At 39.8% G+C, this 131,160-nt stretch overlaps 2 protein-coding genes and 1 long non-coding RNA gene across 3 annotated transcripts; 1 reads left to right on the forward strand and 2 right to left on the reverse strand.

Moving 5' to 3' along the window:
- Positions 1 to 1,113: 1,113 nt before the first annotated feature.
- Positions 1,114 to 35,950, reverse strand: eif3ea (eukaryotic translation initiation factor 3, subunit E, a). Its single transcript, XM_014990409.2, has 13 exons — positions 35,819 to 35,950; positions 32,533 to 32,650; positions 32,172 to 32,289; positions 29,891 to 29,933; positions 28,324 to 28,428; positions 23,259 to 23,384; positions 22,809 to 22,933; positions 19,681 to 19,807; positions 18,581 to 18,682; positions 11,728 to 11,837; positions 4,069 to 4,171; positions 3,603 to 3,737; positions 1,114 to 1,289 (listed from the first exon to the last, which is right to left on the reverse strand). Exons 1-13 carry the CDS (start codon positions 35,906 to 35,908, stop codon positions 1,254 to 1,256), a joined length of 1,338 nt encoding a protein of 445 aa, XP_014845895.1. The 5' UTR covers positions 35,909 to 35,950; the 3' UTR covers positions 1,114 to 1,253.
- Positions 35,951 to 48,051: 12,101 nt separating this feature from the next.
- On the forward strand, positions 48,052 to 76,339 carry emc2 (ER membrane protein complex subunit 2). Its single transcript, XM_014990413.2, has 11 exons — positions 48,052 to 48,134; positions 48,804 to 48,917; positions 52,251 to 52,315; positions 53,890 to 53,975; positions 55,911 to 55,968; positions 60,203 to 60,288; positions 60,481 to 60,540; positions 66,106 to 66,187; positions 66,941 to 67,051; positions 70,001 to 70,105; positions 75,825 to 76,339. Exons 1-11 carry the CDS (start codon positions 48,095 to 48,097, stop codon positions 75,909 to 75,911), a joined length of 894 nt encoding a protein of 297 aa, XP_014845899.2. The 5' UTR covers positions 48,052 to 48,094; the 3' UTR covers positions 75,912 to 76,339.
- Positions 76,340 to 95,028: 18,689 nt separating this feature from the next.
- LOC148155107 (uncharacterized) lies at positions 95,029 to 96,488 on the reverse strand. The gene is made up of 3 exons (XR_015765677.1): positions 96,380 to 96,488; positions 96,129 to 96,279; positions 95,029 to 95,143 (listed from the first exon to the last, which is right to left on the reverse strand). It is a non-coding gene; the product is annotated as an uncharacterized LOC148155107 (long non-coding RNA).
- Positions 96,489 to 131,160: the final 34,672 nt, after the last annotated feature.

Raw genomic sequence — 131,160 nt, forward strand, 5'->3', positions numbered from 1 at the left:
AACACGATTTCGATTTTGAAGAAAAACGTTTCCATTATGCAGCTCTAAGGACAAAGCGTGCACAAAAACTGTTAGTGCGCGCAAAACCTTCTGATTAAACGGGTTACAATAAAAGGAATTCCAAGACATATCGAATGTAACAATTATTATCTTATGTTTCAGATTGAATAAACTAGCTAAAATAAATAAAGCACAGGTTTTTTTTTGGGTGTTTGGGGAGAAAACTGGTAGAAAGAGCAGGTATTATTCTTTAGTCCACAGTGCAGTTATGTTTATCAACCCGGCGAGTCTGTGACGCATTATGGTCCAAAATAAAAGGAGAAAAGCACCAATTATTGGTCTGTTCTGTCTCCTCTGGACGGAACAAAGTCATACATCTGTTAAGGAGTCCGCTTGTGGGTGAAGCACGCACACACACACACACACACACATATATACACAGGTGATGCAAGACATGCTGCCCTCTGCTGACTTTTGATTTAACCCTAAACAGCAGGTGTATTTGACATAAAAAATCCTTGTTTAGTTGTTAAATTACACATAAGGAGAAAATTACAGCCATAAGAAGGAGTAACAAGCTGTTTGCGAGCAAGCGCAATAAAGTAGGAAGGAGTAAAGGGGGCGGAGGGGGTGATTGAGGGGAGGGGGGCAACAAGAGTACTGAGTTATGAGAAGGTTAAAAGCAGAGCGAAAGAGCAGCGGGGGTGGGACGGGACATTAAAACGATGGTGTCCGTCTGGCTAATGGTGCTTTATGGCTCCCTGGTGTCCTCAGATGGACAGGATGACTGGCAGAGTGTGTGACCGTGGCTAGCCCTACATGGCCTCCGTTTGCACCTCCGCCCCCCCCCCCCCCCACGGCAAAAAAGCGGACCGCTAAAAACACCATAAAACCTCACAGACTAAACAGCCGTTCATCATCGGCGTGCACTCACGAGGCGCATCGCACGCGCCCGACTGTCCTGCTCGGCGGCTCGATGTGCACATTAAAACTTCATCAAGTGTTACTGATACAAAAAACATTTAAAAAACATTAAAAAAGGCAGACCGACCGCTTCAACCTCAGTGGCTGCTCGCGGAGTCCAGAAATAAGGCAATCACGGGGTGAAAACGGTTTCGCTGGTCACTTTTATTGAGCTGGTGATGACTCGAACCGAGAGCATAAAAAAGTACAGCGTGTTTGGTTGTTGTGTTTTTTTTTATTTTTTATTTTCCGTTCTTGATAGACAAGTGTGGTCCGTCGTCGCCGGGTAGTTAAAACCCGCCTTCCTGGCCGGCCCAGTTTGGTGTCTGAGAGGAAAAAAAGAAAGAAGAAAAAAACAACAACATGAAATTAGACTCTTTTTTTTTTTTGCAGGTAACTGGGGTCGATCAAAACCAAACGTTTTGTCGTTAAATGTGGGGAAATGTGAAAAAGCAAAATACATGTGCAGGCAGTTAAAAACGCTTGTTGGGAAATGTCTGTGTGTGTGTGTGTGTGTGTGTGTGTTCTGCTGGTGAGTGCTGGGTGGCTGACAGCGACCTGAAGCAGTCCGCCCAGATGGCAGGCAGTAAATGTTCTCTAAATGTAAGTGATTTGTAGTGTTGAGGACAGCAGGATGGAGTGGTGCTCTGCAAGTTGTTTGCAGCCTCTTTTGTCTAATTAGAAAAACTTCCTAATGAGGCGGGCCGGTTTTTAACTAGACCGTTTTGTGGCTTCGCTCCAGCTGCAGATGTTCAAACAATAGACAGGAGAGTAAGCAAGGAGCTTTCAGCGGTAACATAACAGTCAGGTAAAAGACAGAACCCGTCTGTTCCAGTTAATGGAGGTCAAAGTGACTGGCGAAGGTATTCGTTACGAGAAGCAGTCGAGAAAGTCACATTTACTCTGGAGGAACTGCAGGGATCCATGGCTCATGTGAGAGATTTCGGTTAACTTTGGTTAAAGTGGCTGTCAAGTTGAAAGTACTGCTAGGGTAACAGATTATTTTCTTTTCATTTAAAGGGGCAGTATTGTATATTTTCCAGCCACATGGTGCAATTTTATATCACAATCAAACTTTGGCTGTTATAAAATTGTTGTAACAGTTGTATTGTTGTTTATTGTTGTCTTCTATTGTTGACTTATAAGAAGACTTAGAAGACTTCTTATAAGTCTTCTATAACTTGCGTCTTAAAATTGGGTCAATGTGTCTTTAAGAAGCTCTTGCTCTTTCTGAAACTCCACCTTCGGGAAATCATCACAACATGGCTCCTCTATCAACCCCTTAATGATTTTTAAACAGCGTTTAACAGAGAAGTAACTCATATAATGAGTTCAGCAGATGTGCTGTTGGCTAGTCTGAATGCGCGGAGGGAGGGCTGCTCTGTGAGTCGGAAGCAAGGAGCTTGGAAACTGCAATTCTGAGGAGGAGCTGTGCCTCGAAGGCGGAGCTAGGTCCACCCAGGCATTCTGCACAGCAGAATGGTTGCCACGGGAGATTAAAGCATTTTCTCAAACATACGTGAAGGAATTAAGATAACACTCCAGACATATTTTTTGTGGGGGAATAGCATTACAACATGAGGTAAAGTTTAAAAAAAGTCAAGTTTAAATAATACTGCCCTTTTAAAATGTTAAAACGAGCAAATGGCACATAATTATTGTACAACTTGTGTCTTATCACAGTACGCAAAGTTAACAATACCTCCGCTTTTTAGGTAACATAATTTTAAATTTCTTTTGTCACATATTTGTGAAAACCATGGGTATGTGGGCGACTCTCTGATGTCTGCAGCGACGCATGAGGAACCTGGAGGCTGTTATATTTATGGGTTCAAATAAACCAAGATATTTCATTTGGACTTTTTGAAATTCATTCCTGGCCCAAACATAAGGAAAAACAATTCGAATTAGGTGATTATTTTGATATACATCCAAGTAAATCTTTGTGACTTTATTTTCGTTTTCGGAACGTGCAACCTTTCAGATTTGGGTGCCAACATCCACACACGAATTTTATTGAAAAGAAAATCCAAACAATGCACATCATTGAAAGCTAATTTTATGCTGGTTGGCACAAAACGAATTAGCTGGGGCAAAGCGGTAGAAGCGACTTAAATCTACAGGAAGCGAAGCATGAACATTATTCTGAAATGCAGAGAATCCATAGCATCTGCACGGTGGTAAACATTTAAAAAAAAAAAAGTCAAAATCAAACAGACTTAAAAGGGATTTGCAGACCCTAGGCCAGGTATCTGCAGAGGGTCTTAAGAGCTGGGAACGCCACACTTTGAGTGACGTTCGCCAAGCGCCGGCGAGGGCGTCCTCCTTATTTACGTTGCCGAGCTGAGTCACGGCGCTCGAGCCTCGTTTTATGGCCGCTTGGACTCTACCTTGTCATTAAGCCTCCGAAGAGAGGTGGAAGGATGAAAGCGCCAGCTCTGCTCTTATAAGCCTACTCTGTGTAAGGAGAGCTTTTTGTTGACGCTCGTTTCATCGACATTCTTTTGCCGCGTTCCTCCGAGGCGCTTTGAAGGTTCACGCTGACCTTGGAGCTGACCGGTTGATGGGAGTTATGGGAGCCCTGCAGCGACGGGCTGGAAGGGAGTGCTTTGTGCCGTGTTGGTGTGAGCATTACTCACCTCGTTTCTGTTGCTGGCGGCCTGCTTTTTCTCAATGTTCATAACCAGCATTTGGCTGCGGAACGAGAGGCTCTTGGTTTTCTCAATCACCTGCTGGTAAGGCGATATGGCGTTGTTCCCCATGACAACATGACCCTTAAGCACAAAATAATAAGACAAAAAAAAAAAAAAAGATTGGACCAAATTAGACAACGCACTGAAAAACAATTCAAACACAGGGTTTGTAGTGTTCGTTTCCTCTGTACACACATCTACAGGACTGCTGGAGTTTGTTCTGATAATAACAGAGAGCCTTTGTGATGTGTATACCGCGATATCGTAAAAAAGGCTTTGAGCACAGATGTTTTCTATATAACCTCACAAGAGCACATCATTCAAAGTTAAAAAAAAAATAAAAAAATAAAAAAAATAACAGAAAGCGAATGTATAAAGTATTGAAGCCAAACAGAAGGACAGGAAGTCTCACCAGTTTGGAGTCGATCTTGGCGTCCAGCCTGGCGTTGCGGATGAGGTTGACGATCCATCTCTCGGCCTCCTCGGCAGACATGTTCAGCTTGTCGGCCAGCATGCTGTTAAAGAAACGGACAAGGAGATGAGGAGCTCCAACTTGATTTGAGCAACAACGAAATAAAAGTCAAATGGATCGGAATCTTGTGCCGGCGCTGTAGCGTTTAGATTTACGGCCTGAAAGTCGGGTCAGGTCGGCCTTGGTCTTCTGTGGAACGTTTAATAGGCTTACAATACATCCAGCACAGAGACAGTCAAACGAGAATGCACAATATAAAGTTGAGTCAACTGAATTATTAAAGTCTAAATATAGGAGTAGGCAGCGTAACCTGTTGAGGAAAGACAAAAAATAAGGTGCAGATGTTCAGTACACTGCCCTGTTCCGTTCCTATCAATCACACATTCCAGATGATTTGGCCTCGACTCATCCTGTGGTTACAAGCGACACAATGAATCTTGAAGACGTGAAACTAAAAGCTATAAAATGGCAGAAGTTCCACTGCTTACTCAAATTAAGGTCTAAAAGCAAAAGCAGTGAAATCTCAATTAAAATGGTATGTAGGTAATTAAAGCTAATTAGTCGGGTTGAGTCAGACTCAGACACAATCCCTATGGGGTTGGGTTGAGTCGGGTTGAGTTTCTTAGGTCCGATCTAAACTCTACTCTACCGGAGAACTCCAATGTACCGGTGAATCATGTGATTCTGTTGTTCAATGGTTCAAAGATCTATGAACAATGACACTTGTTCTGTCAGATCTTTATTCTTGTCCCAGTGGGTAATTAGTTTTACAGCAACAATGAGTGTATGACCTCACATAACACATATGCACAGCTGACTGTGGTTTTCTGCCCACTCATCGATCTTTACAAAGCCTGACCTTCCGATTCTGTTTTTGGCCAATACAGATTTAATTTTTTTTTTGTCTGAAAAAGTTGTGAAGTTGCCAACAGTGGGAACTTCACAACAGTGGGAACTTAACAGTGGGAACTTCACACTATTGTCAATCGTGCGCAGTTAACGACTGATAACTGCGCACATGCAGAGGTGGACAGATCCGTCAGTCAGCCCTGAAAAATCAGTTTGTCACCAATTTCGACCAGCGTAGCATCAGATCTGATCTTTCACCTACTTTAACTGCTTCCGAATGTGTGATGTATTTTAGATCTTGTCAAAAAAAAATATTTTTCACAGCACTGAGGTTCATAATCTCCAAAATATCAACGCTTTTAAGACTTTGGATGATTATGTTTGAAGGTTTTAAATGTCTGTAGGTACAATCGTATTTAGCTTCTGCTGAAATGCATAAAGGGTCGATTTAATGTATGTATCGTGTCAAAGTTACACTATAAATGTGCAGAAAACCAGTCATGAGTCTGTGTTTTGTTTTTGCAACACTGTTGAGATTTTTTTTTTAATTTGTCACTTCCAACAGCACTCCATTAGTAATCGGCTGTCTGATGTTGCGTATGCTTAACGTTATTTTAAGTATGCATCTGACTGGCCGATCAGTCTCCCTTATGTGTCCTCTCCCATAACACATTGCTACTACTGACTTCGATGACTCCCACCACCACAGAAAAAAAAAACAGTAGTGAACCCACAGAGAAGCTGGGCAGAAGCCAGGACTGACCGTTAAAATGGTTTTTATTAGCATCACAGAAAGTTGCTCAATTATTTGTTTAGTGGCCGCTTTGGTGCTGAAACTTGAAAACTTTGGTTGGTTCTGAAAATCTAAACTTGACACCTCTTCTGTTTCAGATTAGCAGAAACATCAAAATTAGGCTGCAACACCCCTTCAGGCTCCTGAGAGAACAATAAACACTTGTTAAATTTAAGATCTTACAAATTTCTCTCCTATATTAGTAATTTGCACAAGCAGAGCTCATTTTTATTATTGCTCTGTTTTTTAAGCTGCCTTGATCTCATACTATAATGGAGTAAATCTTGGTGTGAATACATAAATTTTCTGATTTGGTTGATTACTAACTCCCACATATTTTTCTCATAAACTAAGTTGAAGTCTAATGATCTTATTAGAATAATAAATCTTAATAAAGAGAAATATACAGGTGTGTAGGATGCAGTTTTCCGGCCAAACACCAATCTTTAAAAAGCCCAAACTGCTGATTCCAAATTTGGACGACAATTTTTTTTTTGTCTGGAAAAAGTCGCTATATACACCGACAGTTAGCGACTATTGTTAACTGGGCAGATGCACATGTGACCCAGTGGGCGGGTCAGTCAGTCAGTTCTCTTTTATGGCAGAGCAAAATGGGACAGTGGCTGATTTTCAGACCTTTGCAGGTAAATAAGATCAGCTTCTCATGTAATTGTCAGCCTATTGAAAATCTATCAAAATTAAGGAAAACAGAGCCGATGTTTTGGGGAACCCCTACATTAATACACTTCAACTGAGCATAGTAGAAGTATTTTACTGTTTTGGGGTTAATATAATAAAAACATGCATTTGGGTCCGGCTGCTTTATTGTCAAAGGACAAAGCTTAATAACATTTCTTAGAGATTAATGAAACAAATCTATCATCTTCAGCTGGATTATAATGAACATGAAAACATCATGTCAAGCTAAAAATGGTAAAACATGTAAAAGACAACCAAAGCTTCAAACTATTACGGTAAAACAGCCTCCTGGAACCCTCAGGAAAAAGTCCAACCAGATCCCAGAAACAACAACAGGTGTCTTAAAGCAGACAATTGTAGAGTAATAAAGAACACATGAAATTGAAGCTATAATGACGCCGTTTTTCTTGTTGGTAATGAAGAGGGATATTTTAGAAATTCAAAGACACGAACTGGAAACAATCACTTCAGCTGAATTGTAAAAAATGTGTGACAGCACCAAAAATCTTTCAGTTAACGTAACAATATGCATGATCGATGTTGTGCGTTTAGCGTTAAATAAATAGCGACTGCTCCAATCTGTTTTGCTCCAGGCGACATTTCTAACACAAAGCACACCCAGAGAACCTCTAATGGCCCAATACTATTGGGAGTGTGATTTACAGACTTGCAGGAATTACTCCATTAATGGAGCCATGACTGGCCCGCGCGTTGCCTTCAGTTGCTTCACTACCTGCGCCAGCGTCAAAACGCGCTCCATTCGGCTCACGCGGGTGACTCACCGTTCTGACCTGCGGCCGTCGCGCAGGATGAAAGCCGGGTTGGACGCCGGTTTGCTCTTTCAAACATCTCCGCGTAAATGTGTCAGAGACAGGAGGAGCGGGGAGCCAGCAGGGAGCTGACCCGCTTTGATCTGAAGCTTTCCTCCAGCTGGCCTCCCTTGTGGCTTTCTTAATAACTAGACCCCCTTGATACCCTCATCTAGACCCCCTCTTCCACCCTCCTTCAACATTTCCTGCCCTCATCGTTTGACCCTCCCCACCGCTTCTACCGCATTTCATATAAGGGGCCCAATAAATATCCTCTACCACTTTGAGCACGGCTGAGAATATGACGACTGCAGCCTCATCTAAAGAGCTTAAAAAAAAAAAAACAGCCAACCTGTAAAGCCATAATGTAGAATGAGTTGAATTTTTCTCTGCATAATAAGGGTTACGAAGGCCAATACAAAAACAATTTACTCCGCTAATTTTTTCACTTCCTGGTCCATAAATCACACTTGGTGAGACTCGGTCGGCGTTGGCTGAAAACTCCCGAGACCCGGGCGCTTCTCACGCCACCGCCGTTACAGATTTTATTCATGGCATTCTTGTAGTGGGAAGTAATCTTATTTGGGAATTGGAATTTACAATATGACCGGTCTTACCTCAAGGCCACTTTCAGGCCCATGAATGTTGCTAAAATGGTGGCAAAAACCACATGAAAACAGGGAAGGGAAATGATGTCAGTCTGTGGATGGGGCGTAAACAACAAATAAGAGGCATTACCTCAGCATAATGAGGAAAATACGGTCTGGTTTCCCCCCCGAGTGACTGGGCCTCAACACGTCCGCCGCGGCAAAGCGTCCCCAAGAAGGGCAGGTAATGACCTAAAGGAGTGGCACGTGTGTGTGTGTGTGTGTGTGTGTGTGTGTGTGTGTGTGTGTGTGTGTGTGTGTGTATGTGTGTGTGTGTGTGTGTGTAGCGGGGTCGTGACCAGGACGGAAAAGGACACAGAGAAATGGATGGATGTGTCACTCGAACCATACAAACATGAATGCTCGGTCTGCCGAACAGAACAGCTGATTACAATTCAGCTTGTCAGACACGGGGAAAATGAGTCATGACTGCTAAATTGCACCTATGGATCATCGTTGGGAATCAGATCTGGATCTGGAATCCGTTTTTCCATAGATAAAAATCTCGATAGATACAGAGTTAGACATAGATAGATACACAGATAAATAAAGATAGATACAGAGACAGACCAATTGAGATAGAAATGGACAGACAGAGCGATAGAGATAAAGATAGATACAGAAATAGAGCGATCAATAGAGAGATGCAGATAGATAAGGACAAAGATAAGACAGATACAGAGACAAGTAGAGTAACAGAGACAGATAGTGCTATAGATGCAGAGTGATAAATATGCAGAGCGACAGATCAATTGATAGTTGATTAATTGTGTTTAAAATTTGTAATGAGGTAAAATCTGTGTAATTAATCAAAATTAAATTCTGGCCCCATCTATCTATCTATAGTTATCTTATATCTGTAACTGTCATATATATCTATAAGATAGATACAGGGACATATATATATATATATATATATATATATATATATATATATATATATATATATATATATATTACTTCTCCACAATCAAGTAACCTGAGGAGGATGTGAATGGACCCTGACATTTCTTCCAGTTCTGCAGTGATTAAATGATTGCAGCAGTCGTGGTGTGGCTGTTTTGCTTGATAATTTAAGTAACTGGGGGCACATGTCAGTCAAGTCCAGGTCAGACGTGCTGATCAAAACAAACATGGTCTGGTTTCCTCACCGGGGACTTCAAGCTAAGCTCTAACCCTCGTCAACGAGCTCTGTGCAGCATAATGCAGGACCACCAACCCCCGCCTACCCCCCCAAAAAAGGCCCACAGGCTGAGCCCCGGATCAGTCTAGGCTTCTCTAATCTAATTTATAAAACTCAAGAATGGCAATGTTTTCATCCCCGGAAGCACATTTGTACATCAGATCAGAGGTTCTTCACTTTTTGTCTCAGTTAGCAACCCCACTTAAGCCGTGGGGGGGCAGGGGAGGGGTTGGAAGCTTTAAAAGAAAGAGAGGGAACAAGGGTTGGGCGGGATCTCCAGAACCGACGCTATTGACATCCTTTGGCCGATGAGTGGAGTCGAAAGCCTCCGTGGCTGGTTTTATTTTACGTAACCATGATCTTGTTCCCTGGGGTGCAGAGATCAATTTCACTTCGACCCCTCGCGCTCTCTGGCTCCTGAGCCTTCCACTTCAGGCTGGGTGGGACTCCTGTGGCTCTTAATACCCTCCTCACACTTGAGGAGAGGGGTCAGGTTTGGGGTCTAACTCTGTTAGAGAGGGATGTGTGGTGGTGGGGGATCCTTCACCAAAGCGACTCCCTCCTTAACATAACTGCTCTAAAAATGCATGCATTGTTAAACAGCAACGCGTGATAGGGGGGCTTGGGATAAAATTGATTTTTTTTTTTTTTTTTTGAGTGGAGGGGGGGGGGGAAACAATAAAAAAACAAAATCATTGTGTGGTCTTTTTAATGACTCAATTGTGAGGTGGAAAAGATCTCCGGGTTTCCGTCCAAAACACCCAAAAAGAAAAAATAAATCCTTCAAACTACAAGTGAGCTGTTGTGTACAAACAGAGATGAAGTGGGGAAGCCTCCCCTTCCCTACCCCCCTTTTCACCCCCAAATAATCACATCTCAAGCTTTTCTTCAAAATCTCACAAGACAAGTGAGCACTTGGAGGTCGAGAGAGAGTCTTGCCACTCAAACGTTCATGGGAAGACGACGGAAATAAAGCAGGAAAACAAGGCTAAATTGAAAACATACACTTTGGACAGCGTAAAGTCTAGACAAAATACATTTTATCTGACTGCAGAATGCTTCACATAAACCTTTATTGCATAAAACAACTTCATCATGCCAATGTCTGGTGTAGTTGGGGTTTTTTGGGGGAGGGAAGGGGGAGTCCGAGCTGTGGGCAAAGTATTTGTGAAACCATCATAGCCAACAGCTGTAAAAACCGCCTCATTAAGTGGGGAGTGTGGGGGGCAACAAATTCATTAAAATCAACGCTTGGGTGCAGCGAGCTACTTGGGAAGAGAACTAATGACTTGGCCAATCCGGCCGTCTGTCAGAAAATAAGACGCTTTTTCCCTCCCATCTCATCGTCATAACACCCGGCAAGTAAACGCGGAACTCCCTCGAACGACTCCTAATTTGTGTTTCCCGCGTCGGAAACCTCAACAAGAGGAGAGCCGAGGACACCGAAGCGAATCGCCGTTCGACTTCCTCTTCCAGCGTTACCACTAACCTTTGTGGTCCCTAACAAGAAAATGGATCCAATTGCAGTAAGTCTGCCAAAAAAGAGCCAGGGCTCCTAATCAATTCCAGACGATCTGCAACTGGAGATTTAGACGGGCCCCGATCATGTTCCACGGTTCAACCTTGACAGCAGACCTCCGAGGCTCGACGCGGTAGTCGATGCCATCATCTTTATGTGGGGCGGTGGGTGTGGGGAAGTAATCAACTCCCCTCTTTGTTTTGTTTTGTTTGCGCGGCATGTTCAAAAACGCAGACCCTTCCTTTGAAATCTTTAGCGTTAATTACATGTCTGGGAGGCCGTTTCTAAGAAACGCAGTCAATTAAACCATCCAAGGAGCAGGATTAAACACAACATAACTACAGGACAACCGTGCGATACGAGACTGAATTCCCTTATATAGACGAGGAATCGTTTCTAAGACGGGTGAATGCCGTCTTTATCCCGAGTCAGCTTCCAGATCTGATGTAAGGCGGCAGCCAAATCCTATAATCTCTCCTAATTGCAGACAATTAAAAACAATCTTTTTTACTTTTCTCTCCACTAATGCTATAATTAGCAATTACTACATTTCTTGGTTTTGGGGAAGCATCCAAGGTCAACTGTATTTCGTTGCAACTAAACCCCCGTTTCAAAACTGCGGACACCGTAGGCAAGAAGAACCCCCGTCTAACCTCCATTTACACCAACAAACAAGAGCTAGAAATGTTTCCGAGCACCGAAGCAGCTGGGAACGTCTGGAGCTGTATAAGCCTTGACCTCTTTCTGGGGTGGGGGGCAAAAAAACAAAAATGGTCAGAGTTTGGCCTTGGACAGGTGGACTTCAAAGTCAAGCCAGCTGAGAAACCTGATGAGACCTGGAAGCAGTTAAACCACATCAGCTTTAATCCCAGAGACGTGTGGGGTCAGAATGGTTGAGTGTGTGTTGGGGGTGGGGGCAATAAACACTTGTCTGCAGGAAAAATATGACAAATCACAATGCAGACCACCTCAAACGTCTAATTACCACAAAACGGATGTCCCTGTCGCTTTTTTTTCCTTTTTCTTAGAAATGTTTGCATGAAACAGCTTTTTGAAGGAAGACTTCATGGTGTTTATCGGGGTCGTGTAGCGGGACCAACCTGATGCTAATGCACTGGTGGATTCTGCAGAATGTCTCGAAGATGAAGAGTCGGGCGTTTTCGATGAAGTCCTCCAGGCAAGCCACCAGGAAGAAGTCGTTCACGAGAACCTGCAAGGCAGAAAGCAAAACGTAGATGGAAAATGTTCTGCAGGGATGTCAACACTCGGAAGCCAAATGTTTCCTCTAATGGACAGAAATCCTAATTCCTGGTAGGCCTGTTACAATAAGCAATAAATCAACGAATTGCACGATAAATTAGGACAAGCTCAATAATTTCCATTTGCATGACTTATTGTTTTTTTCTCGCTTTCTACCAAAAGCTGGATGACAAAAGTTTTCAGTCTGGTGCTTTGGTCTCAACAAGCTCTTTTTACAAAAGAAACGTTTGCTTACAGAGGCTTCATAATTAATTTTATTTGTTTTTCTATTATTTTGTTTATTAATTTGGGATATTTACAATGTCTTACAGTTCCTGTGTTAAATGTTCATTAGAATTTAAAGTTTATTGATTTATCTTTAAGTGTTCTTGCATTATTATACCATTATTGTATTATTTGAAAATGGTCTCAAAACAACAATATTACTCTTTATCGCAATAACTTCTGGGACAATTTATCATCCAGCAAAATCTGTTATCGTGACATGCCTGATCTCAGAAAGTGTACTGAGCTCTGTTAAAATCAAAGTTTATGATGCAGTAAAAATGAGCAAATTAATTTAAAAAAATGATCAAATTAAAAAAAATAACGAAATATATAATTTTTATAATTCAAAACTATATTAAAGAAAAAATACATATAAAAAAACAACTGTGCACACTTAATACTTTGTTGAAGCACCTTTTCAATTGGTTTCAGGATTCAATTTTGACCTCTTATGCGACACTTCCAGGAACTCTGTAGCTGACAGCCATCTTGGTGGGTATCCGCAGTTAACCATCATGACAGTTGCTATGGAGTTGCTATGTCAAAAATAAACAAGCCATGTCCTCCGTCTCATATGGATCGATCCTGATAGCAGAGATTTTGTTGATGCATTTCTTTCTTGCACATTGGTCAAGAGTGTCAATATACTTTTGTTTTTTTGGTCTTGAAGTCTTGAGACTAAAATCTGTTCGTCTGTGTTTTTGCAGGAAAAATATGACCAACATGGCGGTTCAGTGGCGTGGATCACTTCGGGTTCAGACTTGTGGGAACTATGCATAGGCAACATCAGGGTAGGTTAGCCGCACACGAATGCCGATGTGACCTGGTAGCCAGGTCTGTCAGTCAGCCCTCTTTATTGGCAGAATGACAAGTGTCGACCAATCTCTGGTCTCCCAAAATTAAGGAAATCGGGGCCAATTTACTCTACTAATAACGGTGTGACATGAGAGATGAAATGTTAATTAAAACAAAAACAAACAAAAAAACATTGCCATCTGTGCAGAGACAAGGATTTCCCTCTAGTGTATTATAAGCCTGGCGGGCCACTACGCTTAGCTTACCACAAGGCTAAGCATCATTTCTTTAATTTAAATGTGGTTTTTATACACCACTAATGTTGACAGCATAGACAAATTAAGCTAGGTTTGTAGCTGGTGCACTGAAATGGGCACAAGAGGGAGCACACCAGTTGCAGTATCCCTGCACCTGCCTGTTGTCCTCATGGTATTATTTCCAAATTATGATGCCTACTTGCAGATCTCTGAATTTTTAGAATTTAACTTTTTTTTTTTTAACACAAAACGACAGTGAGTTGCTGGTGGACTGGCCTAGCGCCCCTACCACAAGGCTTAGCAGGTTTTCTGGGAGAAACCTTGCTGGACATATGTCAAGAGTGTCTGTTGTTCAAAGCTTACCAACCAGACGGCAATCACCATCTAAAACCTGCAGGGCCTCCTAAATGTACCACACACAGACCACTCCTTCACTGAATCCATTACTTGTGCTTAGATGAGGTAAGAAATACAGTCTTGCTTGAACTTGTTGACTTTTTTTTTTTACATGAGACCAATTTAAGTGCTTCATTCTACTGTAACTGTTCATGACCCAGCTGTGGCCCCAGAGGTACAACTGTGTGAAATTTCTCAGTGCCTGTTGCATTCCAGCTCTCCATAGAGAGACATTTTGCAGCACAGACTTCCCAACTTTTAAAAAAGTTATTTAAGAATTACTGCCTCTTTGTTTTCTTAAGCCTAAGGAGCTGTTATCTAACCCAGGGTTCTTGTCGAATGAATCCAAACTGCACGGTGCTATCGGCCGACGCATTCTTCAGCTACATCAATGCTTATCTACGGTTGATAAACTTTGAACAGCTAAGTACCCTAATTATTGTCATCTGGGGTTTCAGACCACAAAGCTCAAACAAATTCTGAAATGGGCTGAAGAGCCCCTTTGTGCGCAATCTGCGGGCCTCGCTGTATGTCGCTCTATGCTTTTTCGTTCTTGGACATGAAGGCATCTCACATCTGACAGTGATTCGAGATGCGGGCAGAGTGGGTACAGAGCTGAAAGAAAACCTGCGAGGCCTAAACAGGATCGTTTAACGCAGGCTAATTTCCTCATTTAAAAGCACTTTTATAGCGTTCAGCAAACTTAAAGCGGGACAGCTGAAAAACAATATCGGCATCTGGCTGTGAGGGGAACTTACAACAGAGATGCTCTCGATGGCTCTAAATTGATGCACTGTTAGGAAAACTCAAGCGAGTGGAGTATCCATTTACCCCAATTGCCACTGTCTGTGAAACATCCCTTCTGCCTTTGAAGTAACCTGTTTATTCTTGAGAAGCCTGCATGTGTATTTCTGAGGGCAGACCAGCTGCTTTGCTGACTTCAAACAAGTCGATTTTGATAAAATACCTCGAACCATTTTTCCTCCCCACACACATGCTGCAAGACCAGCTTCTGAACCGGCGTTATTTAGGGAAGGCCACTGTTAAAAGGACATGGAATGACTTGGTTTTTGACCCCAGAGGCACTTTGGAATGTCCATCAATTGTTAACAGCGAAACCAAAAAAATGCTTGCAAGTACTTAACAAGGCCTAAGATTAAAAAAGAATTTAGCTGAAATCCAATGCTGTTTTCATCTCGTGAACAGGCTTTAAGATAATATTTCTTCCCTAGCAAAACAGTGACATACCTCTTTGATGAATTAAACTCAACTTTGTGCTTTGTCATTTAACATACACCAAAGTATACTGCTCAAAAAAATAAAGGGAACATTTCACTAATTTTGTGTGTGGCTCCAAATCCAGGCCTCAATTGGTTAATAAATTTGATTTCCATTGATGATTTTTGTGTGATTTTGTTGTCAGCACATTCAACTTTGTACAGAACAAAGTATTCAATGAGAATATTTCATTCATTCAGATCTAGGATGTGTTATTTGAGTGTTCCCTTTATTTTTTTGAGCAGTGTATATATAAAAACAGCGTGTTTCAAACTAGGGCTGTCAACATTAATACGCTGATAAAAGTGATCTGAAAAGTTCAACGTGTTAATATTTACATAATGTCAATTAAACTACCTATCCTGACCTAAAAGTCTTTCTCTGGCGAAAGCTACCACAACGAACGGTGAATGTTTTCCGCCACTTTGGTTGAACCCAACACAAGGAATGCGATGGCGAAAGTTGCGAGAGTGACAAAAGTTGAACATTTTTCAGCTGTCTTGTCTTGTGTCGAAAGCCCGTGTGTGCACAAGCTACAAATTTCACATGCACAAATTTTGCCAGTTGCTTGAATGGAGGAGAGCAGGAGATTGTCACCTCAAGTTCCATAGGGAATGAATAAGCGGAGAATGACATCGCCTCACACGTGTCGAGCCTGTTACTGCAGTCAACAATGTGGAGTCGCAAACTTGAGAGAAAAGATGAGCGAGGAGAGTCAAAGTGGTGTGTCCAGAGGAAACTTTCCCTTAAAAAACAATCACCCAGATTGAAGCTTGGATAAAACCAAGGTTGCAACAGGAAATTGTCCTTCCATGGAAGCACATGCAGCTTATAGTTAACATTTATACCTTAACGTTTGAAACAAAATGACTTCCTGAACATCAAAATCTGGAATATTGAGAATCTTGACAATTTGGTTTGAGACACATTTCTTGCCTATTTACATTTCAAGCTTATAAAAGTTAAGCATAGTGATTAATCGCAGTGCTAGAGGGCAGTTAATCTAATTACACTTTTTTAATCAACCTTGCACAGTTTTAAGTTGCTTTAATTTTAATAAATGTGCTGAAGAAAGACGTTTTACTCATCTGTATTGAGAATAAAGAACACAGCGTGACTTTCCCCTACTTCTTGTCGCCAGCTGATGTGATGAAAGTGTTTAATAAGTAAAGCTACAGTTATTACAGTGTGTTTTAGAGTGCTTAGTTCATTTGCTTGTTTTTCTGTGTATCAAAAAAACAAATAAGGCACCAGTTTGACCTTTGATCAAACTGGCACGATCAAAGGTCAATTAATAGTAAGTGAAAATAATTAATGGAAGGACGGATAAATGGATGTTTCAAATCGAAGCAGTCAGATCACATTCAACATCTCAGTTTTAAATCTCATGTATGATGTGTGATATTATGATGACTTTATAAAAGTTACTGTGAGAATCTCTACCAGTGGTGGAGGAGGTTTGGAGGATTTAATCAGGTCAGGTTTGTTTCATTCAGGAGCTTCATAAGCTAAAGGGATAAATAAAAAGCCTCAGTCTGAACTGTTCCTACTTAAGCTATAAATCCCATCAGTCTAAGAAAGGCAGAATATAACAACGCGGAAAAACATTCATAAAATTGCACAAACGATATATTAAATTACAACACTGGTTACGATTTTGGCCTATTCATGTAGCCAGCACCTGTAATTATCTCCTGCTGGACATAAAGTCTCAATATAATACCAAATTGCCAAATGACTGTTAAAAAAGTGGAGATCAAACGTTTCCAATTTGCATGATTCGTTGGAGCCGCAGAGGCAAAATTGATGTCATCTTTTATGAGATTCAGTTTTTATTGTGACGATTAAACATGGTTAAAGTTTATGTTTCGCACTATGTGTTTTGGTCCCGCAGTCGGGAGTCGGCTGAAACACTTTCACTCAACTCTTTCAAGCCGAGCCAGAAAAGCTTTCGTCCAGTAAGTTCAAGCCCATTTTCTCTTTTCTAGAGAAAAGTGTAATAATAATAATAATAATAATAATAATAATAAAAGAAACAAAGAAGAAGCTGATGCTGGCCCACCAGCAGGAACGATAAGTCAGAGATGAGCTGGTGAGAAGAAGGAGGCGATGCATGCACCAATGTTTCCAAACAAACAGCAGTTATCATCAATCTGCTGTTAGCATGATGTTAACTGCATGCGTGAAAGAACACTGCTGTGCAACATGGCCTCCTTCACTGGTTTGGGTATGAGAGAAAACAGAGAAAATAAAGAGAGGGACTGATGTTTGGAGCGTTGTAGTGTGAAACAACAAAGCGCGTTACAGATATGTAGCTTCATTTTAAAAGTAGGGCAAAGTTTGCAAAGAGAGAACCTTAAGATCTGTTAAACGACCAGAAATAATATTGTATTGACTTAAAAAAAAAAAAAAAAACATCAGCTGAAATTAGACAGTTGGCTTAGTTTATAGCTACATAAAGTACAAATCTGCACTCTCAGAAAATACTTTACGGCAGAAAAACGTGAAATTTATTTTGCTTTGAATGCTAGCTTGAGTTCCAAACAATGTAATATCAGCTGTTCTTTAGGTGGACACCCTACAGATGTCAAATCTCAATGTTCTCCGGTATAAGTTTTTAAAAAAATGGCTCTGCAACCGTGGTGCTGTAATCCTGTTATATTTGGACTAAAGTCCACCAGTTACATTTTACAAAGATCAAAAACCTGATGTTGTATCAAAGACAGAATGATTTGCTTCTTTAAAACGTTGCATATGTTTCATATTATCATTAGCTTTACAGATAAGAGCTGCTCGGCCATCAGTTAAGTCAGGCTTGTTTTTTGTTTTGTTTTGTTTTAAGTGATGCATATGGATTTGGAACCAGCTGCAAATTTGCAACACGTGGTGGGAGGAGCAGCTCAGACCCTTTGGGAGCTAAAATACTTCTGGGTCTGGTTTGAATGTAAAACCAACCATTGTAAACGTTCAATGCCGTTTTTAGAGCATTTCAGCTTAAAGAGATATCTTTTTTAGCAGACAAAGTTCCAGGTGTTTTTTTCTTTTTCTTACATAGATAAAATAAATGACAAAATTTAAAGCATGAAATGTTTGTTTGAGCTCTAAAACTCCCAAGTTCACCGTAATGCTGTCCTGCAAGTGTTCAGTTCTGCAGTCAACATCCAAACCCTTTCACTGCGTACTACCAACTCTATTTTCAGGTTCTGTAGTTACATCCAGCTTTTATGAAGCAAGAGTTGAAACTCCCTAAATAGCAGCGCAATGACAGATCTCCCCCCCCTAAAACAAGTGTCTGCACGCCTCTGCGGAGACTTTTGCTTATAAAGCTTTTACTGTTAACAACCGGCCTGATGGGTCAATTACAGGCCGTAGTAAAATCTGACTGAAGCCTGAGTCATGCAGCATCCAGAGAGGCTTCTATATGAGACGGTGAGATACGGCGTACAGGCTCCTACTGTTCAGTAATGACCCTGCATTGAATAGGGTTGGAGGGGGTCAGACGGGGTCAAATGACTGCTAGTCATGTTTACTGCGATGGCCTGTGAGAAGGTTCACGGGGTGACCGACAAATCGAGACTTCCGAAGAGGGCAGAGATGAAGAGAGAGAGAGACAGAGAGAGAGAGAGAGACCTGCTGGTGTTACAGGAGCGAGCAGCTGAAATGAATGACGCCCGTTACATCGTGGAGGCGGTTTACTTACAGACTCGCACTCCCTGAGTTTCTTCTGGGCGCTGTCGAAGTCGAAGTTCACGTAGAGGCACTCCACAAACTCGGTAATTGGGTCTTTGTAGGTGTACGACTCCTAAAAAATAAAAAATAATTAATGGAGAACGGTTTGGGTGTTTATGTTTACTTTTGTCATGACGTTTGCATGTGAGGCTTTCACATGCAAACGTGTAGTGCCTTGCAAAATTATTCGGATCCCATCAACTGAAAAACTACCACCAAGTGGCAACGTTGGTGGAAAAATGAGGCATGGATTTGACAGATTTTACATCTGAAATACGTAAAATCGACATATTTAGAACAACAATATGAGAGATGCACCAATCCGATATCAATATCTGTATTGTATTGTAAAAATTCTAGATCGGGTTTTGGCGCCAATCCAAAGAGCAAGTCTATTCAGTATAATTCTATGGTTTGTGCTGAGTGATGTCATTACATTTAGAATTAATAATTGCACTTTCTGAGCTATTTTTATGGATTGCTGCCGTTTATTTTTACATGTTTAACGAACCTTTTGTTTTTGTCAGTTTCTTTATTATTTTACATTGGCTGTTATACAATTGTACTGACTGAACAAATGAAAGACGTGTTGTTTTTACATGTTCGGCCACATTCATCTTGAATCTCTAAAAAAGCAACTTTGACAAAGAGAACATTAAGCTTCATCTGAGCCCAATGTCCAATAAACGCCCACTGCGCTCTAAAAGGAAGCGTTGGTTTAACCATTTTTCACAACCTAATTACTGTTACGACTAAAGGTGGACTGATAAAATCCTCCCTGATTTCCTTAATTTTCAAAGATCACCAATCAGCCGACACTTACATGAGAAAGAAACCGGAGCTTACCTGTTCCAAACTTTGCAACTTTGTTTCTATATTTAGCAACTTTTCAGCCCAAAAAAAAAAAAAAAAAAAAAATCGGTATTGGCCAGATTTGGCCGGCTCAAACATTTTAAAGATCAACAATCGGCCAGAAAACTGCAATCTGTGCACACCTAGTGACCACTTTTATTTATTTTTTTAAATAAGTTGAATTAAATAAAATAACGTTTTGTGTAACCAAGTTCTTACCTGCTGTATGACTTTCACCAAATCCTTCAGAACCTGCCGGCGCTTCCGGACGTCCTTGTTGGTAATGACCGCGGTGGTCAGGTAACGCAGGATGTGGGGGCACATAGTCTGGATCGCATTGAGGTATCTGGGGTGGCGGGGGGGGGTCAAGTAATCACTTATTAGAGCAATGTAAGCAAAGACATGATCTTTACAGAGAGACACATAATATAACGCTCTGGCTGCCTCTCGGGCCTTTGGCATTTTGACTTATGAAAAAGCCCTTGCAGCTAAACAGATAAATGTCCCAACAGGACCTGCGTTTCTACACATGGGCTCCGGCTTTAAGCTGTCTCTTTCATTAGAGTTCTGAGAGCGAAGAGGAGGAGGAGAGTGGAGGAAGAGGAAACCCTGGCAAGAAGATATAGATCAGTGAGCATAGACGTGCCCAGTAGCTGAAACTCTATCCATCAGGGACTGATGCTCCAACCACAGGTCAACTTGCTAAGGGCTGAACACAAGGTACACAATGTTGTTACAGGCTGATTCTAATCCCACGCCCGCTCTGGAGTCATGGTGCTGTTGGCACAAAAAAAAAAAAAAAACTAAACACACACATCCCTTGGTTCTTGGTCCAAACTGTCATAAACTCACATCACCTGTATCGTCTAAGCCCGTCTGTAACAGGGTAACTTTGAACTCAAACCTCAGCGACCACATCAACTTAGAAGAGAGGAAGCCGAGTGGGTCTCCCTATAGCAACGGCTGGAGAAAACACATGGCGCTCAGAAAAGCAGTACTGACAACAGTTTAATTAGGCGAATCAATGAAAGGGACAGGGAACCTGTGGCAGCTGTGATGCCAGCAGCGGGTTCCTCTGTGAAGCCTTTCATTGGTCGGGTTTTGGGAGGGCTCCCTCCTCCTCTCTGGAGCCAACCACAACGCTTCATGCTGTGGCCTTGATTAACTTACACCTACTCACTCCAGAGGGGGCCCCAGCCCCCAATAACAACAATTATCACAAGAGTCTTAAAATGAGAGAGTCTACACTATTTTTATGTCAAAATTTAAAAAAAAATTTCTAGCTCTCTTGGTCCTTTTCATGCTGTTTTTGAAGTGTAGATTAAAAGACATATCCACGGTCGTTTGGGTTCATAATCTGGAAAAACCACAGAGTCAAATGAGGGGCTGAGGGGCTGAGTGGCACGTCGCTGTGAAGGAGGCACCCCGTAGGAGACCCTTCAGTTCAGACCCATTCATTTCTGACAGAATTTGAGGCGGCAGTCGCCTGTTCTCACCCAACCAAGCGACCAGCGAAATTTGTGCACGTGAAATTTCAACTTCGTACACATAGATGTGACGCAGGAGCTTGCAACGCAATAAGAGAAAGTTGAAAACTGTTCACTTGTCACTGTGCGTTGGGTTTCACCTCAAGAGGCGATGGCTTTGTCCGATAGCTGCCGTTTGTCAAGCCAATAGTCCTCAATGTAGACGTCTTTCTCTCTGTTTTCTTGCGTTAAAAGTGTCAACTTTGCATCATTCTGTAAATAATGACATTTTAATGCAACGCTGTATTAAAACTGGCATTAAAAGTCCATTAAAAGTGTCAACTTTGAATTAACAATGTCATTATTTGCCAAATAATGACAACAGTCAAACATTCACGAAGAGTCCTTCGTGTTCATGACAGGTGTTATGTTTATGACGCTGTCATGTCAGTCTTATGCACATACCTTCAAATAAAGTGTCACTTTATATTCGTCTTACACAAAATGTATATATTTTTTGTACAGTTTTGGTTTAATTACTCCTCCAAATATGTTGTTCTTTCAGAAAACTGCCTTTTCTTTTACTCTATATCCTCCAGTTAACGATTAATCGCTTACTAAATTAGTTGGCGATTATTTCAGTGATCACGATTAATCACACTAGTCATTTTAGCCCTACTTTTATTTCTGGAGATTTATTAGGTCAAACTGACTTAATAAATAATTTTGGTGAAATGCAGCCTAAATGCAGAAGTCACTGGATACATTTGATATTTGCCCATTCAGCACCTGGATAATAATAATCATGCTTCACTGAACATCTTTCTTTCTCCAGCAGCCCATGGCGTCTGTCAATAGCGGATAAACAAGGCTTAGGACAAACATCTGCTGACTGCAGGGGTAAGGGAGGTCAGATGTGAAGCTGAACCCAGCCGCTGGTCACCGACTGCAGCCAAAGGAAGTGCTGGTCAAGGGATGGGAAACAAGAGCGGAGCCAAGCCTCAGCGGGGAAAACATGGGGTTTCTACACTGTGAAAACGCAAAGCACACAAAACTACCTCAGTTTGTCCAAAACAGATGGCTGGGTGAGCGTTTCATGAGTAATTATTGGGCAGGCCTCCTTAATCATCTGCAATAAAATTAAAAACTGAGCAAAATTCAGGGAACCAGACATTGGAGCGTGCTGTGTTGTGGTTTTCGGTCATACAGTCTGTGCAGCCCAATCATCTGTACAATTATACAAGCCTGCAATCAGATCGGACGGGGGTGGTGGTGGTGGGGGGGGGGGGGGGATGAGTAGGAGGCGCGGGGCGAAGACATCAAAATAGGCGGCGTGTAAATTTTAACGCACTGTGTAAAGTTTCCGATCTGTGATACACATGGCCCGTTTCTCCACTTGGAGAGTAAACAGACCACACGGAAAATACACACACTTCTGAAACCACTTTAAAAATACCAGCAAGGTTCATGGAGAAGCCCGGCACCCAGAAAATTGTTATTAAAGCAAATAGTTTACTCTACATTAAATTTTTTTAAAAAGACGGCATCCCGCCAAAAAAAAAAAAAAACAGAGGAGCTGTTATTTTTAATACTTCGCAGTTTGGAACATCCAAACCACGTGCGACTTCATTCAAAAACCAGTGATGCAAGGCGTTCGTAAAATGTGTTGGTTTTTTTTAAACAGCAAGACAGATTTTTTTTTGTAAACAGAGGTGATTCTTACCGACCACATCCACTTTCGGTGCAATTTAAAAAAGGGCCAATCAAATTTAAGTTTTCGTTGCATAAAGGAAATGCATTTAGAAGCAACAGTTTGCCATTGTTGGGGGGCTTTAATGCAACTGAACAAATAAACTTAGCTGGAAAAGGAATTGTACTTACTGTGGTTGGTAGAGAAACAGATCAATGATGTTGTCTCTGCCCTTGGGGTGGTTGAAGAAGACGAAGAGCGACCAGTGAATGAGCCATGTCCGCTGCTGGAGAGACTGGAGAGGCGAGCTCACCGACTGAACAAGACCAGACCAGCAAAATGTCACAAAAACATACGCAAAAAAAAAAAAAAAAGCTTATAAACACAAATATACAAGATTTAAAACTCTTTCTCCAGTGAGGTACAAGGAAAACGAAATCTTGTGTGCTTGCCCTCTAAATGGCAATTAAACACCAACAACGCCTTCATACAGAGATCCAAGTTCTTAAGTACTCAGATGAGAGCCGGCAGTAAGAAATAAAATGCCACAGCAGAGCTGTTCTGCAAGTGAAATGTCAATATGGGAGTCTATGTAAGGGAATCTAAATGCGGTATCAAATTCTGAGAAGTGGGGCATTTACGTTGTTATCAATAGTCTCTCTCAGGCGGGTCAGGTCCTCCATGGCTGCCTCCCAGTTCTGCATCAGGATCTCAGAGGCCAGCTTGCCCCACAGCGAGTTCAGGGCATTCCTGTCTGTAGACGGCACCTTGTGGGGGACAAGTTGACATTGTACGCTTGTTAAAAAAAAAAAAAAAAAAAAAGTGATGAATCACAACAATGGATGAAATAAAGGCTCAAACAAACAAACAATTTTTATAGGATCTTGGAGTAGTCTGTGTGCTAAACATGTTAGACGATGCAGAACAGAACTCGACAGTAAAGACCAACAGATCATGACAGGCTGCTAGAAAATAAGTGCTTAAAGGTGTTTGTGTGCTTTTTCCATTCCATTCAACAAATGTAGGTGTTGGGAAAATATGTCTGTTCATGTAAAACACTGACTTTGAAACTTAAAGAAGCATCAGCTACCCGACACTTTACACTGCCATCAGCTGACATGAGCTCCTGTTACTCTTCACAGGGCAGAATGGCAAAAATCTAGAATATGGTGAGCACGATTTAGCAGAGAGCAAAATCCACGATTAACCAAATAATCTATTTGATTAATCGAGATTAATCGATTGTTGAAATTGTTGTTTGCCTAGAGATCAAGGTAGCCAGAGCAGTGATTAAATCAGGACTCTGCAAAAATCATGTACATTTTGCATTCAAAAATGAAAACCTTCTTCCTCTATGTTCTACCTAAAACTCCTCCAGTGGCAGTTTTAGATTTTTACACAAAAAAAAACATTATAACAAATTAGCTCAATACTGTCATGATGTTAAGTTGAGCAGAAAGAGCAGAGCTTTTCAGATGCTGATTTTAGATGTTTTTTTTGCTGTAGATGCATCCTTTGCTACAAATCATCACTAAAGTAATACTTTTGTTGCATTTCAGGTAACAAAATTTTTCTTTTCTTACTGAAAAAGGAGCTGGATTATTCATTTATTTGAAACTTTTAATGCATTCCTAATTTTGTACAAAAAATCATCAGAATATAGAATAACTGATTACTAAAATAATTTCAGATTGTTGTATTTTTGGGGTTTATGTCTCAAATAAAAGCAAGTGGCTGAAACTACATGTTTTTATATCTATACTGTGATAATATGACACTGTAGATAACTCAAGGTGATCAAGAAACTTTCTTCCTAGTCACATTCAGGAAGAAACTAAATGTGTTTATTTCGTTAAGTTTTTGGTGGTTTTTTTGTTTAATTTTTTTGTGTTTTTTGGGGGAGTTTTGCTGGTGGCAAGTAGAATAAGCAAGAACTCAAATGTATTGTAAAAAAAAAAAGAAAAAGTTTTAAAGATTGCAGTTTTGTTGCTTGTTATTTTTAGCTCAACTCGGACAATAGCACAATTTTCAGCATTATCCTCACTCACTCTAGTCAATCTTCTTCTCATCGTGGGTTAATTAGAATGAAACCTGACCCGGCTCGGACGGGGACATCGCTGAGAGGATAATTACTCTCAAACATGTTGCAGGTTACCATTTGTGATTTCCAGAACGGCCCAAAACAAACAAAAGGAGAAGCAGGTAATGAAACGCAGGTTGCAAAAAGCCCTCTGATCCTCAGCTGGTAGTGGACGCTGGGCTGCACCCCAAGGCTCATGGGAAACTCAGACTCACATTAGTCCGTGGTAACATCAGACGGCCAACGCTGATGACATGAGTCAAGCAGGAAGTGAGGGTGGATGTCTGCTGAGTGTCCAGAGAACTAAACTGACCACACACCCCCGGTGCATCAATTATGAAAAAAAAAAAAAAAAAAAAAAAAAAATACACAGATGCAGCCACTTGAAGTGGTTGAATAATTCTGATACATCAGTTTGAATGAAACATTTGTGGAAACACAAAGGGCAGCACTGCCACTCTGGCTTTAGAGTAAAGGTCAGGGTTTCATCTGTAGAAGTGTTTTATTTTGTTTCCTTTTATCCCCCCCCCCTCTCTTCTGGAAGTCCCTGCCTGCTACATTTGGCTGACCTCCAGGTCATTATGGCAGCTTTCTCCACACACACAGAGTCCGGCTTTTTTACTAGTGGCCACGCTACAAAAGTCTCAATACCTGGGTTTTTCCAGCAGTTACCTTAAGTTTCCACTGGGTTTGTGAAATGGGTACATTTTCCCTGACTGACCAGCAACAATAAATTTACTGTGCTGGGGTTCAGGCGGGACACCCAATCTTTATTCTTAACATCCAATCCCTGCATTAAGTGATGATATGAATAAGTTGCTCTTTTCGGGGGCCTGGGCCGCACTGTAACAAGACCTGAGGCATGGATTTTGCAAGGCTGGCTTGCTTCGTTTAATTGACTGGGTTTCCCACGTTAAATGACTTTATGGAGCCTCACCTCTCCCCATGGAGGAGGTCTGGTTGGGGGGTAGGAGGGAGATGGTGGGGGGGAACACAGACAAGGGGCTTGTGAGGATGGGAGGTCCACAAAAAGAGAGCCATACACTGACTAATGAAATCCATTTCTACCTTTTCCGTTCGCCTGAAAAGCCTGCCGCATTGTCAAGTTTAGCCAACAAAAGATCTAGTTACAGAGCCCGATCCTGGCCTGAACTTTACACCAGGGGTCCGACCGACTGTGGGGTAAGAGATTTTCTTTAAGTCTACGCTAGACTTTGAGCAACTGAGCTCAATTAGAGCAATTTTGGTTTGTTTAGAATGAGCCGGAGAGCCACAAACAACTGCTGGAGGAACAGTTTGACATAACTTTTGCGAGGGGGGTTTTGGGCACTTTTTTAACGGCTTTTTCTCCTCTTGTACAAATGACTTGTCGCCATGGATGTGGTACGGTGGAGAGATAAATAAACAGATCCACTGTTTTTTGGGGGAGCGGCCAAGTTTCCGAGAAGAGACCTTTCACGACAAGCCAGACATCAATGACGTCAAAAAAAAAAAAAAAAAGATGAGGAGGGATAGTGCAGAAGTGAATCTTAATTCAAATGAATTTGTTTTATCGCTGTTTTGGAGGAAAAAGAAAATAAATGTTGACGTTATGGCTGCCAATTCTTTCAGGCCTGGGTTTGGCCTGAGCGCTCTTCTTTCCCACAAAGCTAAATGCTGAACCAAAGTCAAACCGAACGCAGCGGACAACTGGATGACATTTGGAAACCAGCAGTTATGTAGGCTGGTTGCACTGGTCATTAAAGGACCTTTAGCCAAGTTCAACTTCCTCACACTTGATGCAGCATCAAAGTTCACATCACAAAACCAAAGCCATTAGGAACTAAACTTTATCTAAGATTATTACTGTAACTTGAATTGCAAAGGGACTGAGATTATTTTGTCTCCTATAATAATGATTGCAGTTAAAGAAAGACTGCTGCACCTTCCTGTCTGGGAGCTGCTTTGTTTGCACAAACAATAGTTATTCAAATTGTACTAAATTTAAAAGCAAACATCCATTAATCAGGATAATGTTTTTAAAAGACTGTTTGGTCACAATACTCACTATGGAACTGCACTCAATATGAAAACAAGTAGGGCTGAAACAATTAACTGGATTCATAGTGATTAACTGATTATTGACATAATTGTCAACTATTTTAGTAGTTGAATAATAATGAGGTGGAGCATAGAGACTCTAAAACACGCCATTCGCTGAAAGAACAACATGATCAGAGCAGTAATTAAGCCAAAACTGTACAGAAAGTATATACATTTTGTATTTAAAATGAACAAAAACCTTTGTTTGAATATCTTTTACCCAGAGTTCCACTAGTGGCAAATTTTCAGCTTCATCCGATTCAAATTTTGGAAAGGGAATCTTCTGCTAGTCAATTATTAACTGGTTAATCACAAAATAAAACACAAATAATAATAATCACCAGAGTATTGATGTATCACTGCAGCATTGATGTTAAGTGAAGCACAAAGGGTTGAGCTTTTCACATGTTAATGTTTGAATTACTGTTTTTAGCTGCAGATGAATCACTTGCTCAAAATGATCTAGGATACATTAAAGGAATGCTATGTTATTGCTTTTTAGTTAATAAAAAGTTTAATTTTCTATTAAAAAAGAAATTACATCATTTGCTTACTTATTTTTTTTACATTAAATAAAATAAGCTTAAGTGGTTAAATGAAAAATCTGCAGAGTCTATAAATTTTTCCTCTGATTAATCATCAGAATAATCAATTACTAAAATAATTGTTAGTCACAAGTCTATACAGAGAAACCTTTATTTTTCTAAAGTGTCATCTGTACACATTAAATGGGACTGAAATGAAATATGCGTCAGCCTGACCCATCAATGAGTCATATCAAAACAGACCAATAATTCAAACTTTATTGAACAAAAACAACTGCAGGTGTGTGTTTTGAGACTGGAAGTAAAGCTGGATTCAGTTCCACTCACTCATTAGTCAAGCTCCCTCATCTTTGACTATATTAATGTCTTTAATGCCGTTTCTCAATCACATAACCCTCTGCAGCCTCTTGTAAGCTGCCTCCAGCACTGGCAGCCAAGTATAAAGTGTCTTGCATAACTAAGCAGAGAAGCTTGGGAGTCGTGACTGGGGACTCTCTGGCCACAGCTCTGAAATCAATAAGCTGTCTGGCGGGGCCCCGCCCCATGAGAAGAGTACAGACAGATTATGCAGCCTGCCGCTGATCATTTGGCCCAATAAAAGATCCAACTCAAGTACCACAACAGCCTGCGCTTGATATAGAAGATGTGGAGGGAATTAAAGAGGCAATAACTTGAGCTTTTCCAAATCCTGACATCCTCCGCTGTGGAAGCACTCGCATCTGACAGAATTTCGAAAATCCATCAATGCCTTTCTGAGGGCACTGAAGTTTGTAAAGATAAATTCTTATTCAGCAAATACATTTTATATTGTTCTGATTTTATACTTTGCCCACTATATTTTGCATTGTTTTTCAATTGATGATGGAATAACATCAGTTTTGCTCCTACAAAGATGAGTGAAGTTGGTGAAACTGATGTTCATATTTGAGAACAACAGAGAGGTGACACTAGAAACGACTGTGTAAATGTAAATGTGTGCAATAGAAGCTGGAAGCTCACCAAGACACGGAAGAAGTAGAGGTACTCGGCGGCACCGGAGTAGTTCCCGCACTCATACTGGAACTTGGCATATCGGTACAAGGTGTCCAAGTACTCCTGACGGAACTTCAAAGGAAATACAAATACAACCATTTTAAAATTCACCGTTGCTTAATGTGAAGATGGCAGAGAAACAACTTATCTTTACAGGAAAAGCATTTATCCACTCTCATGCTAATTAGCCTGAATGATTATGACAGGCTCTGAGCGATGTGCACACAAGCATGATTTATAGCACTGAGACCCTCCTCCTGGCTCTGATTGGTTGTTTCTGACAGAGTTACGCATTTCTGTAGCTAGCACTGGGAGTCGGCAGAGGAGCTTGATTTTTCTCACAGATTCGTATTATATAGTAACGGTTTTAACAAATATGTGAAGAAAACTTTTTTCTTTATATAAAAGTTGCATACTCCAGCATTAAGGCCCAATTTCTACAGCATATTGGCAAAAAAAATTTGATTGGAGCTAGGTTTTGATTTAATTTCATAGTAGCACAATGTATAACTGTGAAACTGAAGGAAAAAAATCTCTAAAAACAAAGTGAGTCATGCATTTTTATTCAGCTGCCTTAGGATGAATACTTACATCTGAAGACAAGTGGTTGTAAAGATTTTATTTTGAAAGACAGAAAGAAAGACAGGCAAAAACACAGAAAAGAAAAAAGAAAGACAGAAAGAAAAAGCTTTTACTTAAATGTACAGTACAGGAGTTTATAATGTGAGCCATTCATTGTAATTAAAATGACAATTTTAATTTTAATCATCTATCCTTTTCCTCCAGCTTCACAGTTATGCGTTTTTTTGTACTGGTTTATAACATAAAAGACATTCAAGTACGTGGCTGTCATGCGACAAACTGAGCAGAGCGCAGGGCATGTGAAAGCTTTTGCAAGACGCTGTATGCGCCAACATTTACTGCAGGATATCCCATCAGTGGGATTTTTCTCCCGACTTCTAAATCTGCCATCCATGGCAACATAAAAAAAATAAAAATAAAAATATTAAAATGCATAAATATATAGAGGGCGGTCGCTTCCAGCATGCAGGACGGTGTTTGCTGATGTGCAGCATGTCAGCAGTACCAGCTGATGTCAGAAACCCCCCAAAATAAAAAGCCTGTGCAGCAGCAGGTTGAGGGGCCCAGCACCCGGACTGGGTGGAGGTACGCTGAGGATCGCACGCAGGGTCAGCAGGATGCCGGAGCGGAACGGGACCGATGGAGGGGAGGGTAAGCGGCCCGACATCACGGTAAATATAGAACCTCCGGCATTCTTGCGGCTCCATCCACGGGTTCCGAGCTATTCCGTTTATTCTTAACAATTCACCACAGAATGTAAATGTCCACAGGATTTGTGCAAGCCATACAAACCCCGAAAATGAGTTAAGGGTTTTGGGAACTAAATCTGCTGTTCCCTGCTCAGCCCTGTCCCTTCCCTCCTGCTTTGCCCCCGAAACGACCACGAGTTCACCCAGAAGCCATGGGAAACGCTCTGGAGAAGCGACATGTCAGCAAATGGGGCTCAACTTACGTTGTACTTTTCTTCCAAATAGTCAAAGAGCATTCGACCGTCCCTGGAAAACACAAAAAAAACAGAAAGAGACAAGTTCCTGTAGTTAGAGCCAGTTTTGAACCGAGTTGTCGTCTGGCTGACATTTCAGAACCACCTCCAGGTATACGCTTCAACTTGTGGTCGAAAACAAGAGGAAAGTGTTCAAATATGTGTGATGAGCTGTTTATTAGATTTGGTTTTGGTTTGATGGGAGGAGTGGGGATGGGGGTGGGGGAGAGGGTGATATTTTGCATGGTGAATAAAGTGAAGACTGATTCCTCAGCCCAGCCTCTGTGTCTCTCTGGGTTTGTCAAAAATCGAGGAATGCACTGGCTCCTTTGGAAACCGTTGTATCCCGAATGCATTTTACTACTTCGCCGTCGACCAAAAAAATCTATTTATGTGGACACCACATTCAAACTATGTGTCTTTCTAGGGTAAATTCAGTTTTATAAAAAAAATAAAAAAATAAAAAAAAGAAGCCGGGAACGTGTGAGTGTGAGTTTGCTGGCGCGTATGTGTGGTGTGTTAAATGAATTTTGCTCTGAGGCTGAGGCATTCCCCAACGGTTTGCAGGCCAGGTTGAAGCAGCAAGAATGCGCCGAGGTTAGGAGATGGGCGGTGTGTGTGTGTATGTGTATGTGTGTGTGTTTGTGGAATGGCGACCCGCTGGGTGTTGCAGAACAAAGATTCCACAGATTGATTAGCGCCAGTGACTGCTGCGCTCTTCAACACATCCAGAATCTCTGCTTTGGGTTTACCAGTGTGTCAAAAGTGAGGAAACGGGAGCGTTACATTTGGACTACGGCTGCAACGATTGTTTTAATAGATGGATTATAGGCCTGTCATAGTAACCAATAAATCAATTAATTAAATGAGAAATCATTTCCATTTGTATGACGTATTGATTTTCTCCTTTCTTCCTTCTTTATTCCAAAAATGTGATGACAAGAATCTTTAGTTTGGTCTCAACTAGTCACTTTTTTGAAGGGCAATTTTACTCACGGAGACTAAACGCAACACGTCTGTTGAGCAACGACTCAACACTTTCAGTTCTACACTTTACTGACACAAAATTTTGCATATCTATATGTATCTTTACTTAGATGTACGCAACAAAATCAAAACAAGAAACGTTATGTGCAACATGTTTGTAACTGTAATAATTAGTATCCTAGGAATAACTGCTTTTTGTCTTGTTCGGTTAAAAACTGTTAGAATCTGTTTGCACATTTTTGTTTTTTAATTCATGTATCAAACACCCTGCTATTTATTCTGAGGTTTCTCCAGGACTAAAAGCCTTATTATCTCTCATTGTCTAAATTGAGTGCATTTAAAAAAAAAACTGCATCAGATATTAAACAAAAACAACAAAAATAAATATTTTTTTTCTGTCACATTTTTTGTGAATCTGTGGGACTGAACTGCATGTACTCAGTAACCCCAAAACACTGCACCAGTTGTGAAGTTGTTGCTTATTAGCAGACAAACACAATGAATCAAACAACAACACTGCATATAATTTAGGACATACTGGCAAAATAAAAAAGCAAACTGCCTGTTGGCCTTGGAGACGGATCTTTGGACCATCAATTATGAGATTATGATCACGTTGGAATCCGACAGACAAACAGTGAACACCTGATGAATAAAAACAAAGCCTTCTCAATGTTTTACTGGTTACAAACTACAAATCTGCTAAAAAACGTATTTTAAACCAATCTGTCTTTTGAAGAAAAAATTTGTTTGATTGGGTAGGAGATGAGCGATATGGTCTTGAAAGTTTTGTTATATTTTACTGTAAAAATGATGACAAGAAATGTTTATTTCTTCTTTTTTAGGTAACTGTATGACTGTGACTGTGTGTCACAGCATTTACAGCCCAACCAACACAAATACGGCTCTGGACAAACATTCCTATTGGTAGTGTGCTTCTTTAGGACACCAGTCACACAAAGAAGTGTGACTTGTATCACTAAACTGCACACAATGTTTTCAAATTTATTGATATTTATTGATGTTTTCAGTGGATAAACAGTAGAGAAAATAATAAAGCCATCGACCCAACAATAAGGATAAACTTTCCCTGCAGATTAAGTTAAGATACCTTTCCAAAACACTAAAAGATTTTTTTTTTCCCCAACACTTGGTATCTTGAATCTTTCTGCGACTGTTCAACCAATTTAGCTCTCTAAAACCAAAGACAATCTGACAGATATCAAGAAGTCTAAGGTTTTTTTTTTTATATTTTTGGCCTCACCTGGAGGACTGCATCTGCCTCGTCGTCTCCGGGTCCTCAAACATCTTCACGATGGGTTCCGTCTCCCCTTGCAGCTGCTTCAGCTGGGCCACCACCTCCGTCCTCTTCTCCCTGAGAGCTGACGAGATGATGATAAACAAAGATATTAGTTACGGCGGCATCATAAAGCGGCGTGTACGGAGTCCGGACCCCAGCGCTGGAAAAGGGCTGTAAAATAAAAGTTTACTGCTAAATCGATGCCGAATGGAGTGAGGGGTGTGCAGCAGTGGCCCTTTTATGACGTCTATCAAGCGATATTAACCATACTGACTGATTTTGTGGCTGTTAGATATGAAGATGGCAGAGCGCCGTCGACGCTTACTGTGGGGAATGTCCGTGTCGTTATAGAGGTTTCGGTAGACGTCCATGGCGAAGTCCACCATGTTGGTGTCACTGAGGAGATCCAGTTTCCCACGGAGAAGTTCCTCCTCATTGTAGATCTGGAAATTTGTCACAACTTACATGAGATTTTTTAAAATAATAATAAATAAATAAAAGTCGAATTTTTGAGAGCCAACATATAAATAAAAAGCACAAAAAAATGTCTTTTATATTAATTCAATCCTTTGTGTTACTAGAAGCATCCCAGGATTTTACAATTAGGTCAACTTGAGAGCTGGCAGTTAAATGACTTTGTAAAAACAGATTAAAAGGCCCAAATTAACTCAAATGACCATAATTAAATCTTATTTTAACAAATAAATGTTCTGCCTAATTTAGCATTCTTTACTCTCTATTGTGTTGCTAGAGGCACTTAAATGGTGCTTAAAGTGAGCAGCACTTTAAGAATTAAGCCTTTAATTCTGCCCATATTCTGTCATCATTCAGTATATGAATTTCTATTAGTCTAATATTGCAAATTGGTAATTCATGCATTATGAATAAGTTCCTGATAGCTCTAATGGCGAATAAAGTAGCATGTCACGATTCCAAATTTTGCTTGTCCCAGAAATTATTAAGATAAACGATAATATTGTTGTTCTGAGACAATTTTCAAGTAGCATATTGAGAATGACATAATAATGTAAGCACCCTCTCTAAAAGGTCAATAAACTTGAATTTCTAAAGAACAATTAATGCTAGAGCTGGAAGACATTTTAAATATCCAAAATAAATAAACAACAGAAACAATAAAGTTAAAATAATTTAAAAAAAAAACACCATCGAAACCAATACATGTAGTGTATTCTAAAGTGAAATACTGTGAAAGATTTAATATGATTCTAAAAACATATTCTAAGATAATAGAAAAAGTTCATCAAGACAAAGACAAAAACAATTACAATCTTTCCCCATTAGCAAATCACCCACAGCCACTATAGCTTTAAAGAAATATTTAAATAATATTAATCATTAGGCTCAGACAGGTGAAACAGGCAAAACTGCCAGTAAAGTCTTTTGTCCCATGATAATGGAGCTAAATTTAATACATCATGTGATTAACTGATTTATTGATTTACTGTGACAGGCGAAGTCTCAAATACAGACAACAGAAATGCCCATTTGTCATAACTAATTGCTAATTTTTGTTAGTCTGTAACGTGAAAATAGATTTGTGGATAAAACGTGAAAAAGTTGAAGAAGTGTGAATACTTTTGGCCAGCCACTGAAGAGTCTAATACTTAGAAACCATAAGACTTGCTGCAAACACGCCTCCGAGCAGAGATGTGGTTTCACCAACGGAAATTTAAGACTTTTTAAGATCATTACAAATGGGATTTAATACTTATATCTCAAAAGACATGCACTAACTTCGTCTAGCCAACTTATGAGAAATTTCCACTTACAGATGATGGACGTAAAAAAAGCTAGCTAGCTAGCCAGCTAGCAAGTGAGACAAAGAACCCAGTGAGGATGTCTGTGTCGCCTGACAGAAAAATACATTGAATATACACGATTAAGTAGTCCTGCAGTGCCAAGATAACATTTAAGAAATTATTAACATATTTAAGGCTGACTGACCTTAAAATGATTTTATGACATTTTAAGGTCTTAATTTTAGGTACATGAACTTAAGACTTTTTAAGGATCCACGGACAAATTGTGCAAAGAAAATCCTCAATTCGTTCACTAAGGAAAACAAGCTATCCAAACCAACCTGGCCCTGTGACAAAGTAAATGCTCCTATTTGCATATCTGGAGTATAATATGATAATTTCTGGACATGGTGTTTTTCCTCTAAAAAGGTGTTTTCATCATTTGAATTCTGTTTGACACAATAACCTACATTTCTTTACAATTACAAAATGGATGGTAGATGTTTATTTATTTATTTTTTGCTTAGGAAGATTTCATTGGGTATAAACAATAAGTGTGAAAAAAGAGGTCGCATGAGCTATTATAACAAAGGGGACATTTCATAACTGCTTTCACAACTTATTATTACAAATAATTTAGTATTTCTTTACTTTAGTCTTCGATACCAGTTATGGTTGGAACAAGGGTGATGATTTATTGTATTTTCTATGTGACAATACAATGCCATATATTTCAGCTTTAAAAAATATATATACATATATATATGTATATATATTTTTATATATGAAAAAAAATTTATATATGAAAAAAAAAATATATGTTTTATATATATTTTTCATCTATATATGAAATGAAACATTAGATAAGCCATTTGGCAACAACACCTCATATTAATATAATTCTTCACAGTACTTCACCAAAAGCAGAAATAAACTAATATGTAATGTTATACGTAGCAAGATATTATTGTTGGTATGGGGTTTGTCCCTGAGAATCTATGCCTAACAATCATTCGGATTGACCATAAAATAAAGGAAAATCATATTAACACACCCGACTATTAAATGCTTGCTTAACATAATGTCTGTTGTGGAGTCATCCACAAAACTGTAGTTAATGCTAACTAACTTGCAAATGAACATAAAAGAGTTTGCCGAAGCAAACCAGGAGACTCTTGTCGGAAGCAGTTCTGATTTTGAAAGCTGAAAAGAATTACCCAGCTGTAAGGGAAACATAACATGTAAAGTATAAAGCTTCTGATAGCTAGCGCTACGTAGAGCCATTTAATGAGAACTTCGTTCATCAGAATATTCCACTGGGGCAGCTAAATCTCTTATTTGTACTACGGCACTCTGTACAAAATCTCTGCACAATATTTGGACACAAACAAAGCAGTTTAAAGCAAGAAAATACATATTTTAACGAACTCAGCATTGCTAGTGCTACTGTAAAGTTAGTATTACTACAGTGGACACTTCCGATTCATTCTCTTCACACATGACTCTGCTAAAATCTTAGCGTTTCTCATTCGTTATACTGGAGTTTATATATGCACTCTGATATATACATTTATCTTTGAAGTAATTTTATGTTTCAACAATCACTTACCACAACGTCTTACCACAAATAGTTGTATCCTAATTTTTTTTTAATGATGAATGGTGCTTTTATTTTGAAAACAGTTCCCCCTTCTTCCGCCTAAAGTGGCAGGATTTTACACGCGGGAAGAAAATGTGGCCATCTAATCCTACCCATGTTTCGGCTTCTCCGACTGTCTAATTCACATATTTTGAACAATTGAAACTACAAAAGACAGGAAATAAATGTTTTAATGTTTAACTGTTCCATACCTCTTTGACGGACAAGAACTCCAGCAGAGGAAAAACGAGATGACGGTCTAAAAAGTGGGCTATTTTCGTGGTGAGGTCGTACTCCGCCATCTTTGCGCCGGGGAAGAGGAAGTGAATTTGTGATGCAGCTGTATGCAGAAGGATTGACCAATCATAGACATTCTTAGCATCATCACCGAAAGAGAGAGAGAGGAGGAAGAAAACCTTGGAAATACATACTGGAATACATTTGAAATATTCAATAAACATGTAATATGTTGTCGCGTGAGTATTGTAGACAGCTAAACACATTAAAAATATTCTTAGAATGTATTAAACATGTACATTAATATATTATACTTCAACAAAGTATAACTTTACCAATATTTTTACACATTTTGCATCCAAAAAGTCTTTTTATTATTTACAACTGTGAAATGTTCAATAATGGATACCTACTGGATTTGTTATCTTAACTAGTTTCACATAAAATTAAAATAAACATTACAGGTAACTAAAGTCTTCCACATATTTGCAACATTTTTAAGATTGTTCTCTTTTACTGCGTGCTTTTAAAATAAAACTGACTTCAAAATACAATCTTATGTGCAAAAACAGTAGTGCTCATCATTCTTTATAAATACAAAGAAAACATGTGTATTTCTTTTCTAAGCTGTTTGATTTTCTTCTGATCTTTCTAACTGGACTTTTAGGGATTCTGGGACAAAGGTCAATGCCTTTGTTTTTTATCTTCTTCAAGGAACCTAGAGAATGTTCTTCGATTATTCTCACATAGTCCCGTTGCCTGTGTTTACATCAACCAATAGAAAACCTTGAAGGACTGATTGCTAAGGGTTAGCGATTTTTAAAATCTTTGGAGAATTTTTCAGGGTCATAGAAGGATTAGTCCCTATTAGGTGACCTTTATTAAGGGACATCTGTTGAAGTTTATCCTAAAGTTGCATTTTGAAAGTTTCAGGGAATCCTTAGGGAACATTCCCACAAAGTTGGGAAGGTATTGGGTCAGGTATTGTTTTACCTTCAGGAGATATTCAGGGAACATTAGCTCAAGGTTCTCCTGACGCTCCAGGGTCAAAGTTGAGGGTGACTTTTAGAAAATATTTCCACAAAAGTTGCATCACTGTAGTTAACAACCAGGGAACCTTTCAGTGAATATACCTATTAGATCACCACAGGTTGGTGTTTATACTGCAGTAGGGGAGACTCGCAAAAGATTCCCTTTTGCGATCAGATCACATTGTGAAAGTGGTGATTGATCTTTAGGGAACTTTAGAGACAATAGTTCCCAGAAATCTGCAATGTCTGTGTTGAAATTTACCTTCTGAGAACATTTAAGGAGCATTTCCTAAAGGTTCTCACAAAGGTTTGTAGATTAATAACCTTCACAGGATAGACCTAGAAAAGTCTTTAAAGGGAATTTTGTTTCGACACATACAGGGAACATTCCCATAATATCATCTGTGGATTATAGTTTATTTTGCCATTCAGGAGCGTTCCCTGAAGATTTCAGTAAAGTTAGTGTTTGCTGGTGTATATATATATATATATATATATATATATATATATATATATATATATATATATATATATATATATATATATATATATATATATATATATATATATATATATATATAATTTATTTATTTTACCTCCAGTGGGTTTTCCAAAGGATGCATGGATGCAAATTTTGGGCATCCTATAATTTCCTTGCATTGTTGATGCAGTAAAACATTTCCTTTGTAAAGGTGGATCCAAGTGAACACTTTGTTGAATATAAAAACACAGGCTTTTCCTCCAGACACCACCGATATTTCTCCTAAAACTTCTTTATGAGGCTGAATCCCTTTGAGGGCAAATACAGTCTCACTATGCCCTTTTTCACCCCCCCCTAAAAAACCCTCACACACACACACGCACGCACGCACGCACGCACGCACACACACACACACACACACACACACACACACACAAACCACCACCACCACCACCACCACTCGTGAGGCTGCTAAATTATAATAAAAACAACCATGTCATTTCCATCCGCCTGACTTTTCCAAAAGGTTAGAATGTCTTTACTGTGACTCCGGACCATCCTTCTTTGTCTTCCCTGTTTTCAGCAGCTGACACATAAAGGTGGCCATGTGTTAACCACGTCCTGCTGACAGCAGCCAATATCAGCCTCCAAATGGCTCGTCTCTAATAGGTTTCACTGCTACCTTGTTTTCTTGACAACCCCGCTGCGCTGTCCCGTGTCCCGCACAATTCCCCCCTTGTGGGCTCTGGTGAGTCTCTCTCACTGCAGCCCTCACTTCTCTCCTCTGGCTGATGGCAGGTAGAAATGAGTCACGAAAAGACAGCACTCTCTGCCCGCTGGTGTTTTTTACTGGGTGCTTCTGACACGGCCAGCTTTTGCTCAGCAGTAGTTCCCCATTTATAAATGAAAAGGGAGAGGTGAAAAATACATCTTGTACCCTGCCGAAATGTTTTATTTCAGGAAAGATTGTGCAATTACATTTTCTTATATTATCAGTGCTTTTTTTTTTTTTTTTTGCAGAGGCTGAAATGACTTTAGTCAATTTGCATGCGAGTACAGTGAAGTCTACAGTCCTTTGCAAAAACAACGCTTGCCTTGAACTTTTTTCATATTCCATCAACATTCTCAGAGTATATATTGTTTTCCAAACGGAAATCTTAAAAGTGCGAGTTGTTACTTAGTAGGGCAGTTGTTAGCTGCGGTTAAAGCTGTGTTGCAAAATAGATAAAATTCAAAGATAATGAATGGAGATTGTAAATTACAATTTTTATGTCTTGCCACACACCTTCCAAGCTGAATTCAGGCCTGGACTTTGACTGGGCCATTCCAAACCACAAATATGCTATTATCAGAACAATTCCGTTGTGGCTCTGACTAAGATAGTGTCTTTCTTTCACCCCAGTCTGAAGTGTTTTGTGGTCTCTAACTGCTTTTTTCTTCTGGAAGTGTCCTTTATTTAACTATGCCTATCTTCCCATAAACTCTAACCAGCTTCCCTGTGGCTAAGGAAGAAAAACAACTCAGAGCATGGCTAGAAAAACACCCCACCATGACCAATTGTTCATGGTGGGGTGTGTTCATGGTCGAATCTTAATTCACTAAAAAAAGAAAATACCTTTTACGCAAAGTGTCAGAAACGTATGACCAGACTGACGAATAGATCATAGTTTTAGCATATATGCCTAATCTCCAAATTAGTCGTGCCTCTTTACATTTAAAGTAATCTAATATTCTAATATTTTTCAGAGTGACCCAGCAAAAATCACAACTTCTATCGATAGAGGATCTAAATATTAGCTCAGTAGGTGTTCTAACCTTAAAAACTTGGAGCTCATCACCAAATACAAATAGCCAACAAAAATGCCAGTGCAAACTTTAAAGAAGCTTTTCAGTAGTTATAGGGAGGATTTGGTTATTTGTTTCTTTGTTTTTTTGGGCGGTGGGGGAAGCGTATACCATTTTGTCATTTTTTACAAAAAGATAGAAAAGAAGAATTTTCTCAAAACTGGTAGTCTTCTTTTATCTCTTGGGTTACATTTCAGAAACAAACATCATTGCATCAAAATAATTTTAGATCTAAACAGTCCAGAGGAATGGGTAGTTTTGATATTCACTGTGTGCAGGTGAATAAAGAGGTTTCTATTTAAAGGGAGGGTTATGGAAGATAGACTATGTTTAACAGCGTCATAGTCCTGTATCCTGTTTTTTTAATTTTTAAAAATTTGCATTATTGCTACTCTGACATCTACAGAAGTTGGCGTCGTATTTTTAACACAAAGAGTTCAAAGAACACATGGTTTCTTCTGGAAATTAGCTTCAATTTTTTATTTTTTTTTGTCCGCTGTAAAACATAAGCTCTTCACGAACCTATCGGTTTTCATAAACATCTGTCTCCTTGCATACTAAATTTCCTCCAAAATTACCAGAACCTAATAAGCGGTCCAACATCAAACAGAAATATGTGCACCATATTGTGTACGGTTACAGGTTAATGTGAGGCGTGCACTGGGATAATAATACTTATTCCACATTATTGAAAATGGAATAAGTAAAAAAAAAAAAAATACCATCACTGGTTGAGCCAAAACCAGTACACTCAGTCAGATGGGTTTAATACCGCAAATTATATCTAAAATGACAAGCGCTGATGTATTTTAAACAATGCTTTGATGGCCAAATTGCATTGGTTTCTCTTCTTTCAACCAAGAAATTCTCATAAAGAAGTGCCTGGGATGAGTACTTTGGAAAAACACACCACAGGATTCTTTAATTACTTCTGAGTTTGATTGTTTTTTCTGTCCTGAGGCCGTCCTTAATTTGTCAGTCACATGTAAATTATGTGTCAAAACAGTTTTCCTTAGCCCTCTTTGAAAAACTCCCGCTGGACATGTAAGTGAAAGAAACATCTGCTTCTTCTTCACTTCTTGAATTTGACGTCTCGTGCAGCCTTCATAACAAAATGCAAAACTCAAATAGTGCTCGACGCTAAATGCCAGCAGAACCTAAAATATGCTCAACCGGAGCCCAAGACTTTCAGAAAACTTTGGAAAGTGGGCGAAAGAAAATCAAATAATGTATACAGCGACCGATGGAAGGACAGGTTCATCCCACTTTTCACACAAATCCTAATGTCGTTACTGACATGTGGAAGATGAGTGCAGAGAACCGGTTAGAGAAAAAAATATGCTTTTAAACGCTTCAGCTTCCAACCCACAAAATAACAGCAGAGACCAGCAACAGCCCACTATCCCTGGGCGAATTCAATAAACATGGCTTCTAAGTCAATCAAAAATAAGGAAGCAATGACACCACAAATGCCCCTTAACAACAATAATATCGTTTTGACTGCTGTTTTTATTAACTTAACTTGGCAAGGTATTTAATATAACTACTACTTTAGTGAGTTCTGTTATTAGTACCATGGACATTCCTTGGAGAAGTTTATGTTCATTTTGTTATGTTGACGTTTTGGGGGTGAAGGTAGATTTATGTGAGGCATTTCTAAACAAATATTACATAAATTGTAATCATTTCATAAAGACCATGAAAATATGGATATTTTTATAGTAGAATTTTGGGTGGAACAATTAAATAGATTGTAAGTAGTTACCCAATTGGATGTGAAGTGCATGCAAAATAAATAACATAGATGGGCAACACTCAAGTATATTTAGATGGTAAGCGCCGCATTAGGTTGTATTTTAATTTTTTATGATGAAAATTGTCATCTGTCAATTTGTCATACACTTTTGGAGCCAACAGTCAGCATTATTGTTATCATTGTCTTTACACGTTGAGTTTACATGACACACATACCTCATGCATATGACATTTTGGCTAAGCGCTAAATAGAAATCACACAGACCAAGGCTTAACTAGCTAACTAGCTAAGCCTTGCTAATGGTTGTCACTGCCTACTATTAGCATTCTTGGCTATATTAGCATTGAAACAAGAACACAATCTGGTTGTTGTAGAGTAGACTGTGTTTTTGCTAACTGTGTTAATGCTAACTGGTTGTATGTTCAACAATGGGATGTAATGCTGAAACGAAAAGTCAAAGTTTAGATCCGGAAATGATGTCACACCAAATTTGAGCGTGTTCTTGTTGAGAGTAGTGAAAGCAGTTGGATTCAGTATTTACTTTGCTTCTTAATGTTATCACTACAAGCTGATTATAATGTATGTCTCCTCATTTCAGGTATTTAAATACCAAAAGAACATGTTCAGACATAGATGGATGACCTACTGTGTGATGCTGGTTGAACAGAAAATTAGAAGTCCTTATAGAAAGTATTGCAATAAAGCAGTCATGTTGTTTACTTGGATACTTGGTACTCTCCACATTTCCCAGTTGGCACTCTGATTGTAGGAGATGTTTTTGGTGTATTCCCAACTGGGAACTTAATAAATCCAACTTCCGAGTACAGAGATTTATCTTTACCATTACTTTTGAGTTTTTGGAAGTGACTAAGCTACTTCATGAATATCTATCTCTTTGCAGTTATCTTTATCCAACTTCACTGAGCTTTCAACACAACCTAAACACAAACAGGTTATTTGCTCAGGTCATTTTCCTCAGTATCCATCCAGGGTGCTCAGAACGAAGTTTGGACTAAAGACTCATCAAAACTTTATGCAAAGCCAGTAAAAGTGGAGTAAACATAAACAGCCAGCCACAAATTGAGAGTTTGCGAATCGAAGCATGCATGTTTTGTTTTTTTTTCTTTTTTCTGTAGGGTGATGCAGTTGCCGGCAGTGATGGTTTAGACCACACATGACATCTAGGTTCAATACGCAGATGCTGTCAGGATCAGCGACGCATTTCTGCATGCACCACGGTTATCCATCATTGTTCTTGTTTGCCTTGCAGAAAATACTTCTCAAGCCTTAATGGGATAAATTCAAAAGGGCCCTGATGCCCCCGGCCAAATATTCCACGAAAAACCTCAACTCTTCAGTTCTCTGAAAGCTGTCTTGGTCAACAAACGAATCCAAGAGAGGAAGAGGAGATGACACTGCCAAAGACACCCACCACTGGCCTTGCGTTAATATCTGTCAAAATATAAATCAATAGGATCTGAAGACAAATGACCGGGCATTTAATGCTGCAAAAGCCAAGCGTCCCTGGGCAGAGTCGTAATTCCAGCATCTCATATGAATTTCAATGATTCTTCTGTAAACTTTTTAGATATGCATCACCTCACTCCCGAGTGCACGTCAGGTTATAAATCAGGGGCCAGCCCTTCGGATTCATAGCCCACTGCTGACTTCAGCACTGTCACACTCAGTGGCAGTGGGATGGAGGTTATCGACCGGGCCTACGGGGGCTGAAAACAGTATGGATTCCTCGTGAACATCCATAGCGCAACATGTGTGCAACACATGTTCCACACATGTTCCACACCACAAACAAGGAGGGATTTGTTTCATCCAGATCTGCAATATCATACAAGAGATGCAGGGAAGCCAATCAATATTTGAGTCTCAACCTTTCCCCCTTCCTGCCTTTGCTCCTCTTATCAGCCACCATTTCTCCTTAGCTTTGTAATTTAGAAATTTAGAAGAGTAACATTTTAGAACCCATGGAGATCGGCATATGGAAGCGCTCCTTGCTTTTGGTTTTTATATTTCCTGCTAACTGGATTTGTGCGGCTTGCTGATGTTCTTAGGAACGAATCAGCTCTTGCAATACCATGAGAAAAAGTAAGACCAGATCACAATAACAGCACATCCCTCTGACAAAAGCATCATCTCTTATGAAGATGAGAAGCTCATTGAGTTAAAACATGTTTCAAGTTCTAGCAAAACAAAAAAGTGCTGGCAGTATGAAAGAAATCTACCAGCTGCCTGGACTTAGGATGAAAGTTCTGTGATTCTTGGACACAAAAAGGAACCTAAATATTCAATATTTGACTCAGAGTTATCAAAACTGCAGTATCTCTGCCAGATCCTCTCTTGGAAATCAACCTCACTCTTTTTTTTTTTTTTTTTTTTAAGAGCGCATGATGCTTACTTAAGGCTCAAATGTAAATGCATCCGCATATTTTTTTTTTTAATGCATTCCGATACACGTAGATCGCGCTGCTGATGGGGAAATCCATTAGAGGTTCTTGTAAATACACCACATCACCTGCTGCTTGTGCCGAAGCATTGTTGTCAGTAATCGTTTGCAATTCTGATGCTATATGCATCCAGATTTAATGAGAACAAACAATTAGTCCTTCAGTTCAGCCCAGCGACACAAAGGACCATACATGTGGTAATACTCCGGCTAACATTCTGCAATCAGGCAACCACATGGGGTGTCGGGGGAGCAATACTTTTTAGTATTTGTGCCGTGAGTGTACGTCAATTACCAGCAGGGTCCTGCTCTAACATGGAGGCCGACCGTTTTTCTTGGCTTCAGAACCGCAAGAGCGAGGAGAAGGAGCGCAAGGAAGCCGAACTGCGACATGTTATAATGTTCCCTGTCAGGGCTTCTCCGTCAGGATAAGGATGAGGTCAAAGGTGCAATCGAAGGAGTCCATCAAAGGCGAAGCATGCTCAAAGTCATCTGCGCAGAGTTATCTGCGGTGAGGTGAAAGCAGCTTGCTCAGTCAGGAGGCCTAATCAGATTTCAAAGCAAACACTTGAAGGCAGAGTCCAAACATCGCCGCTAATTGCATCTCCCTTCGTTTTCCTGCAACTCACTGTACAACACCAACATAACAGGGGGTCCCAGTGGACAGGAACTGTTTTCAAAAACCGCAGGGAGCACCTCAGCGTTACCTCAATTCCTGCACCACAACTGTTCACTTTGGAGATTGCCAACCCTGATTGCTTCTGTCAGAAATCAAAATATAACGTCTGTGAGGTATTTCTTCTGGAATATCTCTTTTTCTTTTTCTTCTCCTTCTTCGTCTTCTTCATACGTGGAGACCGAAAAGGAAAATATATACGTGTTCACCCCGGGTGTCATATGTTGGGGTTTCTAGAGCATGGAAACCTGGAAAAGAGCGAGTCAAGTAGCAAAGTTTGGGTGTTCAGATGACTGCAAGTGATCTGCTGTAATGTGACATTTATACGCAAGGGAGCTGCAACAAGTTAAACAAGCATTTCATAGTTCCCGATACATGCACTCATTATGGGCATGGATATTTTATTATGTAGGACTTTCAGAGACTCGTTTGAATCATTCATTATTATGAGATAAATAAAATCCGTAGCCTCAATGCTAGCTTGTTTTGCATGTTCCAGTTTTTATGTGGGTTCGGGTCATTCTCCTGTTGGAACGTCCAACTGTGTCCAAGTTCCATTTTACTTTTATGTCTGAAAGCCTCACCTAGACTTCTCCAGACAACATTGCTATTGTGGCTATCGCTCAGTTTTACTACTAAACTATTTTGCCAGATGATGTTTGACTCTTTTGGTAGAGGCAGCTGTAAATTTCATTTGAGGGTGTTGGTTTTGGAGCGGGAACTTCTTTCTTGGTTGTCACCCTCTTGGTCCAAATTGATGTTTAACTACTTTCACCACTAACAGTAACAATGGCGTTCCAGAACTTTTCAGTTCATGGTAAGCTTAAATTGTAATTGTTCCTGGGTTTGTCTTGAACATCCTAACCAATTTTTCTTCCTCTGAGGTTGACAGTTGAGGTCAGACAATTGACACTTTGGGGGGAAAAACCGAATGTATTATGAACTTTGTTCAAAAGCTCAATCCAGCACAATACACCTCATCCAATTTAAAGAAGCTCCATCAGTTGTGACAGGAAGAGTGGTCAATTATGGACTTAAACTGATGCAAAGATGTTAGCTGACACTGATGGCTATGAAAAAGTATTATTTTCTTCTGCATCTTGCTAATGAAGTATTAGGTAAAGTATACACGTCTCTATTAACTTTAAAATAAAAATTTTCAAACCGTTTTTCAAATGCTATAATGCAACATTTATAATTTATTATTCACATGAAAAACAAATGAACCTTAAAAAGGTGAAACAATCAAGTTGACCAAAGGGTTTGCATTCTCAGGCTTTCAGTAAGGTATTGCTTTGAATTTAATTTCATAATTTAATTTATGTTTTTTTTTCTTAACTTGACAACAATGCAGACATTCTCTAAGTTTATCATATTGTTCACAGCCCTCTTCAGGTGAACTGTCAGATTTGCTGTTGTATTTTCTTCGGAGTTATTCGGAAAGTTTGATTTCTCTCTCCTTGAGTCATCCTCCTGCTGATTTGGATGTATGGTTGGACTCAAAGGGAGACTTAAATTTTAAATATTTCTTTATTTTTTTTTAGCTTTTGGTTTTAAGCCAAATCGGACTGGTATCTGAAACAACATGTGATTGTGATTAGCTCTGCGATTGAAACTCCAGTTCCATCACAGCATCATCCTGCCAATACTACATTTCAGAGTGGGTCCAGCACAGAATCAGTCATGACTAATCGGTCGGAAAGTTACAAAAAAGCATCATAGCTAGAAGAAAAAAACATCCCAGCCCAAAATCACCACTGACCCAGCAGACAAGTGCCCTGTATGCCCGACTTCCAGTCCAGCTGTGGGTTCAGAGTACTTTTGGGGTTCAGTGTTGATTTTGTTTCGAAACATACCAGCTCTCCCACAGAGTTGGAATATGGCAAATTGTTGTTGCATGTAAAACACAAAAACTTCTGTAAATATTGCTGACAGGCTATGTAAACCAAATGAAAATTCAACTGGAACAGCTTTATTACTGGTTAACCAGACTCAATGTGGATATGTCAAGAAGACTGAATACTGAAGCTAAATTAAATGTGTTTCAGCAATATATTTGTACGAGGGTGTGCACATTTATACATTACTGCACCCTCCCTCCCCCAGCTTAGTTCTTATTTTTCAGTTGTACTGAAAGGAACATATGTCAGACTATATGTGGGAAAAGGTTTAGTTACATCACAAAAACTCTCATTTCAAAAGAGCATGGTAGACCTTGGAGAGCCGCCGTATCTGAACTAATATGTATAATTTTTAACATGTGTGGATCGGAGAAAATCAGCAGTGTATTCGGAAGCCAAATGGTTGTCCTTAGAAATAACTGAAATAGTTTATTTTTATTCATTTTTCCACACAGAAATAAAAAGAAGTGCATGTTCAAATGCCATGTTTGAAAGCCCCTAACTAATATGATTTTCATTCCCATGATGTGAGTATATGCAAACCTCTCAACTGTACTGTGTGTCAAGAGGATATTTTTCACCACCACAGCATCCAGCTGCATCTCAAAGTTATGAGCAGTGTATTCGCATATGGCTCTCACCCTCATCTCTCGAAATCCCAAGAGGCTCACCCGCTGCATGGTGTTTATTGCAGGTCATTATTAGGGCCCTGGCCCTCACAAGCACCTTGGCAGACAGAGGAAGCCCTCCACCCCAGAGGACAGAGTGTGATTGTTTTAATGTGGCCGCTTTGGTATTTGGTGCTCCAGCAGAAACCCCAACCACATATCAACCGACTGCCATGTGCAGACTTGAAAATTACAAGAACACCAATTGCCAGAGCTGAGCGTAACTTAAACTGTACACGGTGTTATTATTTGTATCCCTGGAAGGGATGATGACATTTCTCCTGCCAGCTTGCACTTGCCCATTACTGATGATGTCAGGCTGTTTTAGCGTATCAGTGTACCTAAGAGCATCTCTTCATTGCCCTTGTTGCCCTTTCTTGGAGGAATATCAACAAAGCATGTAACAGAAGGCTGTGTGCAGTGAGCAGCAGTGGATATGACATTACATCTCTGAAATGTCCTTTGTAAGCAGGTTTGTACTGACTACACATCAACAAGTGTGTAATGTGGTAAGGGAGAAGAGTGTAAGCAAGCATTCGCAGTAAAGGAATGAGATTCACGGAGGGTCCTCTGGGAATTTGGGATAAAATGGCAAATGTGCTTGAAAAGCAGTTCTCAGATTTTCCAGGGGAAAAAAAAAGTCATGGCACAGGCGGACCTTGTTATTCAATACTTTGATAAAGATTTGTATAAAAATTGATATGGGATACAGCCTCCTGGTAATCATGCTGCACTTTGCTGACTCCTATACAATTGCACACGTTTAGGTTTACACTGCATAGGACAAGCTCAAATTGGGATTGAAAGTCATTAGGAAATTACGTGCTCACCATGTTTACAGCTGAAAGTACTTTTTTGTGATGTAAAATATATGATTGCAAAATAGAATGTATTTCTTTTGTTGTTGTCACACTCACATGTTTAAGATCTGCAAATTCTCCCCTCACTAAGTCATTAATTAACGGTAATTAACATACATCTTGTGAAAAGCCGTGTTCAGTCTCAAATTTGGTAACTACAAAGTAAAGTTTTTGAGTTCTCGCGATGCATCTTAAATAAAATAATTCTACAAAGAAGAGTGAATAAAAATGTCCATACAGCTCCTTGTAAATTATTATTATTATTATTATTATTATTATTATTATTATTATTATTATTATTATTATTATTATTATTATTATTATTATTATTATTATTATATCTTAATAAATTATAAAATATTGTGTTTAATTTACGTGTTTAAATTTTATTCTAGATATCCTACTATAAAATTCTGTTTGTGTCAATAGCAGCGAAAATATCTGTAAGGAGGCAAATAGTTTTTAAGCACTACAGTATATATTAAAAAACTTTATTTTTGTTCAGGCACGCCTCCAGTCGGCATTTTTCTGACGTAGCAGTGGCGTATGTTGTCATATGAGGGGGTAAAAAGATGGCGTCTTTGTCAGAAATGTACGACGTGGGGTGGGAAGGTAAAAATACATTTTCTTTGTTCTTACGCAGTGGCATGCTTTCATATGCCTTTTAAGCTGTCTGATTTTCTCGCTTTATAGTACAACGTTTGGTCCTCGCTGTTAAATTGATAAATTTACACGGAATTACGTCTGTGAAGAACTGAGCAAATGCTAATTAGCTCACAGTGCTAACCTGTCAACTTAGCGGACACACTGTCACCAAAACGAGCTTAGCTTCTCCTCAGTGGTTTTCAATTGATAATAAACTGTGTGGCGCATTTATACAGTTTAGAGGTTGTAGCTTGTCTGAACCAGAACGACTCGTAAATGTAAAAGTATGTCATTAATGGTTACGGCTAACAATATGCTAACTTTTTATTGGTGTACATAAATAACTGCAACGTAATGTCAGCGATGTTACTTATCCTCTTAAGCTTCACTGGTCATGTGAGGTGCATGTTATATAGGTGTAGTTTCATAGTCAACATGGTTCAGGTTTATTTTATGTACTTTATATGAAAGATGTGCGGCTGAAAATGGCTAGCAGTCATTGCTACATGAGCAAATTCGTACTGTGCAAAATACCAAAATGACCAGATTACACATATTCAAGTGTGCAAGTGCTTAATATCGAGTAATGATGGAAATTATAATTGATTTTATGTGATTGAATATCTGTTTGTACAGAGATGAGAGACAAACTGCGTAAATGGAGAGAAGACAACTGCAGAAATAGTGAACAGATAGTGGATGTTGGTGAAGAGCTCATCAGTGAACATGCATCAAAACTGGGGGATGACGGTAAGTAGTTTTTTTTCTCAACTAAAAACATGCTTATATTAATTATTTTATTTTTCTTGTGGAGAAGAACAAGCAGAACTTTATAAGAAAAACGAGTGCCTGTGTAATAGTAATGGTAACCTTAAAATTCAAGTAGGTGTTACACTTGAAGAAGATGATGTCTTTTAAGTGATAGTCATGAATTTGTTTAATGTTGAAATGACACAATTGTTCAGTTTAAAGGTAGGAATGTGGTTGTAAAGATTCTTTAAAAAATTAAAAAGAAAAAAGAAAAATACCAATCGCAGAAAAAAGTCAACAACCATTACATTGGTGGTGGTGAATTAGTTTTACAGGTATGATCACATTATGTTTATTTAGCTTTACTGAGAACATCTTCCATGTTTTTTTTTTTTTCAGGTCAAGATTTTTTAGAAAAATCAGGAATTGAAATATACTTTAGTCACAAATAGGGATATAAACAACAGGTCTTTATGATATAGATTTTTTTCAAGTTGTGTTAGACTGAAGTAAAACTTAGCATGAATTAACACCTGCTAAATTTAGGATTTTGTAACTAAATCTTATCTAAGTCTTATCAGTTCTTGCTATTCTATTCACAGAGGTAACACTGAAAAATAATACTGTCTGATTCTGATGTCTGGGTTTTTACCTGTTCTCACAATTTTTAACCATCTCTTATGTGTCTTGTTAAGATCTTATATTACCAACCAATTAGCAATTAGTACCTGTAAATAGCAGTTTTGTGTATATTCTTGAGGGAATGTATATTTTTACTTGGTTAGCTCTTTATTTTCTTTAAAGAAATCTTAATACAAGAAGCTTATTGGTTAAGCCTAAACTTTTTTGCCTTCCCGTTATCTGCTCCCTGTTGTCGACCTCCATGTATTTCGTTTTAAATATCTTCTTAAACCTTCTGTTCAGCCTCTGATTCCTTTTTTAAATATTTCACTTATACTAAAATTAGCTAATTTTGAGTTTGTTTTTCTCAGTAACAACTTCCACACCGAAGCACACCTCTTGTTAACCTCTTGATGATGCCATCTCTGAATTGAACAGTGTTGTGCTTGAGTTTTGGCCCAGCAATACTTTCTGCACATTTCTCTTTTAATCTTGACTAATTGAATCAAATTTGTGCTAAAAATCACAATTTGTTAAAACCCATCCATATTTTTGAACTGGAAGTTGTCTGGCTTTGCTTTTTGCTTGGAACGGTCAAAAAACAAATCCACAGGCATAGGATGCGTTCGGTGTCCAGAAACGTCTCTCCAGAAGTGACGCGTTTGGAACAATTGAGACCAAAAGCGACGCAAGAGAGTAAACCGAGGGGAGTCGCTTTGCTGTAGGGTTGGATAATGAAACGGTATCGGCGAGGGATTATGGCGGCTCCTTGGACGTTTGATGCCTCGGTTTTTTAAACACAGCCGTGCCTCTGGTGAGGATTTGAGGAGTCCTTCGTGCTGAGACATACATGCTGCTCCGTAAATATCATGTCATATCTTCAGGGCAAGAGAGGCTTATGTCATTTATAGAGATATCTTCTGCTTAAAGAAAAAGCGGGACTTCTGACGATGGTATAGCCCTTATGGAGCCATGATTTCAATGTTTTTTCAGTTTGTCTGCCATTACATGAAAGGAGACAGTGACGTGAGTTGTGAGGCTGGTTCTCATAGATGTCTTCAAATTCCTTAAAAAAAGAAATGCATCAAAGTGTATGTAGACAAAATGATGTCCGAGTAAAAACATGGATTATTTGATTAGATTCTTTTGTACGTTTGTTCGAATTACATTTATTTGTTTTAAAAAAAAAAGGCAAAAATAACTGAACTCTGCAACTACTTGTGTTTATTGGTTCAGAAAGTGCATGCAGTCAACTGTCCTCGTGAGAGCGATACAAACACTTTGACATGCCATGCTTTTATTGAGCCCAGATCCCAAATTAGCTGTAAATGAGACGCCAATTATCGGAACAAAAGCTGGAAGCATTAAAGTAACATAAGAAGAAGAAGAAAAAAAGTTGTTTGTTCTGGCACTGTCTGCAGGCTTTTATGAGGACCTGTGCTTCACAGAGGAAGTGCTAATTTTGCCTTGTCTAACACGTCGTACTAATTCAAATAATCAGTCTTTGTTGGCTGGCTGACAGTCTTTTATAATGATAAACTAAAATGGGGAAAATAAGTGTTTCATACTTACTGCAGAATTCAGAAGCTTAGATTTTAGCATTAGCTTTCTCTGGTAGTGGTACTGAATAAATATAAGGTTAAACGCATTGGATACATTTGGAACACTTTTCATTTTGTAAAAACAATTGAAGTGTGAAACAAATGTAATACAATTCACTAAATGTATATGTCCCGATCCCATTAAGGGGCAAGGGTGTAAGAAAATGGATGGATGGATGGATAAATGTATATGCATGAAATATTTATGTATAACAATATTCTAAAGATTTACATAAGGGATTTTATTACCAACAGAATCTGTATCTTTAACATTTGTGCAACGGGGGACTGTTTTTTTTTCTAGCGGCGGACAGATTGCAGTTTTTTTGGCCGATCACCGATATTTAAAAAGGCCGACTGGCCGAATCCGATTGAATGAAAAACACAACAAAACAAAAAAGAAAAAAAAAACAGTTTACCTTTGAGGTATGTCAAAAATCTGACAGGTTTTTTGAGATTATAGTAGTTAACCGCAGATTAGAAAGGATTAGGAGTGTTCACTGTTTTAAAAACATAAGCAGAGTTATTATAATATGATTCTAGACAAACTGCAGAATTTCAGGTATGAGAAGTTTAAAGTACCTATGTTTTATAAGGTTTGAAGTTATAAAGTTCTTGCTGACCTTCATGATTACTGATAACATTACAATATTCTCTGTTCTCTATTGAAGCAAATGCTTGATTTTACTAGAATTGTGAGTTTGCCGTAGGGCAGGGGTGTCCACAGTTCAAAGCCCTTTTTATATTTTGTATAAAATATAAAATATCTCTACTGATGTAGGAGATTTCATTAAAATGTTTATTATTGAGCAAGTTTAAACCAAAAATGCAAAAATTAGTTTAATATTGATTTTTTTTTTTTTTTTTTTTTTTTTTAAAGAACTTCATGACCTGCCAGTTTTGACCCCCTCTGCAAAAAGGTGTGGACACCACTACCTTAGTAACGTAGCATTCTGAGTTAAATGAAATGCAACAGTCATTTTAAGTGAACTGGAAGGCTGGTTACCACACCAGGTAGAATTTAGGATCTTATTATTTTTTTTGCGTGTGTTCATAACGAATGGAAAGGGCATTTAACACTGTCCTCTTTGTCCGTCTCTCTTCTGCCCAGTCTGGATTATTTATGAGCAAGTGATGATCGCCGCATTGGACTGCAGTCGGGACGACTTGGCTCTGGTGAGTTTTCGCCACACTTCCTCACACGCCCAGAAAGCTTCACAAGTTAATCGTTCACCCTGTCACAGCCAGTTCAAGTTTTCTACACCCCGCACTGCCAAATTTAAAAAAAATATATTAAAAATAAAAAGTCATTTTTATTTGACTCCGTCTGTACTTTAGGAAAAAAAATAGTTGGAATTCAGAGGTTGTAGCAAATTAGTTGTTCTGACTTTTTTTCTTCTTCTTCTGCCTTATTAATGTTCCTAAGTATTCTTAGGTCTTAAGCACAGCACAAAAGACATGAGATGGTACGGGAAGTGTTTAGTCATTAATAAATGTGGCATTCATTGAGGAGGAACAAGGCAGGACTTGCTTATTAAAATGAGTTGTCAGTTGGCGATCCTCTCAGTCCAGCTGCCACGCTTAAAATAAAAACAAAACAAAGGACCTTAGTTGAGCTGATGACTTGTGGAAGCGATCCAAGTCGCTCTGTAGATTTTTCCATTTAATTCAGTTTAGTGCAGAGGATGTTTTTTTATTAGATTTTTTCTACTGTGCCTTGTGAAAATATTCATAACCTTTCAATGAGTGTACTTTTTGTCACATTACAACCACTAACTACAAGCTGTTTTATTGATTTTTTATCTTATTTTATGTAGATGAACAGGAAGTTGGGTATAATCGAGAAGTGAAAGAAAAGGATGCTGGGAAGGGTTTCACCAGCCTTAACATCACATGAATATGTTTTGATCTAAACCATTCCATTGTAGCTCAAGTTGTATGTAGGGCGGCAGCTAACGATTATTCTAATAATCGATTATCCTGACGATGAATTGGTTAAAAATATTGGCACATTCTGCATATTTTTCATTTAACCACATTAGCCATTTTTGATTAATGGATAGCAAAAAAAATGCTCAATAGAATATATATATATTTTTTTATAGAATGTGATCCGAGTGAAGCTAAAACTAGGCCTCTTATGGAATTATGGGTAGAACAAAAACAAAGGTGGATTTTTTTCCACCTTAAATCCAAAATGTATGTGTTTGTATTCAGTTTTGGCTGCTTTCAGTAAGCTCTCACAGCCAATGGCATGTTATAAAAGCTGTACACTCCAGTAACAGATTATTTTATTACTAAATTAGTTGATAGTTTCGAAAATCAATTAGTCACGATTAAGCCGATTAATCGCTTTAATCCTAATTGAAACATGACAAAATGTGACCCTCAGGCCTTTAAAAGGCACTGTAGCAGTTCTGACTTGGATCATATGGTATAAACTCCACCTTTGTGTGGAAAAGCAATAAAAGAAGTTGCAGTAAGAATCCTTATTTTTCTTCTTTGTGGCTGCAAGTTTCCCAGATGAGTTGCAGACTAACCACAAGTTGTCGTCAGACAAAGGAGGGGGGCGGCTGGCGGTACGCCAGGTTATTATACCAGTCACTTCTGTTTATAGAAAGAAAATGGGGAACAAATCCTAGGAAATTCTACGGTACCTGCATGAGAACAAGTGTTTTATAAAAATACCACTGCATGAATTGGTCTGTTTTTTTTTCTTCTTTTTTCTCCCCCCCCCCACTTCCTTCCAGACCTGTCTACAGGAACTGAGGAAGCAGTTTCCAGATAGCCACAGAGTGAAGCGATTAACGGGCATGAGGCTGGAAGCTTTGGAAAGGTAAGCGAGAGAGAGCCAAAAGAAAAGCAGCACCAGAGACGGTTCTGTGTGATTAAATTGGGAGATGAGGGAAGGGGGGAAAAAGTGTTTGCAGAGCCTAAGTGGTGCTGCGACTAGGGCGTGTTTATGTACAGTACGTTGTGTTTATATTGGATCGCCCGGCGTTCGTCGTGGAGAAGAAGAAGTGGGGAGGGTGGGTGGGTGGACGGGGAGCAGCGACTCAGCCCTGCGTGCTCCTGTGGCCCTTTAGCTTGTGTCAGGGATTCCCGGGAAGGAAGCGGTTGGCTCCCACTGTTATTCCAGGGGTCCCTCTGTCATTTCTGGTTTCTGTGCTATTCTTTTCTCATTTTGTTTGCTCTTTACCGCCATTTCTATTTTTTTATTTATTTTTTTGCTTTATTTCTTCCCTCCTTTTCTCTATTTTTACACTTTTACTGTCTTGTTTTGGTTTCTTTCCTGCGAAAAGGTCTTAGCCTGGTAAATATTGACACTTTGCTACACTCGGCATACGGATCTGGAGGACAAGGCGTAAACGGGTCGGCCTGGCGCGGACAGTTCGGTTTGTTTATGACTCGGCGAGGATCACCTCTGCTGGTTTATTGGTTATGTCAGTTTATGTGATAATTGAGAAAGATTGCTCGGGCTCTGTCAGATTAAATAAACTGCACAGTAGGATCTAATTGGCTGCAGACAGAGCTCCACTTGAATGACACAACTTCAAACAGTATAGCCCTTCCTCTTCAACACACGCACACACACACATGTGCAAACACACAGTTGGTTCTTGAATAAATAAAGCAAATCAAAGTGGCTCGTGAGTGGTTGCCTGGTGCCATCTGAAATCTCCCAAAGTGTGGCTGAGTAATAAAGTGAATGTGAGGGAAGCGTCAGGGCTGGAAATGGGGCTGTGCATTGCTAATGGGAACCAGAGTTGCCTCTGTATGTTGCAGACTGTGGGTGGGATGGCTTCTGGTCACAGAGCCACGGCTCCGGCTGCCGGCGCTTCAGCGCTGAAGAAAACACAGTCGGCAGTCACACCTTGGTGCCTGATTTGATATGACAAGTGAAGTGCAGATTTCCCTACATTATTTGGTATTTATAGTTCATACAGCCTCCCTATTGCTGAAGTGTCTCATGACCACAAACTTCAGTGTATTTTGTTTTGATTTGATGAGATGAAACAATGCAAGTGGTGCTTGACTGTGAATCAGAAGGATTGATGCGGGGTTTTAAACTGTTGTGAAAATCAGGGTTCATGTGGGTCCTTCAAATCCTTGAAATGCTTGAATTTCAACTGGGTGTCTTCAGTTGGGTTGATTTCTGTATAAACTCCTTAGAAGTTATTCGACCTGCACGGTTTTGTAGTAAAGTGCAATTTAATCTTTTGATTGTAAGCCTAAATTTGGAAATTTCTATTTGCAATTGAAACCTGAAGTTTACATACACAAAATAACAAGACAGACTTTTTTTAAAAGTTGTTTTTATCTCCAATGTGTGGTGCTGGAAAAGTTTGGTAACTTCCCTTGAAAATGCTGGAAAAGTGTTTGAATTGTACTGTGAGAAAAGCGTACGACGAATACAAATCTGAAAAAGGGCGAGCTGTTTGATGGGTATAAATACTTTATCTAAAGCTCTAGATAAAGTGAAAACTCTCAAGATAAACTCATAAGAGCAGCAATTTCATTCATTTTAACCAAAGTGAACTTGTAAACGGTTGCATGCAATAGTAAAAATGGTTCGATCTGTTCTTATTGTGTTCATAACTTGTTGAGGTGAAATTGCCATGTCACAGTGTGAGCTGCACGACTAACAAAGCCAAAATGATTTCTGTGCAGCCTTCACTTCAATCAGCCATCTGCCATGCTGTAAGCATTACCTTAAATTCACTCCATTTCCCACGACTAACTTCTACCTGTTTCTGTTTTGTCTGCGAAGGTACGACGAGGCCAACAAACATTACGACGCCATTCTGCAGGAGGACCCCACCAACACGGTAAGATGGACAACAAATCTGCCTGCTTAGCCTCAAACTCGGCTTCACGTCGTCATCTTCGCTTTAAATCTGCCTGACTTTGGTGTTAGCGGTAGGAGTTCACTAAGTTGAGCTCTTTGGCCTCACTGCTCTCAATCACTGTACTGATCAGCCTATCACGCGCACACATACACACACACACACACACACACACACAGCTGAAGACTGATTAGGGTGTGGGGCTGGGTCACTGAGAGGTGATTCATGATCTTAGTCAGTGTTATATATGTTTGGGAGTGAAATGTTAATAAAGGTCCGGTCTTTGAAGGTGGTGATTTATCAGACCTCCTAGGGTCCCAAAGTTTCTGATCCACGTTCTCATGTTTTTCCTCTTTTTTTTTTTTTTCTTTTTTTTTTTGTCATTCGTTGACTTCACTTGAAACGTCTGTTTTGTGGTAAACTCCGATCAGCGTTTTTTACAGAGCGCTACTGGACGTTTGTCCTCTGAATTCAGTTCACAGTTCATTACGGGGGAAGACTTGCATGTTGGGATATTGCTCTTTTATTCCCACGTGACTGTCCGTACGCATAATGGACCTGGTGGTAATTGCTCCCCTCAGTACTTGTGGCTTGTTGTAGGAGTGATTTATTTGAAAGAGGTTCACAAAGAAACTTTGCCTGGATTCACTGTTGCTACGGCCGTCCCCAACTTTCCCAGAAAAGTTCAACAAGTTTCCTCTGACACATCGATACAAGGCTGGTTAAGGTTTGGTCAGTATCTCTCTTAAATGGACATCCAGCTATGCGTTTAAAACGTATAGTACTTGAAAAATAATGTCAAACATTAGCTCCTGTGGTAGCAAAGGAAAACGCAGTTCTTTTTCACTTTGCTAAGTTTTCAGGTGTTGCTTCACATTCTTGTTTTGTCTAAAGACAATGAATTATGAACTATGCTGCTTTCTAAAGAAAACTATTAGATTGTATCTTAACCTGTAATAATATGTAGTGGTGTGACTTGCTAATGCACAAGACACAAAAACACAAGACATTTGAACATCGTTCAGATTGTTTGTCTAGCCTTCCTGCCATAACCAGCCAGTTATAGTAAGTCATATAGGGATATGTGACATCACACTGTGTTTTGTTAATCATAAAACAGACAGTGGCCAAGGATTTTACTTTCTAAGCTGTCTTTAACATCTTTGACTATGGCAATGGTTCTCTCTTATTTTCTGTCATGGCCTTATGAAGTATACACTTTTTTCGCTTCCCCTTGAATTGAAATACTATTTAGTAGCTGGTATTTATCTGTACTAGCACCTGTATTCTGCTTACGCTTGATTTTCAATACAAATCAAGAAAATGAGCTGCAACAACTTAAAACTTAGGTTTGTCTTAAAATAATTTCCAAGCTCAGTTTGTTAACTTGGTTTGAAACAATTAACCAAGACTTGGTCTGTGGGATTCTCAAGAAAGAAAGTGCAAAAGATTCACTGGGATGTAGATTTTTAGTATTAACACAGTTAAATTCCAAACTTTTTTTTTACACTGTAAACATCCTTGTTAGTTTAATCTCTCAAACTTCTCCATCTCTCTTAAACTGGTTTGCTAACCACATTAGATCAGTGACAACTTCTACACTGAAAAGTTTTTAGTTTTTTAGTTTCTTACTGGCTGGGCACCGGTCACGGCCAATCAAGCTGAAAATTGTCATAATCTAAATAAATACAATCTTAAATCCCCTTTTAGATGTAGATGTTAGAACTAGACTTATTTTATTAACAGTGAAATTTGCAACAAAATGTTGTTGCTTGGCTATTGGAGCACACAGGAAAAAAAAAAAACACTGAAAAATCACAAGAGTACCAAATAATGTATTACTATTTTAGCGATAGTGATACTCCATGTAACATAGAGCTGCTGTCTGAAGGTGAGATGAGCGACATCTGAGCTCAGATTCAGATGTCAAAATGTAACAAATGGATCTCATCCAAATAGTTACAACCTTGCATTTTAGAGTTTCACTTTATTACCACATTTGATAAATAAAATTTGAGCTAATTAGCGGATCTGAGATGAAAATGTGCAAAAATTAGCTATGTTTTTAAGTTTGTTCAACCCTGTAAGTGTTAAATAATACATAGGATAAGGTTAGTTCTGTTCAAAGAGAGGCATCATTTTGCATACTATTAACTAAATACCCGAAAACAAAAACATGAAGAATTTACATTTTTATTTGGCAGCACACAAAATTAAGAATTATTAGATTATCTTGTCTTTGCATCCAGTTTATTCTTCGGAACGGCTGTAAATGCAGAGTTGGTGCCACTGTGCATCCACCCACTGTTTTGACAGTGGGAGTAGTGACTTCAGTGACTCCCATGGTATCCCACCTCCTCCACCACCTAAAGACTCCTGGGACTCATTCGGAAAGGGAACGGTCCATTTCCTGGTCTTTGCTCGCTGGAGCCTGCCACCCTGTCGGGCTTAAGCTGTCACTCAAACACGGGACTGGGAATGGAACAAAACACTCAAAGTACATTCCCCTATGGTAACTTTCAACTTTTTTTTTTTTTTTCCCACAATGCTTTTCCTCACTATAAGGGTATTGATGGCGGTTGGTGTGAAACACACAATGACCTCATTTAGCCCACCTGTCTTAGGGTGGGGACACCTTCCTCCCTCGGCGTTCTCCACGGAGCACTAGATTGTGCTGGAGATGGGTCTGAGAGATGGCGGAAAATTGGCAGCTCACGAGGAAGACTTGCGAGGCATCCCAGCATGTGAAGCAGAGATTGGAAAGGGAGCTGTTGTAATTACAGACTGTGGAATAGATGTGGTGCACATTAACCAAAATTGTTGAATCAACAAAAATTGCTAAGGATTTTTTATTTTTTTTGCCAAGGAGCTTTTCCAAAAAGCATTTCAATCTCTTAGACCTTCCACTGCTTGATATATTCCAATGCCTACATCAAGTTGCTAGCCAAGTGTTTGTCTCTTTGTTTTACCTTCCGAGAAGGATTTTTTTTTTTTGCCCACACGAAAGTAGCAGTTTAGTACTTTATTAAACATCGAGCGAAACCACAAATAGTATTAATATTAAAATCTACTGCGCTCTTTGCATTTCCTCTGTCGCGTTTTACGTCGGACGATTCCTGAGGTTTATCCACAAATGTCTGGAATTAGATCCACTTCTGGATAAATTATGCTCTCCCTCTTGAAGATTTGAAGAATAACATCTCTTATTTGTTTAATGAAGATGTTTGCTGTCCTGTGTGCCCCTGTGTTTCTTTTTTCTTTTCTTTTTTTTTCCTTTTCTTTGTGGCTAAAATATTGCCTGTCAGATGAGGTTGCAGTCTCTCAGCAGGTCTCTATCCCATCTTGATGGATAAGTGGATTTTGTTTGATGGTAGTGTCAGACGAGGCCCAAATTTACAGTCCCCTAGACATGAGTCATACACGGCCCCCCAACGGTTTCAGTTATTACTGTAGGAGAGGAAGCCCCACTCAATCAAGTGCCAGTCCATAAATAAAATAAGGTTGTGGCGGGGCAGCGCGCGGCTAATGGAGCAGCAACCTCCTGTTAAGCTTTTTCCCCTTTAGTATCAAAAGAAGCAGAAGAAGAAGATGAGGAAGAGGTGGCGGGGTGAGGGGAGAGTAAAATATTTGGAAAAGTCAGAGCAGCAGGGGTAATTCTTCCTAATGCAGATTGATGAGAATCTAATCCACCTTAAGGTCAGCTCCAGCTTCAAAACGAGGCGGAAAGCAATTTTCAGCTGATGCGCGTCGGAGGCCCGTGCAGCTGGGGATGCGTGCTGCGCCGGCAGGAAAGCCGGACGTCGGGGTTTGAGGGAGTGTGCCATTTTCCCCACTTGGTAAGAGGATGAGTCACCGCTTTATCTCAGCCACTGAGCTCATTCCAGCTACCAAACACTGACTCATAATGTGTGCCCATCTCATGCTAGACATGGCCACTAACCAATTTCCAATTATGCCTCCGTAGACGGATATTCATGCAAGTTTCACATTAATTGTATTGAAAAAGAAATGAACGAGAAAAAAACCATATCTTCTAAAATCTCTATAACACAGGAAACATTTTGGCTTCTCTTCTATTTTGTTTCACAGCGAAGGGATAAGAGTCACAGTGGCGCGCTGAAGAAGTGGAACTCGTAGACTCACTCGAGCTTTTTACTGCCGTGCACACAAACACTTGAGCCGGGGATGTTAATCCTGTTTACTCTCTCCTCCACAGGCAGCAAGGAAGCGCAAGATTTCTATACTGAGGGCCCAGGGGAAGAGCACTGAAGCCATAAGGGAACTCAATGAGTATCTGGAGCAGTGAGTTTTCAGCCTCTTTATCTGCTCCAACTTTTATTTTAATTAAAGACGAGTCTACTTTCAATAAAGGCAACAAATCCCCACGATTATTAATGGTTTTTAGTTAGCATCGGCACGATTATGTTGAGTCAGTTGGAATGTGTTCACGTTGTTCGAAAAGAGAAGGAACGTAATTCGTTTTTGCACTTCCAGGTTTGTTGGAGACCAAGAAGCATGGCATGAGTTATCAGAGCTCTACATCAATGAACATGAGTAAGTACCCTGAGTCTCTTTATGGGAAAATGTCTTAATTTTCCCACTAATATTAATGGATATTAGTAACTTTGATGAGCTAGTTGGGCCTAAATCCTTCTAGACCAACACAGCATCATAAAACAGCTACTGCGCATGTTTTGCAACAACTTGTTGTTCAGTAACATTAGCTTACCTAACTTGTTGCTATATACGCTAGCAACCACTTTGTTACCAAAGAGTTAGCGAGTTAGTTGATGCTACCAATCTTTCTTAGTTGGGTCATGAAAGGTTAAGCTGCTAAAGCCTTTCATCTGCCCACATCACCCAGAATGCTGTGCAACTTTGCATCGGAGTTCAGTGAAATTATCTAAATTCTGTCGGGGATATTTTCTGCTTATCACGTGTCTGTCACGATGGATGCCATTATTGTTTTAGCGCCCAGCCCTGGGGTAATTATGTACCCTTTTTCTCACAGCCTAATTTTGTTAGATGCAGCTATTGAAAATTAAGCTACTGAAATGGAGAATTTACAATAGAAAGTGTTCTAGAAGGACATTGTGAGTTGGAGATGTGGTTCATTTTGCTTCAAACATTGTGAATAGTTTGGGTCAGCTTCAGGATAGAGTTAGATGAGGCTGCATTACCCACTGTCCTCTGATGTTCAAATGTATTAATACACCTTGAACATTTGCATATTTTTTCATTTTACCCCCACCAACTTTATTGGATCTTATTGGGATTTTTGTGATGAAACAACACAAATTGGTGCATAATTATTAAGTGGAATGAAAATAATGGCCTGGCTTGGTGTTCAGTGGAATTGGGTCTGCCTGTCTACATTTACAAGTGCTATAACTAGTGGAAAACTAACACTTCACATCAACCCAAAACACATCATTCCTACATTACAGCCGAATGTGTTTCTTGAGAATTGACTTGTAGAGGATGATTATAAATAAATCACCACACCTGTCTTCTTTTTTGTTTTTTCAACCATGTATCATTTTCTTTCCACTTTACAATTATGCGCTACTTTGTGCCGATTTATCACGCTATAAAATACTTTGGAGGTTTGCAGTTGTAACGTGACAAATTGTGTGGAAGTTCAAGGGAAGGGGTGTGAATCTTCCTGCAAGGCACTGTAGGCTTTATGTCTTTCTAATCAATTAGCAGATATGAATAGCTCACATTCTTCCTGGTTAAGCTATTACTAACCTGTACAATTACAACCCATTTCATATAATAGACCATACAAGCAGGGCATTTTCTCCAGATGGGTGATGTAAGGCATCATTAACAGTCTGTGAGCTATTTCTGCTTTTCCCTCAGGACAACTACTGTATTTATTTTAAACCAAAAGTAAAAGATATAAGATCCCAGGGTTCAATAAAATAAAAGACACTTTGGAACATTCTAACACACTAAAGAAATGTCAGTGTATAAAATAGTTATCTTATTCTACCAAATTACTTTTTTTCCCCAGCAAAATATAGTTGTTACTTAAACAATAAGTTTTTGGTATTTAAATGGCGCTTTGCATCAGTCTGACAGCTTGATCTCTGGAGAGCTGCTGGATAGCCACAACATAACGGTCTGAGATGCCAAACTCAGCCAGGGGTCTGAATAGAGTTTTGTCCATGTTTGTCACATAAGAGCAGTTTGATAGGATTTCAGTCTTAAGCCCCTCAACACTCCCTGGCCTCCCTCTGGCGAATATATGCATATGGTCAAGATGAATTTCCGGACAAACCAAAGCCTTGTTTAAAAAAACCCCCAAAACAAACATGAAATTATTGTTGCCAGATTTGTTATATCTGAGCTTGTTTGAAGGTTCAGAGGTTAGTGGAGCAGTGTCTGCTGTTTCATTAAGTCTTTTCTGCAGCCATTTGCGTAGACACTTGTCTCTGTGGTTGCTCCGGTACAAAGGTAGTGGCAGCAGGAATGTGTTGCGCCGTCAGACAGCTACTTATTGGATATTTGGTGCTTTTGTCTGGGAGGCTTGATGGCTGTAGCGGCCAGAGGAAATCCAAGGGTGAGACCATTATCTCCCGGCTAATCCCAACATTTCTAATATCACACCATTCACTCCCACAGAGCCTTATCTACAGGCGTGTCAATTTCTTTTCATTCTTTTCTTTATTTTTGGGTTACAAACTCCCTGTTTCCCGTACTCCTCCTCTTCCGGCTGGCCAGGCATTATCACCAGGGTTTTCCTAGAGGGATGGAGGAGGAGAACACTTGCTGTGAAATTCCCAGGAGAAGGTGGTGTTGCTCGTCCTGCCTTCCCGAGCCGCCTGCGAGAGAAAACACGGGTTGTTGTTGAATTGTGCAAGAGAAAAAAAAACTGTCCTCCCCTCAATGTCCAACTCCCTGGAAGCTAATAATAAGCAAAGTGATGTGTCTTTGCGTTGATGCTGAAAGTGTTGCATCACAAACACAAACACACCATCTAAATAAGAATCACCAAGTTGTTAATATTTCAGTGATGTATTGATGGGTTTTGCTTTTTGCAAATATTAATCTCAGGTTCTGGTTTTGAATTTGATATAAAATATTAAGCTCATGAGCTCATAACTGAAATGATTAATCAGATAAATCGTGATTAATTGCGATTAATCAAATATTGAAATAATTGTCAACTAATTTAGTAATTAGTTGAGTAATTACCTCAAGTAATCGTTGACTTGAGTATAAAGACTAAAACAGGGCCATTTGCTGAAATAACACTGAGAGCAGTAATTAAACAAAAACTATTCAAAAAAATATACATATTTCAAACAAGATATAAAAAAAAGCTTTTGTAAATATGTTCTACACAGAACTCCTAAAGTGTCATAGTTGAAATTTTGTAAAAAATAATGGTTTTTCTAGAGGGAAACACCAAAATCTGCCATTAAGCAGCTTTTCCTACCCAATTATTTATCAGTTGATGCAATAATTGGTTAATTAATCTACAAATCACCAAATGTTCACTTAAAGGAATACTATGTTATGGGATTCTAGGTAAAAAAAATATATTTGTTTACATATTTCTTTTTAAAGGAACAGAATTGTTTTTAGTATCTTTTAACATATTTCTAATGTATAAAAAAAAAAGTCTTACGTGGTTAAGTGAGAAATCTGCAGAATATGCCAATTTGTTTATCTGATAACAATTACTACTAATAATCGTTAGTCACAGCCTTACGCACAACCCAAAATTGGTTCTCCGCATCCTCCCCTCCCCCCAAATGCATTTCGCCAAATCTAAATCAATTTCTGTCTCCTACACTGTGAGAGTGTGGCGTTAAATACAGAGGGGAGCATTTGCTGGCGGTTTTCTTAGCCTCCAAAAGAAACAAAAACAAGTCCTGCAGCCTCACACATCATAGCGGCTACAGCCTTCCCTAAGGCAGCCCTGGTTAGGAGTTTGTTCAGGAACCCGCTTTAGGGTAGCAGCTTGGTAACAGTGGAGTTTAGATGGCTTAGACGGCGAGTACACAGGGGTTAGGGTTCTGGATACGGCACAAGATTCAGCTTGATGGCTGACGGGGTGAGCTCTGATGCAAGCCTCGGCCTCTGCACAAGCACATCTGAAAGTCTTTATGGAAAGGAAGTGGTAATTGTAAGCAGCCCCTCAACCCTTCAAGCCCTCTGATCTCCCCCTTCCACTCAACTCCTTCCCAATGTTTATTTCTTTCTGTGTCCCAAACCTTCCTTCCCTGGCTATTCTGCTAATCTTTCAACCGGTTAGAATGGAAGATGTTAAACAGGCTGATAAGTTTTTCTTGTTCTCGCATTCAGCATTTCAGTCATGGTTCTCTTCACATCCCAACATTTGCCTTCATTCTTCAAACACAGTGGAAGATATTTGATGGAAGATATGCAAGTTTGAAGTCATGTGAAGAGACGTCTAATTCAAAAAATGTGTAAACAAAAACTATTGAGTATATTGAAGTTTGACTTAATTTCTGTGTCAATCCCTGCATAGAAAGGTGCTTTTTTTCTCTTTCAAATAGTTGCTTGCCTGCATTGCTTACTGCACAAAAGTGTATTCTTATGTAGTTAATCATTTAATATTTTTATTACTATTATTATCATTATTATTCGACAGCCCATCCAGGATTTTAATTGTTTTTTTTGCAATCAAAATAAAAATGTTTGTGTTGTTACTTCAGAAATATTTGCAAGAAATTTTGCAATAGTTTTTTCCTCATTAAGCCTCTTCCAAAATCTAAATGTAGAAGAAAAAATATGAAAAAATGCAGACAGATTGTAATCTCAAACATTTTCAGCCTTTAAAGCACTTAATTTGATACATTTCTGTTAGCTGCCATATCTGTCTTACCAAGTTGCACGCATATCTCTTCATTGCGTTGTGTGACTTTTGGCAGTTAAGGCTAGCGGTATCTCACTGCTAACATACCCTTGCTAGCTTTTCAATAAAGTCAATTACATATTAGTGCAAAACAAAAAAAGTAGTGATCTGGTGAAATTAAGTGAAATTCTGCAATTGTGGAGCTGTGAATGAGAGACTTGCATTTTCAGAATTTTGCCAACTTACAATCTATGGTTTTGTAAAACTTCGAACTGCTGATACCAATTTTGCTTTAGAAACAATAATATAAATTCTAAAGCATCACTAAGAATCTGTCTTTAAGCCATCCTGTGAGTGTTGATTGGGACCAGAGCAGAGTTCAGGATGCATGTGTGACAGAGGAATCACTAAATTAGAGTATTCATATTCTTTTAAATAAAATAAAAAATGATTACAGGGTTGCCATTTAAGTTACCTAGGCTAGCATTACCAAAACAACATTTTCTATAAAGATCCTGATTTTAAGCTTTAAAACTCAATGGAATGAAATGAAACACCTTTGCTGTGCTGTTAAATCTTCCCGTTTTTTGTAGAAAGTGTTGCTCTCCTGAAAGAGTTTCCTCTTGTCATATTTCTGTGCTGCTTCTAACTTCTTTGAGACATTTTTAAACACCTCAGTAACCCTGAAAAAAAGAAGAAGCTAATTTTCAGTCTTATTTCCCCAGTAACAGTATCCACATCAGAGTTATGTCATTGGTCAGCTCTAGTCAAACTGAAAACCAACTGACTTGGATCAACAGCAGGATTTTCAGTCCATTTCTCAATTATCCTGATGGTTTTTGGAAAGGGAAAACTTTGTTTTAAGAGCGGAAACTGCTGTAGATTAGTGTGAGAACAACAGTTTGGCTGCGTGTTGCTAAGAAGTGCTGTCATATGCCTATTAGTGTTTCTGCTTTACCTGTGGTGCTGAGCTGAGGAAGGTAGAGAAGTACAAAAACTAAACGCGCATCTAAGAGTCGTGCCCAGTGTCCTCAAGGGAGAGCGAGAAATCATCACATTAGATGGCATGGAAAGGAAGAGCCTGAGTACCCTCTGCCCTGATCATGTAAATATGTTGCATGTCAGTTACTGGGAAACAGATTAAAATCTCGCGTGATGGCTAAGATTTAAATCCTGAAACTTATTGGTGAGTTTCAAAATGCATTTCAAGGTTGGTGGGCAAGCTAACGGATGACTCATCCTGAGCTGTATCTATTGACTTACTGTTTGCCTCGTCATTTCCACAGCTATGGAAAAGCTGCGTTTTGTCTGGAAGAGCTGATGATGACCAATCCTCACAATCACTTGTACTGTGAACAGTATGCGGAGGTGAGTTCATCATCAACCTTGAGGGCAGGCTGCGGAGTTAATGCTGAGATCCCTCTTTTAATAAGAAAGGAAAGATTTTAAGCTTTAAAACTCAATAGAGTTTTAAAGCTCCTTTATTATTACTATTTTTTTTTTTAAGTGAGGTTATGTTATAAACAGTAAATATCCTATGCTGTTGGCGTTTTCATTTAGTTTAAATCCAGATTTAGTTTCAGAGCCTTAAGCTAACGGCTATTCTCTGTCAAGGGCCGAAGCCAAAATGATCTTCCACCATCTTAACACGACTCCAATGTCAAAAAGGTCACATTTCTTATGTAAATGCCATTTTATGGGCCTTTTTGCTGTCTTTATCTTGTGTTGTGTTTGGATGAACTGCTCTAATCCTTTTGGAGCAGGAGTTAATTTTGCTGCTTTGGTCGTCGCTCTTCTTGGCTTCAGTCAAACTAATCTGGATGTATGCTAAATAAAGATAACAAGAGAGTCACTGCAAGTACGATAGTAACTGCTTACAACTTTTAACACAACCTCACTTCAAAATCTGCCCTCTTAAGGGCATCTGTGATATAAATAAGAAACCCGAATGATTTCTCTTTTAAAGGGCAGGACCACTCAATGTCATTGGGAACATACTGTAGACTCATTAAAGCAGATGTGTTTACTCAAGGTGGTCATGGCTTGCTTGTTCAGATGTCGTGCTGTCATTGCTTAAGTTGCCCTTTAGCAAAAGCCTTGCTTTAATGCCTTCTCTCACAGGTGAAGTACACACAAGGGGGCATGGAAAACCTGGAGCTGGCCAGAAAATATTTTGCCCAGGCACTGAGGTTAAACAACCGGAACATGAGGGCCTTGTTTGGCCTGTACATGGTGAGTACTGCCTTGCTTTAAAGAAAGAAGCAACACAAGGAGAGAGAAAGTGGGGGAGTGGGGGAAGAACAGCAGGACCATTTTAGCAACCCTGTGGTTTGTCAAGGTTAAGGTTGGCCACAGTGAGAGTTAAGTAAGACCGCGTGTGTGTGTGTGTTTTTGTGGGGGGAAAACAGAAGGGGCTCTCAGACAGGTCATCTCGCTGCTGACTCAGACGTTGAACCCCACTGCTGGAAAAGTCTCCCCCTTTGCAGGGCTTTATTTAACCAAAATCTTGTATTAGCAATGCTTCACGTTCTATTTAGATAAAATAGAGACAAGTAGTAGAAAAAAACATATCAGCGAGAACGGTCTGACCTCAGCAGGTATTTTGTCAATGGCAAATTATCCAATCAGTGCTGATTTGATTGCGGCCCGGGTTGAAACTGCCTTCCATCTGTGCATTTGTTTAAACAGGATGTTGTCAGCTATGGCCAGTAAAATACATGTAAGAGAGACGTGACATAAAAACACAAACAAAGCAATGCCAAGAATAAAGGTTTCAGATTGAAGAAGGAAACTCTAGTGTTTTCACCTTTCTCCACAGGGAGTTTTCCTGCAGTCTAAACACCACAGAGCAGCCAACACCTTGTCAAACCTCACAGAGGTGGTGGCAGCAAGTCCACAAGCAGGACAGGTTCCATTTCAAGACATTTGTCTGTGTTGCCCTTAGGCTGGTCAGGTTAAAGATGTACAGCAATGCAGTAGTCTGTGTTCTGTAAAAGTCTGATGGGCCAAATGTGGTGTTTGGCCAGATTACCAGCTAATGTTAAAGCGTCTAAGCATAGTTTGCTTCTAAAACATCCATCAAAACTGGTCGCCCTCCGAGGGTCGGTTAATTCCAACATGGTAGTCTGATAGGATGGCACCTGTCCAATAAATCCACTCATTACGTTTCCATGCCGGAAATGTAACTAGTCAACCGCTAGTGAAAATATAACAAAGTGGAAGCGACTAGGAACAACGGCCAGTAATCCATGATGGTATGTCAAATCACAGGGCAAAGAATGCAAAGCCACATAGTGTGGAGAAGTTGCTACCGGCCGAGTCGATGGCTACAGACTTCCAAACTTCTTGTGGCCTCAAGTAAAGTGGGTCAAGACCTTCCAGGTTAGGTTTCCCTTCAGGGAGCAGGTACATGCGACCCACACAACCAACCTGGGTCCCCTTCAGTTGTAGGTGTATGACAATGGTACATTAGGGGAAAGCTACTGGCATCACCCAACATAATGCATTGCTTGACAAGCAGAAGTTGGGGTTAAACCCATTGATGGAGTGAAAGGAACTCTTAATGGATCAGCAAACCAAGACGTTTTGTCCAGTTTCATGGCGATGATTTTGTGGAAACAGGTTGGGGACCCTAACCGTGACCTGTTGCCAATGTCCACAAACCAGTCAATGAAGACATGAAGGGCCAAGTTTGGTGTGGAAGAACCAATGACCTTTGGGATGGAATAAAGTGGAGGCTCCAAGCTATGCCTTGTCGTCCTACATTAGTGTTTGACCTCACTTATGCACTTCAGGAAAAACAAAAGGTCTAAATTCACATAAACACGTCCCTGGAGCTTGTGGAAGACCTTCACAGTTTAAACTATTGCAATAAAGAGCAGGCAGATGTTTTATTAAACCGTAGGGATTAAGAATGGGAACGTCACTTAAAGATGTGTATGTATAGACAGATGAATACTTTTGCAATATAGTGTAGCTGTCCAAGCATTCTTCACTCAGTGATGACTTCTCTAATGAAAAGTGTTATTAGTAGGGCTACACATTATTAGGAAAATGTGCAAAATACAGTACTTGAATAATATCCACTTAATATTATTATGATAATAAACTTAATAGCCAGCTGTTAAAATAGATTTTTAGTCCCTAGCTATGCTTTTTAGTTTCCTGGTCAACTAAAAAAAAAAAAATCATAAAATTGGATGATTCCAGGCATCTTAGCCCCTTTCTCAGGAAATATTCACATCTGATATAGAAATTTGTTTGTCTGAGTGTTTTTTTTCCCCTTTGGAAATTGTAATTGTCTCTTTTTTTCAGTCTTGACAGGTGCAGGCAGTTCAGTGAAAGGGCAGAAAACTTTCACCATCCCAAACCCTGTGAGTCAGTGTGACAGTGGACTTGGTAGCACTGACCACAGTTGGCTTGCGGTCGAGTTACTGACAACACATGCACGGGGATTCCCCTCCATAATGGAGCGTGCTGTTATTCAGGGGTAGCCTGTCAGGGTTGACATCATCCAAACTGAGGTTTCTATTGAGTTGAAAAATAGAAACAAAGAAAAGGCATACTAAAAAAAAAGAAAAGAAAAATACAGAAGCCAAACCAATTTTTTTCCTCAAAACAACAGGGCCAGGTTGATTGGTATGTAGTTAAGGTTTCAGCACAGTGGAAGAGAGAGCTTTGAAGTACGGGCCGGCTAAGTCTTCTGGGGTTTGCTGTGTGGAGATGATGGCAGGAACATGGGAAAGACATGGGATTTGTGGTTCAGAGGGGAGCTGTCGAGGCAGGCACAGACTGTGATTCACAAGGCACTCTACTCACTGTGCAATAGGCGGTTTTTTTCTTCTTTTTTTTAACATACAAGTCCTTTCATCACAGAGAATCAATGGTGTTGGAGAAATTAGACCCCGTTAAGTGACAATTTGCGTATGAAGCATTAAAAGCACTCACTTTTTCCTCCCCATAAATGATTCCCCCTGTGTCATCAGGCCAAGGTCTGTTTTTTCTCTTCATTCTGCCACAATGACTAGTGGAGTGGTGGATGGTAAGAGTGGTTGCAGATTCATCTCAATTACCTTTTATTTTTTATTTTTTATTGCCGTTTCACCAAGTTTTGATAGTAGAACACTTCTTCCCCTGTTCTCTCCTTCACGTCTTCCTCCCCGTTTTCTGTTTTTCTCGCAGTCTGCAAGTCACATCGCTGCCAGTCCCAAAGTCAGTGCCAAGGTGAAGAAGGACAATATCAAATATGCAGCTTGGGCTGCTGCTCAGATAAATCGAGCCTACAAGGTGAGAGGATCGAGATCTACTCAGACAATCCATTCATCGTACTCAGCTGCTTTATCAGCTACTGAAAGTCGTGCTTTCCACATGACTCTTCAGTCCCCCACACACCAATTGAAAAAAACCCAAAACAGCTTCATCTGTTGTATTTTAACTTTCATTGGATATTTGCGCACAACATCTAGTCATTCTGAAGACCTCTTTATTTGCATAAAATTGGAAAGAAATTCACTGCCAGAGTCTGCCTCCCTGGCTTTCATTTGCAATGCTGTTATACCAACCCTTGTGGCTTTCACCCCGTCTGGGCACATTTACTCTTTTTGTATTAAGTTAAGGTTGTAGCGTCTTCAAAGAAACATGCTATCTTCAGGAATGAGCTTCATATATAGCCATAATCTGATCTTGGCTAATAATTACATTGAACTGTGAAGAATTTCAGACTTGTACCGCAAGACGCGAAGTTATCTTTGACTGAAAAAGTCAAAAACAGGTGAAGCAATACAGAAAATAGTCGTCACAATGTCGGTATGATGTTCTTTGTGTTTTACAATCTATTGTAATATTTCAGGGTGTCCACACGTTCAACAGTCTTAACTACCAACAGACCTCAGAAAATTTCACCATTTTTGCTGTGCTTGATTGTAACGCAACCGTCCCCTGAATTTATAGTCATTTAGGTCTTGAATTTCATCCAAGGTGGCATTAATAAGGTCTTAAATATGACATGCTGAAACCCACAGATGCTTACAAAATGCTCATATTGAACAAAGTTCTGAAGGTCACAGTTTAATGGAAGTGCAGATGAGAAAGAGGAAAGAAGAATCTGTACATATATTGCTCTAGATGTTGTCATCCCAATATTTCCCAATACTATCACCATCACAAGATTATCTAAAATGGTGCACCACTTTTAGGTGACTCACTGTGATTCTGAAGAAATGCAGTGTATTTATTTCACTGTACTTTAAAGCTACTTTATACGGAAATACGTTGATTTTAGCAACTTGTAGTGAAGTTTTGTGTTGGGGCTTTAGGAAATGTCTGAAAAAGCCTTTTGATTTTACTTCTTTGCTTTAGAAAATGTTTTGAGTTCATAAGTTTGCCTTAGCGTTTTTAAATCATTCTTTAGTCTGTCCATTTTATCTCGTTTTCTACATCTGCGACCAAAAGCAAAGGTCTTTGTAAAGCAAACCTAAATTAGAGGAGCCCATCTGAAAGTGTTCAGAGGAGTTGGTCAGTAGCATAACCAGTAGTTCAGAACATGTTTCCCTGCTTAAATATTTTCTTTACCGTCTTGTGTGTTTGGGAGAAGCTTTGCCCACAGAGATGGAGCACATCTGGGTTCAGTGATGTCGGCTGCTTGGAACCAAACAGCCTGGCGTGTTTCTAATGTTTGTTTATTATTAAGAAAGATGACTCTAAACTAGAGCACTCATTTTGTGCACAAACATTTAGATAAAAACAACAATAATACATTAGATCGGTGTGTTTAAAAGGACTTTTAAAGGGTTTTAGTGGCTGAGTGACTTTCTCTTTTGAATTAACACGAAACACTTAGATTCCTTATTCACTAAACTACCATCACATTCCTCATTTTTAGTGTTTTGCAAAAGTATCCGTCATTCATATCTGTAAATACAATCCAGTAGCTACGGTTGGTTGTTAGTCAAAGGTATATTAAATGTATGTAAATTCATAGCATAAATAACTTTCAAAGGTTTACCAGAGCATTAGTAAACAAGCAGCATCACAGAGACAGAAGAATGTAATGTATTCATTTTATATATAAGAGCCCAGGTATGCAATGGTCTGTATTAGTTTCTTGCATATAATCCCAATAAAATACTCTGACGTTTTTGGTTCTCTAATTGCATCTCTAATATCAATGTTGGAGCAGGACACCATAGTTGCAATGCGACAATATATAAAAAAGTTTCGCTTTCCTCGAGGTTCTTTCCCAACAGCCTGCAAAGTTGTAAACATCAGCGTAGTTATGCGTAACCATGTTATTATGCCTTGCAGCAAACTTGCACGTTCCCCCCCCTTTTTTTTTTTTTTATCCTCCTCTCACCCACGTGAAACGGGCTAAATAATAAGGTGTGAGGTTCTGCCCTTCATTCCTTCTGTCCTTCCTCCAGTTTAATAACTTCTGAGCCTTTCTAAGGTAGCGGAGACGTGGGCCTCCGTCAGACAGCTGCAGGCTGCTGCGCGCTTTGTGCTGGCTGATTGATGGCCCCTTTAAAGTGTTGTTCGTGTCAGTTGTCCGGTTTTATTACACTCCGGTACCTGGTGATTGTCATACCTCAGCATTGGGGTCGGGGTCGGGCAGGTGGGCACGAGACGTCGACGAGGGGTCACGGCCGACCGAGGTACTGACATCTGAAAGACCTGGAGATGTCGGGTTTTTTTCGGGGGCTGGGGGTTCTCGGCTGCACTAGATGGGTTGGCCTCATGCCCTGACTCTCCAAACAAATTCTCTGATTAGCTCCACTGTCACGAACCACAGGCTCCCACTGCCTCATGACTCTATTATCAGATGCTCTAAATAGATGTGAAGCTGTCTGGTCTGCTCCTTCTGTTGGAGAGGAGGGCAGAAGTTAATGTGGTGGTCTCACCTCAGGCTGAGGAGATAATTGACTATGAGGCCTGGGCTAATGGTGCATTAGGCAGCAAAGCAATTAAATGCGCTGATCATTGCAGCTGCACCATCTCAACACACACACACACATAAATAAATATATATATATATATATATATATATATATATATATATATATATATATATATATATATATATATATACACACACATACATGCATACATACGCACACCATAAATCTAGAAGAATGAGTCACTGTTGGAAATTACGTAGCCAATTTTATACCTTCGCCAACTGCCCTCTCTAAGTTTGGCAAAAAAGAAAGGAAAAAGTTTTAGCATGGAAATAACAGTATGGGCTAGGTTTAGGTTACAGTTACTTCCTGTTTGTGGACTCTTGAGCAATGCCAAAGGTGGAATGAATTAACGTGTCAATTCAATAAAAGTGGTGCTTTTTATTGAAAAAAAGAAGAAAAAAAAAAGAGTAAGCCGGGTTTTTCTACACTGCTTCAGAAAGACAACATGTAGAAGTTGCTTGTAGTTTGGTTAACTGCATGTCAAGTTGAGGGGCATACATTGAGTGGGCATTGATTAGACATGGGACAGTGTGAGATTCTCAACATTTAAAAACTAACCTTGTAAGTGAGGGAAAAGTGAAGACACTTACATTATGCAGCAACAAATGAAGGACAACTTTACCGTCCATAGAGCCGGAGAAAACTCCCATCACTCCAGAACTTTCTCCGTCGTCCCATTAAAGGACTTAAATCTACAGGAGCAGCATGATTGAAAATGTAACATTTAGTGATGCACCAACGTGAACATTTCTGCCGATATTGTTATTCGTTATTAACATTGGCTTTATAGCCAATATCCAAAACTTACTGATATTGCATAAACCTATTCTTTTGATATGTTTTCATTTTTACATTTTTTTCTCTTTACTTGTTTGTATACCTCCGACATTGCTTCTCTGCTTCAGTTGGAAATAAACATTGGGTATTATTTTCAGCCCAGTTTTACTTATGGGACCGATGCGGGGGATAGCATATCTTAGTCCTTATTTACTATTAATGCTATTAATAGATCGTACACCTCCAATCATAAAATAAATCCACACTGATTATATAATTACTAAATAAACACAGTATAGACACAGTTGTTTTACCTAATGTAATTTACATAGATACAAACACTGTTTTCAATATGGGCCCAGTTTTACTTACCAGGCCGATACCAATATGTTAAAAAAAGACTAAAATCGTCCGATACCGATGTCATTGCCGATATATTGTGCGTCTCTTCTTAAAATCAGGAAAATTATGGGCAACCCTGAGCATCCTATTCATGAGGCTGTTTTTACAACTGCAGAGTTTCTTCAGTCAGAGACTTCTTCTGACTTGCTGTGATACTGATTGCTATAGAGGAGATCCTTCCTGGTCACAGAAGTCAGCATCTACAAACAACTCTTTGAAGAAAGTTGTCTGATATGTTGTTACAGAAACATTTAATCTCCCTTTTGGATTAATAAAGTATTTTTTAAGTTGGATGGGTGTGGTCTCTTCAGCTGCCCATCTGTTGCTCTTGAGTATCTGCAGTTTATAACAAAACCTTACAAAGCATCCAAAGACCTGTGTATTATCACCAATCTCGAAGTACGTCTGCATTTCAGATCACTTCAGACCTTGAAAACTTTTAGAACCTGTTTTTATGTTTTCACACAGATTCTGATGTTTTATCTAACTTTTGCTTTGAATTTGGACTCCAGACAGAGTTGCTGACTGCAACCAGGGAACTCTCTGGAGGAAAGCTGTTCAACAGAACGTATTGTTGATGGATTATACAAGTCGACGTCACTGATTTCGTTCATCGTCGCAGCAGCCTGTAGGCCCGACCTTACCTCAGCACATTGCCCTGAATGATCGCGTAAGAGGTTTGATTGGATGAATTTGTTCCATTTCTGGCTTCTCGCCTACAGCTAAGGAAGTCATCTTTCCTTGACGTATTTTGGAAGGGGCTGCCTTGCCCGCTGCAGAACTAAATTAGGTAGAAAGATTGTGTGTCTGGGTGTGTACGCATGAGTTGTCTCGTACACGGCTGTGGTTATGATTCGCGGCACTTCCTGTGAAACAGTCTGGACATGGCACAGCGTCGGGGGATGTTATGTGCTCCTGCTCCAGAGGCCATGGAAGTGGACTCATACTAGACTCCTGCCTCCAAGCACTCTTCGATCAAAAATGGCACTTACACAACATTTGAACAAAAACTCTTTTTAATTAGAGGTGATTTCTTACTTTGGACGACCTATTTACCAACTCTAATGACTCTAGTTGCTGATTATTTCAGCTTCTAGGTCTGAAACTGGAATTAGGATGTTTTCAATGGATAAGCCATCTATGAAGCCTTATTAAAGTGTCTGGTTTAAGGCTGTGACTAATGACTGTTTTAGTGATCGATTATTCTATCAATTATTCTGACGATTAATCGAATAATCGAATTTTTTGTAGTGTATGCTTGATCATTTGTAGCACAGGATGCATCTGTAGCTTAAAAAATACTGTCTACTAATCTGTTTATATTTTGATTAATAACTGGATAGCAAAAAGTTCTTAATAGTTTTTTCCCTTTGTTTTTTTTTACAAAATTAGAAGCAGGTGAAGCTAAAACTGTACTAAAACTAAAACAGATTTACAAACAAAGGTTTTTCTTTATTTTAAATGCAAAGTATATACAATTTTGTACACCTTTGGCATAATTACTACTATGAAGATGTTGTTCTTTCAGCAAATGTCCTTTTTTAGAGTCTGTATACTCCAGTTGACAATAGATTACTAAATTGGTTGATGATTAATCACGGTTTGTTCAATTAATCATTTGAGCCCTAAACTGGTTGCATTTTAAGCCTCATACATAATGAGTAGACTTAATTATTGCTCTGAGTGGTGTGTTCTTTCAGCAAATGCCCTTTTTCCAAGTCTATGTACTCCAGTTAACAATTAATCAATTACTAAATTAGTTGACGATTAATCACGGTTTACTGGATTAATCATTTCAGTCCTGGTCTGGTTTCATATTATTTAAGCCTAATACGTAATGGGATTTTTTTCTCTCTCTCCTTCCTTTACAGCTGGCTGGTCGAGGCAATAAGGAGAACAAATGCTCCATAAAGGCAGTGGAGGAGATGCTGGAGTCCATGCAGATCACCATGTCATAGGTCTCCTGATTTCACGTTTCCTTTTTCTTCTGTTAAGTCAGAGCAACATGGCAGCTCAAACATCCCTGCAATTTGACCATTCATTCATCTACAAGTGTTTTTTTTTCGACCACCTTTAGATTTATTTTTTCTGTAATTACTTGATTTTTAACAGAAAATGGAGGATGCTCTTAATAACTCTAACTTAAGTAAACATGCTGTAGATAGTTTACCCAGCTTGGATCATGCAGCTCCCCGATTCACCCCAGTTTCTAGCAGGTTTGAACTGTTATCACTTAGTACTACATCAACATTAATATTCATACAGTGTGACCAGAACACATTAGCTGTACAATACATGCTATTTATGATCCCGTATGCTCGTTTTCACAGATATCTGTAAAATAAACTAATAAACTTTTTTTTTTTTCAAAGTGGAACAAACTACAGATCTGAATCTGATTTTTTTTGTAAATTTCTGAATTGGAAGCTGATATAAAGTTAATCCAGATGCAAAAAAAAAAAAAAAAAGCTGAGCTGTTTACCTGCAGACCAATATAAAAACCCAATGTTAGTATTTTGTGCGCTAATGTTTAAAAACAGGAAATAGAGACATTTAATCAGAAAAATAATGGAATTCTGAAATGGAAAATATGGAAGAACCCCGAGACTAGAACTTCTGTCTCTTGCAGAACGTTAATTACAGGTTTGTTTGGCCTCAGATGGCAGCTGACTCAACTACAGCAAGCTGAAAAAAATGTCGTCATTCATCAATGCAGACCTCCAAAAAAATATGCCGACAATGATTAATGGAGGAAAAAATGTATTGATGAATCTGGGAAGAATCCTGACAGACGGAGGAAGGGATGCATCTGAAAGGCGTCTGAGGCGGGCCTGCTTCCCTCATCTGGTTCAGGCTTTACGAATCGAGCCTGAACCGGATAATAATCTGGAGTTGTTCACCCATGCAGGATCAACTTTTAGTTCCATACTTTTTTTTTTTTTTTTAAACCCATGGCAGTTGTCTACAATTTTCCTTTCGGGCTGAGGAAAAAGAACTGTCGGGTTCATATTCTTCTGACGGCTCTTAAGCTGACACAGGTCTCCGGCTCAACGCCACTAGTGAGGAAATTCATTCTTTGCTGTTTTTTTTGTTTTGTTTTGTTTTTTTATGTCTCTGGGTTGGCTCATGAGTGTCTGCATTTGATTTCCCTCAGCAATTTACCAGAACCAATGAAAACCAGGCGATGTTTTAACGTCGACCGACCAAAGTTAGTTTTACAGAGGAGAGAGGTTCAGCCCAGAACGGACTGCCTTTTGAAGAGTTGCAGAGTGAAAGCTGTTGGATTTAATGCAGAGTTGAGGTTTTATTTATTTATTTGGTTGTGTTGTTTGACTCCCGTGTAAATTTTATATTTACATTGAGCTCATGGATGAAGTTATGTAGGAGGAAAAAGAGTTGTCAGTTTGACTCTTGATCAACATGAGAAATTGCTCTTCACTGCCCGTCAGACTGAACCAATAGTGCCATCTGTAGTTTGGTTTGGGAACTGTGACTTTTGGAGTTAGGAGGAGAATTTGGAAGTGTGATAAAATCCTCATACATGGATTCATAACATGTTTTTTTTTTTAGTAGATTTGTGCCTGTGACTATGAAGTCACACACTTTTGTAGACGAGGAAAATGAATCTTTGCGTCAGTCCTGAGAACTTCCACTGTCTTCTCAACTTTCTAACGTTGGTCCATATATTAACAGAGACGATAGGCTGAATTAAAGGAGACCGCAAAGAGAGAGAGCTGCCTAATCCAGTATCTTATCTCATTATGTTTAGAGGATTCACTATTGGTACTGCGTGTAATCCAGGATTCCCAGGAAGATTAGCTCCAGGAGGGGGTGGGGGGCATCTTGTTCTTCGCTGCTGTGCACTGGGCAGTTTAGAACAGGATTAGCCCTGGGATGATGGGCTTACACTGAAGCACGGCTTTGACTGGTCAGCCGTGTCATCAAATGGAAACCAGACGACAAAAAGTTACTTTCAAAGTTATTTTTATCCATAAAGATATGGATAAAAATACAGTTACCTCAAAATAAATTTGAGGTAAATGCCTTGTTCAGTTAAATATGTGAAGAAAAAAAGCCCCTGAATTCAACAGATAAAACATATCCACTTCTTATTTGGTTCCATCGTTTGCGGTCCAAGAGCTTTAAGTGAATTTCTCTTTCCCCAAATGTTAATTTTGCCCAGAGGAAACATTCTCAGCTTCTACAGGATCAATGTTGATGTAGGAAATTGGCTTGTTTTTTTCTTTTGAGTTGGTCATAGTTTGTGCACTTTGACTTGACTTGCTGGATGAAGCTTCTTTCTGTATATGCGTGGCGCTATGATCTACACAAACATGGTGGGAGGAGGGGGGGATTCTATATTTGATAGTTGTCTTACGTATGGTAACACACGCATGCAAAACAATGTAATTACTGAAAGAGCTTACTGTTTTGAGGGCTGTATCCATGGAAAGTTGAGTGGAAGGAAAAAGTGTGCTAGGAAAAGGCGCAGGCTTCCCCCCCACCCCCATATATGTGTTAAAACTGTCAGCATGTCCTGACAGTACAATACAAGACAGAAAACCTGTGGGGGGGGAATGAAGGTCTTCTGCCTCTTCCCAGTTATCCTACACAGCTCCCAGTCAGAAACAACCAATCAGAGCTAGGAATAATGTCTTATCAGTGTCAATCATTTTCGTGTACGTGCTGCTCACACCCTTCCCTGCCATGATGCGCACAATCATCCAAGCTCAGGATTGGCTGATGTTTCAATGTTGAGATAATGTCTTGGACGCCATTAGCTAATGTTTTACGTCAACTTTAGCGGCTTAGCTAATGGCGTGAGACAACGTAGCGTTACGTTGGAGAACTGCCAATTTCTCGCGTTCAGACTCTCAACATTTTCTCAGAACTTCCAACTGCAGCCTTAAAAGTCCAGGGAAAAGCTTCCACATTTAGTGTTGGTGTTAGGAGCCTCTAAATCTGCACCAAAAGGGCTTCAGCAGAGTATCAGCATATGGGTTTGCACTTTATTTGATTTGCTTCTTTAAAATTATTATCTTTCATTTTGTCATCAACAAAAAAAAACATGAATGTGTGGGTTTTCTAGATATACTGTTTGTGCAATTGGCTGTCCAGATAAATCAAAGTCTTGCGTCTTAACTGCTGCATGTAGAACACATATATTATCACACAGGATATTAAGCTAATCTCTGTGCTTAATAAAGACTCTAATGATGACTTAACATATGACGATATGCTTCATCCACACAGAAGTGACTCCTCGAGTCGCATCACATTCCCTCTGCTTTCAGAAGTTGCATGTCATCGAACTAAAATATTAGAGGACACGCAAACACGCCCTATGAAGCACTCGCTAATCGGGGCTCAAATACGGCATCCAACTAGCTAATGGAAAGAACAGAATGACTCATCAAAGGTGCCTGTCTAATCTCGCGGAGAGATACAGAGACAACGTCCCCCACTGATGTAAGCATGCAAGATAATCTCAATGATTAAATGTGGATTACCTGCTTCTACATTGTCCGTCTTCAGCAGCAGAACATCTAATTGTGGTTTTGGTGCAATGACAGCATACAAATAAAGGACTCGCCCCAAAGGTCATCGCCTAAAAAATGAGAAGTTAAAACAAATCCCAGGCTCGTTCCTAAAATATTCATTTGCATAGTCAATATTCTGATATAATTGTAGATTTAAATGAACCAAAGTGAGTACATGGTAGGTTCCTTACCTGCTCTGCAGAGGATATAAGGAGAAGTAAGGTAACCTCTGTTGGCTCGAAACATGGCTACAGAAAGCTTCAATGGGAAATTTGTCGAGCGATGTGCAAATTTTAAGTGCAACTCCCAGATCCCCTTTAGGAAAAGCACATATAGGGATCTTTCACTCCCCTTGAGTGAAAGATCCCTACCAACACCAAGCTAATAGGAAAGCTCTCTTTGTATAAGATGTAGACAGAAATGTTCATTGAACATATAAGCTACGTTCGCTGCTTCATCCTCCACGTAGGTACACAAGAGAAAGTAAATTGGGTTATAATACCTGAAAATGCAACTATCATCTCTCAGTGCTAGTTCTCAAAGCAGAGGTAGGGGATTCACAGGCACGTTAACACAATCAGGTGTAATATTACGACCGCTAACAGGGAAAGCGAGTTACTTGTATCTCTTTATTGTTGCACCTTGTAGTGTGACGGCAAAACTAACAGAGATGTTGTTAGAATAGGACTGAATAAAGCAGTTGTAAACAAGTTTATTATATTACTTAGCCATTAGCCAGGGCAACTGGAAGCACAACGCTGCATTTTCCTGCTAACGGAAACGCTCCCCTTCATCTCTTATGGCTTAGGATTTGTTCAGAGGATAATGCTACAATCTATCTTTAAAATACTTTAAAGTACTCTGCTTTCTAAGGTAGAATTAATCAATGCTACATGGGGACAGGCAGGATAACTGGGCGCAAAAACAGAGGTAGCTAGCAACAACCTTGTTGCTAGCTACCTCTGGCGTGCAACAGCAACTTTTCAGGTTCAAAATCATCCATTCTGAACACTGACAAACGGGTAGCCTCACTTCCCCAAGCCGAGGGAGTAAATAAAAAAAGGTAAGAGCACATTTATTCATCACTGTCTCTTTTATGAGGAGAGCCCCAGAGAGCGCTAAAGATGGATGAGGCACGCAGTGCTAAATCCTGGCCTGTCCAGTCGCATAAGCAAGCCCGATGATGAGATAGTGTTTTGGCAACGGGGAGAGATGGCCTGATCCACTCCCTGCTTTCTGGGAACGGGATACGGGAGAAAGCAAAAAGTTGGACCAGCAAGAATTCAGTCATATAAAACCTGAAAGCCGCAAGAACGCATTTGCCGCAGTCGCCACGTTTTGGCCACCCAGAACTCGCCTAACAAGTTCAAATTAATCTGCAACTGTGTTTGATGTATGATAACAGTTTAGTAATTCTGGTTTGTTGATCATGATTTTTTTTTCTTCTTTTTCTTGTGGAGATTAATTTTGTGGGGGGAATGTGACAAAACGGATCAGGGTGTGCTCTATTTTTATCTTAGACTGATTGCAAAGAGCTGTACAGTTTAAGTGGAGAGGCAATGAATTGTAATAATTAATAAATGCAAGGACTGCATATGAAGCCACAAGGTCACCTGGCATGGCAAAGTGCTTTTTTTTTTATAGCTTATTGCCAAAAGGTCTTCTAAATCCACCCTCCTATTTTTCCTCCACACAATTGCACCGGCTTGAATGCAAATGCAACACTTTCTCCAAGGACATTGTTGCTTGGAAATGATTTCCTCTGGAAGCCAGGAGAACATCTTTTGGAAAATCGTGTTTGAGGGAGAAAGACAGGGCCAGGGAAACGTGTGGTTACGAAAGTGGAATTTTAAATGTGCAGTCGATGTGCAGGCGTGCCTTTGTGTCGGTTTGAGTTCATGTCCGACGATGGACGTTGCTCTTAACGGCAGAATTGAACTCTGTTCCTCTGAGCCGGAGCTTGTGAGGGTAAATTTCTTGACCGGGCTGAGATTGGATTCAGGTGTCTCGTGTCAGACAGGGCAAGTTCCCAAACCAATAAAGTCACTTAAGAACATCTTCATATGTCGAGTGCGCAAGCATAGTCGCCGCAGGGATATTTAGTGCTACCCACTGAGAGATACTGCAAACTATGCAAGGTTTAATCTGATGGCGTTTGTTGGGTTTATAAAAACAGAAGCTGACTAGAAAAGTATTAAAGTTTTGTCATGTATACTAATAAGCATTTTGGTTTAAGACGATGTTTCCGCTCTTCCTCTGCGGAGTTTGGTTGCTAACACAGCTAAGCTAATCAACATGTTCCATCAAAGAACAGCAACTTAACATATGAGCTTGAATTTTTCATTTGATTACAATTTGTGGTAGTAATTCATAGGAAAGCTTCGAAAACAAATCAGGAGCATTTTGAAACACTTATTGATATCCTTTTGTCTGTTTATATATATATATATATATATATATATATATATATATATATATATATATATATATATATATATATATATATAGTGAAGCTGTACTTACAATCTAACAAAACAAAATGTGAGTCCATGTTCAGAGGAAATGGGTTGAGCTAATTAGCCACAATGACGAGGCATGTTTAGAGATGTACTGGTGAGACTGTTAAACTCGGGAGAATTGGATTGACGCTCAAACATGCTGGTGTTAGGATCATGCTGCGGGCTTTTTCTCTGCCAGCGGTGGTCGTACCTTGCAGAAAATGGACAATAATAACAGACAAATGTCTCCCAATTCACCAAATGGTCCTCAAACCGTCAGAGAGACAAATAAAACTTGGGCACAATTTAGTGTTCCAGTGAGGTAATGAACCTGAGCACGCTCTGATTTCTCGATTTAAAAAAAAAAAAGTATGCTAAGTTCAGAAACATAAATTTGTGATTGTGTAATTTTGACAAAATTCACTATTAATACTTTTGCACCCAATTCGTTGCACCCTGGAAAAAGAACAATATAATATAACCACAATTGTATGTACATCCTTAGTGACATTGGGAAACACTGTAATCTAACTTACTATGTCTCTCCATTGTCGACTTTCTACCACCCAACTTTTCACATGCGTCTTTTAATTTTATGCACCCAATATATAACAAAAATACACAAGGAACTCCCTTATGTAAACTATCAAGCGGCTCTTAATAAAGATGAACTCTATCATGTTACTGGAACCAACATTTCCAGGCGCACTCATGACCACACACACACACACACACAGAGCATTGGATATCTGTGTCTCACACTCTCATTCGCGTCGGAGTCAACTTGGCAGGTCTGCTTGCCATCATGGATATGGCAAGCTGACAACCGCAACTATCCAAGGTAATAGTGATGGCTTCCACTTAGTCTCTGTTTAGCCGACAGCAGAAGACTTCTCATCCCACCACGTTTGGATTATGTACAACACGAGCCGCAGCTCTGTGACAAAGTGATTCTCCAGTTTACTGGCAGCTACTGTAACTTTTTTTCCCCCCCCATCATTATTAGTCTATGTAAACCGGACAGAAACTTTTTATTCATCCTCCTTTCTTACCCATGTAGATGTAAGAGCCAGTTCTCAGCAGAACGTTCAGGTATATTCTTTTTTTTTTTTCCTGAAAAAATGTTAATTAGGGGAAACGTTCTGGACAAAGTGAAAGCTGTGAGGTGTAGCCAAACAGACTAATGAGAAAACAGAAATAAATGAGCTAATTTTATGAGCTGGGTTCTCTACCAAATAAATGGTTGAGGTCCTCGCCAGAATATAAAAGGCCCAGGCAGCAAATCCAATACCTATGGCAACATTTTTAATTGACATTTTAAAACGTTTAAATGTCTGGAGCGTTGTCAACCCAAATTCACAATTTCTCTCAGATCCTTAAAAACCTCCAGATAGCCGAGCCACTAATGATACTTATCAAAACTAATTTTTAAGTATTGCGTTTAGAGCCATGGGTTTCATCCAGTGGTTGGTTGTGGCTTTGATGTACAGTGCTATCCTCAGGTCCTTTGTTAAATATTCACAACATCTGATTTTATTGGTCTGTGAGAAGAAAGCGGTAAAAAAAAAAAAAAAAACTGCAGCATCTAACTTTAAAAAAAATAAAATAAATATTTTTCACATATTTGTTGAAACTGTTGCTATGTCGTGACGGTACGGTGTGCGCGACAGAGTATTAGGGCCTCACTAAGAAGATTAAAAAAATATAAAATTACAAGAATAAAGTCATACAATTGTGAGAATAAGGTAATAATTTTACGACTTTATTCTGGTAATATTACAAATTTACTCTTGAAATATTGACTTCTCTTTTTTTCATTCATTTATTGATTCGTTTCAGACATGTCACAACCATGGCTTAGTGTCATGTCTAGTTATATTAGTCACATTAGGACTAGTATGAATCTGCATCTGTACATAAATACACACACACACACACACACATTTGAATTTATATCTGCCTTAACTGAATGCACAGAAGAATAAATATATAAAGTATATACCAAATGTGTACACATCTATCCATACATACACATACAATATAGATGATACATATATCTTCATATTATTACAATATTATTCTCATAATATTATGATTATCCTGTAGTTTTATGAATTTATTTTTGTAAATTAAATGTTTTCCTTAGTTTGACCCTAATATTCTGTCGTATGAAACAGATAATCTGTGAAAAACTGTCGTCTCCCAGTGCTGATGAGAAACAACTAATCAGAGCCAGGAGGCGGGTCTTAGCACCGTCAATCTCGCTTGTGTACATGCCGCTCAGCCCCTCCACTCTCAGTCACGCTACAGCTTCTTCCTCATACCTGAGCCCGTCATGAATGCTAAGGTAAGTCAGCATGGCCACCGATCGGCAAATTGTTTCTCTGCCATCAGCGTATTAGCACATGTACCTGAGGATGATTGACAGCGCTAAGAACCTCCTCCTGGCTCTGATTGGCTGTTATGTACCGGAAGCCGTGCATTTCTTTAGACTTCAATAGCGGCACTGGGAGGATCTCTGTGTTTTCACAGATTATCTGTCTCATAACATACCGTCACGACTTAAAAAAACAAACATATTTTTATAAAAGTTACACACTGCAGTTTTCTGATGAAACATCCTTCTCACCTTGTTGTGATATGGATCTTCCCCCCCAGTGTTCCACCACTGGAAAAAACAACAAAAAAAGTGTATCAAAACAGTAATGTCTTTCCAAACAATATCATCAGAGTGCTTGGGTTGGATTACCTAAAGGACACCATTCTGGACACAGGAGCCCATGTATCAGCACATCCAGATGGACGTCAACAACCCCACTGGTCGAGAGACGAGATCAAATTCTTTTTATGAGCTATCATATTTTGCATAATCCAATAAAAAGAAAAAAAAAAAAAAAGACATCTTGTCCAGGAGCAGCTGAGTCAGTTTAGCCCAGTTCAATAATCTCAATTGCCTCTGTTGTCCACTCCATTATGCAGCAGCGCAACACGTGTAGCAATCTGGATACGTGATCCAGAGGGGCCTGCTGAACCGTGTGTCCTGCTCAGAAGGGTTAGGTTTTCTTGGCGTTTACTGCCTGTCTGTAATTCTGGAAATTCATTGCAATAATTTTCTCTCCTTCAGGAATTTTAATGTTGAGGCAAATTTCTCTCTTTTGTTGCTGGGACGGATCAAGTCCAAGATCAAGACTACTGGTCTGATTTCTGGGCAGTCCAAACATTGGCTTCTTTTTTTTTTTTTTTCCACCTTCACGAGTTCTCAGGCTTAAAAAACAAAACAAGAAAAAAAACACACAAAAAAACCTCCAAAAAAACTATTAACTTTCTTGCCTGAATCATTGCTTTTTTTGTTGCTTGCGCATGTGTGTCAACATTCTTATGGTTAATATTTTTGCTTTTGATACAATGTTGGAGCGTTATCAAGTCCTCCTAGGAGCCTGCAAGTCTATCTTCTTCTTCAAGGCTATTATTTCACCGAGAAAGGAAGAGAGGAAAAGAGACGCTGCAATTTCACAACATTAGGGAACCGAATCAGAGTCTAAATCTGTAAGACACGAGGTAAGAGGGTTGAAATCAATTAGTAAGAGGAGGATAATTTAGAGGACACTTCATCATGTTCCCTTTCTGGCTTAAATCATATGTGCCACAGGTTGAGGAGAGACAGGCTGGTACCTCAGGGCAAAAGCCAGTCGGTAGAGATTGATGAGCCCGGCTTAAATACTTCCGTCATTAAACCGCAGACGCGACCATGATTCACCCTGACAGATAAGAGGCTGGCGTGTTTTATTTGAATAAAAAAAAAAAAAACTCCCACCGGTGATACATTTCATCTCATTACCCATCCTCTTTTCAATAACTGACGTCAGTGCTGCCGTCACTCTCCACTGCGGCGGCACATAAAAATCTACCAAGGTAAAAAGAAAACGACTTCGTTAGGGCTGGATCGAAATGATCCCCATCTATAAAGAGTGAAACGGAAACGCAAACAGACCTTTCGGAGGGAACAGAGGGGCGGTGATTTGTTCTGGACCCGAACCAAATCGCCCAGATCCAGGTTCTTGGCAGCGGAGTCCCTCGTCTTTTTCTTTTTGTTTTTTATTAGCTGGCCAGAGAAACCTTCTGAGGACCTCTGATGCTGCCATCAGATGTGATTATCTATACATTTCCTGTATTTTTAGCAGGACACATAGCTACACTAATAAAAAAAAAAATTGGTACATCTCAATAAATATTAAGTTCTTTATTACGAAATGATCACAGATCAAGAACCTCCGTTGTGTATCTGTAAAATTGTTTCACACTTAAAGCAGCAGTAGTATGTTTTACAGGGACATAGTGCCATTTTGTAGTATGATCAAGTAATTATGTTACCTTCAACTGCTCTGAAAATGCTGCATCTGTCAAATATGACTTAATTTGACTCCCTGATTTAATGCCTTGAAATTCTGTCTCTTTAAGAAATTCGGCTCTTACTGAAACTCCGCCTTCAGGAAGTCGTCACAACATGGCTCCTCTATTAGCCCTTTAACAATGTTGTATGATGAGCTCAGCTGATGTGCAGTTCAGTTCCACCAGATGTTTGCTAATTGCTTCTGGCTAGTCTGAAGGAGCTGAGCGAGGGAGGGCTGCTCTGCGAGTCGGACAATAAGAAAACTGCAAATCCAAGGAGGAGCTGCGGCTTGAAGGCGGGGCTAGGTCCCAGCAGGTGTTTTTCACAGCTGGACGGTTGTCATGGGAGATTAAAGGATTCCTCAAACATCCAGGAAAGAATCAGTGCAACACTTCAGGTGTGTTTTTGATGAGGGAATATTATTGTAACATGGTGAAAAGCTCAAAACTGTTGATTTTTACAAAAAGAAACACAAAACAAACTTTTTCTAATCATTAAATACTAGGAGTGGGAATTTGTCATATCGTTTATAATTTATCATGATAAATTTCTTATGATAGGAATTTTTATTTAATGTTATTAAGATAAATTTCATGTTAAAAGGAAATGTTTTTCAACAGCAGTGTGTTTGTGCCTTTAGGGTTATGGTTGCTGCGTCAAGCAGCCACAGCCCTACAGTTGCCTAAAAAAGAAGGAATAAATACTCATCATTTTTATTCATGTCACAATAGTGTCAGAAAATATCACAATTAAACTTTAAGCCTTTAAAATAGGATGCAATCGACAAAAATATATATTCTAGCTGTAGAAAAAGTTTAAACGCCCCATAACTAAAGTTATCCCCTCGCAGACGGTGATGGTGGGCTAAGAAAACAACCGGATACAAGAAATGAGCAAAACCCGTCTACTTTTTCTTCCACTTCCTCTTTACTACTTCTTTGTGTTTACCTATCAAATGAATCACGTTAAAGTTTCTGGTTGTGAACTGACAGAATGTGAAGAACATCAAGGGCGTGAATACCTTTGTGTTTGGCGAGGCGGACGGCGAGTAAACAAAATGTGTTGTGCTTGTCTGTTAAGTACAAGCTGCGCAATTTGGGGCATAAGAATGTGCCCCAGGTCTGTAGAATATCCAATTTGACTCCTGGAGAGTGCTTGGCTTGACTTGCAAAAAAAAAAAAAAAAAAAAATGCACTGAGTTACTAAACAGGGCTCTGAGTGTTGGGTAGACTACTGGTCTGGCCTGAGGGTCTCACCGAGCAGCGGGGGTCCTGCGGTAGGAAGCTGCGGTCGGCAGAATGCGAGTGCGGAGCTTGGGAATCAGTGTGACCTGCTGGCTGGACTACGTTATGAAGGATTCAGAAAATATTTGGAAATTAGGAATTCATCACATCTGAAGACCGCAGAAGACCCGGGATTTCAGGATCTATCTTCCAGACAAATATAATCAAGGATGTTATTTGATATTTTAAGAAAAAAAAAAGGGAAATGAGTTGTGATTTATAGTGAAGCTTTAGGATGTGGATATTTTATCCAGAACGATGTCGCTGTGAAAGTGCATATGTTAATCAGAATTGTAAACGGTGTAAACCACAGCCTGGGCTAAGCAGCAGCCGTCTAAACCTTGTCTTCTGCTTGATTTCAATGTGAAAACACGTTGTTACTTCGTTCTAATTTGGCTGGAAATCTACTATTATTATATTCGGACTCAAACTTTATATATTTCCAACAGGCGGTCAGAGACGTTACTCACGTTACAGTTTGGAGAATTTAAATCTTTGAGTTATTTGCATCCTCGGATCAATAATTTTATGGGGGGGATTTTTCTGCCATAATTCGAGAGCACACATTTTAAGTCTGAAAACAGAATTTCAAGTTTTTTGTTCTCAAAATTTTTAAGACTTCATGTGTTTCTTCTTAATGCAATGCTTGTACTCAAAACTTCTGCTCTCTTTTCAAATATTCACTGGGCTTTCTCAAACCTTTCTCCTCGCGCTCAAAACTTGTTTCTGATACCTCTCTGCTCGCTTGCGAATCATTTTCTGCATAGTTGATACAACAGAAAAGTACCGTCGCCTGGCAACCTCTCAGCCAATAGAATGCAAGTGTTATACTGGGTGCGTTTGTTTCCTTGGAGTGGGTGTGCCTGTGTGGCTACTATTGATTGCAGTAGAACCCATAAGGTAGCATCTGCTTTTCTGCACCGCCCACTGATGCAGGGAGAAACAATGTCAACTTTCTGCTCAACTTAAAATGTAACTAACCCTCAAATCAACTTTTTTTTTGTTTTTGCTTATAAACTGTCTAGATAAGTTACTTAGGGTAGAAATTTGTCAAAAATTTTAACTTCAACAAAGAAGCTAGAAATGCTTTGCTCAGAAGCTGCTTTTGATTTGTTGAACATGTAAATAAAATAAAATACAATGTGGAAGGAATGTCCTGACAATAATTTTACTTAATCTCATGCTACTCAATGCAGACACTCTGTCCTGGACTGAAGATGCTCTCACTCTATCATGCAGAATGACCTCAATAGCTCCAAATAAAAATGGCAGTTTTTGATTAATTTAGCTAATCTGAATTCTTGGTGGAACTCAGGGAGGAAATAAACTATCATCCCAAGATGGTCAGATGGACATTAGATATAAGAAAACAAGTTTAAATATCAGAATGGACAGTTAACCATGTTACAATTAGGCCAAATGAATGTCACCAATAAGCAGTTAATCGTGCTCATATGATTAGATATTTGCAACAAAGTTATAAATATGTAACATGTCTGTAAAGTGTCCAGATTGAAAAAAAAACAACAACAACAAAGAAAATGGCTTTCTAAATTATAATTCCTTCTTATTTTTCTCACTAAGTAACATGAAGAAACATTCCTTTGGTTTCACTCACTCACAGAGAGGAGCCCCCAGTGAAGTCATGCAAAAAACCCATAACCTAGTTTTCCTATTCCCAGTTGCAAGCAGGGAAAGCCTAAGGCACTGCACATTCCTTAAAGTAATAGAAAACTTGTATTCTTTTTTTTTTTTTTTAATCATTTGGTGCTTGCGCGCCCCCTTCATCACTACCAGTTAAGTCAACTGACCATTTGGCTCATATCACAAACCACCACTGAAATGCAGGATTTCTATCCCAAATCTTCTGTTTTTGATTGTGAATTTTCAATAGAGAAACACATCAGAATTACATCTGTAAACCAACTTACTATAAGTAGATTAGAATTAGCCATTTTGCCAACATGTGAAAAAAAAAAAGAAGAAGAAAGTCTTGCAGAAAGAAGCCTGCACGGCTTTCAAACTGAACTTGTCTGACCAGAGAGCTCATCCCCCTTCTACGACGATCTTGTGTCAGGGGTTCAGTGTCATTTCTGCCAGAGCTGATAAATGACTTCCTCCTTGAATAATAGGACCGCTTCAGGTTTCATTTTTAGATGCAGGAGCAGAGCGCGATGATTGACAAAGGATTTCCGAAGTGCTCCCTAGCCACGTGGCTGTATTGATCATGGTGGCATGCTGCTGCACATGAAATCAAAAATTAAAGCATTATTCTTCCTTACAATGTATATATATTTATATATTTTTTTGCTGATGTAAATACCACTCCACCCGTTTTGTCAATTTGCAATCCACCTTCTAATTCTGTATGCAGTTTAAAGTGGCCAATTAATTTAAATGACAATAAATAGCAGGAAAACCCAAAATCTCACTATTTCTACTGTTATGTTTGCCACATTATCAAATATTCTTAGCAAACTACTAAAAATATTGTATTTCTTAGTCCAGCGGCTGCTATAATGTGCTTTGATGCCTGCCAATCCTTTGTGTTTAATATTGTTGCAGTTCCTCTGAAAAACACAAACTACCCCGTAACGCCTAGTGTGTCAGAATACAACGAGTTGCTTTTTGTATTACTGCCAATCAAATATTAATGCTGTAAATCAACACCTCTCCCTCCCCCATCCTCCTGGTTTAAAGGGAGCACAGTAAAACACAAGGTCAGACTGACATTTTGTGTACAGAACTGTTAACATTATGGCCTGAGAGCGGTCAGACTCGTGTGGCTGGAGCATCTGGTATGTTGGAAAGATTGGACGGATGGAAATGTTTGAGCTGCATTTGTCTAAAGTAATGAGTTTGGGGAATAGTGTACTTTGTGGACAACCACTCAAATTCTTCTGCATGATGCTCCCAAACGTTGAGGAAGAACGGGATCACGAGATTAGCTGAGCATTTGTCAACAGCTAGAGAAGAAGAAGAGCCCAGTTAGGAGACGAGGGAAATCCCCTGGACGGGATCCAGTTCCATCACCAGCCAAGTGAAGATTTACATCCCCAGGAAGTTGACCAGCAGCCCAAGGTACAGATATCAGCTCTTCAGTGATGATAGCAGTACACCCTGTAGCTTCTTACTTTCCTCTATTCTTCTAATTTTGCAATCCAATTGTCTAATTTAAGCTTGTGAGCTTATTTGCGGTAGTTTACACACCTGGCTCGATTGTGGACCAAAATTGCATCATCCGTTGCATTTTAATCAGGTGTGGTTCACAATCAAACTGCACTGTGTCAAACGATCCAAAGCCTTTGAAAAACCTGTTCACCTCCTTGCCTGTGGTGGCGCTGCACCAAGAGCAACTGAAGGAAGTAACAGCGCAACTTCCTTCTTGTAAACAACAATGGAGTGGCGTCAGATTTTAGCGGTCCTAGGACTTCTCTTTTGTCTTTGGTGAAAGACCACGAGCTAGTCCTCCCTGTAGTGCTAGACTCTCGCTTTTACCCAGAATGCTGCTCTTTGCTGTATTCCGCTTCCTGTTTATGGAGCGGTCTCTAGTCCTCTTGCATCCACATATGCGTTTAAGAGTTCACTTCAATCGAACTGATACCTAGGGTTTCAGGAACACCAGAGTTTGCTTTATGGGTTCAAATCAGAGTTCGATTGCACATTCGTACCTCCCCAAACAAACTGGACTTTCTAGACGAAGGTTCAATTAAAGGGGACTAAAAGGGCCGGTGTGAACGCACCCTGAGTCGAATCCTAAAGCACGTGTGGAATATGTACAGCATAAGGACGGAGAAAGCTTAAAGCGCCTTTCTTTGGCGTGTCTAGAAGAAAACAACTCAACCCTGCATGATGTGCATGCGCCAACACTTATTTTACGTTGGACTAAACCTCGTAAAGGTTTTCCCAGCATGAACAGCAGCAGCAACATCACACCGGGGAGCTTTCTGACGAGCAGAAACTTTGCTGCTTCTTGGTACGGGGTTTGTGTGTTTCATCCAACGTTTGGATTCTCAGTTACAACGTGCAATATTCAGCCTCACGGGAACAGGGTTTTTTAATCTTCTGCTTTGTGGAAACCGAATTGTCAGCAAGTCTGTCTGAACGCTGGGCTTTTCTTCATTTATGAATCTCTGCTTGTTTTTCTAGAGGCCTGCTGCTTCTCGCGTCAAACCCGTGCTTTGCCGCGATGCATCCAGCTGAGTTTTTACCTGAGGTTGCCTGTTCCCCCCCAAACTCTAATGAAAGTCTCGCAAACCTGAGGCCAACATAAAAAGGCAGCTATTAATTTGTTTTCTTTCAGCAGCTCCACGGCTCCCCGTGTGATCTGCTTATGGGAGCTTCTGGCACCTGATGGAGAACCAGCCGCCCTCCTCACCACCAGGGCTATGAAGTGTTTTTTGTTGGGGGGAAAAAAAGAACTCAAACTGTTGTTCTGTGTATTCAAATCCTTTCAACTATTTTCACATATTTCTCATGTTTCAGCCACAAGTTTCAATGTGCTTTATCCTCGATTTGGGCCGACACATAATGCATAATCTGGAGCTGTGGGAAAATGATACAAGGTTTTCAAACAAACAAGAAAAGGAAAAGCGCAGCATGTTGGCTATATCTGGTCTGGCGTTTTGTTTTGACTGTGAAACTGCAGCCAACAATTTATCATTCTCCCTCTAATGTTTTTTTTATGTGTAGTCAACATAGACAGTCTTCCTCTATCATTGCTTCTTTTGTTGTTTGGGTGTCTGCTCAGTTTTCTCTTCCTGTTAAAGGGGAATTTTTACTCTCCACTGTCACCACATGCACTCTCGGTTATGTGGGATTTGGAATCACTTTTTTTTTTTTTTTTGTGAAGTTCCTCGTGACGACATTGGTTGTTAAATGGCACTGCATAAATAAACAGAATAGAATTAGATTGTACTCAAATAGAGACTGATGAAATCCATTGCAATTAAAAACTCTTAGGAAAAGAGTCATTTTATTTGAGATGAAAATAATCCAGCTTTTGAGGAAAAAAATCCTGATCCCCGACACCAAACTCTGCTTCAAATGTCTTCACAATGTTTTTTTCCCCACTCTACCACAGGGCTGAGCAGTGTGCGCTTTCATCCCAGTGATTCCAAGAGCCAAATTAGCTGAAACTTAAATGGGCTGTATTATGTATTTTCCAGCCACATAAAGCCATTTTGCAGCACCATCAAGTAACTATGTTACCTTCAGTTGTATGAAGTACGACTTAAAATAAATTTAATGTTGCCTTGAAATTGGGTCTGTCTCTTTAAGAAGCTCCTGCTCTCTCCGACACTTTATTGAGCAGTTTACAAACATTCTTCAGCGCAGTAAACATAATTTATTCTAACAAGTAAAAGATATTCATAAATTAGCTAAACGATGGTTTCATTTATTCAACTCTTTATAGGTTCAATCAATCAATCAATCAATCAAGTTTATTTGTATGGCACATTTCAGCTGCAAGGCAGTTCAAGGTGCTTCACATAATCAAAACTCTAACATTACAAAGTTAGAAAGAAAACACCGTACAGTCAATGATTGAACAAACATTACATTTTGATGCATTCCATCACCAAAGACCTACACAACAAATATGCTGCTCAACGTTTCATTTATTATGGTTCAAAAGCAACTCTGAACAGGGTGGCGGGATTTAGTCTTGATTTGAAGGAACTCAGTGTTTCAGCTGTTTTACAGTTTTCTGGAAGCAGAACCAGAGGACCTTAGAAGTCTGGAAGGTTGATACAACATCAGCAGATCTTTAATGTATATTAGTGCTAAGCTGTTTAGTGATTCATAAAGTAACAACAGTATTTTAATGTCAATTCTCTGAGCTACAGGGAGCCAGTAGAAGGACTTTAGAACTGGGGTGATGTTCTTTATCTTCCTGGTTTTAGTCAGAACGCCAGTTAATCCTGGAAATGTTCCTCAGGTGATTGAAGGCCAACTTTGTAACTGTCTTTATGTGGCTCTGAATGTTCAGGTCAGAGTCCATCACTACACCCAGCTTTCTGGCATGATCCCTGCTTTTCTACTTGTTGAAACCAAAGCGGTTCATTGACTCTAGATCCTTCCTCTTCAGATCCAAAGATAATAACTTCAGGTTGTCATCAGGTCATCCTTTCGGATCGTCACTTGTCATCACAGCTGTCCGTCTAAAACCCCTGATGCAAAAATCCCCATAAACGACTTCTTTTGCCGAGCGAGAAAAGCGAAGGTGTTCCTGACAAATCAAAGGAAGTGCGTCTAAAAGCAGCACCTAAAATGAAACACTCCTGAGCCTGCGGGCGATGATTGATTTCCCTGATTTCCTTTCTCACCTCCACCCTTCGACTCTGGGCTCTTGCTGTCCCCCAAAGGAGCAGGAGGAACATCTGAGGATGATCAGAGAAGCGCGTAGCTGCACAGGGGCCCGACCGAAGCAGCTCGTACAGAACACCGGAGAGCATCATCAAACACTATATGTGCGGTCCTGGCAGGGGTGACTCATGCTAGCTTATATATTGGTCACTGCAGGGCTTCCGTTTCTGGAGTCCACCGCGCATTTTCAGAGGATCGGCTTTCCGGGGCTAAATTTCACGTGTGCGTGTAAAAGTCTGTTACTTTAATGTCGAGCCGGACCAGCAGGTGTTATCTGTTACTTCAAAATGAACATGCCTTTCCCTCACAACATGAGACAGATAAATGGTTTAGGGCGAAAAGGACAGAAGTTTATGGAGGTGGGGGGAGGGGGAGGTAAACAAGACTGAGCTCATGCATAGGCTTCGGTCTGGAGGATCGTTTCATTCAGAGGAGAGCTGAACTTTTGATTTTAATACTTTAATGTAAGCCAGCGGATGTTTTTTTTTTCTTCTTTTTTTTTTGGCTGTTAATATGTATTTTTGATGCGCTGCTTATCAATTTCGGTTCCGGTACAAATAAGAACTACGAGCGAAAGGACGTCCTTGCGGGTGTACTTTTCCATTTGATCTCAGTAGTACTGTAAGCTGGCTTTTGCTCAACTTCAAACGACGCTTGGTCCATTTGTATAATACAAGATATTAGGAAAATTTCTGCTCAGTCAAGGGCAGGCACTTGCCTAAATCACGTTAATTCCAATAATGCACCATTTACAAATGTAATATACAGATGTTGTTTTGGGCTGTGGGCCTAACTATCATATCAGGCTCATTGAATGAGTCACCCCTCAGAAAATCAATGCAATCTTAATTTTCACACTGGCATCAGTATCAACTATTTGCTTTTTTTTTTTAAAAATACATTATATATCCTCCTGAGACCCAGCAATGCATTTTTGTCCTCTGTGGAGTACATAGGTTTTTTGTTCATAACTCTGAAACTATACATGCCACTGTGTTAAATCCTGTTGGTCCTTAGAGAGGACATCCTGGGCTTTCCAATGATATGACATGTGTGGGGGTGGGGCTTTTCTGGAATTTTCTTTCTGATTCTTCACAATGGCTGCCATCCCTGTGAGCACATTTTATCGAAAGAAGAAAGGTAAGTATATTATTTTCTAATTATGAGCTTTGTGAGTTTAATATTCAGATTGCTTCTAGTAAATGAACATCTAAGGAATAGTTAGGTGGATTTTCAGAGCAGTTTAATTATTTGTTGGGATAAAACATAACCTGTTTATGTGTGTCCTCCATAGAGGACATCAGGATTTGCTTTTTATTTTTTTAACCTGTTTTAATAGAAATCAGCTCACTGACTGAGGCAGAGAAAATCCTAAACAGGATTATTGATGGAGACTCAGACATAGATTTGTCAGATGAGGAGGACCAAGAGGGACAGATTGACTGTGATTTTGAGGTCGGGAGTTCAGAGGATGAGGCATCAAGTGAGGAAGAGGAGAGTGAAGTTGAGGATGCACGGGCCCGTCGCCCACTTTGGACCAAAACTAACACGTAGGCTTCTGAGACAAGAGTAGATAAGCTTAGACAGATAAGAGTATTTTTTTGGATGAACTATCACTTTTAGAGGACATAATTATTTAATGTATTTGTCTGTCTCTTAAGATTCCTGCCTGTGCTGGAAGACTCCGGAGAGGTTGTCTGTACTGCCCCAAACCGTGTAGACTGGCCACCATCAAAATACTTTGAGCAGTACATTGACAACAAAGTTTTTGAGGACATGTCCTTTTGCACAAACCAGAGACAGATTCAGGTGTCAGGCTCAAGTCTGAATACAACACCTGAGGAGATTAAGACCTGGTTTGGAGTCTCAGTGTACATGGCATGCCTTGGTTACCCAAAAATCAAAATGTATTGGGCCAAAAAAACAAGAGTGCCAATAGTTGCTGAGTCGATGACAAGGGATCGCTTTTTCAAGATCAGATGTTCTTTGAAAATCACTAATGATCTTGATGTAACTGAAGAAGAGAGGAAGCTCAATATGCTTTGGAGAGTCAGTCCACTTTTGAAGAAGGTGCAACAAGGTTGCCTAAACCTACCCAGGCCAGGAAATGTTTCCATTGATGAACAAATGATTCCCTTTACTGGTCGATGTCCAGTCCGTCAATTCGTTCCTGGCAAGCCAAATCCAACCGGATTGAAGGTGTTTGTTCTCGCTACTCCAACTGGAATTGTATTGGATTTTGAAGTCTACCAAGGAAAAAACACCTTTGTCGGCAGAGACACAGGACTTGGAATAGGAGCAAATGCAGTTCTTCGGTTGACTGAGTCCATTCCCAGGGGAACTCACCTGTACTTTGACAGGTATAAACGTCAATTGTGGTGCTGTTGATGATGATTCTCTGTAAACAAATGACACTTATTTTTTATTTTTTGTGTTTGTGTCTGTCTGTCTAGGTATTTCACCTCAATAAAACTACTGGATAAATTGCTAGAAATGGGTCTGCCTGCAAGTGGAACATTGATGAAAAATAGACTCCCAAAGGATTGTAACATTACATCTGATAAAGAGTTGTTGAAACAAGGAAGAGGCTCCTCTGTAATGGTGACAAGGAAACATCCTGAGCTGGCTGTGACAAAATGGGTTGACAATAAACCTGTACTCATGGCATCAACAGTGCATGGAATAGAGCCCCAGGATACCCGGACCAGATGGTCACTGAAAGACAAAAGGCATGTTCAAGTGTCCAGACCTGCAGTGGTGGCAGAGTACAACACCAACATGGGTGGGGTTGATATGTGTGATAGAATGCTTAGTTTTTATAGAATGGCTAACCGCACAAGGAAGTGGACTGTACGCACAATCCTACACTTCTTCGATCTGGCTATCACCAACTCCTGGTTACAGTATAAGGAAGACAGCCAAGCTTTGGCACGACCTATGAAGAAAACTCTCCAATACCATGACTTCAAACTGCTCTTAGGTGAGGAACTGATTGCCCAGGGGCAGTCAGGCCAACCTAATCCAATTGAATCTGATGCGTCGAATGATGAGGAGTACGTTCCATCACAGAAGAGAAGGAGGCCCCAGCCAGATAAGGAAGTGAGAAAGTATGGAGCTGTCCATTTGCCACAGATGATGGACAATCCTAATAGTTCCAGGTGCAGAGCAGAAGGGTGCACTGGAAAAACCTACATAAAGTGCATCAAATGCAACATGTACCTCTGCATCTCAAAGAAGAAGAACTGCTTTATGGACTACCACAAACCAAAACAGAACTAACACACCTGATTAAACTACACTAATCAGCTTGCTTTTGATAAGCTGAATGAGGTCCCTGGAAATCTGAACCACTGGCTTGAATGGTGTAGCCATTTGAAATTTACAGCACTAAAGATTGTCAGAGTTCAGAGGTAAATGTATGCCTCGAAATGTGTTCATATTTGCCACAAGAGAGTCCCGATGTCCTCTCCAAAGGACATACTCTAAAAAATAAATAAAAACATGTTTTGAAATTTTTTCAATTGTAGTGATGTTTTTTCACACCAAAGAGTCATGTAGTGTAAAAAAAATTGAAATTCAAAAACTTTTTTTTCTCTGGGTCTCAGGAGGATAAATATGTATATATTTTCAAATTGTTATTCGTGCTCCATATTTTCTGATCTGCAGCTCTTTGAATCAGACAGTGGAGAAGTAATTGAACCTTCTGGTAAAATAAATTCACAATCACTCCTTTTGGAGGACGTCCCGTCTCTCGTTTCACGTCACGGATGCTTCACAACTTTGTTCCGATTAAATTGAACAAAAATCTGTGAAATTATTGTGCAGTTTGCATGTCTAAAACAAATAAGTCTAATGCAAATGAGGAAAAAGTAGAAATAAAATGGAAGGGCTGCAAAAGAAACACATCGAGTGAGGCATAGAGAGCACCAAAATACGAGACCCTCTAAACGCAGTATCATGTAAAAAATAAAAATGCATGCATGACTAAGATAAAACAATAATAGCTGGGCAGAAACCGGAGTCCGTCTTTGCGAATGATAGACATCAGCTGATGGAAATGGAATTTATGTACAGAAAGGATAAAAATAAACTATAATTCACAACCAAACAGAAAAAAAAATTAAAAAAAAACTCAAATCACGAATGCCAAGCTCAGCAGTTCTTTGCCCCCATTAGATTAAATGTATTACTCAAGAACTTTATTTCTTTGCCTTTTAGGAACTATAATGTGACTGAGATGGGGAAGTGTCATTCAAGTTGATCATCACAAGTAAAAAAAAAAAAAATGTCTGGAAGAAAAGAACTTCTCGACAAGTTTTCTCCGTGCGCAGTAAGTAGCGCTCGATGTTTGGCCACCAATTCTCCATAATGATTCTTTATTTTATTTTTTTCTGTGCTGCTGCACAGGATTCCTTTGTAAAATAGATTTTTAATCCCAATGGGATTTTCCTGCTGAAATAAAAGTTTAATTAAAAATCTTTACTGGTGGTTCGAGTGATTGTAAAAGGCAAAGAGTAATTTCTGAAGAAAGCAAGCAAACACCCACACCAATATGTTGCTTGATAAGTGATTTTCTATTACATGGCCTTCTGACGCAGACACTACAACCACTCAAAGGTAAGAAAATCACTTTTAGTTGGTTAAAAATATTTGAAAACACATGAGCAGGAGCCCGACATTGATTTTATTTTAAACTTGTTCTTGCACTCATCCAAATCTTTTTCGTGGCACACTGCCTCTTCACAAACCGCTTATCGCTCACTCGCCGATCTGCGCGAGCGTCCCGTATTGTCTGTTCGCACCCAGAGCCCCTAAAAAGTTAAACCATGCTTTGGAGGATTGCAGTTCTGTACGTTGAGGCTTTTTCTTTGGCTTCGACTTTAAAGTCTGCTTTTAACACTTCAGGATTTATAGAGGATTCCTTCTAACATCTAAAAGACGTTTATGAACCACACTAAAATGTGATTTTGTTCCACTGCCCAAATCGTCAGACCTCAAAACCATTCAGTCATGGCATTAACAGTCTGTATTGACCTGTTTTTCTGCTGTGGCCGGCTCCCACTGGCATGCAGTCAAGACTCTGAAGACAGACGTACGGCCCAAACCTTCGCTCTGATGGAAGGAGCAAACCAAGTAGTTTTTTAAGTCTACAATGGTGCAGAAAATCTGGACTTCCTCCACGGGGTGTTATTATTTTAAGGCCCTGGGCTCTCGTCTCAACCTTTTTAGGAGGTTTTCGTGTGAACAAAGGATCACATGAGGTTAAATATGTTAGGTTCTGTGGTGATTGTATTTTTTTTTTCTTCTATAATTAAAACTTTCATGTGCTTGCACTCAGCGGGGTAAATACGGGTACTGACACGCATCTTGGCGATGCTCTACGTATCACTTTAAACGCCGAACGGAGAAGACTGAACCCTGAAAGTTCTCAGAATATTCTATTTCGGTGAGAGATGATGTTTACAGTTTGAGTGAAACGGGAATTTCAATGAAATGTTCTGTCAAGTCAGACACTCGAAATAACACATTTGCTGTGCCAGTTCAGAATCCTGTGCGACTTTCTGAGCTTTTGATTATTTTTTTGCGGTTGACTGTTATTTTTGTACTGTTACTTTTGATTAAAGATTTTTGAAACCGCACAGAGTTATACATCTCAGCAAATCTGGCTCTTCTGTAGATCCGAGACGTACAAAACAAGTCCTGTCATATATATAAAAAAAACAAAACACGGTTTATGTAAATATGTAGTGTATTTCAATGCGGTTATTCAGAAAGTTAGAATGTCTCTAGAGACTGTCGTCGTCCTAAGAAATATTTCATATGTTTGGGATTCGTGTGGGGAATTACAGCCTTCATTTACTTTAAATGAAAACAACCGTATTTCATTATAATGGCATGGGGCTGCAGTTAAACGTAAGCTTTAGCGCTTCCTGACTAGAACCAAATCGCTTGGGCTTCTGACTCAAATGTGATAGTTTTTCTACCACAAACCATAAATGACAAACGTTAGCAGTTTTGGTGACTACGTCTTGAAAACAGATGTGTTGTTTCTTACAGCTCACAGCTAGCTTCGTGTTGTTCGGATAGAAGTTGAATGCGGGTTAGCATTTAGGTTAGAGTTAGCATTTAATCAGGTAGCCACAATAAAAATGGAATATTTTAAACATTAAGTATTGAGAAAATTTTGTTGTACATATTCAGTCGTTTGTCTGACAAAAAACTTACTGTTGTTGGACTCTGTTGCCTCTTCGTAAGACTAGCCTTGAGATTAACTGACCTGTTTTTGCATTCATGCAGTTTTTTTGACCTTTCTCTCACTATTCTAAAACTTACATGAGAGATTAACTATCCATTCTAAATTAAACGTGTGTATGGTTATCATTTCAGTGTTTGTGTTTCTCCATAAATGAGAGTTGACCCGTCCTGAGTGTACACTGCCTTTCGCCCATTGACTGCTGGAAACAGGAGCCTGTGAACCCTGTAACGATTGTCTTTACAAAATGGATCCAAGACACAGTGTTAATTTTAAGAGGTGCTGTCGATTTAAAAATTTAATCAAATTAATCACGCTCTAACACTGTGACTGATTACGATTAATCACTACGCTTAGCTTCGTAAGCTCAAAGTGTAAGTATGCACATTTTTAAAAATTGTTTTATTGTCTCAAACCAAATGTCTGAAGATGCTCTATGATTGTACAATATGAATAGCTTAAATACTACCTAATGTTTACGACTCTGCATTGTTGACCTCAGTACAAAACCATATATAACACGCTGCTGTGATCCAGGTGGGAAAGAGGCTTGAATGAGTTTAACCCAATTTTTGAGGTTGAAGATCCAAGCCAGTATGCTGGATAAACCCAACCCGGTTGTGTAAAATGACCCAGGCCGGGATTTATTTGTATTTGACCGTAAACTAGATGAGCAAAATAACACAAAGTGACTTTCCTTTAGTTCAGTAGTTTTGAAAAGATTGCAGAGTTGTACTGGAGTTATGTTGTTATCCTTTCAACTCTTCCCTTTACAGATGTGCCACACAGCTGTGTGCACACAGACTGGGCATTCCCCATTCTCCCTCTGCTCGTCTTTGTTCAGCTTTATACCATGTTAAAATGTTATTCCCTCATCAAAAACATACCTGGAATGTCGCTTTGATTCTTTCATGCACGTTTGAGAAACCCTTTAATCTCCCATGGCAACCATTCAGCTGTGAAAAACCCCAGGATGGACATAGCTCCGCCTTCAAAGACAAAGTTCCGCCTTGGAGCCTCAGTTTCCAAGCTTCTCCCCCACTCCGCTCCTTCAAACTAGCCAGCAGCAATTAGCAAACGCTAGCTGAGCTCATTATACAAGCTACTTCCCAGTGAAACGCTGGTAAAACATTAATAAGGGATCAATAGCGGAGCGATGTTGTAATGACTTCCTGAAGTCATCACAACAGGCGGAGTGATGGAAAGAGCAGGACTTTCTTAAAGAGACAAAGACCCAATTTCAAGGCGTTCAAATACAAATCAAAGTTCTTCTAAGTCATATAGTTTGAGTCATGGCATAGTTCCTTGTTTTGGCTATAAAATGATTCTATGTGGCTGGAAGGCACATAAAGGTGCAGCATTGTGTGCCTGTGTCATGGGGAAACAGCAAACTAAGCAAAATGTTATTTTATAGCAGTTTGCCATAGGCACTGAAACACAGGCAGATAAACTGAAGGAGCGAAAATGGCATTTTTCTTTTGTGGTGAAACCTCCTAATTAGCTGATACTCATGTAATCAAGACAACACATGAAGTTACCACCCTCGCATGCTGCACTGTGTTCTTTCGGCCGCCTTGGTGAGGATTTTTTGACAATCCATGTCTCCAGCTCTAATTTCTAAAGCAGTTAGCTGTTAGAACACAGATGTTGCTTGTTTGTCTAATAGCACACTGGTATTGTAATGTGTCTACTCTGAAAATGTAGGATTATTAAAGCCTGTTGAGTGTAGGGTCCTTCCATTAGGGATCTGGAGGTGACTTGTTATTTCAATATTAATGGGCCAAATTTGTTGAGTCATCCAGTAATAGCACCAATAAATCAAGATGTTTTGTACTGGGACCAACCGTTTGCATTGCTTTGTCTCACGAACCTACCTTTACAAGGCATCGCAAATAATGTTGAAACGTGGTTTGATGTTTGGGTATAGCTTGATGTCAAATCAGCTGTACTGTCCTAAAAGGAAAAAGACAGAAACATAGAGAGAATGACTGAATTTTATCTAAGCAACATGTAAAGGTGGCTGAAAAGTTGTCCATGTTGGCCATATCTGCAAATAAAGACAGGAACAAGAAATATGGGTCAAAAAAGCTACAATTTTCACTAAAACAGACAAAGACTGTCCAATTTGAAATGACCACGAATAAGAAATCCGTGTAAAGGAGCCTGTGAATGGATCTTAAAATCAGCAACTGTCTATTCATATTTTTCCACAAATAACTTTTCTGAAATGTTATTTTTGTGCAATTTAGTACATGGCATGAGATCCAAATGTAAATTCAGCTCCTGAGTGGTATGTCATGTATGAAATCAAGTATGTAGTCATAGTTTTATTCTTTTGCTTTGAGGTTAGAAATAAATTGCAGACGACAATGTTTGTTAGTTTCCCAACTTATTGCAACATGCTTGTTTTTCACAGCTTTGTTTTAACAGTCCTCCTTTTTTCTTTTATTTTGGAGGCACTCGCAGGGTATTGTGTTCAACACATACACACCTGATGGCCAAAAGTATTAGCTCATCTGTTATCAGACACGTATGAATTGAGTCATATCTCATTCCTAATCCAGAGTTTAACGCAACGTTGGCTCACCCTTTGCAGCTTGAACGGGTCTTTGAAAAGTTTCCCCTAACTTTTATTAGTGTACTCACTTAACTAAAAAAAAAAACTCTTGACCATTTTTCCACATTGTTTCCACATTTGTGAGATCAGGCACTGATTGAGGAATAGAAAGGTCACTGGTTCACAGTCACTAGGAACAGGAAGGGGCCATCTCCAAAGTCCAAGTTGGATTTTGGAGAAAATCTGAAATTGTCCAAAATGTTATGGTATGGTGAAGCACAATGTGTTCTTTTCACTGGCACTAGGAAGCCTTGTCACAGCGCACTTAGGTAAGTGCTGTTCTTATGGAAAGTGTCAACCCTGGACTTATCCACTGGACTGCCAGACTGGTATGACTAATCACTAGAGAACAAATTTCCTCTTCTCTTGAGTACAATAGTTCACACATCTTCATCTAACACTTTGCGTCGCACTTGATGTTCTTGAGCTAACCGGAGAGCCACGTGCAGCTTGGAGCTCTGTAGCTGTTGGCTCTGCAGAAAGTTGACGACTTCTGCGCACCGTATGGTCCAGTTATCGGACTTATAGCGCAGTTGGCGTTCTATACTGATCCCGTGCAGGACTTCACTGAACTCTCTACAGAAGCAGTGCTGTATTTTTGAACACCATTGACCATAGAGGTGACTGGAACACCTGAAACACTCAATGATTTGGATGTGTAATCAAATACTTGATGAAAATACCTTTCTAACGTATTCATTCACTTCAGTACCTGCTGCCTCCTGTCAACAGAATTGGACGGTGAATCCTAACCAAGTTGTTATTGGGCAGTAGGTGGGGTGCAACTGGAAATGGATGCAAATTCTTGAATAGTTTTTAAATAGATTAAAACCTCTGGTGCGGTCCAAACGCGTATGTAGATGGAAGCGGACCGGAGACCGCTCCAAAAGCAGAGAGCGAAATACAATTCAGGGCCTTCAACCAAAACAAACGTGTGCTTCTAACACCAGAGGAAGAAATGTCTCATGATTGTTTTACCGAATCCTACAACTAAACTAAAATCAACTTAATTTTTGTTTACATTTTGTGAAAAAGGAAATTGTGCTCATATCTTCTTCTGAGGTTTTTGTGTTGTTTCCTGCAGTGGTTCTTGGTGCAGCACCGCCACAGTTGAGGAGGGGCGAACAGGTTTTTCAATGAGTTTGGATGCGCAGAGTGAAGGAGAACCGCAGCAGCTGAAAATGCAACCAAATCTATCAGACTATAGAAAGTCACATCATAGTGCCGTTGAAACATCACAGCACATCTTACCCCCAGAGATTCCCAACCGGGGCACACATGGGCAAGATTAATCCGTGGAAACTATGCTGTTCTATTACAAAGACTGTGCCACCTATATTCCCATGCTTCACTCCCTCCGAGGCAATGAATCAATCATGCTTACATGCAATAAAAGCAACAAAACAGAAAGAGGGTAATGGTTATGATGGCACTAAATGTGATTTTGTGAAGGGGCATCTTTTTTCCCCTTTGCTTCTTTTATGGCTGGTCGTAGACGAGAGTTTTATGGCTTCACAGAGTCTAGTGCTTGATCTTCAGTAATGGCGGGAGCCCCCCGCATATTTCTGTAAGACCACTTTTAAATAAACAGAAGTTGTAATTATGGCTGGCAGAGGGCAACGATGCAGCAAAAGAGCAACGTGAACATCTTCATGCAGGCCGTGTGAAAACCTTCGTCTGGATAGCTGGAGGCGAACGGTTACATGTCCGAGGCCTACCTCGCTAACGGTTCAGAAGCCATGCTGTATCTTAATTTTTTTTCCCAAGTTCTGCAATATCAGTGAAAAGAGAAAAAAATAGTGGGCTCCAGGCTGCAACCAGCATTGATATTGACGATCCCAGTCTTAATGTTCTGCTGAAGCTCAGGATGTCTGAATCAGCTTCACGTGTTTGTATTCAAAAACATTGAGGGGAACTAATTAAAAACAAAAAGGAATGCTGTCAGAGAGTTGTAGAGCGGCTTATTGGACCCCAGTTGGAGACGCTGGCCTGAGGTGTGTTTTGGTACATCATCCAGACTGTGCATGCTTATGACCGTTGCACATTGGGTGGTGCACAGCGACTGAGTTATTGGATATTATACTTGTGTCCACATATTGGATTTCTACAAAATAATATTTTGCTTACTGGGGACTCCTCCTGCCTCATGTCAGGTCCAGACTGCTCACTCGGGCCTCAAAGCACAGGAGAAGCATGTGAACATGTCAAAGATAGCACTTCGAAACCAACAAGAATGTGGAATAATAGATTGGAGTCATAGCTGTGGGTCCTTGAGTTTCATCCGCGATTTGACTGATCGGCAATTCATTGTGAAATAACAAACGTGGAGGAATTTATTGTTTTAAAAGGCAGAGTGGTGGTAACCTAATAGTTTTCTTGCAAAATCGTTGAGGAAGTGACAAAACTATTGCCGTAACCCAGCGCTTTGTTGACCTCTCAATACGGTAACTAACCAGTGATAACATCCATAAATATGAGGACGTACCGTGGAAGAATGGTGTAGCCTGAATCCGGTTAGCGCCAGGTTCTCCCTGAGGAGGCGTCTTTTGATAACCCAGTGTGAACACAACAGATATACGTGGAACTAAACCCTTGTTTGATCCATTTGGGACATTAGATAATGTAAACTTATCATTTTACATCTAATAAGTCCTTGTATGTTTACATATATCAGATGGAGAAGTCGCTCGTGAATGTCTTTTAAATTTTCAACTGGCAGTTCTTTATTTAAACCGTTGTTTTTTTTTTCAAGATAGGATTGTTGTACGACATACGACTGCAAATATTTTTAAAAATAATAATTTGATGCACAAGTTTGGATTTATTGCAGATTCTCTCTTATCAACACATGGTCAGAATTACACAAATGAGATCATATATCTATATATATCCAAACACCAATACTGTTTTTGATTAAAGGCTCCGTAGAAATTTGCACATCAACCGCACACCATCACTAAGCATCCACTACAATTCTGGCTGAGGCTGAGTTTTTGACCACTGCTCTAGTTTCTGTTTTTGGAATCACTTTAAGCTGGGCAGTTTTCTTTTCTTTTGTTTTTTTTTCTTTTTCCCCACTGGGACCCGACTTCTTGGCATAGTCCACGTTTGTGGACTCCAGGGCTTTGAAACAGTCATTCCAGACGCCATTTTTTACCCATTCCAAAACCACTCTTGATAAGTCCCTGGTTGCATGTCCTGCTGGAACACACAACTGTGTTCTTGTATAATTCAAGTGGGGGGGAGTGAAAGTAATAAGAAATCACATAAACAAAAATTAATTTAGGGGAGGCCAAGTGTGCTAAATGTTTTCAAAGTTAGCTAAAATGCTAAGTGAAAATTTAGCTCTGCTGTTACAACATCAACAGATTAGGGGAAGTTTGCCAAACACTGCCTAAAGTCAGAATATAAGTCAGAAGATGCCTTAAAAACAATTATCAGGTTTATATGTACACCAAGTACCATGGAAGCACTCACTGGAGCAAAATCTAAGCTAATGGGCATATTACAAAAATTGTAAGCTTCTCAAAAACTGATAAAAGGATGAAAAACACTACTTGCATTCTAGATGAGACAACATGTTTCTGTATTTTTCATATCTAAGCAAAGAAGCAGCCAAAACTCTCTTCTTCCAGAGAAAACTGCCAGGCATGACTAATATCTCCCAAAGTCTAGTAGAATGTACTAAAGGATCTCCTAAACCCAAATTTGAACATTTTAGGTCAAAAGATTGTTTGCCACAAAACGTAGTAGTTGATATTACCAAAAGAACAACAAACCCACAGGGAAGCATGGTGGTGGATGCATCATGCTCTGGGATTATATTTTCAGTTGGTTCAAAATGTTTTTAAGTTGATTTTTATGGGGTAAATGTCACATTTTAGGTGATTTATCATCATTTTACTTCTTTTTTTTTACATCACAAAAAGGGTGTTTACACTTTTGAGAGTTTTGCAGTGTGTATAAAATACTTAACGTGTCACATACACATTAACGATGACATTTTGTACTCTTAAGATACCACGTGTAAAGTTTTTCCCACAATTTCCACCAGCTGAAACTCTTGTGGTAGGTAATTAATGCTACCAAATCATTTGTCAAATTTTCATGTTTTATTGTGCATGGTGTTCATTCTTAACGTTCTTAGTGCCGCCTTACGCTCAAGTCCTAATTCATCTGACAAACCAGAGGAACTCGGGTAGACCCTAATCCTCGTCCAGTCAAAGTACAGTGGGAATTTCCACTAATCAGATTTTGTCTCTGTAAAAACAGTCATGGTTACAAAAAAAAAAAATAAAATGCAGAACAAGAGCAAAATCTCCACGGCCATAATTCAGAAGCAGCTGAGGCACTGGCATTAAAAAAAGAAAAAAAAAAAAAAGGTGCTGAAGTCGAATAAAAATGGACCGCCGTCAAGGTCGAGCTGCCACAGTCCTCCCAGACACGTAGCTTCAGGAAGCTGGAGATGTTGAAACAGATGTTTCTCATATTGACTGTGTGGTGCCGCAGCAGATGAGTGCTCCGTTTCATTAGTGCAACACGCTTTCCTGCCGTAGCCATCGCACTCGATTTCATCCGTCCCCAATTACTCGCAACAAAGTCTCACTCTTTATGTGTGTGTGTGGTGATGTGCACGGCCTGTTTGCAGCAGCTGGGGCAGGTGTGTTCCCCCGCATCCTCGGATGTCCTAGTGAAAGGGCGGCTTAGTTTCGACACATTACATTTGAGCGTGGCGCTAAAGCAGGAGGCAAACCTTACCTGAAGGTATGTGTAGGTATGGTTTATATTTAAAAATATCTTAATATAAAAATTTTTAAGATATCTGAATTTTATAATGTTGTATTGGGCTTGTTGGATTTTTTAAAAGTATTTTCCGGTCATAAACGCGACGAGGTATCCCCGTATGGATAGAGCTGACATTGTCCTGTTTTGTGACACATATTTGTCCTTGTCTCATGTCCTCTTTTGCTTTCTCCTTTTTCTCTGACACAATACACACACATACACACACTGTGCTCTCTTCCGTCCCGGGAACGAATGAAAGCGGACATGCAGCTAACGATATTAAGGCGAGCTGGCTGTCTCCGTTGCCCTATGCATCTGTCTCCTGGTGTCCCATCCTTTCCCTTTAGAGATAAAGAAGGCTGTTTACCTATTACACCATTACCCACACTGCAGCAAGGCCGGAGAACGGCTCCTTTATCGTGCCTCCATCACTTTGAATTGAGCATGTGTGTGCATAAAAGTGCAATTCTTTAATTGAAAACTTGCTGTTGCTAAAACGAGCTACTCGAGACAGTACGAATGTAGGCAAATCTTTGTCAATATTCTGCTAATGTTAAAAAAAAAAAAGAGACAGAATTTCTCAGCAGATGTGAAGTTCCACCAGGTGTTGCTGCTCGTGGCTAGTCTGAAGGAGCTGAGACTAGCTCGGAGACTGCAGATTCGAAGAGGATCGTCTTAGAAAGACGCGTCTTCAGGAGGCACTGAAACACAGGCCGGATACTGAGTAGAATGAATAAGCGTTGACTAAAATAAGCCCGTTTTTGCTAAGTTGTTGCTCCTCATCCAAAACCCCTAAACTTCTGCAAGTCATTGTTAGCCTACTGTCCCATTTCAAACAGCTGTGGAGAGAGCTTTTGGAGTTGTCTTCATTAACTCGTGTGTCACAGAAACACAATAACAACACATGTTCCCTTCAGCATGAGAAGGGTGATTTTATGTGACTGACGTATTCTTCATCTTTTTCCATGCTTCTGGCTTTCATCTTCCAGTTGTGTTTTCTATCAGTTTGCGAACGGAGCATTTTGTAGCTTGGTGCACAGTGTCCTTATCGGTTTAAAATTTGGATGTTCCTTTTGTTCGGAAAGTCCTTGTTCTTCTATATTGCTTCATCACTTTTCTCAAACTTCTCAGGTTCACTTTCATAGTCGCCACTCAGTCCCTTTGGGTGGATTGGAGATTATTGCAGTTTTGGCCCTGTAGACCGTCTAACCTGCATTGAGTCATGCTCTCTGACAGCTGATAGCTGTAATTTCAAAATTTTTCCTCTAAATTCTGATTTTTGATCTCAGACTATTAATCCAAATTCTCAGAAAAAAAGTAATATTTCTGACTTTATCCCTGAATTCTGAGCACAGTATCAGAATTTTTACTTTTTCCCAGAATTTCCTGACTCTAACCCCATCAAGACCTTCTGAGATCAAAAGTCGTAATTCTGAGACATTAACTTTGTACGGAATTGAAAGCAGAAATCAAAAGTCAAAATACAGAGGAAAAAAAAAATATAAACTTTGAGATTTAAGTCAGAATTCTGTGAATAAAGTCGGTATCCTGCATTTAAAATCAGAGTTCTGAAAAAAAAAGCCACATTTTTTTCATTGGCTGTAATCCTCCTCCAAATAACTGTTATTGGCCATCTATAAATTTAAGTGTTATACTAGCAGGCCACTCAAAATTATCGGTTTCCTTTAGAACACATCTGGAACATCAGATTATGTAGTTTGCAACTCAATTTTAAACGCTGACACGTTTTGCAAAAACAGAGAGCTGTTGGTTATGGATTATCGGGTCTATATTCATGTAGAAACTTACTAATTAGGCTCATTAATCTGAATTTAATGTAAGTTCAGGGGTCAGTGGGAAATAATGTGAAAAACTGAAAAAACTCTGAATGTATTTCAGATTAAGAAACCCAACCCGCAGACCTCTTACGTGCAACACACACAAAAGATATAAAAAATGGAGCGGACGCGCAGTGGAAAATGTGCTGTCATTTGGTATCATTTTCTGCTTCCTGTCTGGGTTATTGGCCGCAAAGCCAATGGAAACAAGCGTTGCTCTGGATTCCGAGCCCCAAAATCCCAAACGCTCGTCCACGTTTTGAAATGAAACAGAATTAAACTGCGAGCGGCCGGCCTATTATCTCCGTATAAAGTTCCGTGTCCACTTTATCGAAAAACGTTTCCAGTAAGCGTGGGTGAGTCACCATTTTCAGAGAAACCGTACCGAGCGGACGTCAAGAGCTCCCCTCCCTCCGTTCCCCCTTCGGCGCGGCTTCCACTCCTGGTCGGCGCGACGCACAAACGCTTCTTATTTTCACATCAAACTGCCTCTTCTGTTCGACCTCTGCCAGAGCAGGAAGGCTCTCCGGGTTTTCGGAAAGAAAAGGCCTGACAGCTGCCAAAATCCATCGGTGGTTGGGAAACAATGGCACGCCCTGTGCGGAGTCTCAGCCGCTGCCCCCCTCCTCTCGCCGTTCCTTTTGCTCCGTCAGATCACGGTTGCCGCCTCCAATTTGTTTTGTCAGCTTTGGCGCGGGAACACCGAGGAGACCTGACCAACATGCTCGCGCCGCTTGCCAAAAGGGTGAAAAGAAAGGAGGAGGGAATGCGAGAAATGTTGTAATTGCTGCAATAAGTAAGAACGAAGAAAGAGAAGAAAAAAACAAAACAAAACCTTGAGAACGGTAACAGGAAGGAGGTGAGGCGAACGGTGCGATCCAAACAGACTCGAATTAGCTGCGCTTCCTCGTTCGACTTGTGTGTCAGATGTTCTTCATTGGCCGCTGGCCACGCCGGGACAATAGCAGGGAAATGAGAGCTATTACAGAAGTGTGCGGTATGAGTGTTTGTCGCTGCAGTGAGGGTCGTGGTTGCGATGTCCGGGGAAGTTGTGGCTAACTGATGCTGACAGATGGGGAAGAAGGGGGTCTACATGTCTCACAGCTGGAGAATGAGAGGAGCTCTGTTCAGGCTCCTTTGACTAGGCTCTCTCTGAAAGTCAAAATTACTCAGTAGTTAGTGTCAGTAGAGCTGAGTCTGAATCTCTGCTACAAATGCACGCAAATCTTTGTCTATGTTCTGCTCTTGTCGGGGGAAAAAAAAAAGCAATTTCGCAATTACGTTGTTTCCATTAAATGGGAAGTGGAATTGACACGTGAATATGTCTGTTCATGTTATAGTCATTAAAAATTATGGCGGTGACGGATGCAAACAGTTACACAGGATATATTCGTAATTCGGCCATGTTGCTAACGCTCATCATGTATCAGCCATCAGAGGAGAAGTCGATGTCTTATTGAGACGTTGGAGCGATAAACACTTTCCAGTAGGGAGTGACTGCGCCAGTTTTGGGAAATTGCAGTCTTGTGATTTTACAGAAGAGTTGTGAATTCAACACGTTGGAATGACACACAACTTTTTATGAAGCGTGCGGTGCTGTGAGAGCTCTGGTGGAGCCAGCTGCACATTCTCCAAAACAGAAAAAAAAAACCCATTGTAATCCTACTACTTCTACTACTTGTCGTCTTTGTGGTTTTTGCCAGTAGCTGTTGATCACTTGACTCGTCTGATGCATAAAAAGTGTTTCCGTTGAGAAATACATCTCTTTCAATATGACTGAAAAATGACCTCATCCTCATGCAAAAACGTTTAATAAAAAACAGTTTATTTTAATTTCCATTAAGCAAATTTATGTTTGTAATTTCAATTTGAGCAATTTTGATTAATTTCATGCAGCTCCTAGAGCTTTTGTTTTGTTGTTTTTGTAAAAGTCTCATTTTTATGTTGCTGGGTTTTGTTTTATATATATATATATATAAATATATATATATATATATATATATATATATAAAATTTTATTTTTTCCCAATTTCCTGACATTTTAGTCAAACTTTAGATTAAACAGTTGAACACAGAACCACTGTGTGCAGATGCTTTCGTGATCCTGCTCCGACAGATAGTGATTTATTTACTGAATTCTTTTTTTTTTTCCGGTCAACAACACGGAGTTACAACTTAAAAAGCAGAAATATCCCATGATTTTTTTTTCCATATTCATATAAACGAAGTACATATAAACCTAGGACAGTTTGGGAGAGAGAGAAAAAAAGAAAAAAGAAATCTTGTGCATCGCCTTATATGTCTGTGTATTATTTAAGACATGGGTTAGAAAAAACTAAGCAGAACAAACAGACACACACACAGCCTCAGACCTCTACACATTTTTTTTCAACATCCTTTTGAAAATTCTGGTAATACTTTCTAACTATTTCATTGCTGTGGGTCTCAGTCTTGAACTTTGAGACTGATCACTAGTTAAATCTCCATCTTAAAATTCTACAGCAATCCTACGTTTGACCTTGAAGTGCACAAATTGAACAATGATGTCGTCGGATCCCAAAACATTCATCTGTCGGGGGGGAAAGCAGAGAAACGTGTAGGCTCGTACTTATTGGTGGGGATGCGTGGGAAGAACAAGATTAATCGCTGCAACTTTATCTTGGCAAATTAAATTCCAATAATAAAAAGAGGAAAAAAAAAAAGTTAATCCGGCCAGTGTGAGCGCCAAACTGAGACTTGATTGATGTGTGCGGCTGAAAGTAGTTCCAAAAAACTCTGCAGGTGATTCTTTTACGGCCCGGACGTGCGGTTCAGAGTTGGAGGGTTTTATGAGCTTCGGACCGTTGATACGGCAGCGCTCATTTCCCAAGTGATGCACCGTTCACCTCAGCGTGCCCGTCGGAGGGAAGGATTTACAATCTCCTGCTTCAGATTCCTCAGTCTTAACTGCAGCACGTTTTATTAGCGCTCCTTTAATGTGCTTTGCACTAATAATTGGAGTAAAATGAGCCCAACATTCTCCACAAGTAGATCATATTTAGAGTGAGTTGGGGGTTTTTTTCATCAGAAGGTTATCATGGAGGTTGAATAAAGAGCATGTGCTTGTGATGCTTTTTCTTGTGTGATTAATTCAAAGTGCATGGATTTATGAACCGACTGCTCAGTGTTTATGGTATTTGCGTTTTCTGGTATAACATAGCTGCTCAGCTGGACATATTGCAGACTCTTATCTGGAAATTACTTCTCTCTACATTCTGAAACCATCTCATGTCACTGCGTTTGTGTGAGAATTTCCTCATAAATGAACCATCACACAGATTTTTGGTAACGCTTTATTTGAAGGGGAGTGCGTAAGACTGTCATAATACCATCATAAACATGGCATAACAGCTGTTATGAACACGAAGGAGTCTTTGTGAATGTCTGTGACTGTTGTCATGAAGTGTCATTTGGTAAATAATTACCCTTTTAGTGCAAAGTTGACACTTTTAAAAGACTTTTAATGCAACATTTGGTGCAACTTTGCTTTAAAAGTGTCATTATTTACCGAGTCACACTTCATGACAACAGTTATAAACATTCACGAAGACTCCTTCGTGTTCATAACAGATGGTATGTCATGTTTATGACAGTGTCACGTCAGTCTTTTACACACCTCACCAAATAAACCGTTACCGGATTTTGTCCTTTTCGCCTTAAAATTTTTGCATTTCACAATCTCAACATTTTAATCCTGACTTCCCTTCAGGATCCCCCGCTGACCACATTGAAAAACAGATATACTGCCGCATAAAAGTATTCACACCCGTTGCAGATTTTCAAATTTGGTCACATTGCGACCCCCGACCTTGAATCTGTTTTATTTGAACTACTACTGAGTGTAGCTTGTTGTTTTCCGATTTGCCGAATTCGTAAACAGAGTTCACCTGCGTGATATTTAATCTCAGTATAAACATTTAGGGAACAAACAGCATCATGAAGACCAAGATTGTTTAAAAGAAAGTGGAAGGAAAAGAGGCATAAACTGTTCCTTTTTAAAATTTGCACAAGGTAAGATGCGGCATCGTGATCGCAGATGTTATCATGTGTCCGAAATGCTTTGTATGAAGCAGAATTAATACAAGTTGTCCACAGCTTTTTTTTTTTTTTTTTGGCACTGACTTGAAAACTGATCAGATTTTAGGGGAAGACTGATGGACCTCAATACATTGCAGCTGTAGAAGAAAACCCACCATCTTTGTGTCAAGTCATCTTCTGTCTGCAGAAGATGACTTGACACAAAAAAATTACCTTTTAGCACAAAAATAAGCTGGAGCTACAAATTTGAAATGGCTAAAATCAAAAAAATATATCCATTTGTTAGAATGGCCCAGTCAAAGTCTGGAACTACATTCACTTGTGAATCTGCTGCTGAACTCAGGTGTCCAGTCTTCCTGACCTTAGGATGTTTTTTTTGTGTATGTTATTAAGGCAAATGTTCATTTTGATGCAACTGATAGTTTGCAGAGCTTGAGCTTAATGTCCTTAACTTGATATTGTGAGTGAAAATAATAGAGATATATGGCTCGTTAACTAGGTGAGGGCAGTTTCTTCCTTACATATTGTTGAAATAATTATTTGGTTTTAAATTGCAGCATTAAGTTAAAAAGTCAATTCAAGATTAATGAACTTAAAAAACAATGTTTAAACAACTCGTCTCTTGTTGTTAAATCCACTTCATGAACTGTAAATCCTGCATTAAACCTAGAATTTTCTTGTTGGCCTAAATTGTATTTTCAAGGCAGCAGGTGGACTTTCATTTGCGAGGTAAACCACCTTCAAATGTTTTACAGTTTGTATATCAGTTCTTTCAGCCAAATAGTTTTAGTTGCACTTCAGTGTTAAGCTTCACTGACTTCAGTATGGAGGAATACGGCAGGGTCAAAGGGGTACACGAAGCCTCTGTGGTGGCCTGTGGTCGGGTGCCAGTCTGGGCATCGTCAAGAAAGGGCCATCCCCGTGAGACAAGATATCACCATAGCCTGGTTGGCTGACAGCTTCAGAGGCCTTATTGAAAAATCAATGTCCATTTGCGCGTCCAGCTCACCTGGCCGTCTGCCAGCTCGGCTGAAGTCACCTAATGAAGCCTGATCCCGTTACCTGATTCCTAATTTTACTGAGTCAAAGTGACTTTGCAGCTGAAGTCATCGACACATCGGGGGACCTCAGACGTGAGTTCAACATGAACCGTATGGCATGTCGATGTTGTTGTTTTGCATGATCCTGTTCTTTTTGATGTAGTACAGCGGCCTGAACTGCACGTGCGCGGGTCACATCGATCGCTCAGCGAAAATCGGGAGAGCAGGTTGAGGACAGTCAGAACGAGACATCGCAGTCAACAAAGTCTTCAAAGTTTTGATTCCAGGTTGTCAAACTGGAATTGATCTGCTGCGATCATGTAAGTGACCTGAACTGCCACTTATTGACGGACCAACGTTTGAGTTTCAATTATCCAAAGGAAGATGTAACTCCTTTGAAAAGCCAAAGCTATGATCAGAAATATAGTAATACCACAGAGACGGGGACAAATGCATCAATATGGCAAAGCTAAATATGGAAGGATACTGTCTTTCCAACTCTGCGATCGTATCAGCTTCAGTAATGTTTAAATGAATGACAACCTCTCCAAAAATCAAAAAGTCTACTCCTTTCTTACAGAAGTAATTGTGGACCGACTTATACCTATTACTGACAATAAATAACATTAAACTCTCACTTCAAGAAGCCCAGCAATCCCTTCAGCGTCATTTGAGAAAACACCTTCTCGTAATCACTCTGCTGTTTCAGCAGTTGGAAAACTTGGGCAACCCCTCGGCCGTAAAGCATACCATAAATGACTCACGCCGGGCTTGATTGCTCAAACCAAAATGCAGTCTGTTTCCTGGATGAAACCGCTGTAATATCGCTGCTGCGATTGAGGCTTTTCTTCCAGTCACTCCACTCACAGTTTACCATTAGATGGATGGAGGAACTACACTATGCTATTGTGCATTGTGATTCATTTTTAGCCCATGTGAAGACTGTGGTCTAATTGTGTCCGGGAAACCTTTGCTGTGTGTAAACACCAGGCCACTCTGACTGATCATTATGTTAAATGTCAGCTGGCTTGAAAGTTGTGGCTGTGGAGCAGCTGAGCTGCCCTTCCTCAGTGGATCACTTTTCTCTGTGAAGTTTCATCTATCCGTGGATGAAGGGCCGACGGCAGCAGCAGACGGGAATCCCTCGGTCTGCGATGGCAGTGCCCGTTCCTAGGTGGTAGAAAGCATCCATCTGTGAAACCCCCAATCAGAAATCCAACCCCACTCACTCTAGTGGGCAAGGGCAGTTGGTGGATCTGGCAGCAAGTGATTACCAGATATATAATCCCTCTCTGTCTGCCTTGGCAGAGCTTTCTTCTTTCCAGAAATAGAGAAGAAACAGGAGTTTTCATGACAAAGGCCAATCCCGGTGTAGGTACATGAAAGTTTCAGTGGTAGTGGGTAGGGAGGAAGGGAGTTAGGCGAGTTTTACTGAGGCTGAGGGAGAAGAATGATGAGAAAGGTGCTTGAGAGGGATAGGATAAAGGGGTGGACTGTCGAGCTCATGAACAGAGACAACACCGTCCAGAAGGGAGAGTGCCCTGCCTTTAATGCAGCCAATGCTGGCAGCCATTACCAGAATGACGTATTCTGTCTGTGCACCTTGTCTGTCCCCAGTCTGACCCTGAACTCACACTGGCCCCTGGATCCACTCACTGTCGGAGAACTAGACACGAGCCAATGATGGGGAGACTCTGTGGAGTAGAAATTCTTATACATAGCTGTATATATATATGTAGTATATATATATTGAGGGGTATACAACATTCCTGTACATACTGGGAATACCCGCTACCCCCCACCCACCACCCCTTGGTCGTCTCTGCTTCCCCAAGCACCATCCCTGCAGACTATATTCTCTTCCCCTGCTCTGTGTGATAGAGTCTTGCAGAGGGGGCTCTCTGTGTAATGCAATTTGGTTGATTAAAAGAAAACATTAAAGCACTAGCTTATTGAATTTGACGGCACGTACGAATCCGGATCTCACTGGCCACTCTGTTTTATTGGCTGGGAGAAAAGAGGATCACGTCATCCTCCTGCACCCCATCCCACCCCCACCCTCCACGGCCAACTCCGCACTGCCATGCACACCCGTTGGCCCCGCCTTCGCTCACCCCCTCCCACCCCCAAGCCACAGCCAGACAAACCTTGACAGGAGGACGTCCTGGCAGGACACACATTTGTTTACCTCCCACCCCAACTCAGCATGTTTCCATCTTCTTAACCTTTTTCCACACATTTTCACCTTGAACAGTCACAATTATCTGGGATTTTGCAGGAAGGATTATTTGCCATATTGTTCGCTGATACGTCAACTAAAAGTTGAGCAGACACATCGCGCACAAACTTCGTACAAGTCATGTTGTTTTGTAAGGATAAACAAGCTTGTAGGTTGCAAAAGGTTTCAACTCTTTCTTTCTCTGAAGTGACTCTTAGAAGCTGCTTCAAAGTCTTGTACTCCATAATTTAGCCTCAGACAGGGGGGGTGGGAGCCAAGATATAAGGCACTGGGAGGTAGCCTTCAGTGAATATCAAACAGCCAATCTCTTCAGCAGAGGCCAAATACACTCTCCGTTCACCATATTCAGTCCATATATTAGAGTTATGTTGATGGTCCCGCTCAATCTGTTTGTGTGCGGGGGGCAACAAAACAACTTTGGAAGGATTGGAAGTCCTGTATTTTAGATGACATCATCTGTGGCTACTTCAGTTACACTGCAAGAAATGAATAATAGCCCGCTGAGGATGATGTAATGTTTCAGCTCTAAGTTGGGCCACCAAATGTAGACTTTAATCCATATTTGCCTCGGCGTGTTGTTGATGCCAAAAACTTCATTACATCATCGAAAATTAGGTTTGTCCTCAGCAAGACAATGATACAAGACAGAAACTTTGTTCAAAGAATCTGCATTAATCAGCCTAACACACACAAATACACGCACACACACACACACACACACACGCCTGCGCACGCACACACATGGACACACACACACGTAGTTTGTTTTTCTATCTTCACAAGGACTTTGCTTTGACATTCATTCAATTTTCATTAAATTTTACAGCCTAACTCTGACCCTTAACCTAAACATAACAATAACCAGTACACGCCTAACCCTAAACCTAACCTAAACTCAATTTATACCTTAATCCTAAACCTACCTCATAACCCAAAAAACTGCACTTCTTAAGGGGTCTGGGCTTCGGACCTCACAAGGAGCAATCGGTCCTCACAATGTAGTATTTGTTGGAAAGATCATCCTTACACTGTATTAAATACAAGGCCACACACACACGCACACCCACACCCACACACATATACACAAGTTGGTGAACTAATCACTATCAAGACATTACAATGATTTCCACTACTGATTCAGTCATGAACATGTCCTTGACTTAAAATCATTTAAGGGCTCTGTATAGTCGGGCCAATGTCACATAATCAGTTCTCATTGCCGCAGTTGCGTGATGAAAATTGCATCGTTTTTTTCTCAGGCTCATACCATCCACCCCTTCTTGTCACAACTCCTCTGACAAACTTTTCACCCTCCTTTCCATGACAAACTACTGTGTGATTGGTCAGAATGTTGTGGGTATGTTTGTTTATGTGGAAAACGGCCCTAAGTACTCAACTTCCATAACCCGGATTTCCAGCCAGAAAGGAGGATGAATAGTTTGAGGAACAATTGGCCAAGACCGTGAGGAAGTACATACTGTTAAACCAAAGCACTGAACTCCCCCTGCAGCGTGCAGATGTCCCACCAACAACTTCTGTTCTTGGCTTCGGATTATATGGAAAATCAAATGAGATGCTGCAGCTTGTCAGTCATTATTTACTCCTCTGAACTTGTGAACTCGTTTCAGAGACACTGCCACTTCCTTCTGGATTCTGTACTTTCTGACACTGAGTCCACGTTTGAAAAAACAACTCTAATTCCATCATGCTCGGCACTGGGGTCCCTCAAGGTCCTGTGCTCAGTCCGTTGGCGTTCACATTACAAACACACAACTATGAAGCCAAACGTGAGGAAACCTGATCATAAAATCCGCATGTGAAACAGCTAACGGCCTGGTCATTTGTCAACAACCTCAGTGTGTACAAAACACAGGAGATGATTATTTGTTTTTGGAGATCACAACCTGAACAGTCTGGAGGATGTAGTGAGGGGAGCCATGGAGGTGATTGGAGTTTCTTTACCACCTATTCAAAGGTCAAAAGTTCACTGCAAGCCATAAAGTGGATGCAAATAACACATGCCTGAAAATTCTCTGATCGAATATGACCAAGAGTAACTATTTTTCCCCCTTCATACAAATGGATTGGCTTAGATCAAAACTTCTTCACGTTTTAGAGCAACTTAGGTCAATAATCCAACTAAGAATTTCAGCAAGACTCCAAAATACGGTTAAAAGATTTTCCTTGTCCTCTTAAACAGAGCTTTGACGATTTTTCAATGAAGAAAGGATAAAAGTTTCTGTTTCAAAGTGTGTCGAAACGTGGAGGGAGTGGCCCATCAGTATTCCTGGGGGTTAGGGGCCACAGCTGCCCGCAAATAGTTCAAACCTTCAAATGCTTGAGAAATATTGATATTTTTACTGATATCTTTACTGATGTTGATATCTTTACTGTTCAAACACCAAATATAACACAACATGCATTTGTACATGCTCTGGAAACCATCTTAGCACCACAGCAGAAGCTAACATCTGCAATCCTTCCTATGTCTGCTCATGTGGATATAGCCAATCAGCACCAAGGAAAAAGAATGGCGCTTCTGGATTGGCTGCTTTACAAATGCCAGCCAATAATGTGTTAATGTTGTTCTTACATAATTCAGCTTCCCAATCTGCATTTTAGATAATTTCTGCAAAAAAAAAATCTGATAATAGTCAAATTAACAAATACTGAGTGGCGAATAGACAAAGGTCCACAAGACTTTTCCCTGTAGTTGCATTCAGGAGACTGAATAAAAATACATCTCCCACTTTTCAGAATTTATGTTCCCTTTCTGCACATACTTTGAATGACCATGTATCTTTTGTTTTTTCTCCCTCTTAAACGGCATGCACTACTTCTTGTTGATCTATCAAATAAAATCCTTGCAAAGTACATTGAAACTTGTGGTTGTAATGTAATAAAAAGCGAAGAAAAAAAATGCAAGGGATATTATTTCTTTTCCACGCTGCCCATATAATGTGATCTGAGGCTGATCACTTATGAGATATGAACCCTCTTCATCACATTATATAGGCGGTGAAAGAACCTCATAAATGTTTTAGTTCTCACACACTGACTCATCGTGCATCTTATGTCTTCAGCACCTGGAGGCCGAATGCTATCGCTGCAGCATGATGAGCAATCAATAGTAATAGCAAATTAGGTTTTGCATCATTTTTCCGAGTTATTTTCAGTTGTGAACCTGCTGCTTAAAGTTTATAACAAGAGGACTGAAATGTTGCTGGCAATATCTCAGGCTATTGACAATGTTTCAGTAGCTCAGAGCTGATTCTGGCAACTTCTTCTTAAACCACTTTGCATCATCTTTGGAATTGCTGGGATTATAGAAACACTTGTGGCGAGTATGGATTGTTTATAGCTGTTTGGATTAATCGCCGTGCTTATCATCAAAATCTTATTTTAGCTCCTCTGCTGCCCTTTTAATCCATCACAGAGCTGAGTTCTTTTCCTGTTTCTTGAGCCTTTCCGTGTATCGAAAACAATATGTCACTTCGACTTTGGATGTTTAGGCTTTCAGAATTAAAAGGGTAACGACATCTGTTTCTCGGCAAGCGCACGTGTTTCGTGTCTTCAAAAAGAAAAGACAGTGTGTCACGTCGATTAGGAGTAGATTAGGACTCCATCGAAGTAAAACGCAAAATTGTTGAGATAAAGAGTAAGATGAAGAGACACCATAACACATAATGCTGTTTTGGGGGCTTGATAAGCAAAATAAAAGCAGCTATGAATTAAAGGAAACATTTAATGTGAAGTGAAGTCAACCGCTCAAGCGTAAACAAACCCATTTCTGCTCCTGTCAATTTATGAAATTGCTCATTTGTATAATTTATTTTGGCACAATCAAGTAATTATGTCAACTTTTTTTGCTATAAAATTGCTGTATATCTCAGACATGACTTAAAAGAAACTTGACTTCGCAATTTAACACCTGGAAATTGGGCCTTTGTCTCTTTAAAAATTTGCTGCCCTTTTGGACACTCCAAATGTTACGAACATTTAATCCAAATGTACACTGGACTGAGAAATAGTTCATATAATGAGCTCAGCTGATGCGCAGCACCACCAGGTGTTTGCTAACTGCTGCTGCCGCTAGTTTGAAGGAACTCAGTGAGGGGGAGCTTGGCTTCCCCCAAGGGTTTTACAAACCTGAATGGCAGACACGTAGGATTAAAGAATTTCTCAAAGAATCAAAGCAACACTCCAGCTATGTTTTTAATGCCAGAGTAACATTATAACATAATGCTGCCCTTTTAAGAAGTTTTAGACCACAACACTTGCCCATTATACTTTGATGTCGAAACTCTTAATAAAGTCAAACAAAAATCCTTTTTTCTTTTACTTTCAGCTGCTCTTGTTATTGATGCTGAATGTCTAAAACCTGCTAGGCTAATAACTCAAAGGGAAGTTGTTTTGTTAACCTTAACATAAATGATTTGGTTCATTGCTGTGATGAAGCATATTGGGTTCATTCTTCAAAGAGTTACAAATAAGAGATTATCTGTACATCCATCTCTCCTTGAAGGTATTTTATTAAAAGTCTTGCACAAAAAACAACTCTGCTTGACAAACAGTAAAAACAAATCCCTTCCATGGCCTTTAGGTCATTCAATTATTTACTGTCACTTCCCCCAATGGGTTTTCTATTGCATCGATGCAAGCTAAAGCACTGGATCAATGTGAGTGTGAGGTGGATGAAGATGGAGAAGAAAAACACGAGAGAAAGAGGGCAGAAGATGAGAGTCCCGGCCAGAGTGGGGACGTGCGGAGGGAGGGAGAGGGGGATGCAGTGGGTGTGGTGGGCCGCGCAGGAGAAAAGTAAAGCTGAAGGTTAGGTTGATGAGAAAGCACAGCCTCACATCGGTGCTCTGTGCCACTGGGAAACCTGAGATGTGAGCAGATAGGATTGTGTGCTAGAGTTTCCCGCAAAGAGCCCCCCTCCTGCCCCCCTCTTCAAAAGCAACGCTTTTCCAGAGGGGCTAGAAGGAGGGAGGTGGTATTATCACGTTAGGACATCAGATCCAGGCCAGCAGCATCTTTATATTGGTTGCATAACACGTGCAGCTCAACGGACAAGGCAACTGGGCATCGGCATAAAAAGTCAAAAAGCAAGGATCGTAAATCAAGCTGGATTAAAGTTATGAAGTGCAACAAAAAAGGAAAAAAAAAAAAAAAAAAGATATCCAATAGCTTCAGTGGCAAAACTGGAATTCAAAAAGAGATGTTTTAAAAATCTCAACATATCCCAGCCCTTCTGGAGAGCCAAGAACTGGATTAAATATTCACTTTTCAGATTAGTACCGGCTCCCTTTGTGTGTTAGAGCATCGCCTAACGATAGAAGCTCCATGGGAGAAAGCAAGGGTCCTTAAAACAAACCAAAACAAATGTTTTCTTTACTTATACTGCAGCCACACTCCCCCTATTTCTTCACCCCAACCAACCCTTTATATTGATCTTAGCCAATACCAATACATAGCAGGAACCAGATGTTGCAAAATACCACAATGTGGTAGAAGGACTTGTGAAAAAAAAAAAAAAAAAAACCTCTCTGGAGGGAGGTGTGTGCCTGCATATGTACTTTTAAGCATCAGTCGATTTTTTCTTGAAAATAGTTGATATGAAATAGTTGACAGTAATATTTTTCATACGTTTTTTATGTTATTTATTTATTTTACTATTTACATTTTCGTCTTTATTTAACAAAATCATCTCTCGGAATTTGAATCAGAAATAGTCCACATGCGATAGTTTTACTCTGTTCAGAGGTCGGATGCTGCCATCTAGTGGCGTTACTACAAAACAACACAACCGAGCAGTAAGAGTAAAAAGCGCTGCTGACTGTAACACTACAACAAAGATGTTTTCCCTCTTGCACATATAAATGATACAACTCTGGGGACTGTGACGCATGAACATAGCAGCATAAACACTGACATAAAGAGCACAGAGAGGATTATTGGTTATTCCAGAGCATTGGAGTGTTTGTCTGTGTAATTTTCCAAGTGGAGTAATCTTTTTGATGCCTGTCTGACTAGACAAGGTGGAGGACTGTCTGCAAGTTTTCCAGCTCCACGTAAAATAAACAGGAAGACTGGTTAAACCTTTTCTTTTTCTCTGTTCTTTCTTCTTGTTGTTTTTAATCTTGTGCACGATATCACCAAACGAAACTCCACTGTTTCACGGTTTGAAAATAAAATAATTATTCATGCTTTTCTTTCATTACGATTGGATTCTTGCAGTGCACTCTAAGGGGATGTTGTGTGTCCCTGTGGTCCCTCGTGTCTGCCTTAAATGCTGGGGGGCCTATCTGTGGCTCCTCACACCCAATATTGAGCGTTATTATGGAAAAACCTGATACACAAACAAACTCGCACACATGCACAGAGTCGTGTCTCTATATTTGTGGGGACTTTCCACTGACTTCCATTCATTTCTACAGACTAACCCTTACCCTAACCCGATCCATTTTATACCTAACCAGAGGCGCAAAAAGTGGGTATGCAGCGCATGCAACGCATAGGGGCGCAGCACCAGAGGGGGCGCCAAAACCCCGTCTGGAGGGTGCGACACGCCGATTATGTTTTCCCATACAGTTCAGCGCGCCTTACGCTCCTTCACCTCTAGCACATAACGAGGTAAATGTAGAGATTTTCACACTTCACGTATCATTGCCTCGGAGGGGCCGTGGGGAGGGGGGGGCGCCGATTTATGTTTTCGCATCCACCTGAATAATGTGTAGTTGCGCCACTGCCTGAGATCCTGGGATCAGGATCTGTTGAAGATTCCCTCATACTATGACAAAGACAAAACGTTTTGTTCAGCGAACATCAGACTCCAGAACTCTCTTCCTTTGGACTCTGTGGTCTCTTTTAAAAGCAAGTAAGGGCATATCTTTTTGAATCTGTTTTTTTTTTTTATCTCTTCTGCGTTTTTATCCATTGTTGGGCCTTGAGAAGTGCTTTATGATTTTAAATATCTTTTATATCTACACAAATTTACAGATTTCTGTTTAGTCCATGCAAAGTTCCCAAAACATTGGTCATCCATCTCAAGTTGACAGAGCGGGCAAGAGGAGCAGCTGATAGGCCAACATTAACTCTGGAAGAACTAGAGACATCCAGGTTCAGGTGGAAGAATCTGCTGCCACAACAACAACAACAATCAGTCATTTGCTTCACACTGACTTTAATGGAAGAATGGTAAATATTGTTGAAAGTCATAAGATGTCTTGTTTGCAGTTTGCCCAAACCATCTAGAGACAGCGAACATGTAGGGAAGGTGCTCAGGACATATGAAACCAGAACTGAACTTTTTGGCCAACTACTGAGGAAACTAATTGGTAAATATGTCAACCATTGTGGAACCATTAGTAAACATGGTAGCATAAATGCTAAATGCTGGATGTGGCAGTCGCTGCACATCATCTTGATCCCACAATCCCCACCATGAATGGATTTGATAGCCAATGCGTCATGTGAGAAAAACTGTTGAACGTCCAGCTAATTTAGAGCAATTGCTTTGACTGAAATTGTCTTCTTTTTCGTTTTCGGATGCTAAACTTTGGCAGGCTGTTAAAGAGCACGCGCTCGTTTCAGCGCTCACATGTGTCTTGGAGCCTCAATGCGTATCACACGGACCTTTCCCATGAGTGTATCAGCATGCTCCCCCTCCACATACTAATGCCTCTCTCCACCGCCAGGATCATCTCTCAGCAGACAGATGCTCTGGTAACACAACACTGATGGAAATTGAAAGGCAGTGCGAGACTATCAGCTCTGCAGCACCTGCTCTGAGTCCGACTTTCAGACCGAACCGTACTGCTGACTCCGTCCACAGTCTGTCCTCTATCTTTTTTTTCTTTCTGGGTTGCTGATCTAAAAATAGTCTAGTTTTTTTTGTTGAGTTAAGGCCACACTGCAGATGCCGGAGCAGCAAACATACACAGACTCATGAGTGAAGAAGGGTACACTAGGCGGAGTTCTAGAGGCGAATCAGGTTCTGTTTTTTAACCCACCAAACCATACTTGCTCCTAAGAATATAAACTGTTACAATTTGTCTTGCCACCCCAATTAACTTTATGGTTCCTTGCAAAGGTACCAAAACAGACTGAGTGTACTTTATTGAGATTGAATGCAACACACCAACAGAACAACTCACGTTTTGTGTAAGTCAAACTTTTTTTTTCATTTCATAATAAGGCACTACCTTGTTTTAATTTATCACACACCGTAATCTGAAAAGTTATAAAAATCTGAACCACAAACAGAAATTCAATTATAGATTAATTGTCATTTGTGTCTGCAGGAAATACACTTTTTATATAAATGCAAAGTCAACTTTTTCTTGGGCTTAATGCCTACAGAACTGGAAACATTGATTTAAAAAAAAACAACAACAAAAAACTATTGTACCTGCAAAAGTTACAGAACTGTGAAACATAATTACTGTGTTACAGAAACTTTTTTTTTTGTTTTGCTAATTTACCCTAACAAACCACACCCTATGTGAAAAAGCAATTGTCCCTTTTTTAAAATCATAGATTAATTGTGAATGTTACCAGCCACATGCAGTCAAAATGACAGCTGGACTCGTAGAATCAAGAAATTATTTAATCAGAATCCTGTTTGACTACATGAAGTAGGCTGAAGTATCTCAAAAAGCAACGCTTTGCCCCAATTCAAATATAATTTATTTTAAAATTGAATTCATTGGTAATTTCCAGTATTAAAAACTTGTGCTGACCAAAATACCTCAGCAGCCCATTTCACATTTTACCCCCCCCAAACCCCTTGAAGATCCACAAGTAGAAAAATATTCCAACTTTATGGAAGATTCACATCTGAAGAACAACATATTACACCATACCTACAGTCAAACATGGTGGTGGCAGTGTGATGGTCAGGGATGTATTTTCTGCTTAATCAGGAACACTTCCTGTGGCTGATGAAACCATGAACTGCATGCCTTGACACCTATGTGACCCTGAAACAACTATATTGCACGTGCACTATGCAGTAGGACAATAACCCAAAGCACTTAAAAAAAATTCACTTCATTTCACTTTTATAAAATGAAAAACAAAAAACACTACAAAATAAAGGAAGAGAGGTCACTTTGTCAAAATCCAGAGCTTTAAATAACTGTTTTTGAAAACTGCTCTGTGCATCTAACCAGTTTACCTTTATTAAATCTCTAAATGATCTGAAATGATTAAATGCGACAGAAAAGCTAAAACCAGACGGATCCCTTAAGGCGGAAAATACTTTTTTCACAATTTCTAATCGAATAGTCAGTTATCGAAACGGATGCACCAGCCTTTCCGTTTGTTGCCTGGGCGACGTTTCATCAGAGGTCATGCTCTGACCTTTCCGGAGCATTTTCTGCCGTAAAACTGGCCAGCGATTGCTATAATTAGAGTAAAAGCAAAGGCGCAACGCGGGGGAGAGAAGCATACAGGAGGCAACGCGTGACAAATGACCACATTAGCAATTTCATTCAAATTCAATCAGCAGAGCCCAGCAGGTCCGTGTGATTTACAACGTACACATTTGCATCATCCATATACGTTCAGAGCCGAAGAGATGGCATATTACTTGCGAAGGCAGCGGCTGTGCATTACTGTATCTCTGCCACTGAATACAGAGCATTAAATATTCACTGCAGCAGATGATAGAGGCAGGGAGAAAAAGAGATGTGAAACCTGCACTGTCTTCCTGCAGCAGCTGAGTGGTTTTACTGTTTGATTGATCCGTCTGATCACCCAGCGTCCTCTCTCGTACCGGCGGCTGAAGGCGCCAGATGGTTCGGAGGAAACGGGAACGGGGAATCGCTGTGGCGATTGTTTTCCAAAAGGTTTCTGATTTGTCAGAGAGGATGCCCATACCAGCAGTGACAGAGTACTTCTCAAGAGCGTTACTGTTGTGACGGCCTGGGTGGGAGGTGGGGGGGGTCACAGGAGATTTGTGTTTTCTTGCAGGCGATAATCAGCTTTTGTTGGTTCTGAAATAATATAAATATGTTGGGGCTTAGAAGTGGCTGCATGGGAAAGAAAGGACAGCGTCAGTATCGAAATGCAAACCAGCCGAGCCAAATGCATTCTCAGCAATAAGCTTTGTGGACAATGAGCTTCCCAAATATCCACTATGCACACACGGACTAAAAATATCTTGGAGGAAAGCAACTGAGAATGAACTCGGATCCCTTTAGAAGCTTGGCATTAGTTTTCCTCTCCAAGGCAATCAATGAGAGATGAATTTTTTATTTTATTTTTCCCCCTCCCCATGTTTTAGCTTCTATGTGGCGAGCCAGCAGCAAGTTTGTTTGGCTTTAATCACGAAAAGCTTAAATTCAATCTGAACATGCTATATTTGGAGTCCGAGGAAGGTTTACAGATTCATCGGGAAAGGTTCCATGCGAAGTTCACGCACATTGGTGATTTGAATAAATTCACTTCCATCACACCACCTTTCCCCACAGAGCGGCTCCCGAAACCTTCGTCTGACAGATACGTTCCAGATGGAGCTGGCCAAACGACTGCAGGAATCAATTTTAACCAGGAAAGGAATAAAATTCCATTATGTTAAGAATTTTAAAAAAAAAAGCAGGAAGTAAGAAATATGATGAAACCCGATGACACAGAGCAAAACTGCTGGTTAGTGGTTGAGCTCCGAAATGTGTATTTATAGTTCTAACACGCTGTTTCAACTTGTCTATTTTATCACGTGATAACGGCAACCTTCATCATTATGTTGGGATTTTATACAGCAGAACAAGAAAAAGTAGAGAGCATCTGGAAAGTGTTCACTTTCTCCACACATTGTTATGCTTTATTCCTAGTTGTATTGAATTAATCTTTCCTCACAATTCTTAACACAATTGTGATTTTTGCAAAAAGTATATCTTATATAAATTTGTAAAAATCACCCCAAAAAAAAAAAAATCCACATCACCATAATGTGGAATATTTTTGTATGGAGTTTTAAGGAAAGATATGAAGTTATAAACATTTTAGCAATAACTTAACAAAATGGAGGAAAAGCTTTTCCAGCTTAATTTATTTGAATTTGTTTAACATGACAACTTCATAAACTTTAACACATTTAACTTTATTTTGAGTACTTGGATTTAAAAAAATGAACACGAAGTTGGATCACCTGTTTTCTTTTTTTAGTGTGCCCCCTTTTGGCTCCGATGTTCCAAAATAAAACAAAGTGCAACCGACGACCTTCAGGTCATCAATTAGAGTTCTCCTGTGTGTGATTTAATCTCAACTTCTGTCGCTCTGTAACGGATTCAAGGATTCAGGTTCGCTAGAAAACATTAATGATCAAACAAAAGAAAAACCGCAGACATATCAGGGTGAAAACACAGGGTTGGTTTGTAAAGCAACACCTCGAGCAATTGGAAATCCCATTAAGAAATGTTTAATAATTTAAAATTTGAAAAAAAAAGAGAAATCTGCAAACAAGACATAGTACTCCACCTAAACGTGTAGACGAGGCAAGAAGAGCGTTAATCAGAGAAGCAGTCAAATGGCTAATTTACTGTACAAAAAAACAAAAAAAAACTTTGTGACTTGAATGAAAATCCAACCTGCTTTATCCCGACTTTCGCACCTTGACACACGCTGGGTGTGTGGGCGATGATTTTCTTTTGCAGGGATGGGAAAAGCTTAGTAGAATTATGGTAGAAGAACCTCTTAGAGGTCGCCTAACCCCTTGAAACCGGGGCAGAGGTTCACCATCCAGAAGCACATCATCCCAAAATATGCAGTCAGAGGTACAGTGGCATAGTCTGGATCCGAGCCAGACACTTGTGTTAAAATGGCCTAGCCAAAGACCAGACCCAAATCCAATTAGGAATTTATGGAAAGACCTTTAAAAAAAAAAAAAAAAAAAGATGTCCGCCAATACTTCCCACCCATTTCAGTAAGTAAACTCAAATGTATCCAACACCTTTGACATTTCTTTTTTTTTTTTATGTTAAAGTCATTTATCCTGTTTCACAGATTAAATTGAGGCAAAATGTTTGTATTTTTTCCATGCAATTCTCCACGTTAGAGTTAATCAGACTTTATTCAGGCAGAAAGTGGAATCATTCTATTTTACATTTACAACTCCAAAGTAAGAGCTCAGCGTTCAGCTCCATCCCATTTGGATCCCATTTCAAATTAGTCACGTCTGCTGAACCAGGCCATATTGCGAAAGTGAGACAGTGTTACTCAAATATACTGTAAAAAATAATTAGATTACACACACACACACGTCTTGGCAAAGACAGGACAGTGGCAGACGGTGACCCCATTAGGAAATTCGCCGATGGAGGCAGTTTTAGCTCGTCTTCGGCCTCACCTGAAGGGATCGACTTACCCGGGAGCCCAGGCAAATATCAATAAGTGTGATTTAGCTGTGCTCTGCTCAAGGATAAAGAGCTTATGTATGAAAGCTCTGAAAATACACTCCAGCTTGGCATGTAGAAAAAAAAAGAGAGAAAAAAAAAAACGCTGTCGCCTCAAACAAATCCCTGATTAAATGCCTCCAACACGTTCACTTGGCTGTATGAGTGGAGGCCCGGATCTGGCTGCCAACCATGACTAAAAGAGAAAAAAGCAGAGGGATGATGATGATGATGATGATGATGATGAGAGGAGGATGTATGTCTACGTCTGTTTATAGCTTCCATTTGTGTTTATGATCCTTTCTGCATTGGGATGATGGCGTTATCATAGATGGCGGAACAACAGAAGACGATTGCAAACATAAACTTGGTCACATTTTCAGCATTTTTCATCTGTAATGTACAGAGCTGTGAACAAAAATTTCCCTGCTTACCCTTCTTTCCTTTTTTTTTGTAACAACTACATGTGTTAGGTTGTAAAGCAAATCGCAACATATTAAGCCATTCAGTGAGAACGTGAGCAGCAGCACCCGTCTGATTGGCCAGTGCGGACGCCATTACAATAATCGATTCGGCTAAAGATAAACGTACGGATTATATATTTAAGATCTTGCCGGAACATTGGTCCTTTAATCCTGCAAATATCCTTCAGGTGACAGAAGGCTGACTTTGTAATTGTCTTTATGTGTCTCTGAAGGTTCAGGTCCGACACCTTGGTTTCAGGCCTTATCGATTGTTTCTAGCTTGAAATAACTGCATGCTGAACCTTGATGATTTACTGCTTGGGTCCAAAAATAATTACGTCAGTTTAGTTTCGGGTTCAGCTGAAGAGAGTTATGGGACATCCATGGATTGATTAGCCGTCCGGTGACACTGTAATGTACGTCTGTGTATCATCCATATAGTCATGGTAAGTGATCTTCTTACTTGCTATAATCTGAGCTAGTGGGAAGCATGTACTGCAGATATTAGATAGGGGCCCGAGGATGAAACCCTGAGGTACCCCGGATTTAATTTTCTTCCCTCTCAAACGAATCACAGGTCCTACACCTGTGATTTTGAGTCAGCTCTCCATTTGCTTCCATAACATGCTGTGGCTCAACCGTGTTGAATGCTACACAGAGGTTCAAACAGAACCAGCAGTGTCGTTCTTCCAAGGTCTGCATTTACGTGGAAGTCTTTATATACTTTGACGAGTGGAACACACCAGTTAAGAGGGATGCGTTTTCTGTTTTGATCAGATTCAGTGACAGGAAAGTCTCTTAGGAAAAGCTCTGGGTAGGACATCAACTGATCTATAATTACTTCTAAGATTTTAATGATTGATTTGGTAGAACTGTGACACTTTCTCAACATTTGTTTGGATTGGATGTAGCAGTGCTACTGAATATGACGTTAATGTGCAGATTAACTCTCCAGTCTTTTTGCATTCACTCCATAAAGAATTTAATAAATTGATTGCAGTTTGTGAAGGAGAGAGTCTGACCAATCAACTGCTTGTAACATTTAGCTAAAGTCCGCTTGGGTTTTACGTAGCAGTACAGTGAATGAACTGATGCACACAATACGCCCGTCTCTTCATGGCTCCAACAAACGAAATGAAAGTTTCAGAGTGACTTTGTCAAATACAGGACCATATATCTGACTGAGGTGCTGCAGCTGTTCATGCACCAAAAGCCCTAAAAGTTGCTGGATTTAAGCAACTCTTCAAATATAAATGGACCAGATTTCCCCACAGCGACGTAAACGTCCCAGTCGTGACAAACAGTTGATGGCAAGTGTGACACAGTCACAGTTACAAGCTTTTGGAAGCAGTTGCTTTCTCACAAAGGGCCATGTTGGTTTTTTTGATAGATTTTCATCCTTCAACAGATTAAATT

The sequence above is a fragment of the Poecilia mexicana genome, unplaced genomic scaffold (genome assembly GCF_051168715.1).
Source record: "Poecilia mexicana isolate PSO_F unplaced genomic scaffold, ASM5116871v1 scaffold_16, whole genome shotgun sequence".
NCBI classification, from domain to species: domain Eukaryota; kingdom Metazoa; phylum Chordata; class Actinopteri; order Cyprinodontiformes; family Poeciliidae; genus Poecilia; species Poecilia mexicana.

Excerpts from the sequence above, each read along its gene's own strand:
- eif3ea (XM_014990409.2), bottom strand. The coding sequence starts at position 35,908 with ATGGCGGAGTACGACCTCACCACGAAAATAGCCCACTTTTTAGACCGT. Across the intron at positions 28,429-29,890 it reads ATTTGGAAGAAAAGTACAAC|TTCCGTCAGGAGTACTTGGA; the intron begins GTAAGTTGAGCC and ends TTTCCTTTGAAG. Across the intron at positions 4,172-11,727 it reads CACCAGTGCATTAGCATCAG|CATGCTGGCCGACAAGCTGA; the intron begins GTTGGTCCCGCT and ends TTTCTTTAACAG.
- emc2 (XM_014990413.2), top strand. The coding sequence starts at position 48,095 with ATGGCGTCTTTGTCAGAAATGTACGACGTGGGGTGGGAAG. Across the intron at positions 55,969-60,202 it reads AGGAGGACCCCACCAACACG|GCAGCAAGGAAGCGCAAGAT; the intron begins GTAAGATGGACA and ends TCTCCTCCACAG. Across the intron at positions 60,541-66,105 it reads CTCTACATCAATGAACATGA|CTATGGAAAAGCTGCGTTTT; the intron begins GTAAGTACCCTG and ends TCATTTCCACAG.